The sequence below is a fragment of the Diceros bicornis genome, chromosome 7 (genome assembly GCF_020826845.1).
Source record: "Diceros bicornis minor isolate mBicDic1 chromosome 7, mDicBic1.mat.cur, whole genome shotgun sequence".
NCBI classification, from domain to species: Eukaryota; Metazoa; Chordata; class Mammalia; order Perissodactyla; family Rhinocerotidae; genus Diceros; species Diceros bicornis.
Genome location: NC_080746.1, coordinates 7,224,195 through 7,368,373, shown reverse-complemented (window position 1 = coordinate 7,368,373; position 144,179 = coordinate 7,224,195). Strand labels below are relative to the sequence as shown.

The 144,179-nt window shown below is 45.6% G+C and overlaps 1 protein-coding gene across 1 annotated transcript; it reads left to right on the top strand.

Moving 5' to 3' along the window:
• Positions 1 to 27,277: 27,277 nt before the first annotated feature.
• On the top strand, positions 27,278 to 139,988 carry FLI1 (Fli-1 proto-oncogene, ETS transcription factor). The gene is made up of 9 exons (XM_058544822.1): positions 27,278 to 27,466; positions 87,558 to 87,769; positions 96,830 to 96,984; positions 101,339 to 101,542; positions 109,971 to 110,036; positions 132,633 to 132,698; positions 134,347 to 134,406; positions 136,336 to 136,383; positions 137,638 to 139,988. The coding sequence occupies exons 1-9, from the start codon at positions 27,449 to 27,451 to the stop codon at positions 138,165 to 138,167; spliced, it is 1,359 nt and encodes a 452-aa protein (XP_058400805.1). The 5' UTR covers positions 27,278 to 27,448; the 3' UTR covers positions 138,168 to 139,988.
• Positions 139,989 to 144,179: the final 4,191 nt, after the last annotated feature.

Sequence of the window (144,179 nt, the reverse complement as noted above, 5' to 3'; positions counted from 1 at the left end):
AGAGACTTGATGATGGTAACCTGGGTTGGCAGCAGAGGAGCAAAGGTGCTGAGGTCAGAACCTTGGAACATGTCAGGGGCTGAGACAATAGGCATAAACCTGTGGGGAAGGAGAGAGAGGAGTCCACGTAGAGACACTCACGCATCACCTGCACTAGGCACCCTGGCAGAAGACCATCCCGCACCGTTCAAGAGATGCATATCAGCTGACCTTAACTCTTTCTGGTAAGAGACTTCCATCATCGGTTTCTTTCGAGAGGCCCGTCGCTCCTCCAGTAGGAGGACACCTGGCCAGGCTCCCGGAATTTGCTAAGCCTCAGTGTGGGTGTCAATTTGTGAACATTCCAGGATACTCTTCCAGACCCTCTAGAATAGGATGGGTTGCCTGTTCCCCAACCAAGCAGAAAGGGTATAGAAAGAGAAGCTCAGCACTGGTCCTTGGGTATGTCTAGACCAGGGTCTCTCAACCTCAGCACTATTGCCATTTGAGGTTGGATAATTCTTTGTTGTGGGGACTGTCCTATGCATTGGAGGATGTTTAGCAGCAACTCCGGACTCTACCCACTAGATGCCAATAGCACACAACCACCTCCTACTTATGACAATCAAAATGACATGACATTGCCAACAGTTCCATGCGGAGTTGAGCAATGCAAAACTGTCCCCACCTGAGAGCTATTGGTCTAAACAACAAGGAGGCCCTCTCTTCTTACATTGAATCTGTACCTACCTTCAATATTCCAGGACAAGACTTACAGCTACAATTTGTGACCAGCAAGCCACTATCTCAGACACTATCCCAAAAAGTGCATTTATTTGAATAGTCTCAAAATATCTGAAGCACCTACTACTTCTATTAATACCCCAACACATATACACAAACACACACACATACACACACATTTAGGGGTGTGGTGTAAACCAACTTGAGCACAAACTATTTCTTTTCCAATTGCAGTAAATAAGTGCAGTAGCGAACTGTGAAGGGGAAATTTATATTAGCTTAAGGACTTAGGGAAAATAAGAAGAAGCTGGATGATGATGGCATGAGGGGTGAAACACTGAAAATGAGGGCAATTGTAATACAGACTTCGGGACAGGCGGCAATTTTTGTGGCATTGACAATTTCTTGAACACACGCTTGGGCAATTATTGTTGTCCTCAAATACTTGTTAGTCAGCTCCCCCACTTACCAGATGTGTAATATCGAAAAAAATTTATTACTTTTTCTAATGCTTTTTTTCATCTGCACATTGGGGCTATAATACCATACTTTATAGGACTGCAATGCAGATTAAATGAGCTAAGTCACTAAAGCAATTAGCACATGGCTGACACATAATAAGCTCCCAGTGAGTTAGCCACTACTACTTTCATTATAACGAAATAATGGATTGAGCCGACAAACGATGCTAATAACATTTTACACAACATGTTTGGAAGGTCTGACTTGTCTGATCCTCACTCAGCCTTGTGACATAAACTCAGTGACCATTACACCCTTTTAACATGGGAATCAAGTGTGGAGGTTGACCAGACTTCCTCCCAGACACATAATTAGTATATGGTAGCCTAAGACTCCCAGCTAGCTCCTCAAATTTCTGCCTGAGTTCTCTTTCACCAGGCTCACTCCACACTATGCTGAAAGTCCACAGCCCCAGATCAGTTAGGATGATTTCAGATGACTAGGATGACTTAAACAATAAGCTTGCTGATATAACTGGATGTCCAGAGGTAGGGCAGATTCCAAGAACACGCAATCAGGACTCTGGCTACATTTCCCAGAGATTCTCTCGAGCTGCCTTCCTTTGGGCATCAGCTCTGTTCTCAAAGCATCTTCCCTTATGGTCATAGAAGGGCCACCAGTGAGAAAGGGAGAAAGAAAATGGCTATTTACTGCTCCTCTTAAAAGTGAGAATGAACTTTCCCAGGACCTTCTGCAATCTTTGTCTCAAACAGAATAAGGTCACATAACCACTCCTGAACCAAATGTGTTCGAAGGATGGAATTGCCCTGATTTATGTAGTCAAATCATAGCCATAGAACTGAGGACAGCCCAAGTGTCCCTGAGAAACCCAGGCAGTGCAGGAAAGAAGCATGCCCCACGCCAAGATTTGCTCGGGAAGGAAGGAGGAGGGAAGCGAAGCCAAGAAAGCAGTCATCAAACCCTTTATGGTGTTGGGGATTTAAAGCTTCCTGGTGGGGGCGTTGTCCAGCTTATACTTTCTTTGTGGTGATAATCCAAAAAAAAAAGAGTTTTAGATGAATCTAATAAAGCCCTCAACAAAGAAGTGAGATTTGAGGAGCGTTCTGAGAGAACTGAGTGAATCATATACCCCAGAAGATCTCTGAGAGACATTTATCAAAAACAGGAGAGGCAACCATCTGAATGAAGAGAAGCAAAATGCATGAAATCTTCAGAAAGATGAAACTTCCATGTAGCTGAATTCCAAAGACTGAGACGTCCCACCAACTGCTTCATGGTATTTCCCATCATTTAATTTGCTCCAAGTAACAAAAAGCAGCTCTACACTCTGGGTTTGTTGTTTAACACATTGCAGAGAAGTTGGCTCGTTAGCTTTTTATGAAATTTCTCCTCTGAAACATCATAAATCCTTAGCAATTCTTCAAGTGTTGGGTTTACTCTTTGTTTCCAGATCTTAGCAGCAGCTGATCCACAGATATTGCCTCATAATGGCCTGAAGACATCCCCTGAGAGCAGGATGAAGAGCTGAGAAAACGCTTCCCTGCACGCCTAGAGAACTACTACCAGGAGATGCTTTCCTCATGGGTTTGGGGCTTATGTGCAATTCTGTGGTGAAGACCACTGCTCTGCATGTCTTGGTGGAAGGCAGAGGTGAGACAGCATTCTGACATGTCCAAGAAGAAGAGAGAAGGAGAGAGAAGCATGGAATGGATGCGTGGATTTTGCTGCTACATTATTTCCTAAGCATGCCCAACACCCCACCCAGCACGCACACTGGTGTGGGAAGGGACAGCTGCAAGAGCAATGTGAGCCATCCAGGTCCCTGCAGGATGCCCAGACTACGGTCTCCTGTGCACCCGGCTCCTCTGCAACACCCACCCTCCCCTCTGTTCTCACACAAGGCCCCAAGCTGTCACTCCACTCACAGGGGAGTCCTAAGAAATAATATCACTAAGAGGAAAGAACAGAAGCCTGAGAAGGCTGATCTTATAGTTTAAATAAGTCAGCTGCCCATTAAGTTCTACCCAAACTCTCCGAAATGACTTGCCACCACTACCCCTCCAGTCACATCCACTCTTTCTAGCACTAGGTTAAGAACCATTCTACCAGCATGTCTGTAGCCACAATCTCCAGAAACTCAGTCACCAACTCAAATCTCCATGAGCAAAAAACTGGAAGTTGGGAGAGGCGGATGCAAAAGAACAAAAAGAAACCACTTGTTTGTGAGATATTTCCAGCCCACCATTTCATTCATCTGGGGACCTGCCCAGTGGGTCTCAGATCTCAGCCCTGGTCTGAGGTGTGGTGGTCCACTAGAGATGTCGCAGGCCTGTCAGAGCAGAGCAGCAAATCCTTGCTCCACACATGTGCTCACTAAGTTATGCGAGCCCAAGCCTTCTGTTTCTGTTTATTTGTCTTGCATTGTGTTGTTTTATTAACCAGAAACTTGAAAAGGAGGCTTCCTTTGTTGTATTGCCATTTGGCAGAAGACTAGAGGTTACAGTAGCAAGCGGAGCCCAAACATTTTTTTTAAATCTTGATGAAAGTTCCTTCCAGAGAGAAAAACTATATCCGATTCCCTGTCTCCCATTGAACCTCTGAAGGACTTCCTACACCTTACCTTCAAATAACAGAAGCCTAGCCAAAGAAAAAGGAAAAACATAAATATTTGCACGTAAAATGAAAAATCAGAAGGTGCAGACAGGCCTGTGTCAACAGGGTATTTTTAGCTATCAGTGAATTTTTAGAATCAAGTTTTAAGACATGGTTCTCTACACATGGACCTGGGATGTGTTTTTTAGGACCTCTGCTACCTATGGCTATCCTCATCTCATTTTCAATGGTGGATAAAGTTCCCACTTAAAAGAGCAGGAAAACCAAGGCCCAGATCAAGGAGAATGACTTGCATAAGTTCCCAGTGATTGAAGAGCAGAGATGAATGTCTAGACAGGCCAACCACTTGATAACTCTAACGTCATCATTCTTGTTCTCCATTTCTCAATATTCACTCATGGCTCCCTCCCTAGAATTAAATATTGCCCCTTTATTGTGCACTACTTTTGTCTTTCTCCATCACAGACTGAGTTCCTCATCCCTAAGCTCAAAGAAAAAAGATTAAGTGCAGAATAAGCACAGAAGGAGCTCTCCTGCAAGGTTCTCAGAATCTCTGTCCCCAGATCCTAACAGAATGGTTTCAAAACAGAGGGTGACAGTGAGTGAGGGGCTCTGGCTGGGGTTCAGTTATCTCAGGCCCTGCCCCTTGTGCCACAAAAGGAGATGAATGCAGCAGCTCAATTTTCCCTCTATTTCCCTCAACAGTCACGGGTGGCTAAGTCTCAACCATCAAGCTGTGGCAGTTAGAGGCAGGAAATGGAATCGGAGAAGAGAGACTTAAACTTACCCACCATGGAAAGCCCAGGGTGCGTCAAGCGCTTCCCGGTCCCAAAGCCCCCAGTCGGGTTTGCACCTGAACAAATCCTCTAGGGCTCAGGTGGCCCATTGCATTTCCTGAACTCCTTGTGAACCTGTGTCTGGAACCTCACTGGCTGGTGCTGCCCAGTCACCTTTGAGGGCTGACCTGAGCTTCCTGAAAAACTGACTCAATAGGGCCAAGTATGCACGAAACCCTCAGCTGAGAATCTGGTGGTGTGGTCTCAGCCTTGCTCCTAAGCAAAAGAAAAAATCTGAATACAAATCGCTTCACGTTTGTCCTCGTTTTCACCAACTCTGACGTATAGATCTAAAAGGAGGAGGACAGAGGCCTGTGGAGGTGGTGAGGGAGACACCTTTTCCCACTGCCTCACAGCCAAAGGCTCTTTTCTCGGCTGGTGCTGCCTTTGATCAAATGCTGCACGTGTACGGAAGCTGTCGGGTGACACTCACACAACTATGTGATGACGATTTGGGGCTCAAGAGAGGCAGCTTTTCCTACAATCATGCAAGAGGAATGGGACAGTAAGCATTTTTTTAAAGTAACTAAACAGGATTGTTTATAAACTGAACTAGATGAATTCCTAAAGGAACACACCCCACTGTTCAACCCACCACAATGTGTGTGTATATGCACGTGTGCCTGTAAGCTACAGCGAGTTTTCTTATAGTAATCAAGTTCAGAAGACTATTAGATTATCATGCTGCCTAACTCTGTTTAAAAATCAGTCAGCATTCAGTCACTTACACCTTTGGTTTTTCTGATAAATGATGATTTATGAATACATCCCTTATATGTAGACTGATTTCAATGGGAATAACTTAGCAATTTTTTTCATTAGACATTTTCCTGGGGATGTTACTACATTTCAGAATAGGTACACTTGGGCAACTGTAGCTCCTGGATTCTTTAGAGTTTTGTGTAACCAAATTTCATTGAATATTATAAAAAATATTTGAAACATTTAAGATAAAAAGCTATTTATTAATATAGCTAATATTTATTGAGAACTAAGTTCCAGGCACTGTGCTAAGTACTTCAATACCTAAAAAATTTAATCTTTATTAGAACCCTTTGAGATATTAGAACCCTCCTATCCTTACTTTAATAAGGGGGAAACGGAGGCTTAGGAAAGTTAAGTAACTGTTCAAGGTTGCTCAGCCAGTACACAGCAGACCCATTACACAAACCTAGGTCTATCTGACCCAAAGCTGGATCTTAACCACTACACTATAATGCCTCACTGTACTGCAAGTGATGGTAGTTTAGCAGTTTAATAGTAATTATTAAATCATTCTTGAAGCAGTATTAGTCAATCAAATTTTTGAGCCCTTAATATACACTCAAATTTCTGCATGTCTTTCCTGTTCAAGGAATTTTCCAGTGGGAAAAAAAGAAAGAGTTTCTTGTTAACTACAAAAATCATCAAATACAGGCACAAATCAATCTTTGTGTATGCAAAGCATTGCTTGATGGTTCACATCTCACTCTAGAGACTTATTACCCTTAATCCCTTAATAATCCACAGTAAATTTATTTATATTTTATATCTATGTACAGAACCATTTATGTGATGTTAAGTATTGATATTTGTGGCTCATCTTAGCCACTAGTGACAAAGTTGAATAAAAAAACATGATACGGCCAGATGCAGCAATAAACAGCAGTGTTGTACATATAACTTTTTTAAAAGATGCACTCAAATTTTAATGTTTCTCATATTGTTGAGATGTCAGTTCCCTCAGTTTTATCTATAGATTCAACACAATTCCAATCACTACTTCAACCGATTTTTTGAGATATCAACAAGGTGATTCTAAAATTTATATGGAAAGACAAAGGTACCAGAATAGCCAAAACAATCCTCCAAAAGAACATGTCAGAGGACTCACACTATTCACTCACACTATGATTTCAAGACTTACTATAGAGTTACCGTAATTAAGACAGTGTGATATTGGGAAAAGTTGAGACATATAGATCAATGGAACAGAATAGAGAACTCACAAATAGACCCATATAAATACAGTCAACTGATTTTTTTTTTTTTTTTTTTTTTTTGTGAGGAGATCAGCCCTGTGCTAACATCCGCCAATCCTCCTCTTTTTTTTTTTTGCTGAGGAAGACGGCCCTGGGCTAACATCTGTGCCCATCTTCCTCTACTTTATATGGGATGCCGCCACAGCATGGCTTGCCAAGCAGTGCGTCGTGCGCGCCCGGGATCCGAACCAGCGAACCCCGGGCCGCCGCAGCGGAGCACGCGCACTTAACCGCTTGCGCCACCAGGCCGGCCCCCAGTCAACTGATTTTTGACACAGCTACAAAGGCAATTCAATGAAGAAAAGATAGTCTTCACCAAATGGTTTTGGAACATTTAGATGCCTACGTGCAAAATAAATTAAGTAATTAAATAATGAACCACTACATATACCACACATCTTATACAAAAAATTAATTTAAAATAGATCATAGACTTAAATGTAAAACTTAAAGCTATCAAACTTCTAGAAGAAAGCATAGGAGAATATCTGCATGACTTTGAATATGGCAAAGACTTCTTAGATATGACAACAAAAGCAAGATTCATAAAAGACAAAATATAAATTGAACTTTATCAAAATTTAAAACTTTTGCTCAGAAAAAGACATTGTTAGGAGAATCAAAAGACAAGCCACAAAATGGAAGAAAATATTTGCAAACATAAATCTGATAAAAGATGTGTTTCCAGAGTATATGAAGAACTCTCAAAACTCAACAATAAGAAAAAAACAATAAAATACCAGACAAAAGATCTGAAAAAACACTTCATTAAAGAAGATACATGGGTGCAAGCACACATATGAAAGATGTTTATCATCATTAGCCATTTGGGAAATGCAAATTAAAACCAAGTGCTGGTAAGTATTAAGAGCAAGTGGCACTCTCAAACCTCCTGGTAGGAATGCAACATGGTACAGCCACTTGGGAAAATTGTGGCTGTTTCCTGTAAAGCTAAACATTCACCTGCCATAAAGTCCAGAAATCCTACTCCTAGGTATTTACTCGAGCAAATTGAAAACTTACATACTACCAAAAACCTATACGCAAATATTCATAGCTTTATTTGTATTCACCAAAAATTGGAAACAGCTTAGACATCCTTCAGCAGGTGAATGGATAAATAAAATGTGGCACATCTATACAATGAATACAACGAATCCTCAACAATGGAATACTACTCAGTAATGAAAAGAAACAAGCTATAATTCACACACCAACACGAATGAGTCTTAAATGTGTTTTGCTAAGTGAAAGAAGCTAGACCCAAAGGCGACATATAGGATGAGTCCATTTACATGACATTGTGAAACAGGCAAAACTCTGGGGATGAAAAGCAAATTCCAGTGGTTGTCAGGGGTTGGTGGTGGGAGGAAGGGCAGCACAAGAGAATTTTGAGGGTGATGGAACTGTTGTATAGAACTATGGTGATGCTATACGTTTCTCGAAAACATAGAACTGTACACCACAAAAAGTGAATTTTACTGTATGCAAATTTTAAAACTCAACCTCAATTTCAGGGGAGCCCATGATGGAATGCAGACTATGACAACTGAATCTAACTGCATTACAAGTAACAGACATAACCACACTGAAGGGCTGCTGAAGAAAGATGACCTAAGTGACTTTAGGAAACAGTGTGTTGACCAGATACCGTAAGACTAAAAACAAAAAGAACCATGCATAATTAAACATGCGTAAGTAAACCATGCATAAACACTGTACTTTAGTCAGGTGAATTCGTTTCTCCCAAGGGTATGGATTAGCATTCTGAAACAGCTTCATAGATATACAATTGGTGAACAAATACATAAATATATTATAGATAATAAGTAGCAGATTTCTCAATGTTGGAGAAAGAAATTACAAATAAGCAAAGAGGAAATGCTAGAATGAACCCCGTGGGACTGGATTGGCATTGGAGATATCAGCATTAACTCATTTTTAAACACGTATACAGATAGTTCTGGACTGTATAATCCGTATGTTGACACCCTAACCCACAATGTGACTGTATTTGGAGATAGGACTTTTAAGGAGGTAAATGAGGTTACATGAGGTCATAAGGGTGGGGCCCTAATCCAACATGATTGGTGTCCTTATTAGAAGAGAAAGAGACACCAGGGATGTGCATGCACAGAGAAAAGGCCTTGTGAGGACACAACAAGAAGACAGCTGCCTGCAAGCCAAGGAGAGAGGCCTCAGAAGAAACTAACCCAGTAAACACCTTAATCCCGGCCGTTCAGTCTCCACAACTGTGAGAAATAAATTTTGGTTGTTTAAGACACCCTGTCTGTGGTATTTTGTTATGGCAGCCCTAGCAGACTAAGACACAGATAAAGAGATTCAGAAAGAAATATAGATATGTGTGTATGTTTAGGTTAGTGTACATACATGTATTTCCTTGCTCTGTCTGCTGAGAGGGCCTAGAAGCAGTAACATCAGGTAGCAAGGAGCACAACTAATTCCCAAATCTTGGTTTCTAAACGCCATTCTCAATACAAGGAACCAGGGATCCTCGGAGAAGCAGTTGATTCCAGGACTGGGGCAGGGAAAATACAAGATAATCCTGGAGCATCACGTGGTGCCAGAAAGTAGGGAGAAGCTAAAGACAAAAATTCAAAAATGGAGTCAACCTGAAAGAGCTTCTAAGGGCCCAAGTGGAACAATTTGAGCAACAAAATAAATTATGGTAATGGATTACAATTCAAAGAAGAAAATAAATATTCCTATGTCCATACTGATGATGAAAGAAAGAGAGAGAGAAAGAGAGAGAGGGAGGGAGGGAGGAAGGAAGGAGAAGTGACAAGTCTTTCTTACAAAAGAATTCCAATTGATAAATGTGGAAAGAAGGAGTGAAATCACCATTAGAGCACCACAGCAATTATTGCTCAAGGTGAAATCCACCAATGAGTGCTAAAATTAGTGAGCAGAAGAGTAAGGAGAAACAGGATATTTACATAGTCTCAAAGTATTCCCCTCCAAAATACTCATTCATTGCAAAGTATCTCCCCCAAATTCTTGTTAATTGCAGAGGGGAAAAATAGTAACTTTCCAGTGGAACACCCTGGCCAACACCACTTTGGCCAAGTGTTCAAGGTCAACATTAGCAGTAATAAGACAGCTCAATATCATGTACTCTCTGGAATGATGTGCTGCAGAGGGCACATCATCTCTGCCGTATTCTTCCCCAAAACTAATCAAACTAATCCTGAGAAAACTTCAGACAAACCCAAATGAGAGACAGTCTACGTAATACCTCACCAATGCTCTTCAATAACGTCAAGGTCTTGAAACAGAAGGAAAGACTGAGGAACTACTACAGATGGAAGGAGACTAAGGAGACCTGCCAATTAAATGCAATGTGGGGCCCTGGTCTGGACCCCGGAACAGAATAAGGACATTGCCGGAAACCTGATGAAATCTGAATAGTCTGTAGTTTATTTAATAGTATTGTACTAACGCTAAGTGTTGATAATCGTACCGTGGTTATGTAATGTGGTAACATTAGGGGAAGTCAGGTGAAGGGTATGCATGAACAATCTCTACTATCTTTGCAACTCTTTCTCCTGGGATGAAAGGAAGGAAAACAGAAGGCAATATTGGATGTTCTAAACACAGAAAGAGAGAAGGGAGTTATGAAATCGGTGAATTGGAATTGTTAATGAACAACCCCACCACCACCTAAAGGATATGGAAATTAATCTATTCCACAGGACATGTTGATAGAAACTCAACAAGGAAATATGAGATTAGAAGTTAAAAGACCTGGGTTCTAGACAAGCCCTGTGGCTCACCCTGCAAAGTTTGACAAATTGCTTATATAATTACTTAGATAACGTCTAAAACACATCACTTAGATAATGTAAAAAAGATGATTCTAGAGACTCAGCTTTCTCACATGATGCAGTATTCACCAAGCAAAAGATGGTGATAAAAATAATTATGTCACTTAATGAAAAAACATATTTAAATGTTGCCACGAAAAAGAAGCAATTTCTGTTTCAGATCCTGTTTCTTCATCTGGAATTTGAGTATGCATTTCTCTAGGGTCCTTTTCAATCACCTTAAGTGCCACATAAAATATATCATATAAATGTTATAATAGTTGAACAAGATCAGGTTTTCTACATACATTCTTATCTTTCTTTGAGAGAAGTAATATGTGAAATCTTTTATTAGCACCGATGACCTTTTCAATAGTGCATGTATTCAAACTGGAATAAAATTTACCCTAAAGATAAATGTGAAAGGTGGGGAGAGGCAATTGTCTTTACAAAAACATTATTTGTTTACAAAATTTTAAAAATGTTAAACCATGGAATTTATGTAAATGTTTCCCCAGTGCGTTAAACTGTGACCTAAGTTGAACATAACCAATTTAATGGTAGTTTGTCAGAAGCATGTCAGTTTCATCAATTAATGTCAGGTGAGTATCTATGCCACACAAATATCCTGAATATGTATATGTGCACGTGTGTGGCTGTATGTGTATGCAAACAAGTAACTCTGGATTTTTTTTCTTATTTTATGTGCAAGAAAGCTGCATGAAAAGCGTGTCTAGAACATAACTACCTCCTTGGCTCTAACTCTCACCATGATTGATCTTGGCGGGTGCCCCCTTCTCCTGCCCCGCAGTCGTGAAGGAGCTGAAATGAGGTTGACGCGTCAGCAGTGTGTTCCCTCCACTCCTGTCCCCAGTGGGGCAGGCAGGAAATGCCAGCCTCCTCACAGGAAAGCCTGCTGTGGTGAGATTTCCCGATTTACTTTATAAATGCAAGAAGGCCAGATACAGGAGGAGATAAGCGCTCAAGATTGCAAATGCTTATCATCTCTTAGGGTTCTGGGCCCCACAGCCGTGACCAGTTTCTCCTCTAGAGATACAGGACAAAATTCAGTTTGGTTCCAAATCGAAAGGCCCGCCCAACTGAAAAATTTGATCATCCACCCTTGTCAGTCCTTGCAACAAAACCGCTCCAAACAACTTACTGAATTCTCACCATGAGTGGTGTTCTCGCCTTGGGAATTCCTAAGAAAATTAAGAGAATCTCACTCTCCACCTTGGCTGCATATTGGAATCACCTGAGGGTGCAGTAAAAAAGACTGAGGTATCCAGTTCCCCGAGCTAGTAGCTGACGTCATGGTACCCGCTTGACTCTTGTCTCAGGTGACTCAGGAAGTTTTCAGTGGGAACACTCGTCCCTTGCTCTGAATTTTTACTGCTACTGCCACTTATATAAGAAGTTTAGGAGAATGAAAGGATAGGGACTCCAAAAGGACAAGACAGCCAGCAGAGGTGGCTAGATGAATTAATGAAAGACGTGTGGAACGAGCTCAATTTAAATCAAGCATGCTCTGGTAGCCTCACAGGCCAACCCACTCTCCAGTCAGAACTTGGGGAAGGGAGTGATGGGGGCTGGAGCAGGGCATTACACACTTGAAGGAGAATCTTATTTCTTTAAGGTCCACTCCATTCCACCCCTTCTCTTCTAGTCAATTTTTATAAAATAGAACCAAAATCATCACCCAAAGAAGCAGCATGCAGGCTGCGAAGAGAGTGAAATATAATTTCCTTCTCTTTCCATCTCCACGTTACTAATCACTTTGAAGCAATGAGAATTTCAGAGTCAAATACTCAGTTCATCTACGTGTCATTCACAAGTCTGATCTTTTATAAGAGAAAGTAGGATTTGGAATACATCTAAGTCCTCCTTTCCCTCAAACAAAAATCTAGGAGACACCTTACTTCACAAAGTCTGATTTAAAAACATACACCAAGAAAAGGAAAACATATCCTCCTCTTTTGATCTCTTATCTCGGGAAACCAGAGGAACATGCAAGGTGGCGAGTCCCTGGTGTTTATTGTATTAAGTGGGGTACATTGTGTTATGCTCAGCTGGGAAGTGCATTCAAGTAATACTGAGAGACCATGCTCTCTCTGGGACCCCACTGTCCCCTGTCTGTCAGAGTTGAGGGTCACCAAAATAATCATAATGACATATCAGACCAGTATTTGATCAGGCAAGTATTTACATAGCTTCTTTTCCCCCTGGAAGTTGGAAGCACTGGCCAAAAGCATTTCAGTTCTTGAAAGACTATCCTCAGGCATTGGTATTAAAGATATTATTCATACCTCTCCTCATTCAACTGTCTCCCACTCCTACCACCTCCATTAAAAAATGTACCCAACAGACTTTCATGTCAAATACAATTGGAACTGACCTAGCTTGACTTTTGTCCAGGCTTTTCTTCTTTTTTTTTTTTTTTTTTAATTGGGATTATGAAGGAAGGAAAGGGGCAAAGAATACAGCATCTGTGCTTCGGACAACACTGCTCTCTGTTATCCTCAGTAGCCAGGGTAAGTATACTTTAATTTCTGTGGCATTTTTCTCAATGTGTCCCAAAGGGTTTTTGAGGTTTTTTTTTTTTTTCCAACTAATACAATCATCTTCTACCTCAAAGTTGTAATGGATGGACCAGTTGTCTCATTCTATGCAATTAAATTTTGAATCCTTTAAAGTCACTGATTCATTCCCCTTCAAACTATGATGGTGACTTTTTCTATAGAGGTCCTGAACCTGATGCTTTCTTTTAATTCTGTTCTCTTTTTTCTCTTTTAGGGTTGAGTAAGGCCAGATTGATAGAGCAAAAATAACACAGTCTTTGTAAACCTTTGCCTTCTCAGAGATAGCAAAGTGATGCCACTCAGGTCCTTTTCAAGACCCATCCTCTCACCCCCAGCAAATGAATGAATGAATGAATGGATGAATGAATAAATTATTCTATTTAATCAGAAAAAGCATCGTCCTATCTGGAATCACACTGGAATTATTGCAAAGCATTAATTTTACAGTTTTTAAACAGGAACAGGGATGGAGAACATCTTCCACTAACCTGGAAAAGTATAACCAAGAGGAGACTAGTATATGCTCTTAGGACTATGAAAATTTAAGGTAGAATAGGCCTCAGGGATTATCTGATAAAATAAAATTAATTAACTGACATTCATGAAGAGATAATGTAAGGAGGAGAAACACTTGCTAAGGGAGTTGGAGGAATGAATACAAGGTACTATATAAAAGTCTTTGGTCTTAAGAGCTCCTCTTTGCCTTAATACATAGTCTCATTCATTCTCTAGTAACCTAACCTCTTCATCTCCAATCCTGGGGATCTTTACGTATTTTGTATTTATGGGCGGTGGTGAGGGGTGAATCTGTCAGCTTGGGGGGCCCTATCTCTTGCACCTGTTTGGATCACAGATCTCTTGCCCCAGCAGTGTCCATCCTTGCTCAGAATGCTCCCTCTTTTGCACCCCCTGCCACCCACCCTAAGATCCTCTTCTACACTGAGGATGCGTATGAATGTGCCCGGGTGTGTGTGTGTGTTGGTATGTGATGGGAATCAAAGGACTGCCCAGGTCACACACATCTTGGAATCCAAAGAGCCCCCTGTCTGATCGCCTTTTCATGGACGCTGTTCTATTCACTGCCTCTATTTCCTGGACTTATCTCCCTGAGCATATTTCCCACCCCTTCTCTCTGCTTGTAATTTCCAGGAGCTCAATTTAGGTTTGCAGCCTGGCAAGAGCTACAAGAGAACACTGATAATGAGAGATAAGGATGGTGACACCTTGTTGGTTACCCTTTAAAATCTGAAATTGCTTGTTGGAAGAGCAGGAAGCAACTTCCTTCCTTCCCCATCATTAAAAGCAAAAAGAATAGAAAACCCACAGAGGAAGCTGAAATTCAATGTGGCTTTGGACTTTATTTGGGGTGTAAAGAACCCCAGAGACAAGAATACTACTTTATGCACAAGACCACACATGGTCAAAAATATTGTGGATATACAATAAATAGATATTGATCATCATAGCAGGTTCTAGAATAGTTGAGTAAAGCGGGTCAACATTGCCAATTCTCTTTTACTTGATTGGAGAAACCAAATCATGGGAAAATACTAATCCTGGTTGGTACTAGTTTGCTAGGGCTGCCATGATAAAATATAAAAGACCGGATGGCTTAAACAACAGGAATCTGTTGTCTCACAGTTCTGGAGACTAGAAGTCCAAGGTCAAGGTGTCAGAAGGTTTGATTTCTCCTGAGGCTTCTCTTGTTGTTAGCCACATTCTTGCTGTGTCCTCATATGATCTTTCTTCTAGGCTTCCACATTGCTGTGTCCTAATCTCCTCTTCTTAAAAGGACACTAGTCATATTGCATTAAGGCCCACCCATTTTACCTTATTTACCTCTTTAAAGGCCCTGTCTCCAAATACAGTCACATTGTAAAGTACTGGGAGTTAGGGCTTTAACATATAAATTTTAGGGGGATGCAATTCAGCCCACAACACCAGTCTTCAAGAGCAGAACCAAGACTAGAACCCAAAGTTTCTAACCTGAGAACATTAACTTGCCTTTGATTCACATCCTTTCCCAGGTTAAATAATCTCACAGAATTATAGCATGCTCTAATTGGAAGCTACCTCATGATGATCTAATTGTAGCCCTCTCATTTGCCAAATAAGGAAGCTGAGTCCTAATTATCTTGCTTAGAATCATAGAACCCATGGAAAGCCAGAGTAGAACCACCCAGATATCTTCCCCCTGCTTCCCTACTGGGAGCCTTTCTTGGATTCCAATCTCTTGGTCTCCTAACCGCCACACCAGGATCACTTGCTACCCAGGCTCTGGATTGCAAATCTATGGTCCGAGGAAGCAGCTTGGTACAGGCTGGTGAGGGAGCAATAACCATGGAGCAAGAAAGCTCCCATCCCTTCTCCCTTTGGAAACAGTTGGAGGGATAAGCTGGCTTTAATGAGTCTTCCCTTCCCCTTCCCCCCATCCTCCTCTCTCTTGTGCCTTCTTATGGCAGCTGTTACTAATTTCAACAATTTTCTTCTGGCAAATTGAAGGCTCCAGGTGACAAAGAGAGTTGGCCATATCCTCTTGGAAGATGAGATAGCCTAGGTCCAAGTCCTACCCCACCCCTGCTCCCAGACCCGGTGGCTATAGGCACTTCCCCAGTGGGCATCCACATCCCTCCCCACCTACCACACATGCAACAAGGAGGGCTTCCAGGTCTATATCCAGCACTGAAACCCTATCTGAAAGGGACTCCTGAATAATAGTTTCTTCACTTCATTCCCAGCTCATGTGTTTTCCCAGGATGACCACTATGATTTTATTATTTGCATGACCCTCAGATGAATACCCATTCTGGTTCTTAAAATTACAGGAAGAGTAGGAAATAAAGACAAACACACACACACACACACAACCCTGAAGGGTTTGGTCAGAACTTGGAGGTGGTGCACCTCCACCACCTGACCACAGCTAGGGTGCTTGGGCAGAGGGATGATCTCATGCTCCCTGGTTAAACCGTTTATGTAAAAATGAAACCAACACTGATGTCATGTAACCCTGCAAAGCAGAGAACGAATCAGTATCACTCAGGTGAAATTTCCTGTCAGTTTTTCCTTAAGAACAATGTGATGCTTGGTTTTGTTTTGTTTTTTATTCCCTTCTTTAGTTATTGGTCAGAAAGGAGGGATGTAGCTAAATAATTATTCCACTTGTCTGCCTGTCAATTTCAGCATGGACATTGGGCATCCAGCCATGAACAAGACAAACTCAACTTCTGCCTTCAGGGAACTTACAATCCAATGAAGGGAGACAAACCTTAGCTAGATATTTCCACAAATAAGGGTGTAATTACAACTGTGAAAACATAGAGAAGGAAGAGTTTAAAATCTAGAGGAAGGTGCTGAAGTGATCTCTTAGAAATCCTCTTCAAGAAAAGAAAGAAAGAAAGAGAAAAAAAGAACGAAAGAAAGATGGAAAGAAACAAAAAGAAAAAGGGAGGAAGGGAAAGGGAAAAGAAAATAAAGGAAGGACTGGTGGGAACACTCATCTGGATGGTGGGGGATTAATTAGACAGTTTGTTTACTTCTCATCTCCTCTAATATAGCTGAAGCCCTCATTTTCAAATCTCCAACTTTCCTAAAAAGAAACGCATGACATCGGTATAGGACATATTATCTGCTGAGGAGCACCTTCTGTCTTATTTGTGGCTGTTTGGAATGGTGTGTTTGTTCCCTTTGGGAGGGAAGATGATCTCTCCAAGAATCCCAAGAATAAAAATACCGGGGCAATGGCTCTTATACTTCAGCCCCTTCCCCTCCCCAAGTCCTGTCTTGTTTTCCTAAGCAATGGTCAGGAATGTGCTGGGCGGGGGCAGCCTAGATGTCAGCGCTGAGCCCAGGCAGCCCCAGTCACGGTCCTAGGCTGGCCTTTCACCTCCCAGCTCTCCCGGCTGCTCTTATTAAGCAGCAAAATGTTTCAATATGTTGAGCTTTGGGGGAGGGACAGAGAGAAAAATCGGGATATTGTTGAGAAGGAAATAATGAATAACCCTGCCGCCAGTCCTCACACCCCCACGTGGGGAGATGTGGGTGATAAGTGTGCTTTCTCTTGAAATGGAATCCTAGCAATTGCCTTTTGGTCAGAAATCTCCAGAGCCAATTGAGGGGGGTGGGGGTGTTTCGGAGGGGAAGAGGGAGCAGGTATTAAACAAATTTTCTCAGTGTCTAGAACCAAAGCAGCCAGGGATCTGGGTACCCAAGAAAGAAAGAGTAGGGGAAAGCTTGAGACACTGCGGTCAAATCTTGGAGGTGCACAAAGCTGGCAGTTTTGTTCCTACAAATTGATGCACTCCCATCACTACTCTCACCTGTCACCTCCACTTCTCCCTCCCCCTCCAAGTTCATCTGCTCTGGCCCCTGCAGTATGTTCTAGACAGGGGCCTGGTGAGCAGTTCCTTGTTACAGGGGACCCAGGAGGAGGGTGTGCAAGGGTGTGAAAACCACCCTGCCAGGAGGGAGCACAGACGAAACTCCTCAGCAAGGCGGGGTCTGTTTTATGGAGAATGGGCCTGGGATTGGGCAACTGAAAGAGTGAATATGAGCACGGACTCAGAAATCTGAGCCCCATTCAAGGCCAGGTCTACAAGTGGAAGCAAAGAAACAAGCAACATTCCAAATTTCAAGAAAACACAAAGTTGAGGACCCAGAAATGACCCATTAGCAAGAGTGTTTTTAAATGTGGGTATGTTTTTAAATTAAAACTCCATAATAGGGTTGTTTCTCTGACATTTGCAATCCACTTTGCTCTTCTAGAGGCTGCCTAGAAAACGTGGGTCAGAAGGAAGTGTCTTCCTAGGGAGGACCAAACAAGGGGAAGGAGTAACCTTTAAGTAGGAAAAACTAAAGGGCTTGAAAAATCAAAGAGAATTTCACTCATATTGTTTAAGCCTAAGGAATGATTATTTGCAGAGCAATCATTTGAAACTAAATAATCCACTTGCAGGAGGCCCGGGTCTCCATGTCTCCTCTTGGCTTTACATAGCTCTATGTTTTTACATTTATATGTGTGTGGTTTCTAGTGTCCCTTGACATTTCCTAGTAACACAGGGAGGTTTCTGGAAAAGCAGCTGGGGGCAGATGGGTGGCTGTCTATTAGAGCAATTCATCAGACAGCAGTTGAAATATTGATAAGAAAACGGAAATCAAATTAAAAGACGGGAAAAGAGAGAGGAAGAGGGAGCAGGACGGAGAGAGCTGGGGTGAGGCAGCGGAGAAGAAAGCTGCAGGATGCACAGACAAACTTGAGTGTTCCTGCAGCCCCCCAGGACGTCCAGGGGCTCAGGCCGCCTGCCTGGACGCGCTGGAAAGAAAGGCAAACTGACTCTAGGCAGCCAGCAGGTTTAATTTCGCGCTGCCAGGGATCCCAGCCCAGAGAATTTGCACCGAGAACTTGAACATCCTGGAGCTGCCTGAGTTCTGCTCCTGCTGGCTTAGCAGGAAAGGGTGTCTACGGTGAGTGTTCCTTAGTGTGAGATCCCGGGGCGGGGCGGGGTGGGGGGGGAGCGGGGGCGGAGGCGGCAGGGTCACGCCATCTCTCTCTGCCGGGCTGTCTGTTCTAGTTGCAGTTGGGAAATACGAGGCTTTCTGGGGCTCCTTCGTTCTCTCATTCTTTCCGGGATTTTCTTTTCTCTCCTTTTTCCCCTCTCTCTCCTTGAAAATTTCACTCTGACTTTCAGAGAAAATGGGGGAGACTCAGGAGCAAGGGCACCAGGAGAGGAGGCAGTAAATGGAAATCTAGGAAAGGTACCTGGTCGCTGAACCCGTGTGTGTCTGTTGTGGCTTGAGGAGCCAAAAAGCTGGAATTTGTTAGTGGGTAGAAAAGTGGTTTATCAGAAACACATTGGCTGCCGGAGAAGCTGTGCGCTGCCACGTTAAAGATGGTTTAAGAGAAGGAAGGAAGGGGAAAGGAGAGAGACAGCCGCCAGACGTGGCAAGGAAGAGAGAGACTCACGCAGAGGCACCTGGCAGCCTAGAGTTTTTGCTCCCTCCAGCCCAAATATTCGGACCTCAGACACCATCTCCCCTCCACTGAAAATGAGGCCGCGACATTCATTGTCTTTGTTTCTGCCGGCAAACCTGTTTTCTTTCAGAAGCTGGGGGCTCTGGGAAAGAGGCCTCTGTAGACCTCCGGAGCCTTGAGCCAGCCTTCCTCCCTAAGCGGTGCCCTAGCAAGGAAGAGGGGGGCAGCTGGACGCTGGCAGAGTTCTAGGGGTTGTGGGGAGTCAGGCGGAAGGTCTGTGCCCTGAGGGCCCCAGCGGCGGCAGCTCTGCAAATATCTGTTCCCTGGGGGCTCAGGCTGCATGGGTGAGGAGACCTACCACTATCCTGGCGCGTTCTCTCCTCTGGCTAGGACAGGCCCTGGCGTCCACAGGTGTGAAACTACCCAGGCCCCGGGGGAGGCAGGTCTCTCCGATTGCGGACAGAAGACGGTTACAGGACTGTAGGGAAGAGACCCAACGGTGTGAGCTGACTTTTGGTCTTCACCGTCCCACAGCCTGAAGCCTGGGGTCAGAGGCGCAGGGAGGGCTCCCGGTACCTGACCTCTAGGCTCTCCCTCGCAGGTCCAGGCTAATCGGAGCCTCCCAACTCTCTTGTCCTCTCCCTTTGCATTCCCCCTTCATCACCCCCACCCAGATCCCCACCGTCTCACTCTTGATCCACTCGTGGGTGACTGAGATTTCTCCTACCCAGGTTGGTTCTTGGGTCTTCCCCACCCTTCCTCACCAACCCACGATGTTTCAGACAGTCCCTGACACGTCGTCTTGCGTCAAGGTAAGAAATGACAGAGTCTTTAAACAGGTAGTGACCTCCAGCACCCCTGTGTCGTGTCCCCCCCATCCCCCGCCGCCTACGGTCCCTTCCCCCTTTCCCCGGGAAATAGGCGGGGGCGGGGGTAGGCGCTCTCTCAGTCGGTGGGTCTAGGGCTAGGGACGCTTCCGACCAGATGAGGATGGCACAGACGCGCGGGAATCCTTGGTTGAGGAGTAACGCTCTTGGCCGCTTCTATTTGGGAGAATGGCGGTGGGTGAGCCTGGTGAAGGTTGTGCCGGGAAGCCGCGAGCCAGCGTCCGGTCCCAGTGGGTTGTGCGCTCACGCCGTTGGCGCACAGCAGGTTCCCTGAGTTAAGGGTCTGTGTGTCCGGGTGTGTGAGGATGAGAGTGTGAGCATGTGGGCGTGTGTGTGCGAGTGTGTGAAGGAGACGCCCTTCTCCTACCAGTTCTACACCCCCTCGTCCTCAAGCCCACCTTCCTCGGCCCCACCCGCCCCTCGAAAGCGCAGATCGCTGTATTTGACAGCATACCGAAGGGTTTTTTTTTTTGTCCCAACAGTTCCCAAGAATGTAAACAAACCAAGGCCAGCACATCTGGGTTACACGTTTAATGAAAATCCGCCAGCGGGGCGGGGCCGAGGGTGCGGACCCGGCGGCCGTGCCCGGGGTAGGGACTGCAGCGAGGTCCTCACGCGGCCCAGGCGCGACCTCCCTCCTGTGGGGTAGCAGCCCAGAGCTGGGGACCGTCTGAGCCTTCCCTATTTCGGGAGGAAGGACCCACCGCCTATCTGCAAACTTACTCCTGCCCCACGCAGGCCCTGGCCCCGCCCTCTCCTTCCTGAAATTCCGCCCCCGAGTGGGCCCCCACCCCTCCCGTGCGCCCCAGCCGAGTTCACTCCAGTGTCCAGGAGCTCGAGGGCACTATGAGCTGTCTGCGGCACGTGGGCACCTCGGTGGGGTGGGGACTCTCTGGTTTGATCCAGGGAGCGCCAAAATGCGTCCAACCCTCTCCTATTTCTCTAAAGGGAAATTTGTTGACACACGGTAGCATCCCCCAACCCCGCCTGCAGTCTGAGGGAGTCTTTAGCCACTTTCGGGAATCCCCGTCCCGGAGGCTTGGCGGGGAAGGGGTGTTTAATCAGTGATGAATGAATGAAAAATGAGTGAATCAATGTAACGATAATCAGTGAGTGGATGGATGGACATATGGCCCCCAGGACGAGGCAGAGCATACACAATTAGACTACAGCGCGCTGGGGTTCGTTGTGTCCGGTTTTCCTGGAAGGTTAAGGAAGCTGTAACCCCTCCCACCCCCACCACTCCCAGCACACGGAGCCGAGCTGAACAGCTCTGCCCTAAGGGCTGCCAACGGCCTCGGGGCGGGGAGCTGCAGGCTCTCTCCCACCCACATGGACCCTCGAGTGTGCACACACCCAGGGACCCAAAACCTCGGGGATGACAAACCCCAGAGGGGCAAGTGGGAGCCCAGGAGCCTGACCCAGGCCAGAGGGCAGAGAGAAAGCAAACCCGCCCAAGAGAGCGAGCGGTCCTGTGGGAGGGGGAGAGGCCGTGGCCTCGGAGCTGTGGGCCTCCAGAGGAGCCGCTCGCCGCGGGTGCTCTTTTCGAGGGGAAAAACATGAATTTTTCAGCAGCCACAAAGTTTGTATTGTTGCACAAAGGGGTGCATTGATGACGGCGAAAGGTCTGCGTGGCAGGGACAATCTTGGGTCTGTTCCGCCGGCTCTCTACGCCGACCATTTGCCAGAGGGGCACAAACAGTCCCCGACTGCCAAGCCCCTGCCATTCCGCGTCAGGCACCCACTCGGAGGTTGTTGACACACACCGCGGGCCCAGGCGCCCGGGCCCCGGGAGCCAGCCGAGCCAGACCCTCAGGAGTCGCGGGTGCCCACGTTACCTGGGCAGCGATCTGGGTTCTGAGAACCCGCTGAGCGCTCGGGGAAGGACCACCGGAGAGCGCCTAGGGCCATAAGGCTGGAAGGAGCGAGGGAAAGGCAGAGAGGGAACACCGGTGACTCCTTCAGACACTGACACGCAGTAGGTGAGTAGTGGTGGTAACCTTAAGATATGTACTTTTGCCAGCCCCTGTTTAAGCAGTGTTTTTGTACTAGCTTTAATAGTAATAACAACCCTAGGGGGTAGTCCATTTTGCAGATGAGGAACTGAGGCATTGAGAGATTAACGTAACACAGCTTGCAAGGGGCAGAGCCAAGATAGAAATCATAAGGGCAAAGTTGTGCTCACAGCCAGGCAAGTTCTAAATGCTCATTTCGTCTTTACAACAGCCCTTTGAGGTGCATCCTATTATAACGCCAACGTACAGATGAGGACATTGAGGCACAGAGAGGTTAAGGAACTTGCTCAAGGACACGGAGCTGGTAAGTGCAGAGCAAGAATTCAAACCCAAGGAGCCAGGTCCCCCAATGGGAACGTTCAACCAGGACGTTCCACTTGCAGATATAAGGTGGAGGGCGCAGGAGACCCAGTGGAGTAACCCTGACCAGGCACATACACGGTGCCAGCGCCGTACAAAGCACTTGTCAATCCCAGCGCGGAGCACATCCCTTCAGGCCCATCGCCCGCGCCACGCGAGACTGGCAGGGTCCTCCTCTTTCCCTTTTTGCGAGTCTCCCGGACCCCTTGCTCTCGCTCCCCCATCAACCAGCCTTCGGGGTCAGCCCATGCTGCATTTGGGGGGAGATACCCCCTACCAGAGGAAAGGAGGCTGGTAGCCCCAGAATGTTCACAGCAACACGGCCCAGGGCCAGCATCTGGCCGGCAGGTTCTGAAGCAGCGTTTCAAGGGCACAGGTCTGTACTTAGAATGAATGCTGCTTCGGGCGGCTAGGAGGCAGGGCGGATGGAGATTGGAGAGGCTGGAATTTTCCCTTCCCTCTAAGGCCCCCATGTAGGCGCCGCCACTGGGTGAGGGTCCCGGCACCTGGCTGGTCTCCACCTCTTGTCAGCCTGCGCTCTCTGGTCAGCCTCGGACTCCCTTGGGGTTTACTCATCGACGCCGCATGGTCTGGGGACCCGGCCCGGGAGCAGCCCGGGCTGGGAGCGCAGAGACCCTCCCCCTCCCGAGCCTGCTGGCCCCCGGCCCTCCCGCCGCCGCGGCCTCCCACGTAGCGTTTTGAACCCGCTTGGCGCTAAGGCAAGAACGAGCGTGGAGAGCGGGCAGGGCGAGCAGAGGCTCTAAATCTTCCTTCAATCTGTGAGTAGATGAAGTCTGAGAAACAAATTCAAAGCAGGCGCGCCAGTAGAGCCTTCCTGCAGAAATATTCCCCGGCATTCAAGCGCATCCAGGGGCGGCTCGAGCTGCCTTGTTTGGCTAAGGTCAGACGAGACTCGAGTTCTCCAATAAAAATAAATCTCAAATTAATTATGGCCTCGAGCGAGGGGCCCGACACTTGAAGCTGCAGTTGTGCAGTCTGGAGTTTTGGCGCTCGCTCACCCATCCCTCCCCCGCGCCCCCGCCTCTCCCCCGCCCTCCCCCCCTCCCCCCAGCCGCCGGTTGCCGGCTCGAATGCCCGCCGCTGAGGCCGCGCTGGACTGGAGGGGCTGGGAGGAGGGAGGACAGAGGGGGGAGGATCCGCCCTAGACGCTCTGCCAGGCCTGGCATCTTTCGGGGTTTCAAGTAACGGGACCATCCCGGGGCAGCCCAGGGATCGGGCTCCGTTTGTCGCGTTCTCCCACCCCCAACTGAGGCTGGGACCGAAGAAGCCCGGGAAGCCGCGTCTGGAAAGTCTTGACCGGGTCAAAAGGGCTGACATTGAGCGAGCCAAGACACGTTTCACCCCGCCGCTCCACTCCCGGGGGAAGCAGGACTTCCGCATCTTTGAAAATATCGTCAAGTGCGGATGGTGAGAGGCTGGTCATCCCACCAAGTTCCAATGAAAATGCTCCAAATCCAAATGTTTCCTGAATATTTGTCCCCATGTGCATGCTTTCTGTGAGTGACGCTAGACTTAGAAATGTGTGATGGGCTATCTTGTTGGTCCCCCTCTTCCCAGTTGGTAGCTTTTCTTTTAAATGCTGGCCGGCTTCCTTGACTGGGAGCTTCCCCTGACTTAAAAGCCAGGCAGGCCTGGTGGCATGGGCATGTATGGTACCGGCACCAGCTTCTGGTCACCAGCCCTGCCCAGTCTGGGGAAGGCAGAGGCAGGAACATCTCTGAGGAGCCAGGAAAGAGGACGTGTGCAAGTGTGGGCCCAGGGCACCAGTCCCTAGCTAGGCCAGGAGGAGAAAGGAGAGGGGAGAGGTGAGAGAGAAAAGGAGGAAGGGGAGAAACGTGAGGAAAGACAAGGGGAAACGTTCCCGCCACACACATTCCCTCCACACACTACTCCAAGAAAGTTTTCATTTGCAGCGACCTCACCACAGGCTCTCTATCAATTTGTCTCAATGCAAACATTCGAAATATTCTCTTTGGCTGCTCGTGAAAACAATGTCAGCTGCCAGGATCAAACCATCTTTCCAGATGTCTGGTGGTAACCACATTAAACAGGGCAAACTTGTTTACTGTTGTGTTTGGTTAGGGCTTTTTCCCGCTTTGGGATTTAAAAAAGAAGTGGCAGCAGTAGAGTTGAGCATTAAACCCGGGGTTACGTAAGTGGGCAACCTTGCCCACCAGCATGTCAACACGGGATGGAGGCAATCTTATATTCCCTCAGAGAGCTGTTCAGAGTTGTGGGGTTCTTCTTTCTGGGTGGAGGACTTTGTGAATGGACAGGAGCTTCTCATGGAGGGACTGGTAAATACTAAAAGGCATGGCACCACTGCCAGCCGGTGAGTCACAAGGGGGTGACAGTTGTGCCTATGCCAGCCCCTCCCCACCACCACCATCTTCAAAATTATGAAATTGGCATAGCTTTGGTTTTACAGGCAGAAACAGAAAGTGCTATTGAGTTCCACAGCTAAAGTTAGAGGGCAAGTCCTCATTTTAATCTGGTTTCATACTGAGCACTCCCAAAGGGAGACGCAGCTCCTGCTAAAAAGAGTTGGGGGTGCTAAGGATGTTGGGGTGACTGTACTGATCAGCACAGTGAAGACAACCTGTCATTTGCCAGGCGGAATAGGAATTGGGAAGAGAAACCTAGCCAACGGTTTGGCCACAGAGGTGCCTTCTCAAGCACTAGGAGGAGTGTGTGCGGAGGGGGAGCAGCGGCTGGTGTGGGGTGGCCATTAACGGCCTCAGTGTTTGCCCAGCACCAGGCAGGGGGCCTCCGGGCGGTGAAGTTGGAGTCCTTTCTCCCTGAAAGAGGGGCAATGTGGCGGGGGGTTCCTGGTTTCTGGTCAGGTCCGGGTGCTAAGCGGTCTCCCCGCACCCTCCTGAAAGCCCTCTTGTCGTTTGAAGGTCGGCAGAGTCTGGGCTGAAAAGGAAACAATTTGGGGTTTGAAAGGATGTAATTCATTCTTCCTTTCCCTTTAACCTCTTTCCTCTCTGGAAAGCATGTGGAAACGCTGAAGGGAAGAGTGAGAAGGCGAGCTGCCGGGGCCGAGGGGAGGAAAGGGTTAAGCCTGATTTCTTTTAATTGAACTCCAGAACTGGTGGCCCCAGGCAAGGGGGGGACTGACCCCGCTAGCGGTAACCAGATGTGGCGGTCCCAGGGGAGCCCCGGAGCAGACCCCTGGATTGAGAAGCAGACAGGAGATGGGGGTGGGGGTGGGCCCGGCCCCCACCCCACCCCCTCCCACGAACCCCCCCTCCACTCCTCCATACACACACTGAGTCTCAATTGCTGGCAGGCTGCACCCGCCACTCCGGGTCTGGTCACGTTCAGACCCGTGTCTGTATTCAAACCCAAAATTGGAGCTGAATTGATGAGACTAATTTCGAGAGGCGGGTGGGGGGGAGGGAGAGAGGGAGGCGACCGAGCTCTCGGGCTCAATTGCTCCTGAAGAAATGAATTAATATCACCTTTCTCGCCGCTGTGGACACCCTTTGGAAATTTTTTCTTTCCAATTGATTCGGATCTCCTCTGGATTTTTTTTTCCTCCTTCCCCGGGTGGACTCAAATAAAAGTGAGAAAGTCCAAAGCGTGGTCTGGAGAGCGTGGACAAGGTAACCTGTTTTGGAAGTCGGGGAGAAGGGAGTTAGGCTGAGAGCGCCCGGGGAGTCCCCTCACTGCGCCGGGACGCCTGAAGCTGCCCCAACTGGAGCGTTCGGTGGCACTGCAGCGGGACCGGGGAGGTCTCTGGGTGGCGGGGGCTGACAAGGCGGGCCGAGGGGAGACCGGCCTCACAGCTGGGTGGGGATGATGGTCCGGAGCAGGGGTCCCGGGTCTCACCCGGTGAGATGTCTGAGTCTGTGCCGCGATGTTGCGTGCTGCGCTCTGGAGACCTGGCAGGGTTGGAGGAAGGTGCCGCCGTAGTGTAGGTTTCTTGGGGGTCGGGGTGGCATTTCATAGGCTGCTCTGGCCTGGGCGCCGGGGTTTGGGCCATCGGGTCCGGGTAAGCCTGAGGGGTTTGACCCTAGAAGGCGCAGATAGGTGGCCTAGGATGCCGCTGGTCCCCGCCCTCGGTGGGCGCCGGCAACTCTCCAGGAGCAGGGGGCCGAGGCGCACTGCCCCGAGGGCGCCCCTCTGCTAACAATGCGCTGGGAACCCAGTCTGCGCCCTGGGCAGCAGGGGTCCGTCCGGAACTGCCCCGAGTCCGCATGGATGCGTTGAGCCGCTCCGGGAGTCGGCCGCGACTGGGCAGCCATGGCCTGAGTGGAAAAATTCCCATTGGGTGCCTTTTTTAATGGTTGGTTTGCTTCAGTCTGCATCCGGATCTTCCCGGGCAGTAGGCTCCAGGTTATCCCTAGCGCGAGTAAACTCTCCCGCTGCCCACCCCCCAAAAAAGTTTGACTCCGGCTGGAAAAAGCATTAATGAACGTATCTGTGGGAAGAAACGGAAAGTGAATGAGTCAGGAGGTCCACCTTCAGCCAACAGCCCCGGGAAAAGGAAGGAGGCCAAAGACGTTGGGTTTTGGAGTTTGGGGGAAGGTGTTGGGGGTGAGGGGTACAGACTGCGGGAATCAGGGCGCGGGCGTCGGGCGTGGACCCCGGCATTGTTCCCGGCTCACTCTTATCTCCCAAGAGCAAGTATCCTGTGTGCGCAGCGCGTGAATGTATCTGGGCATCTCCACGTATATTTATATAGTGTGTGTGATGCGAAAAGCAGGACCAGCCGAGGGGAGGAAGAGGGGGTGTGGGGGGAGGGAAGACGAGGGAGAGCAGAGGGGAGAGAAGAGAGAGGAGAGCGCGAGACAGACAGAGAGAGAGAGAGAGAGAGAGAGAGAGAGAGAAAGAGAGAGAGAGATAGGACTTCCTCCCCGATTCGCAAAGTGAAGTCACTTCCCAAAATTAGCTGAAAAAAAGTTTCATCCGGTTAACTGTCTCTTTTTCGCTCCGCTACAACAACAAACGTGCACAGGGGAGCGAGGGCAGGGCGCTCGCGGGGGGCACACAGGGAGGGCCCAGGGCGCCAGGGAGGCCGCGCCGGGCTAATCCGAAGGGGCTGCGAGGTCAGGCTGTAACCGGGTCAATGTGTGGAATATTGGGGGGCTCGGCTGCAGACTTGGACAAATGGACGGGACTATTAAGGTAAGCGACGGGGCGGTGGGCGCGCAGCGGCAGGGCCGGCCAGGGCGGCGAGGCGGCAGGCAGACTGGGCGCGGGGCGCCGGGGTCCCGGAAGACGTGGCCACTCTCCCTTCCTTCCGCGCCCCGGCTTCGCGCCGTCTCCTCCCGCGCTCGGGTGGCCAGGCTCGCTCGCGGGGGCGATCCACTGGGCTCCCCGCCGCGGGCAATCTCCCCTGCACCCCTTGCCCCAAAGCTCAGCCCGGCCCCCTCCCACCGCGCTGCCGGCGGGGCTGCGGGCGGGGCGGCCTGAAACCTGGGGACCCCGGGCGCAGATCGAAGCCAGGGACCGGAGACCGCTGGGTCCACCACTCCCACCTGGCAAGCAAGGGCGCCCTGGCCCTGGCGCTGGGCACTCGCCTGGCGGCCGGCTTCCTCTCACCCGAGGCTGAAGGCGGCGAGGGGGAGAGCTGCAGCCGCCACCAGCTCGGGTCCCTGCCTGGTGGGCCCCAGGGCGGGCAAGTGGATTGGTTGCAGGCGGATCGGGGTGCAAGTATGTGTCTGGGGGTCTGTCGGAGCCGGCTCTTCCAGATGGAAGCCCCTGTTTACATGTCAGCGCGGGCTCGTTTCCCTTCCTCTTGGTACTTCTGTTGCCGGTCCTCGGCGCTTGGGAGCTGCCGCCTCCCCGGGACTAACGGGCCGGCCTCGCCGCTTCTCCGGCGGGGAATCTCCTTCCACAGCCTCGGTCCGCGCCGCTCCTCCTCGCCGGCTCGCGGCACTCTGCGCCAGGCGTGCGCCCGCTCCAGGGGAAGGGCTCCCAGGGTCTTCTCCAAGAGAGTCCCGCGCACTTCAGAGCCGCTGATCCTAAGGTGGCTGGCTCTGAGCCGGCGGCCCGGTGACTGCCCTGCCAAATCCTAGCCCCCAGCCCCTATTCCGTACTTTCACTCCACTCCTCACGCCTGGGTCTGGTTTGCAAATTGCAGCCCAGAGGGACGGGTGAGGATTTGGGTTTCATGTCAGATTTCAGGAGGGTTCACTGCCTACTCCTCTGGAAGGGGAAGTGGGGCCAGGAGCAGGGAAGAGGGACACCCCCTAACGTGACTGGCCTTAGAGGACTGAGAGGAATGAATGGGACCAGAAGTGGGCTGCGAGGCTGCCGCACAACGCCAAGCAGCAGCCGGTCTGGAGAAACTGTTAGGCTGGTGATGTGGGGACTGGCAGAGCCCGCCACTCCCCAGAGCCCAAAGGAATGGACTCTTTACTCAGGGCTGAGTAAGAGGAGGGCAAGATGTTGGGCTTGGAGAATTCAAGAGATTTTTATCATTTGGGTGGGGTAGTGGTTTTTATTTTCTAAGGTTTTTTTTTTTTCTGAAAGTTTGAAATATGCTGACTTAGGTAAAAGGCGGCAACAAAAGGAACTTGAAAATCTGGAAATGAGATGACTGATTGTAATGGGTTAAAAGGAGCCTCTGTGAGCCTGGGCTCCTCAAATTCAGAGTGTGTGGGTGACGAGTGGGTGACAGAGGACTCCAATAGTGAGGGTGGGTTGGTCACTGGTCATTTCATGCCTGTTTCTCTTCACGTTCATGCGTGCATGCAATGTCTCTGTATTCCTGGTTCAGTAATAAGATGCTCCACTCTAGAAGACGGCCCCTCATAAGGACACATACCACTTACCCAGAAAGCCCCCATCTGATCCGGAAGGGTGGTAAGATGGCTCTGGGGTCTTGATGTGGACACCCTAAGGAGAAGTGAAGCAATATCTCCGCGACGCTCAGACCTCTAAGCACAGGCCCTGAGCAAAGGGAGGAAGCTGTGGTCTGTGTACCCAGGATGTGCTAACTTCTTTAGATACACAACATAGGGATTGGCATGGCAGGCAGTGAGAATAGGCCTAGACCAGGACCCTGAGCTTCATGCCAAGTATGGGAGTGAAGGTCTTCTTTTCCCTGTGAGTGGCGGGAGCCTGTGAGTCACTCCAAACTCTCCCCAGGAGCACCCTTGTCTCTCATCCAGGTGACCTGGCTATGCAGACTCACCCACAGAGCAGTGGCTTTTCAAGCTATCTTCAGTCGCCCAAGTTCTGAAGGAGTGAGTCTTTAGTGTGTACTTTGGTATTTAAGTTGTGTGAAAGCCACAGTTTCTTGTTCATGTGTGACCTTTGGATCTTGGGGTTCCCAGACCCCACTCCCGTTGTGCTTGGAGAGGACAGTGGACAAAGAGAGGCCAGCTGACTCCTGTTGTCCTTGTGAGAATGCACAGTCCATCAAGCCTGTTTGAGCATCAAAATTGTTGTAAAAATGAAACAGCGGGACTAAATTACCTCTACAATAGTATCTTCCCAGTCCTCTTTGTTCCTAAACTATCATGCTCGTATGCTCTTACGAGGACGTGTACCTGTCTTGTACTGATAGAGGGCCACAAAATCCTGTCCTAGACTGATAGAGATCTGAAGATACTATACCATATCTAATTTGTAGACACAAATCCAGAATGTGTGTTCCCAGTTTGAATGGCTTTGACAAATCATCTTTGAGTAATTCTGGGATGTGGTTTTTATGCGCCTGTGTATTTCTTCCTCAAATATAAGGCATATCTATATTTCCAAATACCTACGGGTCTCAGCACTGAGGAGGTATTTGGTCCAGGACGCCAGGCACGTCTGGATTTCTTTGCAGAAAACCTTTATTTTGTGCATAATTTGCACAACTCTGTGTGATTACAAAATCTCAATCTCATTGCCCCTGTTATGATAAGTACTTCTGTATCATGTTCTCTTCTCCTTTCCAAGAATGTCTCCTCTGAGGATCACATCGGGAGCACCAAAGTTTGTGGGAGCCATTGCACTCTTCTTTTGCTACAGACAAGTTAATGTGTGATATTAAACAACGCCCCACCCCGCCCCTACACCCCACAGTGATATTATCAGTGTTGAAAAGTGATATTATCAGTGTTGAAAAGCACGTGGTACTGGTTGCTGCTCTAAGAAATGACCTGGTTTCAAAAACTGCATCTTAGTTCTAGGAAGGCTTCAATTGCATCTAATTATTTTATCTATGGGAGCTTGATTCAATACACATGGTGCCATTAAAGATGGGGAAACAGAGAAGATGCAGACGTGGTGAATGAAATAGGGAAATGAACAGTGGACTTGGAGTCAGAAAACCTGGGTTCATTCTCAGCTTTCTACTTAGTTGCTGTCTACCCTACAGCAATGCACTTAGCTCCTTGAGTCTCCATTTCCTTATCTATAAAATGGGGCCAAAGTACCTCCTTGCCATAAATCACAGTAAGGATCAAAAAACGTCTGGTACTTTAGTTGAATGCACATTGATTGAATTTTTCCTTGGGGATAGGGCTTGTGGGGGTTGATTGGTGAAAAAATCAAATCATGATCTGGATCTACCGTAATACGTATATCATTAATCCAACAGATACCAATTATGTGCCTTTTTTTGTGTGTGTGTGTGTGAGGAAGATCAGCCCTGAGCTAACATCTGATGCCAATCCTCCTCTTTTTTATGCGGAGGAAGATTGGCCCTGAGCTAACAGCCTATGTGTTTATTTTGTTCCAAGGTTTTGCTTTATGTGTTGAGGATAAAATAAAGATCAAAACTCTGCTGGAATTTACACTCTAGTGGAGGTGAGGGACACAAAAATACATGACCGTATGTCCAGGTGTGATACGTCTTCTGAAGAACAGTGAAGCAGGTTAGGGGACAGAACGTGCTGTAGCTGTATCAGCCGGGATGGTCAGGGAGGATGCCTTGAACAGAGTTGCACTTGGGCAGAGCTACTGGCAGTTTTGGTCCTTTACCTCAGGAAAGGGCAGCACCACCCAACCAGCAAATGATGGGAGAGCAAAATGGGAAAGAGAGGTTGAGGTTACAGCCGGGCTCTGGAAGCCAGCAGAGAGCCCAGTCCATGCATCAGACAGGCCAGGAGGGAAGTTATGGCTGACAGGGCAATGTTTGTCCCGTTGGGAAACTTCAGGATGGTATCCCTGGAGAAAGCAGCAGAGGAATACTTGGGAACCAAGACTTATTTCTGTCCTCAAAAAGGGATGCTGCCTTCACTTTGAAAAGTGGAGCCCCTCCCCCCTCACCACCACCGTTAGCCTTCATATCACCTAGATTCATGAGAACTCTGGACAAGACAGACTTTGTCAGTTTGTCTGTCCCCCTGAGCATGTAGAATTGCTTCCCTCAGTATTTACCAAATGGTGAATCCTGGTATGTTTGTGAATAATTTCTGCAAAAATGCTTCCTTCCACTTCTGCTGCTATTCAAATTTAAGTTTACAGGTTTGCAACTTTAGAGCTTTAGAGATATTTAGCTGATATTCTCATTTTATGAGTGGGGAAACTGAGGCCCAGAGCTCTTTAATGAATTGTCCCCAAGATCACACTGACAGAGTCAGAGTGAGAATTCAAGGCTTCTAACTCTCAGGCTAGTGTTCTTTCCACTATACCATGAAGATTTTATTTGCTTTCATTACGTTATTATGAATTATAGCATCCTGGAGGCAGTGTGTGTGTGTATGTGTATGTGTGTGTGTGTGTGAGAGAGAGAGACAGAGACAGAGATAGACAGAGAGAGAAGCCTTTAAACCAAAAAATCATGAAGAATCTGGCACTTTGGACTAAAGACACTTCTGTTATTTAATGAAAAATGTATCACTACCATCTTAAATTGTTTCCCTACTTAACCAAGTTTTTGAATAGGATTTTTACGTAACTGTTTTCCAAAATAAATCCTTGTTTTCCTGTAGATAAACAAGGTCTTCATTACCAGGAGACAGCCTAAAATATAGTATTTTACTTAAACAAGGTTTCCATTACCAGGAGGCAACAAAAAATACAGTATTTTATTAAATAGACAATAGGCCCCTCTACAGAGGAGGGATGGGTGGGCTGACTTCCTATTTCAATTCTTTTAATTATTGAATATTTGACTATTTAAATAAAATATATTCAGATGCATTAGAACATATCTTATGTACCCACCTTCCAGACTGCGTAGAAAGTAGGTCTTGGATAAGATTTAGGATTTCAATGTCTTCTGTTTGGGGTCAACTAGTTAACTTGGCATTGGTTTTAGAAAGTGATTGCTTTAAACCAAGCCTATTTTCTAGAAATGGAACATTAGTCTAATGCTAGTACTGAGTTGCCCCAGCGAAAAAAAAAGTTGGGAAAATTTTTATGATGACAAACCACCAGGCAGAATTTCTAATGGACCGAGGCCTTTATCCTACCTCAAACTTCAGAAAATATCCCCAAGTTGTAAGTCAACACTCAGGCCATCAGCAAAGTCCTAGTCTTCTCTGGGAGAAGTCTCATTCTATCTGAAGCTTGATAGATTTTCAGATTAAGGACCAACTATCTAGTGTTAGAATGTAAAATCTACTACTTTCATTCATTTTAGACAACCAGCTGCATTATGTAGGTATAGAATAATGTTTTTGTCTTGTTTTGTTTTGCAGAACATGACTTCTTTTTTTGGTCTGTGCTTAAAACAGTCTTTCTAAATCTATCTTTTGCTTGTTGTTTTGTGACAAATTGAGAAGGCTAAAGGACGTTGGCCAATACGTACAATACACACACAAAATCACACAAAATCTTCAACCAGTCATAATAGCTCCTTTAGTAATCTGAGGGCTGTGCAGGTGTCTTTTCCTCTGCAGAAGACTACACTCTCTTTCATTTTCTGCTGCTTTAATGATTTATATCTATAGTGTTCATCCTATTCACATACTAATTCATCAGTGGGATGGTATTAACTAAGTGATGTCACACTAATTTCTCTACTGACCTGATAGACCCAATGTTAATTGCTTGTGTACTTTGAGATATTTCCCCAGAGGCAATGGATGGGGTTTGTCTCTCCCCACATTGTCACCCTCAGGGCCAATATCTTGGAAGTTTGACAGAATTAGACAATCCATGGAATAACCCTTTTCTGTGCAAAGCTAGCTGGGCTTATGAGAGTCTGTAACCTTAGCCTCATTGGCATGATAAACTCATGCCAGCCATATGAATGCAAGTTAGTAACTGCAAATCAGTAAGGTCTATCGCATGACTGTTATGCAGGGGCTGACCTAGGTGACTAAGTGCTGTCAAGATACAATGCCAGTGGCAAAAGGGCTGCTGCCCTGGAGACCGAGCAGGAGGATAAGCCATGTGTGTGTGTGCAGAGTGGAATGCAGTGAGTGTCATGCTAGCCTCGAGGAAGGAAAGAGCAGTTTCAACTGGAGAGACAGAAAAAGACCTAATAACAATAGTTATTTATATAATCCCTTCTGTTTACAAAGCAGTTTCACAGACACCCTTGCATTTAATCCTCACAACATCCCTATGGGAGGTAATATCATCACATCTCCATTTCATATGGGAGAAGTTAAAAATCAGAGAGGTTAGGTAACTTGCCTAAGATGACAGCTAATAGGTGACAGAATTGATTTTCAAGCCTGATTCCAGAATACTTGCTTTTTCTACATACGCCAGCCTTCCCGTCTCTTGGCATAGGTGGACCTGGATCTTGCCTTTGAAGGACAGGTAGGACTTACACAGGAAGATATGGTTAAGGGCTTTCTAGGAAAGTAGAATACTTTGGTGGGGGAATGCATGTGAAGGAGAAGGTAGGAGTGGAGAGATTGGATGGAACTAGATTATGGAGGACCTTAAATATCATAACAAAGAATTCGGGTTTTATAATATATATAGAAAGAAGGAATCACAAAATTTTTAATAGAGGAATGATCTACACAGCGTACAAATCTCTTAGGAACAGAATCCTTCCTATCCTTCTCATCCTACTCATTAGGAAATGGAGATGGGAGTCTCCATCACTTATCAGAGGCCAAAAGAAGTGATTCGCAGTCAGGATTAGACAACCAGGGATAGGTTCAGGCAACCAGACCATGCTATCAGCTGTCTTTAAAGATACCAGTTTATTAAACGTGGAGTCAGAGGAGGTAAGAGAAACTCTGTTTCGTCAGATCTCGTACAAATGTGATTATCCTTTCACTCCTTTAAATGTGTCTTCTTTCGCAGTGTTCTGGAGATTTCACCACAAGCTGTTTTTTCAATTGGGCCAGCTATCCTGGGCTACAACTTTAGTTGCTTTTGAGAATGAGTCAGCAGAGAGTAACTGAGAAGAGACAAAAGGAAAGGTTGTTTCCCTGAGATTCAAATCAAATTTCTATGGAAATTCAGATAGGTCTGACATACTTTCATAGGTTGGCTGTGCCCATTGCTTCTTTTAGAAATGCTGACTTTTCACCCAAGCAAACCAAAAACTCAGAGGGTCGTCACCATCATTCCAAATAAGATCAGAGATCAAGTGTTCAGATGCATTTTCAGATAATTCAGATCAACTTTACAACAGCTGCAAAATTTCTTATACCTACAAAAATGAACCAAAATACTGAAATATTGAAGATAGTTATCATCTTTGGGGAACAATGTGCCTGCCATTTAGTTAATGATCAAAATCCCAGAGCATGTAATTTTTTCAAGCCACCTCCAAGAGAATGGAGACTTGAAAACTGAAATGCTTTCCCAACAGCGAGGCCCATTTACTCGGACAGTGCTATGTGTCCCAGGTAATGAAAGACCTTATGTCACATCTCAGTGCACACATGCAAGGGGCCAGAATTACAGGTGCCATGGGAGCTTTAACCTTGAATTTCTAGACGTGTGGGTTTCACATGTCTACTGGAATCTAACATTCCAGTAGCAGAGTTGTTAGGTCTGAACGTATGGGTATTCATTGATTTTATGTGTGAAGGAGTCTGAGAGTGAATGATTTTGCACTATTGTTCATGTAGCAGAAACGTGAAAACAAACAGATTACTATTATAAAATTATTCAGTTTACGAGTTGTCTTTAAGTTTATGCTGCCATATATAAATTCATCTATTTAGATTGAAATTCTTACGCATGCAGAATCATTTTGCCTTTAGGCATTTATCACTGAATTCATACTCATTCATTTATTCATTCAGCCCAAAGTTGAAGAATACTGCCAGGCACAGTGCTCAGCAGAGCTCCACGGAGATGAATAAGAACAAGATGCCTATCCTGTTTCTTCCAGACCTCTAGAGAGTAGAGGTTTCTCAGCCTTCTGATTGATTTTAAGCTCTGACTATTGGAGATTCCAAAAGAAGCAATACTCACTAGGGGGATCTTTATTTGTGGCTTTTTGTTCTAAGGAAAGTTAGGCACATTTTCCCAAGGGTGACAACCAGCTTATAGTTTCCATTGCCCCTTCCATCATGGTGAACCAGTCCATTGTATGGACATTTTTGGAAAATCAGGGCTTCAGCCAAGGAAATTCCTTCTTCTTACTCTCCCTTTCTCAGCTTTAGTTCCTCTATTTATATATTAACATGGAGAAAAATACCATAGATAAAGGGAAAAGATAGATGAGAAACTGAGAAAGAATATTTCTCATATATTGAACAAAGGGCAAATGTCCTAATATACAAAGACTACTTACCAATCAGTAAGAAAAAGGTAGACCGCTTAGCAGAAAAATAAGCAAAAATGCTATGAGTAGACAATGCTAGAAAAAGAAATGTACATGGCCGGTAGACTTATGAAAAGAATCTCAAGCACGTACATAAAGATATTCAAATGAAAATAACGAAATTCTAACATTTATCACCTATGAGGATAGCAAGGATTAAAACAGCTACGCATCGTAATACCTCGTGTTAGAAAGAGTAAGGGCACATGTCACTCTCTTACCCTACTGGTGGGAATATATCTTGGTACAATCAGTCTGGAGGGCAATTTGGAAACATCTATTGAGATATTAAATATTTATACAAATTTGATAATAATTCCAATTCTAAAGATTTATCTTACAGACATCTTTACTGAGATACCAAAGATATATGTACAAGATGTTTATTGTCACATTGTTTGTAACGGCAAAAATTGGAAATAATGTAAGCGTCCATTGATAAGAGACTAGATAAATAAATTGTGGAAGATTCATTTAAGAAAATACCATGAAACTGTTAAATGGAATAAAATCAATTTTACAATATACACTGAGAAAGTTCTCCAAGGTATACTACTATATGGAAAAAAGCAAGTTCCAAAATGTGTGGTTCCATTTCTGTAAAAAATCGAAAACACACACATATGTGTGATTATTTATCCACGGACAATTTCTGGAGGGATGTACAAGAAGCTATTAACAGCAGTTGCCTCTGGGCAGGGAGAAGTAGACTTTTGCTTTTCACACTATAAACTTACGTAGTATTTGATTTTTAAATCACTAGTATATATTGCTTTCATGATTTAAAAAACTGATGTAAAAATAAAGAGGCATAGTTAGAAATGGGCTTATAAAAAATGAGCTGGGCACCATCATTCTACCCATAATGAGTTGATCTCAGATACTTTTGGATCCCATTTTGTAGTCAATACAGAGAGAAATAGTCCAGCCTAGCATCTGGGGACCTGAATTCTAGCCCCAGCTCTACCCTAAATGAGCTGTGGGATCTTCGGCAAGTCACTTCACTCCTTCAGTATTCATGTAAAATTTCTCATGTTAAAAGTTTTCTCATGTATAAAATGAAGGTATGATTTCAAAATTTCCTTTCAGCTCCCATGTTCTTAAGACTCTGATCCTTGGTAGATTTTAAAAACATGTTTTATTTGGAGGTGTAGATGACTGAACCTCTCATAGACGTTCTGTCTGGGCCCACGTGGCACTTCTTCCAAAATCCCAGGGCCAAGTTATGGAGTGACCTTCGAGGCCAGTTGAAAGCTAAGGCTCTTAGGAGGTGCTTTGTGAATTTCTGTGAGCTGGTTGTTTTTATTAGTGAGTGACACTGGAGCTGTGCTAATCTCTTTGCATTAATACAAACTAAGAATAGGGCCTGACTCTGCTGAGGGGTCTTACACTCTTCCAAAATTTGGTCTCATTTAAAACCCAAAACTCATATGGCCCCAAGCACCTTTCCCCTGCTCTTTTAAAAAATCCTGTTTAATTGAAGGGAAATTGAATTCGTCTGGTTTTGATTCATTTACACTTAACTCTTAAAAAAACAGTATTTTGAGGAGTTATTTGATGTCCAAGAAGAATTTTGAGCCTCTTAATGAGGTTTCTGGAAGGCTTCTTTTCTTCTTCTTCTTCTTAAAACAGGAAGTGGTGCTGTGCTATGGGCACAGTCAACCCCAAAAGGCCCCAATTCAGTTTTAAACTGTATCACCCACCATTTTGCATGAGCCCCAATGGCCCTCACTAAGGCCTTTCTTTCCCTACTCCTCACCTAAGAGTAAGAAATTCACTCACCTTCCATCTGAGGGAGAGCAACAATGAGGAGGAGCAATTACAGTCATAAGAAGAAAAAGAGTAAGCTATTTGTCTAGCTCTTACTATGTGCCAGCATCTGTTTTAACCTTTATAGACATACTCACGTTTGGTCCTCATAAAAATCCTAAGACGTAGGTATTATTTTCATTTTGGAGAGATGAAGTAACTTACCCACGGTCATACAGGTAGAAAGTGGAAAAGCAATGATTTGAACCTAATCTTGTTTGCCTCCCAACTTCATAGAGCTTAGCCACTGTGATACGTTGCCAGATTGATACACACATCCATGAAGTTTAGGCTTCATACCCAATCCATCTATTGAGGATCACCTAGGTTTTGTTGTTGTTTGTTTTGCTCTTTAGTCTAAGTGGCCCCCACCCGCAGGCTGCCCTGGTCAGATTCACGGCATTGCTCAATTCTTCACCACCTTTTATGCAAGGGGACCTAAGCCCTGTGTTTCGCAGGTGAGAGAGCCTGCCTGACTTTGTTAGCAGCGGTGCTGGAGAGCAGGCAGGCGAGGCTGAAACTAACAGGTTCTGTTCTGCTTTATGAGCTAATGAGATGACAAAAAGAAAAAGTTTTGTAGCTCAATAGAGAATAGCATATTCTTTGACTTGATGCTTCCTCCTCTACCCTCCTACCTTTCCCTCTCTCTTGTTCTCTTTTTTATTCTCTTTTACTCATGTACACACACAAACTAAACACATTTATAAAAAAACAGATTTGGGGGCGATTATAAAAAACACAAAGAAGGGAATGTTTTGCAAGTTTAAAGGGAAATCATCAAGAAAGGCTAACTTCAGCCTCCCATTTCTCCTGAATAGCATTTCTTGTTATTTCAAGGCTGATTGACTTATAACTGCATCCACAGCCACCCCGCATCAGTTCCTTTTATCAGCCCAAGTGAGACTTCCTGTGGACTGGCCCAGCTTCCTGATGTATTTCCTTTTTCCTTTGGCAGAACAAAGAAAACCGTAGCTCCAAGGATCCTTGGGACTAAACATAATTTAGCACTGAAGAACCTATTATTTTAAAATTTTCATTCTCAATGCGTGGGGGTGAGTGTCTGCCTTTGGATTTTTCACAGCATCCTATACAGCATCATGAAGGGCCCCATGTGCAATTATCAGGGGTCAATGAGCCACTTGAACTCATCCTACTTCTTGTAGTTTGATTTCATTCAAAGAGAGAAAATTCATCCATTCTCCTCGCTAACACTGCATGAACACCCCCCACCCCATACCCATACACACTTTCAAGAGATACCTGGAATACCTCTCTGTATAGGGTTTACTCTTCTGTTACCCTAATTCACTATAACAGTTAGTAAAGAAACCCTCTTATTTAGAGATTTCACCCTATCTGTGTTTGAGGTTGTAATTCTAGAAACACGCATATAAGAAAAGAGGCTTCACAGTATATCCAAAGGGTTATCGATGTCAATTGAAGCAGAAATTCCAGAAGTGGGATGAATGTGTTGGTTTCCTCTTTTGCCTGGAGTATGCCGTATCACTCCTCACCACTTGCCTTTGCCACCTACCCTGCACATTATTTCCGAAAGACCTTGAGGCATAATCCAGGGTAACAAGGGGACAGCTGCTTGTATCTCTCTGTCATATCTCCCAAGGCAAATATCACAAGCTGCCAACTTATAGAAACCCCCCAATACTCTTAGAACATAAGAGGCCATTGCACAGAAGAGACAACTGAGGCTTCAAGATGTGGTGTGTCTAAAGATGAGAAATGGGCAAGAGACACTAGAAGCAGAACTCAGGTATTCATGAGCCCAGACAACACATTCCACAATGAGGTTGTTTCCAGGAGCAAAGATATCAAGGCTTATTGAATCTACAGGCACTCATGATTTCCTTCCTGACCATTATCATAATACTCCTGGGGAATTGAAGATGGCATTTTCCATAGGAACCACCTAGACAGCTAAGCAATCATGCAGCCACCCAAATGTTATGAAAGTAGCTTTTTCTCTTTACAAGGATCCCTGATTTGGAATGGATAACAATTGAAATTGAAATGTAGCTCCCCTGACAAGAGACATATTTCTAAGCAAGAGGGCTAATTCATCATGGTTAATTCATACTGATTTCTCCCAAATGAAACAGGTTGAAAGGATATTCTCAAAAAAGAAATTAACTCAGAAACTATGGCATGAGGGGAGGGTGTGAGGGTGGGTATGGGTATGATTGGGATGCTGAGCCCCACAGAACCTGCTCTGGGGATGCCAGGGGGAGAGGGTTAGCATGACCACACCAATACATATGAGCATGACAGATTTCTTTTCCTGGCATTGTACTCTGCAACCAGCCCTGTACCTGTCCATGGCTAGTCAGGAATCCTAGAGCGAAGATCCATGCGTTACCGCACACAATTCCCCCTGCCCTGATACTGCCATTTGTAGAGAACCATATTCTGACCTTGGCCTTCTCCACAAAAAGAGCATATTGGGTCAAAAGCACAAGTAATCTTGCTCAAGTATGGTCTTTGGTGCAACACAGGACTTCCCTAGAGTTCAGGGATTTGAGGGGTACCTGTACTTTCTGCACTTTTCTAGAAAGAGGAGGGAGAAAAAGCAGACTACTCTCCTGGAAATGTCCTTTCAGGCATGTGGAGCATTTTCCCAGGGTGCCTCAGGGAAGGCATCCAGGCATGTGGATCTGCTCCTCTGAACACTAGGGCCTCTAAGCTCCTCCTTCTGGAGATTTGTGGATCTCTATATACTTGCTGGGTCTGCACTGTGGTAAAGGAACTCCATGGTCATCCCTCCCTGCCTTCCCAGGGTTCGCCCCCTGAAATTCTTATAGACAAGCCACCGTCAAGCAGTGTGCTGGGTTTGTAGCTTACTGGAATTAATCATTTCTTCCATCAGTTGGACTGGGTATGACCCAGACTCTTCTCTGCCCAAAGTATCCTTTTTTTGATTTTTAAACCCTGTGTGTATTTCATGGGAAATTTCACATGCCTGTTTCTGATTCACTTCCAATTAAAGGCTCAAAATGCTGGTTTTGTAAGAGCTCTTTGATGATTCAGATTCTTGTTGGTTCATCTTTTTTTCCTCCTAAAAGTCAACACGAGTTTAATAAATGTTGCTTACACATTTGCATGCTTAATTGTTAAAAATAATTGGAAACAGGAGAGAATGTTTTATCCTTGTGCACAAAACAAGCATATTTACTAGGGGAAAGACAGAGACATATGCCTCAGTGAAGGTGAACTCCTGTGGAAAAACCAAGGGTATCACTGAAGGTGGGCACCTTGGTATGCCCTTCACTGGGAGTGAGGGGTGGCTCTGAGCTCAGGTCCTCTGGAAGGGTCAGGGGAGTGTTACATGGAGCATAAGAGTCCCTCATAATGCAGCCAGTCGGCATCGACAAGCTGCCAGTTGAGTGGGTCAGTCTCATCGGAGATGGAACAGGTGGCGTGGCATTTTGCAGATGCTAAGGCTACCTTCCACTCCCTTCTGATTGGAGGGAGGGAGTTGTCTGCAATTACGGCAACCCTCATTCTCCACCTGCTTCCTCCTAGTCATTAAAAAGGTTGGTGATGAACCTATTGGGGTACACTTCTGCACTAAATGCAGAAGACACTGACAAAGCAGGCCCATGTTCCCCTGGGAGAGGACCCATGATCTGTGTATGTATCAGTCCCTCTAAAGTGCTAAAGTGGGCATGGGGTTTGGGTAATCTGAGTTCTGCTCCTGGTTTTCTTAGGCTGGCTGGGTGACATTGGGAAAGTTGCTCTCCCTTTCTTAACCTCAGCTTCTGCATCCACCCAAAAGGACTAAGACTAATGGTAGTACAATCTTCTTCTCCCATGGATTTGGTAAAAATCTGGAGTGATGAGTTGCATTGAATTTCTTGAAGAAAAGCTTTAATTATTTATTGTAATATAACTAACTATTGGGTGGCTCATTACACTGTTGTTCTTGTTGTCAGTTGTAAACCATGCAACGTTTCTGTTTCTGAGCCTCACTTGAGCTTTTTACTAAAGAGAGATCACCCTTCGCTCTTCATTGTCAGGGGATGGTTAGCAATATTCAGTCGGCCAGAGTTACAAAATGTTAACTTTGTGTTCACACAATGTAATGTGGGAATGCTGTGTGCTGTGTGGTGCTTCTTGCCTAAGAAAGGTGACCCAGACATTTTATTAAGGGTAGCAGTGAGATGCTGGAGTGTCTTGCAAATCACTGTGATGGTGGCAGATGTGTTCCATGAAAGCCATGTACAATTTGAAGTGTGAAAATCTAGGTTAAACCCACTTATTAGCTGTGTGATCTTGGGCCAGATATTAACTTCTCTAATCTTTTCCTTTCCTATCTATAAAATAAGAATAGAAATGATAGTAATAATAAGAAATATTAAGTTTTTTACCTGCCTTACTGACTAATTATAAAAATCAATAGAAGTGTGGAAGTGAAAGCACTTTGTAACTGTAAAGTGCTGTGTAAATGCTGGTCATTATTATCTTAGTTATTATTCTCATCCAGGTCAGTGTGTGAACATAACGGATAATAAATGTTGCTTAAATTGAATTTGTTGGGTTGTTTTTTCTGGCTTTAATGATTCCAAAGACTTACTGGCATTTGGTTAAATTCGTCAATTAGGTACGTATTCACATCTCTACCCATATAGTCACTCTCCCCACCGAGTGCACCAGGACAGACCAAACATCACCTAGTCCTCCTTTCCCTCCCTCGTATCCGGCCATTGTTCTACTCATGAAACTCCCATCCCAATCAATGGGGGTTTTACGTAAAAACCGATGGCAGGATATGAGTGCAGCTTCAGGAATTCCAGGCTTGTGCTGCTGATAAAGAGAGTTATGTGAAATTGAAAACACCAGAGAAACAAAATTCTCCCGTCCAACCTATGCTACTCAGTTTTTTTTTGAGGGTTGTCTCTGCTTTTAAAGAGTCAAGAGCCCTCCTAGAATATGAAACATATATTTTCTACAACATTGCCTTGTGAACAGTTTTAACATGCCCATCTAGCTGCCCAGACACCCGCTGGCTCCCCCACATTCACCTGTGCCACCTCCTCTTATCTTCTCAGTGCCCTTGTGGTAATAGGTTAAGGAATACAGGGCCAGGCCTGAAGCTGGTTAATGCAGAGATTTCAGTTCTTCTATTTCTCTGCTTCTCCATCCCCTTCCAGGAAGAAGAGTTTTCCAACCTAGGAGGGACTGTAGAACTGAATCCCATGATCAAGGGCTGTGAATTAGTTTGGGTTGTGATGGTCTGTCTTAAGTGTTGAAGCTACAATAGGTTTAATTGACTTAAATGTGAGTGAAGGGACAACAGAAAGTAATTTGCCTTGAAGATGGTCCTCTGCTAGTGTTGAAGTCAGCAGCTCTTCTCCCACGTAATGAGACTAGACAAGGCAGGGTTAGTCTTTATTCTCATCATGCATCATCAATATTGTAGGAAAGGTTGTATCTGTCTTCCATGTTACACGATGCAACCAAATATGATTAGGTGACCAGAAGTGAAGTGAAGAGGGAGAGCATTTGCCCATGTTCTACCTGCACTGAAGTAGCTAAGTAATAAAGAGATAAAAAAGGGAAATAAAGTGACCCTTTTCATTTTAAAGTGGTCATCCAGACATTTAGGATTAAGATTAAGAGCTTCTCCTTAAGTTGTATTTTCTGAAAGTGTTGGATTATGTATTAGAGTTTTATTCCTAGCCAACAGAATCAGGATTTTAAAGTCCATGGGGCTGGACGTTGAGCTCCTCAGACATCAACCTGTGTAATCTAGGAACCACAGTCTAGCTAAGATCAGGCCTACTGCTTTTTACCTCATGAAAACAAACGACCACCAAGATCTTCATGGTGCATTGAAGGAGCGTTCTGTTTTTCTACACCAAAACCACAGAGTGAAGGTAAAGAGATTAGAGAGCATCTCAAATATATATTTCAAATTATGAAGAACGTCTCACACAGTGGAAGTACATGCAGCCTTGCAGGAAACTCCTTTTGTTTGACCCTGGTGTCTCTTTGTGAGGTCGGGTTGTATAAAGATTCTGGACAAAGTCAGCATCCCTCTTCTTAACTCTGTCCTATGTCTTGCCTAAACATTTACAGATTTGGAATTAGCCAATGTAACACTTTCTAATCTTTTTCAAGTAACTTTAAATTTCTGGTTTTAAATTTGATTTAGGTAGAAGGGAGCAATATTTTCTTGGGCTGTAGAAGGCTCAAACATCTCTCTTTTGAAAGTATTGATGCATAGGAAACTTCATGAGAGACACGGCTCTAGCACAATTTTGAGGATAAGAGACTTGGGAAACTTCATCAGTACTTCTCAACTTTCTTAATATTATCTTAAAGGCAAAAGAAAGTGGAAGATTAAGAAAACTGTCTTTATCAGGGCTTTCTGCAATGATGGAATTTTATTTCATTTGATTTTAGTTAATCACTTTAAATAGTGATTTATTAAATAGATATTTATTTATTAAATAGATATTTAAAGTGATAGTTAATCACTTTAAATAGTCACATGTGGCTAGTGACTCCCATATCAGACAGTGCAAGTCTATGTAATTCAGGTCAAAAACGTCTTCAAATCTGAATTCGGTCGGAGGATATATTTACATGGATTATTTTTATCTGAGTGAGCAATGTATTGTCCACATGGAGACTAACATTTCCATTTACTCTATGACTAACATTAAAGCAGAACAGAATGAAAAGTGAATGTCCTGCATTACCCAGGTACTACCAATGTTGGCCTGGAGCTGGGACTAAGGTTACCATCTAGTCTCCGGGCTTCATCACCAATTCTTCGCTGACCTTTAAGAAGATAATGCTTTCTTTTCCCTTCTGTAAAATGGAGGCATTTGGAATTTATCACAGAGATATTCACAAATTATGATTAAGTGTATATTGAGCTGTCAAAGAAAGGTATGGGCTTTTTCTGGATACTTTTTCACTGAAAAATGACCGTGGCCAAAGAGAATCCTATACAACATGGTGATTTAAGTTTCTTCATTTTTAAAATACTGGCATTGTGCTAAGCTATTTTTAAGGTTGTTTTCAGCTCTATTGCTTTGTGCTGCTGTGAATATGATTTTCTATAACGTAAGACTCCATCCTTTTAACAGATGGTTGGCTTTTCTAGTTCCCAGATACCTATAACTCATTGTAGGAAGATCTCTCCTTAAGTATAAATGTGAGAAAAGCAACTTAATTTAGCAATAATTAGCTAGAGTGATGGTCTTTGAACCGTAATTTCACTCCAGGGAGTGGTCCCTCGGTTTGTACTGTTCTGTGGTACATTCTGTTACATAGGTCCACATGCTCGATATCTCCAAGACATGATGCAATTTCTCTCTTTCCTTCGTGACCCTTGCCCAGGGATAATAGGAACATATGACAAGCTGTACCTGCTGTGTCTCTGTAGTTACCATGAGGAATACACAGCCCAGTCCTTCTCGAGCAGAGGTCTGACCTCGTTACTAGGCCTCTCTAATGAGCAGACCTGTGGTGGCTTTCGTTTCGGAAGTCTTCGGGTTGACATCACTGTGAAAGTCAGTCCTGTGTCCATTACTGAATCTTTGGCATGCATTTCTGAGTTGAATTGTTTAAAACCAGGGTGGATGGACGCCATGGAGAAAATAGGGCAAAGTTCCTTGCAGTCTAACTCTCCATAATGGTTTTAGGGGTGATGAACCATCGTGGTCCTGCTTCTCACTCACACTTGCCCTCCAGAAAGGATAAAATCCAGAGCAACCCACAGACCCTAAGAATGCCTAATTAAAGTTTTTAATAGTCCCATCCTGATTACGTGTAGAGTCCATCATTAGTTTGATATTTCTGTGGCCCATGCATTTTCAGAAAAATCTCTCTTCAGTTTGAAATCTTCCGCCTTTGTTCTTTTCAGATTGCAGCTGGAATAAGGTGAGGAAGTGTGTGAATACAGTTCTGTGACTGTGGTAGTTTAGTTACTCCCATGACCTCATCTTAAGTGTCTCAGTGTGGGTTCTTGATGTTTGCTGTGAGTTCCTTGAGGGCAGACACTCTGCAGTTTGTCTTTGATACCCCAGCACCTGGCACATATTCATGTGTTTATTGAGTACATTCTGTGTGCCAGGGGCTGGGATACAGTAGTAAAAAAAGATGGGCAAGGCTCCTGCTTTGACAGAAATTATAGTCAAACAGGGAAAACAGATATTTAGCCAGCTCTTATAAGTGCAGAGCTCTGTGAAAAGGGAAGTCCAGGGTGCTTCAAGAGAGTCTCATATGGGGACCTAACCTAGGCTCGGAGGTCAAAGGCTTCCCCAAGGAAGTGACATTTAGGCTGAACCCTGAATGATAAGCAGGAGTAAGCATGAAAGAGAACAGGTCTTCGATATGTCTTTGCTGAATGAGCGAATGAATGAAAAGGCTGCTTTCCTGCATGACTGCTCCATAACATTGCTAAACTAACTATCACACGCTTAGTCATTCTATCCATAGTCTCTCCAGGCATTATCAGTGAGTCCATAAGCCATTTCCTTAGCCTCACTCTTCTTTAGTAAAGGGAAGTAAAGTTTAATAAAGAATACTGTGAGAGGACAGTTACCTCTGAAGCTATTATCAGACTAGTGTTTTACTGAGATCATACAGTACATATGTATTGGTTGATATGCTTTTTATATGCAATGCATCCAGAAATTTCAAGGGCAAGAAGATTCTGGAAGGCTTACTTCCACCTTTGAAAATCCTAGCCTATGGAATCACGTGGTCTCAGCTTGTATAACTCCTCACTGGCAAAGCAAGACAGCTTTTTGTCGAATAGAGCTCTGGAAGCTGTGCTCGTTGGCTTTGATGGGAACTGCTGTCTGTCCTTAAGGGCCTGGGTCTCCCATGCTTCAGTTTCCTCAACTGCAGAACAGGGAGATTCTGCCAATGATAATTTTACCTCGAAGTGATGTTGTAATAAAGATGGCCATAAAAGCATTTTGCAAGATCAAAAAAAAAAAAAAAAAAAAACGCCTACTGAAGAGGCATACTATCTATATCTCATGTTTGTTAGAATTTCAGAGAAAGTTCTCTGATCTAAGACTATAGAGAGGTTAAGAACTAGGATTGGCTTTCAAGATCTTTTCTGGAATTACTATGCCCTTTCCCTCATCAATACTTTAAAACAACTTTGGCAGGAGGTATCAGTGATGTCAATAATAATAATAATAATATTTACTGAGTAGTAACCGATAGCCAGGCACTGTCCTGAGCACTTAAATACATTTTAGCACTTCATTCCCACCACAACCCATGGAAAACATCATTATTAGACACACTTACCAATGACTGGAACTGAGGCATAGAGAACTCAAGGGACTTGCAAAAAGTTATGCAGCTAGTAGGTCTGTCTGATCCCAAAGGCTGTACTCACTACATATGTGAAATATTTGGAGCCTTTCAGAATAAGAGCTCAGAGTTGCTAAGTGACGAAACATATACAATTAATTATTCCTGCCCTGGAATACAAGAGTGTTAACATTAGCAGAAGTTTATTTTTGCAATTCCTTTGGCTTTCTGGTGTTCCCACATGCCTCCACCCCTTTTCCTAACTGTATTGCTCTCCTGTTGTTTAAAGGGGGAAAAACAATCTATTTCAAACTTGTCCAAATAGAAAATGAATTGCATTAAAACTAGTGAAAGCCACGGCGAATGAGTGAAGAAGTTGAGGCCTCGATCATCTTTGGTGAGAACCAGCTACGTAAGTGGAGAGGGAATGTCAGGATCTAGGCTGTGTTTTATTACCAAGATCTTAAACAATTTTTAAGGGTCTTTTTATTACCTCCCCTGTCCCCCATCCCACCTCATTTAGTTGGATACTGTAGAGAGAAAACAGCGTTTCTACCTTCATGAAATGGAAACAATAGGCTTTGCTGTGCTACTTCTATTTCCCCACTGGGGAATCTGAGAGATGACCTGATTGAATTCCACTCGTAAAGGTCATGCTTTGAATTCAAGGCAGAGGAAAAAGCGAAGAAAACATTTTGCAGTGATACCCCATGGGTCCTGAGCACGCTGGGGCCTCTCCTCACTGCATTGTGGTCTGCTGATAAGGATAAGGTGGATGACAAGCGGAACATTTCCAGGACAAAGGAAATTCCCTGTTGCATTGTTTAAGGGAAGCCGCCATCCACTCAGGAGAGCAAGGTTTCTCTGCCCTCCTCTCTGGGCACAGGCACAGAATGCCCTGCTGCCAGTCCGTGGGCCTGGGGAGCTGCCCAGCTGCCTGGGAGTGCATCTGTCCCTAATTTCATCTGGGAAGCACTGGTGTGGTTGGAAGTCAAGAAGGGGTCATGCAGTGTATGGCATTCTTCGGGGTTCGAAGCCAGTCTGTTAGAGATGGAGGAACACGGGCTGGGAGAGTTAAAAGCCTGATTCTTACAATGTGGCCCATTGAGGAATCACAGAAAAAGCACCAGGAGATTTAGAGAAGCTGATCTGGTTTTGAGTTTAAATTCTGGACCTCCTTCTCTCCCCACCCCCTCCAAGCCAAAATGTCAGAAAAGGGCCTGGTTTCCCTTTATGGAGTGCAAAATAAACAGATCTTCAGCAGCAGGAGAGGGGCCCACTTCCCCAGCCCATAATGCCAGAGCTGGGGGTGGGGGGCCGTGGGGAAAAGCAGTTATTCTTCTGTCTGGTTAGTATTTGGCATTGACTTTCATTTTCTCCAACCTCTGTTTTCTAGAAGCCTGCCTGTACGGGAAGTACAGGAATAAAAGAGAAGCTGATCTTGGGGGTTTTCTTGCCAGACTTCAAAGGAGGTGGATTTTTGATTTTTGATACTTTGGGGAGGCACTTCCAAAATTAAAACTGCTTTGGGGAGTTGAACCCGGAGACTGAGATCCTAGCAGTTCGCCCATCCAGGCGCACTGCTCTTCTCCTAGTGGGGCTGGTACTCTCTGGGCCTCCTGCTCTTCCTCCCAGCCCAGGGAGTGCGCCGAGCCCTGGGCACCGTGGGTCAGTTGTGGTTAGCCTAGCCACAGGGCTCTGCATTCCTTCTGGGCTTTGCTTGGTTTGGGTGGGTGTGTCCACGAGTTTACTCTGGAGAAAACTGAGACAAAGATCTAAATTGGGCAGGATCTTGAATCTAATGACTTGTTTACAGATCCTGTACTTTTTCCAGTGCAGGGAGGAGGAAGAGGAAAGGGCAAGCTCGTCACTGTGGGCATGGTGCATTGTTGTTTTTCATCCTAAGGAGGTAGGACAGTTTCAGAAAGCAGCAGGGCATCTGCCTGGCAGCCAGTGGGCAAAGCGGCACTCTGTATAATTTTCCAAGGTGGGGAGGAAGTGGCAGCGGCCTCAGCCTCTGCCCACCGGCTTGGCTTCCAGGGAACATTCTGCTCTGAGGAGAATGCCCGACCCCGCCACATGAAAGGCCCCGTTTCCTCCCACTGCAACTTCGAGGGATGGGGGAGATTACCCTCTTCATCCCTGCTCCAAGTGCACCCCAAGCCAGAGTACCCAGCGAAGGATGTGCACCTGTGATGTGGCTAAGGAAACAGTACAGGACCTGTGTAAGGAGACAGGAAATTCCCAGAAGGCCCTCTCTAATAGGAAAGCAGACTCATTAAGGTTTTGCTATATGGTGGCATTTATTTAATGATTGCTAAGTGTGAGAAATTCCTCCAAAGGAAAAAAAAAGTGTATTGCAAATTTGAAAACTTGTTCTTCCAGATTCTGGCAGTTCTTCTGGAGCTCAGAGCTGCTGCTTCTAAGACATTTGGGCCCTAGGGTTTACCCTAAAGGGCGGTATTGAACTGCAGGGGAGGGCGGGAGGAGCCCACGTCCACGTGTGCACTGGGCACTTCATAAATGTCCCTTTCAGTTCCCACACCAAGCCAGGAGGCATATATGGCAATTACCATTTTATGATAAGGAAACTGAGGCCCAGAGAGATTAAATAATTTACTCAAGGCCGCACAGCCACTAAACGTGTCATGCTACATCTCCTTTGCACCCAGTTAGAACAGGTTTACAAGGCGAGACAGTAACCCATGTGTGCCTGAGCTCCTCAAACTGAGAAGGGGGTGGCCTTACGATGCGGTCTGTTACCTCTCCTGGGCTGTTTCACTTGGGTGTGGCTGATTCAAAATTGTGCTTCAAGAGAATATGCTCCAGTCCATGAGTAGAGGAGCCCAAACCACAATGCGTTGCGGATTCTTATCATCCAAAAATCCTCCAGATGTTCCCACAGGGACATCTAAGGTGGTGCCGGGGATGGTGGGTGAGGGGGTGTGTTCCTGGGAGCCTCTGAAACCTTCTGGCAGAACCCTCATAGATAATGCCACCCCTAGAAAACTCTATGTTTGGAATGGAAAGGGACTCAAATTAAAGACAGCATCAGCTGTACTAACTACCCCACTAACCAGAATATGTAAAACTATACCAGCTAACATTCACTTTATACTTTGTCATTTAAAACCTCTATCATGTCTATTAACTCATCTGAATGCTGAGAGGTGGGCAGGGCAGTGATTCTAACTGAAAAAAGAGGCAACATGATGCGTTAGACTAGGGGTCCAATCCCAGCACCTGCCGTCAGCTAGATGTGCGGCCCTGAGCACTTTCCTTAACTTCTCCCAGCCTCAGTTTCCTCATCTACGACATGAGGGCCTTGCTCACACTGTGGGAGTCAGCATACAGAAATGATTCTCCCCAACCTTCTGGGGCATCCTGAAAAAGGGCATCTGGGGCATCCCCCAAAGCTGGCATCCTAAGGCACGCCGCTCAGCGCCACCACCTTCCCTTCCTGTCCCTGCCCGGCTGGAGTCTGACCAATGAGAGACCAGGTCTGTGGAGGGAAGGAGTAGGTGGCAAGATCCCTTTCCACTTGTTTCCTGCACCTGGAGACAAGAACAGAGGCCATTATTTAGATGACTTATTGTTTAGAGCTTTTGTTTGTTTTGATTTGGGATTTTTTCAGCTTTACAAAAACAAACTTGCATATTTTTCAAATTTCAGTTGTTCCTCTCCACTGCCTGTCCCAGCTCACTACCTTGCAACTGGACAATTGCTGGGTAACTCTTAGTTAATAGCAACAGATTTTATTGTTTATCTGTACCCCGTGCTGGAGGTGGTGAGTCGGTGAAATGGGAGAAGCTGCAGAGCAGCTGAGGTTGGACTCAGTGGAAAATCCAGAAGTGCAGATGTGGATCCAAATTGGGCTGAAAAATCTCATGAGATCAGGCTTTCTTGGACTTCCTGCTTTTAGCCTAGGCAGTATGTTCAACATAAACGAACTTTCGGTATTTTGAAACTTCCGTTTCTGATCTCAGAACCTGGAAGTAAAGAGCTGTTGTGAACATTTCCACAAATTTTGTCACAGTTATTCTGGAGGCCAAGTCGAACCCAGTAATTATGGAGCCTTAGGACTCACTACGAGCACAGCAGCCTGCCGGATGGCAATGTTGGAGGGAGAGAGGCGCTCTGGTAGAGTCCAGGCTGCAGAGACAGGCCGGACTGTGTTCAGATTCTAGCTCTGCCACTTCCTGCCGTGTGACTTAACCTCTTAGATTCTCAGTTTCCTCATCAGTGAGATGAAGAAAATATATATGTTTCATAATGTTGTGAGGACAAAGTGGGGTGTGTGTTTGTGTGTGCGCGTGCGTGCGTGCTCGATCTCTCCCCTCCTTTTTCATACATATGGATGATATGTGCATATATGTATGCACGATGTGTGTGTATGTATATGCACACACATCGTGCATACATATCTATGTGTACATATATACAAAATGTATGTGTGTTATAATTTATTTATACCTTGAATAGGTAGACGCCCCTGGGAGTCTAAGGCAGCCAATTTCAGATGGATGTGGCATTTGGAAGTCACTGGAATCTCCCTAATTAACTGTCGAAGGGTGCTTTACACAAGGCAGTGAGGGCTCTGGATGCAGAAAGGATGAGCTCTGTGGGACTGGAGAGACCTCGGGTGGTCCTGAGTGACAAGTGAGACTTACACTGGACTTTGATCACATCTGCTTTTGCTTCTCAGGCCTCCCTTGCTTTCCTGGGACAAGCTAGGAAGGCATGCTGGGCAGGCAGGTGCTGTAGGAAAGCGAGGTGCGATTGGAACACTGCACAGTCATCAGCTGAAATGAACAGGGCTATGTATGGGCGAGAAAGGAGGGGAGAGGGAGAGTCAGGGACAGGCAGGTAAGCCACCTCCAAATCCACCCAGCGCAGAGAGAAGCCAGCCCACAACTGCATATGCCGCTACTTCTTTCCTTCTCTGTTTTTTGGTTAAAATTTTTCTTTTACTCATTAAACGTAGTGTTTATTTTTTAAGTATTTTTTTAAAAGAATGATTTCTGAAGTAATATGTCATCCTTGTATAAAATTTGGAAAATACAGAAACATCACAAAAGAAAAATGCAAAAGCACCCATAGGCTCACAATGCAGAAAACAATCTTTTAATATTTTGGTGTGTTTCCTTTCAGTATTCTTAATGCCAATATAAAGACATATATGTCTTATTTTTATATAACCAGAATCATATTTCTTTGTAACCACCTTTTATTTTATTAATATTAAATTATGGATATTTTCCTGTATCATGAAATATTATTATACATCACTACTCCTAAAGGATGTACAGTAAACCATGAAATGAATGGTAAGTGCTGGGCTTTTGAATAGTATATGTCATCTTGGTTCTCCTCAACTTCTGGACCTGGGATGGCATTTTGTAACAGAGCTAGACTTCCTTCCTTTTTATTTTAATAAAATATTTTTTATAGGCTTTAGAAATGAACCCACATGAAATGCTGAAAAGTAGATGTTAAGGAAGTCACAGAGTCCCCCTCAAGTCGTAAACCTGGAGGCAAGAGGGAGGTGAGGTGGCCTTGGCTCATCTCTTTGGGCTAGCCCAGATGGAAGCCCAGCTGAGACAGGCTTGCAGGCAAACCCAGGACCTGATCTGATAGCACAAAGACACCCACAACTCTGAATTTCCTGCTGCCATGAGGCCTCTTCTTTCATAGGCTGTTTGACTTACACATACGTGGAAAGCAACTCCTAATAATAGAAGAGTTGCCTCTTGTCTTCCGTTGTCAGGCTCCGCAGTTACTGCTCAGCCACTCCCGCATCTGGTGCAGCTGTCTGCCACTCCTTTGCCCCTCACAGCAACAGAGTCAACCGGGCTCCTTGTCAGAAAGATGCCAGACCTTCTCCCCTTCTCCGTGTGTGGCAGAGGTTAGGAAAGCAGCTTTCTGAGGGCTCTTTGTCTGGTGAGGGAGTGAGACCTCTGTGCAGCAGGAGCCCCTCTGGCCACCCCCCTGCCCTTCCCCCTCCACCCAGCCAATGATCTCTTCTCCTCCAGCCCCCACTAACCTGGAACCTCCTAGCAGCTTCAGTAGAATCTGTCTTTCCCAACTGGGTGCTGACAAGTTTGTGAGCAAGAATTCTCTGTGAGTCCCTCAGGACCAGCAATATCGGCATAATGCCTTGCAGAGCTGGGACTGTCAAGCCCTTCATTAATGCTTCGACTCCCATGGGCCACTTAATCATTCATTCCACTAATACGTATTTAGTGCCTCCTATTCCAGGCACTGTACTAGATGGTATGGATGGAATGGAGGATACAATAGACAAAATCCCTGCTCTCATGGTAGATATAAAGAATAAAAAGGGAAGCAACCAAAATTGAAGAGCCTATGGTGGAGATTTCAGGGGAAATGCCTGCTGGGTTATAAAAGACCCCTGATACTCCTCTATCTTATGTTTGACACTGTGATCCTGTCCGTAGCTCATCCCCAGCCTCCCTTAAGCATGGTTCAGGCTCACAGCCCTTCCAGCCGCTGAGCTGCAGAAAGACCATCCCTTTGTGCAAGATCAATTATAGGCGGGAGAGCACGCCTGGCTCAAGCACACAGCCTCACAGACCCTTGTGGTCAGGGAGTTCCTAAATGAACTCGAACCTTTGGGGGCTGGGATCTGTTTACTCTTGGCACACTGGGATTTCCTGTTTCTAAGAAAATGGGCTTAGATGCTCAGCTGCATTAACCAAACAACATGTTGACGCAAATGAATCTGAAACTTGCCAGCTCCAGACTCTCTAGAAGGTCGGGTTTGGGAATGAAGGCATTTGGGTGACTTTCCACACCCTGAATTCTAAGCCAGATAACTCAGGCCAGGTATTTATTGGGAGGATCTTCTTTCCTACCCTTCCAGCTCAAAACCTCACTAAGTGGCTTTAGAGTCAAAGACTCTGTGACCATCCCGGAGCGGGGAGGGGCTAGGGGACCTCTCCCCTGTCCACATCTGACCTTAGATGTAGGCATCCCAAGATGTAGACGTCCCAGGTAGCTGTGGTGGGAGGCTCTGAAAGATTCATCCCCCAGAAGCTCCATCACCAGTATCTCCTCTGCCTAAAATGGTCACCATGAGCTCATTCCTTTGAGCCTCCAGGAGGCTCGTGTCAAAATGCAAAAGTTACCCAATGACGTGACTTGAGTGACTGCATTTACTGTATGAGCTTAGCTAAGCAAGGTCCTGTGAATATGGCAAACCTGTCAAGATTTGACAGGGTATGAGGGAGGGGAAGGAGAGAAAGCAGGGGAGAAGCTGTCAAGGGTTACTTCTTGGAGAGGCCCAACCCAGAGGAGGGAGGGTACTACCATAGGAGTGCAGGAGGAGGATGTTCAGATGGGGAGTAGAGCAGGCTGGAGACACCAATTTGGTGATTGTAGACACCAAAAAACCACCTGGCCTACTAGCTGCAGTTGGCCTCACGCTGGGCCTTCACTCTCTTATCCGTGGCCCCGAGGTCAGAGCAAACTCTGCAGGGATGTGCCTGCCCAGCCTCCAGGGAAAGCAGCTTGCTCTACTGGGGAGAATTTTACAATTTTTATCAATATTTGAACCAAGGGACTAAGTAGTATGGCTTCCACAGTAAAGTGCAACTATGTGAGTGGAAAACGTGTCAATTATTGGAGATGTATTCCATAACAGGAATCATAGTCATTGAGGTGCTGCTAATTAATATTGCTTGATCAGGAGCTAGTCAGACAAGGTAAGGTTCCCTTGGGAAAACCCAGAGTCTGGGGAGTGATGCAGTGTGCAGAAAGTCAATGTAGGAACATCTAACACAGTCATTTGTTTTGCATTCTGACCACGTATCAAGTATTGTGAACCGTGGGGTGGGGGAGTCTCCAAAGAATCAGGTGAAAAAATATCCATGACAACTGTATACAAGTCCAGAACAACAGTGGAGCAATTAAAGAGAACAGAGGAGCAAGGGGGGATCAGGCAGTATAAGCGAGATAAGCCGAAAAAATGCAGAAGAAAAGAAAAATCCCTGTGGGTTTGTACTCGTGTGGGAGGGCTTCATGGAGGAGGTGCACTGTGATCCAGGAAAGCTCACCCTCATGGGTATCTAAATTTTGGGGTAATACAGGGCCTGAGTGAATGTCTTTACAAATGTTGGAGGTCCAGGGGCATGGCGATGGCTATGGGTCATTTTATGGAACTTGTGCACAAGGACATAGACATTCCAGAAGTGGAAAGAAAAGAACTGCATTACTGGCACCATATGTGTGCTGACCTCCAGGAGGTGGCTGTGTGTGGGAAAAAGAAGGAAAGAAGGAAGACAGGTGTAGGAAGACTCTGCTTGAGACTTTAAGGAAGAGATAAATGGAACCCATTCTTTCTTTCATTAATTGAATCATCAAAGACTCATTGAGCAGCTACTATTTCTGCGCAGTGTGCAGCACTGAGAATGCAGTTACGCATAAGACCCGGTCCCTGTCTTTGATTAACTCAGAGGCCCCTGAAGGAAGCAGGCATAAATGAATATTCACACTCCAGAAGAGCAAGTGCTTTCACAATAATCTGTACAAAGTGTCACAAGAGACCAACTGAAGGAACAAATAACCCTGCTGGGAAGGGCTGGCAGTCGGGGATGGCTTCACAGAGTGCAGGGACCAATGGACCTGATTTTGAAAATGCCTTGGAATTTGCCTGACAGAGTATTCCGGGGAGAGGGAAGAGCATGGCAGCATGGTGGAGCACGACCGTGGGAAAGAGCGTGCCAGGGTAGTAAGAGAGGTGCAAGTGTAGGCTAGCAGGTGGGGAGCTGAGAGATAGCTGGGGCTTGACCCTCAAAAACCTCTTATACCAGGCTAGAGAGAATTTGGATTTTATGTTGTAGATGATAGGAAAATCGCTACATGTTTTTGTTAGAGAGTATGACAGACAGCCAGTATTCCATTCAATTCCGTTAAATAAGCATTTATAGACTGCCTACAGCATGCAGAGCACTCACTGTGCTAGATAGTTTTATGGGTCATGCAAAGAAAACATATCCCAAGCCCACAAGGGACCCCCAATAAAGTTGGAGAGGAACAAGTGAAGAGAAAGGATGAGGACAAACATGATCACAAATAATTTTGATACAAGATCGGAATGGGTTCATTGTTCTAGGAGAGGCACGAATAAAGGTTTATGTTCCTTTGTTCCTATTCCTGGGAGATTCCTCACAGCCCAAACTGGTCCCGGCCGTCTCTGGTCAAAGCAGGCCTGATTTGGAGGCCCAACCATTTTTCATTCTCTTTCCATGATTCTCCCTCCTTGTACCAGCAAAAGTGCTTTTATAAGGCCCACAGAGAACTATGGGGTTCCAGTCAGAATGCCAGCAAATAGATGATACACAAAAGCCACCCAGAATAAACTTGACATCTCGCCTTCCTGACAAGCCTCAGTGCTCTGCCCAGTGGTATGACTCTAGGCTGTGACGCTAGGTCTTCTCTTGGTTTAGATAAAAACTATAATTAGCTGCCACAAATGTGAGTGAATGTGGGAGGGGGAAGGGAACACCTGAATGTGAAGAGTTTTTTCTGGATTTGTTTATTTCTGGCTCCTCTTCTTGGCCCGAGTCTGTGTGTGGCTAAATACTTACGCTTGTGTATGAAAATTGTCCCAGTAGATGGGCCTGAGCATGATCCCCACATGATACTCAGGAACTCAATCAGGGTCTTCCTGTGTCTCCCCTCTCCCCTGTTGCCTGTCCCCAGCATACACATGTTGGTAAGCCCATACATACGCTCACCTTCAAGCAGTACGTAGGAAGCTGGCAGGTCCCTTCAGATAATAACTGAAAGTCTCGACCCTCACGGCTCACCTGTGACCACAGCAGCCAGGGGCTCTGGAGTGTGGAGCACACCTCATCAAATCCACCCAAGGCAAATGCCCACAGACCCTAAAGGTGTCCAGGAGCCTTTCACTAACCGAAGCCTGGCAGAGAAGGCAAAGCAAGGACGAGACTGCCACATAGACCGTTGAGTGTAATACATGATTTACAGAAAGACATCTTGCCATCCCTTTCTTTTATTCTCTCTCCTTTTCTTTCTCTCTTGCTCTCTTTTTGACTGAGTTGCCTCAGGCCTGGTGGTTTCAAAACTAGCAGCTGCAAACTTATGAAGGAAAAAAACCCAAACCACAAAAACCCGTCTTGTGAAAACCGTATGTGCCAGTCTAAAAGTGGTAGGCTGGGCGGGAGGAAAGCCGGTTAACGCGTCAGGAGGACAGAAGCCGGGAGTGTGAGGATCACAGCCGGTCTTTATAGTGGAGAGGAATTATAACATGTCCAGGGCAAGGGGGAGTAGGGGACAGGGCAGGAGAGGACTTTCAGAGGAGGGAGGAGTCCTAACCGGCCAGGGAAGCCCTCTTAGGAATGTCTCTCTGCATTAGCTGAGCTGTCTGAAACACTCTGGCTTCCCAAATGCAAATCAGACCAGCTGTTTCTACCACATTACTGGTATCTTCTTCCAGAAGACCCAAGGTCCAGCCTCCACTCTTAGTCCGCTCAGAAGCTTTTGAAGCACGTAGTAACATATGTAACTGTGTCCCAACTCCTGTCTCAGCCCCATCCTTCCCAGCTAACACCCACTTATAGTCACCTATGTATTCACACCTTTCAGAACAACACTGATTAAACAGAAAGATATCTCCCCAAACCCAGCCCCTAAGTCCTACTCCACTGCTAGTTTCAACCTACAATTCAATCTAAGGGAGCAGGGAGTAGGAAGGATGTGATGGGAAAGCTTAAGACCCTCTTAGAGTGAATCAAGTCCTTGTCTGGCCCAAGACTGGACAAAGGAAGTCCTCAGAAGTTTCATTGAATGTTGAGGCTGGAAATGAGAGTCCTTGAGTGACACAGAACTGGCCTGGGCTATTTCTCCTGACCTCCTGCCCCAGCTCCACACCTGCGGTATCTTTGGCCAGAACAAGGAGAATGCTTGAGTCGTTTCACCAGATCATCAGGAGAATGCCCTTGTACCCTGCTGTGGATGGGAAGAGCAGGCCATTTCTAAACCCACAGACAAAGACAAATGAGGCCAACCCCAAGAGGCCCCTTTGGACAACATTCATTGCCAGGCGCTGTGGGAAGGAGTACAACAGAGAGGGACAAGGTACAGCTTAAAGAAGACCCAAATGAATTCCAGTTGTAAAAACAAGGCAAAAGAAATCTACTGTAAATTTGAGTATAAGTATTTGAGGAGAAGCAAAGTTGGTGAAGTGATCAAAACTGGGTGGGGTTAATGAGAGAAAGCTTCAAGGAGGAAGTAAGTTCTGAGTAGAGGTTGAAGGAGGGGAGGGACAACGGCTGGGGTAGAGCAGGGGGAAGAGGAAGTGTGCTCTGTGGGGGAGGGTGGGTTGTCTTTGGGAAGGGTAATGCTGATTGCACCGTGGCTCTGGGAGCTCTGCCATGCTTGAAGGGCCTACCTAGAGTTAATATCACTTGGTTATATTTTCAAGAAGGAAGAATAATATTATTTATTAACAATAGGCATATTGTGTAGTGGGAAGAACATGGACTTTGGCAGGAGCACGCTTTGGAATCAGACAGATCTGAGTTCAAATCTTAGCTCTGCCATTTAGAAGCTGGTAAGCTCCCAAGTCTCACCTTTTTGAACTATAGAAGGAGGAAATTATTTCATAAAGATATGGTAAGGATGAAATTAGATAACTCATGCAAAGTGCTTAGTTCCCTACCTGGCAAATAGTAGCTCCTAAATGGATAGTAGCTAGTATTATATATTTTATAGCTTATAGATTAGAAAAGCAGCCACAGAAAACTGCTTTAAGTCGCCAAGGGAAAGAGTATAAGGAATTGGGATGCCTGGATGCTAATCTCAGCAAGTCAGGCCCTGTTTCAACCTTTTGGTGTGATGAAGTTGGCCAAGATTTGGGGAAATCCAAGTGCTAGGCATGTGGTAGTGGCAATGAATAGGGCTGATAGGTGGGCTTCAGAAGCTGGCCTGCTGCAGCCTGAGGCCTCGGTGCCTGGATTTAAGGATTGAGAAGCAGGTACATCCAATCACGTGTGCTGATGAATCTTTAACAACCAGCTCTCCAGGTTTGTGTAATGTTCACCTATTTCCATGGTGTAAATCATCCCACTCTGGCTGTTTGCAAGCTACCAATGTGATGTCACTGATTGTGGAGCTGGGAAGAGATGCAACCATCAGCTCTCACAAACCAGATCAGCCAGTCCCAGCGCACCGCTGCATCCAGCAGCCCCTGTCACAAGGGCTGGTCGTGGCCATCTCAGAGCAGAATGGGCACTGTCCTCCATGCCTGGGCTAGTGTTGCCTCTTGTTTGTTTAAGGAGAGGGGTAAAGGGTTGAAGGGGTGGGGAGAGCACCATCCCTGCTCTCTCCTCTGTCCTGCACTGGGCAGAAGTGAAGGTTCCCTTCCAGGACCCACTTCCCCTCAGGGCAGTTCCATACTGACTAGCAAGTTCATTTTCCTTGCAGGCTGAAACAAAACAAAACAAAAAGTGGCTCTCTCCAGGGGGCCTTCAGCAGAGTAGCTCTCCTCTGAGAGGAATCAGAAGGTGCAGCCCCAAATGCCACCACACTCATTCCAGGGAGCTAACGTTGCCCCCCACTAGGTCTCCCCTGCAAGCGGAGTGGCCACCCTTTGGCTGCGCCTGGCACAAGGAGCTGATGAGGTGGGGCGCTTCCAATCTCCCTCTAGGAGGCGGCAGGGTCTGGCTTCATCCTTAAAGAATTGTCTGGCAGGGGCTGTCACAGAATCACAGAATGCCAGAGCCCAAAAGGCCTGAGGCGTTGTCTGTGTGCCCTGCTGCTGCGCAGGTGAGGGTACTGAGGTAAAGCCTGCAGCCGTGGTAGATCCACAACGAGACCGCCCTTTCTTGCCTGCCTCTGGCGGTGCTCCGGTGGTGCCGCTCTTATGAGTTGCTGACATCACTTCTTCCATAATTCCTGTGGCCCCTGCAAGTATGAGCTCCCTCAGGGGAGTTCTGTGTATTCCCCACAGGCACCCAGCCTCGCCCTGGGCAGATTTGTGGATTAGCTGATAAACAGATCTGCTCCCATTTTGCTAAAGGAAGTGATAGCGGAGAGTGGGGAAAGGAGAGTGGGAATCAGGGCAGACCCCCAGCACGTTCTGTCCTGGGATTCCTTCCTTCAGTTACAGGGAGTGTCTAGTTCCCACTTCCCATTTACCCTCGCGGGCATTACCACCTTTACCTGAATATCAAGTCAACCTGCATGACCTACATCATGCTGAGGGATGTAATAAACCAGGCAAAACTAACCACATGCAGTTAGGCCCCTGGCTAGGAGGGTGAGGGAAATGAAAGAAACCTACAACTCTCCACATTCTCCACTCCAACCGCCAGGCACAGGCCCCTCTGCCTGGTGTTCTCTGATTCAGCCACGTTGGGCTCCATCGTGGTGGCAGGGCTGCCTGTGCCTGACTCAGTTCATGAAGAGCTGGCTGGGTTCCTGTGTGGCTCCTAATCCTGCAATGGGACAGCAATCTGAGCTTCATCTGCAGGGTGCCTCTGATAGGCACCTCCGCTTTGTGACCTGGTGTGGATAAGGACACTAAGGACACCCAGCCGGGCGCTGCCAAGAGACTTGGTTATGCTCCGTGTTTAAAAGAAAAAAGTGGGGAGGGATTAATAGAGTGACAGGAAGTGAGTTTATTATATTTATAAACAATGAGCCCGTGTTAGCATTTCAGGTGTCCTGATTTATCTCGCAGGTGGGGGGGAAGAACGGCTGGCAACCTTGCGCTCAGGGCCGTGAGTTTTGGAACAGGATTTCCTCTGCAAGTTGTCGAAGATCAGATAAAAGTCTTAATCTCAGGCACAGCCGCAGGCTTTGGCCCCTGTGCTCAACTTTCAGTAACGAAACTGAACAATGGTTTGGGACTTAGACAATTAAAGAGGTAGGAAAAGAAAAGGATCAGGCTTGAGGTAGACGGGGCTTTCCACGGGAAACGCAGGTCCACTGAGCAGGCTCCTGAGTGAATACCGGGTTCAGTACAACCTGGGTCCCTTTTACTCCCTCTGACCTCTTTGTGCCGAGGCAAAAGTAAACAAAATACACGCATATACCTACCACCTTTTTTCAAAGGATGGAAACAAAAAGCGTTCACCTCTGCTTCTTGAGCTGAGTTCTGAACCCGCCTGGAAGAATGTGTCCCAGCATTGGCTGGTAGGACTGTGAGGCTGGGAAAACTTTTAAACTGTTCTCCAAAGTGTTTGCACTAAAGGAATGCCTATTTTTTCGAAATGCATCTGTAACTTTAACATCTTTTCAGAATAGGAAGAACCAAGAATATTCATTAAGTGGCACTCCATTAGAGAGGGCTTTGAGGAACTACACTGAACCAACACCAGACTTCTAAGCAGTTCTAAGCTCAGAATACAGACTTTATCCATGCTGAGTGAACCAGCCAACTGAGTTAGCACATAAAGTTGTAGGACAGAGAAAAGTTGAAAATCTCGAAATCAAGGTCTGCACTCTGCAGGATTCTTTCTGCTCTAAAGTCCCACTTTGATTTCATATTCTTACCACCTCAACTATGACTTCCCTGTATTGTGTTGGGTTATGTGGGTACTGTGCTAAAAACTTGACTTATATTCTCTCATCTAAGCCTCACAACCTCATTATCCCCATTTTACAGATGAAAACCCGAATCTCAAAGAAGTTTCCTAATTTGCCCAAGGTCACCAGGTGCACACATTAGACCCAAGCGTATACACCCACCTTTGTGGGACCAGGATTTCAATAGTTCCACTGTTCCTAATACTCATTCCCGTGTTTATTCAGCAGCAGAGAGGAGTGTGGTAAAGGGCAATCAGAACTGCTAAAGCACGGCCCGCTCAAGAATGTGCATTTTAGTCTAGAATGTTGATAAATAAACTGGCATTCCAAGGAAGTAACTTCCAAAGCAGTGAGGAAGGGCTCTGCTCTGAGGGGGGTCTGGAACGAGAGACCTTTTTTTTGTCTCCTCTTGATTGTTCCCATTTGAGAACAAAGCTGGTCTGTGGTGCTGGCCCTGTGAGCCCTGACACCCACGGCTTTTCTGTCGGCTCTGCCTCTGGTAGGATTTGGGGGAGCTAGACCAAGGCTGTGGGATGGATACGCCATGAAGGGATGTACTTATTTATTTGCCAGGAGAATGTAATGGGGGGAAGCAAAGCCTAATTAATGAGTTTCAAGGGAAACTCAATCTACAGAATGAATGATTTTCCCAGATGGACTGTATTTAGAGGCTCATGGAAATCCTGCATTTTTCCACTGCTGTTTCCCATCCTTTCTGAGCCTTGGCTGAATGGATCCGGAAATCCTTTGGAAAAGAAAGTGCACTGCTCTATTCACCTTGAAAATGAAGATACCAAAAAGACATAATGTCCCTCTTCCTTCTCAGGTGGAGTGATTAATTTTACAAGCACTTCAGGAGGCCCTGCGGAAAAGGCAGATGCCCTGTCCTCTCCCAGTGAAAAAGTTCATAATAATCTGTGCAAAACAGCACCTTTGGATAAACACAATGTGGCTATATATACCCTTGGCCATTTCCTGTTGCTCTTACAGCTTGTGCAGGCTCGAAGGTAGGGTGAGGCTGTGACCATAAGCCACACGGTGACATGTACATTAGTCGTGCCCTCTGCTTCCTGTGCTGCTGACAACCTGAGCTGGACCAGCCCAGCACTGCTGCGGCAGCTGCCCAGGGCAAGGGAGCCCCTGAGGCCTGCTTGGGGGCTGGCGGCGAGGTGTGCAGGTTGCCTAGCTGCAGATAGATGTTGGTGCAAAAAACACCAACAAGCCAGCATGCGCGTCTTTGTCTAACGGTCTGCTTGTGTAACTTTTGCACCACAAAACAAGAGGTCAGTAAGAAAGGGTGGTTAACAAATTGAGCAGTCCTTTTTCTGTTAAAGGGGCAGTGACAGTAAAAAACTTCCTTAGTGAAGTTGTATTAAAAATCATTTGGCAGAGCCCAAGGCTCACAGCCGTGTGCAGAAACCCACAACGCTAGAAACAGTAACCATGACTTGAACTTCAGAATCACCTCTCATTTTAGGATTTCAAAATGCTTAAGTGACATGTCATGCTATAATTTTGGAGTGGCAAATGGGAGTCCCACTTTACTAAACAGTGAAATGAAGGCACCAAAACATGCAGAGACTTGTCTAAAACCTATAGCAAGTCGGGAGAAGAGACCAGAGTAAAATTCGCCTGTACCCTCTTTTCTCCATCCAATAAGCTAGCGATTACCATATTATTCCTACACCCTCTTCTCCTTCTCAGGTAGAACCTTGTATTTTCAAAAAGCTTTTCAGGAAGTTCTGTTGTGCAGACAGAACGACTGTAAGTCTACATCACGTCAACTCTCATGTTCTATATGAATTGCTAAATTAAAACTCTGTAATTCACTCAAGCAACAGATATTTATTGAGTGCTTACTGTCTGCCAAGCACTGTGTTAAGTCCTGAGTCCCCAGGTGAACACACTGGCCCAGAGACCCGCCCTCATAGAGTCCAGTCTAGTGGGAAGAGACATTAATCACACTTTCGCACAAATGAATATATAATCACAAACGTGGTACGTACCATGAAGCAAAAATAGAGTGCTCTGAGAAAGAACTTAAGGCTGGATGTAATTTAGATTGGAGGAGTCAAGGAAAGCCCCTCTGAAGCTAAGATATTTACACATAAATGATGAAGATGGGAGGAAGGAACATGCAACATTGCTTCCAGCACATAACCAAAGCAAGTTATGATTATAAGAAGCAACCAGTTACAAAAAAAAAAAGTAATTACTCTGTTGAGCTTGTGTGCATTTGTCTTTGCCCAGGGAACCACACCTCCTTCTCACAATGGTTTGGGTGGTTTATGGCAGGAAAAGAGAAGAAAAGTGAGATGTAGGGAGGTAGGGTCCTCTAATGACTTGTGATAGAGGTTCTATTAGGGCATTTCGTTGCTTCCAAAGTGTGTCTGAGGGATGTTCAAAGGTGCTTTATGCAAACAGGATTCTGTGTTCAAATCAGCGTGGGAAGCACTGTGTTAAACAAACATACATAAGCCCCTTTGCCTCAGGATTTATCAGAACTTTGCATATGCTAATATACATCAGGAATCTCCAAGGGAAGAAGTGGCAATATAGACTGTAGCATTTTCCAAACAAATGTGATGGTGGAACAGTTTTTTTCACTGAGCATCTAACGTAGGTTCTAAAACCTGTGTCCTCCTCAGCCTCACTCAGGGAGTATGAGGAGTCCTGATTCATGGGCTCCGGCTCCTGAGATTCTGATTCACTAGACCTCGAATGGTCCAGGGAAGCTTCATGTTTACAACACCTCACGTGATTTTGATGCAGGCAGTCCGGGAACCAGACTTTGAGGAAGACAAATAGGACTAGTGTTCCAAGGAGTGTCACGGCAGCTTCCCACATGTCCACCATTCAAGCCTTCTCGGCTTCTCCTCGTTCCTTCTAACCTGGTTTATGCTGAGTGAGCACAGCCAAGTTATTGGGCCAGGATAGATAATAGTAATAGTAAAAATATGCAAAGTGAGTTACAGACAGCAAAGCCGACCTCGGTCTAGAAGCTGTTGGGTGTCACATGTCGAGCTACAAAGACCACTTTTGTCATTTGAACTCAGTTGGCAGGAACATCATGTGTGGTATAAGACACTGTGCAGTGAAAGTTCCTGAAGTGTGCAAATGCAGGATCCAGCAGAATTTTTTCTGATGTGCCCATCTGTCTTTGTGTAACTAGCCATGTCTCTTTGGCCACCTCCCTTCCTTTCAGGTGGAACAAAGGTATCCAGAAAGACACATCTTGATGCATTCATATGCAAAGAAGTTTGTGTCTTATTTTCTCTCCCTCTTGTCATGGCCTATCAGAACGAAAAAGGCTGAAAGTGGCTCTTTTCAGAGAAGCATGGCTCCCACAAGCTCCTCCTAACTGGGTTGTAATCAGCATAGCAAGGAGAGCGAGGACAGAGCACATGATCCTGACCGGGGCTTGTTGCTAAAACGCAAGAGTTCAGATTACTGTTACCTATGCCACAGCAGGCTCCCAGAGCTCCAAGAGGCTCCACCCCAGACAGAAAACCCCTTTGCAGTCACTTACCAAAAAACCTAATACCATTTGCCAGAGATTTGACTTGGATAAAAGAGAGACAGGAGGTGGGAGGGAGGAGATATAGAAAGGAAAATGTGAGAAAAAATAGTGTTCTGTACATTAAACAGCCCTGCCTTGTCCTTCTCAGAACATTCAGCCAAAAAATTTAGAGAAGGCAGTATTTGTGCATGTGCAGAGACCGAGATTTTAGCAAAAGACAGGTCTAAGGATGGGTTTTGTGCAAGAACTCACATATAGGTACACAATTTAGCCTGTTTGAAAGTTGATGATGATTGTGACTCAAACCAGGGTGAGAGGAAGAAACGTGTTGCATTTTTTACGATAACTGCAGATGCATTGTGTGTCCTGACCCATGCCGTCTGCCTCTTGGTGCGTTTTGCTTGGTTTGCACTAATGCTCTGGCTGGTGGTCATTTGCTCTTGGTGGCCAGTTTCGTTTCCTGGTTTTGAGTAATGGCAGTGAGGCCTGTTGCTTGGGCACGCTGTGTCACTGAAGGAAGTGTGCAGTTTTAAAATGTCAAAGCCAGCAGCCTCATGTCCAGTGCATGCCATCCATCAGCAAGTGTCTCTGGCCCCCGAATGAGCCCACTGCTAGTTAAAGCGGTAACTAACAGATAAAGATCTAGCCTTAAAACTGCCTACAATCTAACCAAGGGGGCAAGATCAAAAGGGAAAGAAAAATGGCATCAATATGAAACAATAAATCTAGTCACTGCCTCAGTGTTTGGGGGCATGGAATGCATCAGAGAAAGGGTGGCCCGGTGACAAGGACCAGTTACTGGAGTCTGGGGGGCTGAACTCCATTCTTCCACTTACCAGCTTTGTGACCAGGAATGAGGTCTTAGCCTTTCAGAACCTTCTGTTTTCCACCAGCAAAATGGGGGAGGGGAATAATACTACCTACTTGTCTAGTTTATTATGGTGATTAAATAAGATTACAGGTGTGGGAAGGCTCCTGTTAAGGTAAATGTCTTAAACTATAAAACAGTCTAAAAATCTCAGTTATTATTATTGCTATAATAATAGTCTGGAGGAAAATAAGTCTAGAAAATGCATCTTCTGCCATTTCCATTAAAAAGAGAGAGCAGCAGAGAGAGCTGAGTACAGGAATTAGACCAGCCTAGGACTTGGTTCTGGCCCCTTGCTTATGCTTCAATTCCTCTATAATAACTTAAAGGTAATCGTGGTTATCATTTGTATTAAAAGATTTAAGGTGAACTTATCATTTCTAAGATTTGGAGAAATCTAAGAAATTTCTAAGATACTATTTGGTTTTAATTTTCAGGGAGCTGACCTCCAATTTAGGAGAATATTGTGACTGTGCAGTTGGTATAATTCCTTGAAAGATCAGTTTGATGATAAAGAAATAATATAGTGATTATCAGTATTATTAGATCTCTAGCTAAATAGACAAATAAAAGTTAACTTTATGACATCTATGTGATTGTGATTTCCTAGGTAGTGGTATGAACCAAGAGTCTGAATTTGGCTGGAGTTGGAGAATAAATTGTAAAGTGCTTATGAACTTCATAGGCCTTTTTGAGCCTCCCCCGCCCTTATATGCCAGATCCCCTTGAAAATTCATATGATTCTTGCAAACAGAAAATAGTATTAAGAATAAGATATTTTTTAGATTTTCCTTCAAGGGTCTCATGTGCTGGTCTGAGAAATTGTTTAATCTAATTTTAAAGGGACCTTGGAAGGGATAGGACAAAGGACAATTGAAGCGAGCAGCTGGAATTGAGGAGTGGTTGATCCTGAAGTTTCCTAATACCAAAACCTCCATATGGTATCCAGAAGACAAATCTCAGTTCCTTGGACATCACCAAAGAGGCTACCTATCTGGTTTAGCACTGAGACTTTCCTCTTTAAACCTTCACCCAACCCCACTAAACAGGAAATGCAAGCTACTTGAGCTGAACATGCAACCGCCCCCCAGGCACCCAACCCCCACTCTGCCCAGCATAAGTACATTGTTCTTTGCTTTCCATTCTGATGAGCTGTACACATCCATTTTATATATGCAGGGCAATCAGTTAGAAATTGTTAGAAAAAGAAGACCTGGTAATAGTTCTTACACCCAGGAAACGTCCAATGAAAGGGGTAATGTGAATTGGTACTCTACAGCTTTTGATGGTGGCGTTAGCCCTCTGGCTTCTGAAATCCTTAAGATATCAACTTGTAGCAGGCTTGGCACACTTGCAAGCCTAATTGTTGGTTTGATATCCTGAATCTGTTCCTTATTGAGCAGCTTTGATTGAGAATGTAGGAACCTGGAGAGATTTTTTGAGACAAACCCATTTCAGATACACCCAAAACATGCCAGGTACAGTTAAAAATCTCCACTATAAGTAAAACACCTAAAACAGAAGCCTATGGCTAATCGTATACCAAGAAACTGTGTTGTTTACTGGTTTTCCAAAGCAAATGTTCAGCAAATACTGTATATATCATCAAAAGAAAACTAGAAAAAATAGTAATTTTTCCAACTCTAGAAAAGATAGATAACCATCACTTTGTCTGCGTGCATACTTTCTGCTACAATTCTATTTGCATAAGTGTAATATTTATAGCGCAATATTTAGTGGTTTTCAAAATGCATTGTAATTTGTGGATATCTGTGCGTATGCAGGTGTGTGTGTGGGACCATGAAAAAGGCTAAGACCTCTTGTCATTGGGAGCAGAGCCTGACTCAGCACCCAGACCAGTCCAGCCCCAAGTCGGAGTCCTAAAGGACATTACCAACCAGACGATAATGCTGAACCTTCCTCCCTATATGCCAAGCAACCATTTTCTAAAGGATCTATAAGTGTATATAAAAGAGTATAGTTGTCTTTCTGTGCTCAAGAGGAATATTTCTGCAGTCAAATGAACAGTGACTTCTGAAGACCCTTTTCAAACTGAGTTTGTTGAATCTAGCTAGCTACATAGTGATGGTGTGGGCCCTCAGTGGGAGCAGGAAAAAGGCCTGCTATAAAACAGAGAAGGAAAGAAGGCCTGGGGGCCAGCATAGCTCCATCCCCTCATCTGTAAAATGAAGGTAGCCTCTCTGACCCACCTCACAGCCTTGTCTTCAGGGCCACATTAACTGGAAGCTGAAAACACAGAATACAAATCACAAAGTAAGGTATTCATGAATGAGATTCACACAATAGACACAAAGGGGGCATGTTTCCCATCTCTCTGGATGGCTTCACCATCCCTGAGCACTGCCTCTCTGTAGTCTGGTGCTTCTCTCCAAGGTCCGCGAGTTCTACAACTCGAATGAACCCTTGGCGGGAATCTCGTCCAGCCTCCCTGTCTCCAAACCGTGAATTCAGCCATGAACAAGATGTTTCTTTTTTTTACTGATCTTTTAAAATTGATTTTTAATGAAATAAATAACACATGCATACATTCTTATTAAAAATTCAAATAGAGATAAAGTTAGAGCCCCCTTGCCTCACTGTACCCTGCAGTCTCACACTTCCCATCCTGGAAGTGGCCATTGAGGGTTTATTGAGGTTCCTAAGAGGGATCATTTGAACAATAAATTGCCTTTTCCCTCAGGAAACTCTCTTTTTGGCTGAGTTCCAGTTACTTTTGCTGTAATGTTAATTGTGAGGTTTTTGTGGAGGGTTTCCTTTCTATCCAACTGCAGATGGTCACTTGAGGCTTCTTGTAATATATAATATTGAGGACTTGGCAATCAGGAGCAGAATTGCTTAATAAAAACTTGTGTAGAAATAACTTATTATCTTTATGGATATAAATAGCCATCAATAGTTCCCTGAGCTAGAGACTCCCATATCAGCACCGTAGAACTTTGGAGCTGAAAGTAATAAGCATAGCCAGGTTTTACCATGGTGCTTTTCATCTTAATCTTAACAAGTCATGTCAACATTTTACCCTAATATTGTCATTGTGGTTGTATCTTTTTTAGAGAATGTGCTCGTGGAGGAGCAAACGCTCTCCATGCTACCCTCCTCTTCCCCACCTTCTGCCTTAGGTGCCATCTTGTCTCACTCCTCATTTTACGGAAGGGAAACCGGAAACTCAGAGAAGTAATCCTTGCTTAAGACCCCATAGCTGGTCAGTGGTGGAGCAGAGACAGAGTTCTGGATCTCCTGTTCTGGTGCTCTTTCTATTCTTACTATATCTTCAGCATGTGCTTCTTGCTAATATCCACTAAGATAATATCTTGCCGATATCATACTAAGAAATCAGATATAAACAATACATTGAAATATAGGACAGCCAAGGCTCTGCCTTTCTTCCATGACTCAAGTGCTGCAAAGCTCAGAGCCCCGTGTCACGCCAATTCAGCCACTGCCACCTCAGCTTTCCAAATGCTTCCAGGTGGGATGCCCAGGTTCAAGGCCATTCCGATTTCTGGGTATCTGCCAACTAAGCTTCTGCATGGGATAGAATAAACAGAACCCAGCTATATAGGAAGAAAAATCTAGCTTTTCCTCCTGGCACCCCCACTTCAAGCTGTGTGACATTGGACAAATTACATAACCTAACTCAGGCTCAGTTTCTTCACTTGTAAACCGTCTGTCCTATCTTAAAGAGTTGTCACGAGGGTCAGAGAACACATTGCCTGTAAAAGTATTTTGGAAAAGATAGGCAGATTGTCATTGTTATCAATGTTTGGCTCATCCTTATGTTCAGGCCTGAAAATATCTCCTCCATTGATGTCAGAACAAAAAAGTTGAACAAAGCAAAGACCCAGGGCTGCATCTCTGCTCTGGAGTCCCCTGTGTTACAGTGTCTATGTTGGGCTTTCCAGCGTGTAGACCGAAACAAAACAAAACAAAAAAGAAGAAGAAAAAGCAGCAACAAGTACTGCTTGGTTTTGCATTTTCCCTTCTGTTTTCTGATTAGAGTCTCTATGGCCTATGAGTGCAGAGAGAACCTCAAAAGATTGTGTTTGCTGCGGATAAGCACCAAACCCGATGTTTATCAGCACTTATCTCCTGCAAACTCACTCTCTGGAGGCTTCAAAGACGAGGGAGATCTCTCAGCCTTGTTCTGAGGAGAGGCAAGCTCCTGCAGGGCTTCAGCTGCAGGTGTGGCCCCAGAGCCCTTGCTCCATCCTTAGGAACATGGCTTTCTTGTTCCTCCCTGTGCAAAAGAAGGAAGCAGAAGGTTTACCCAATGTTTGGGGATGGGTAGTGGAGTAGGGGGAGCAGCAGAAGAAAAGGAGTATTTTGAAACAAGCCCAGAAAGGCTGAGAAAGGAGGTAAAGTGGGGGAGGGGAAGACAGACTACCTACCTACCTACCACCCCCCCCCACCTCCACCCATCCCAGTCTTTAAATCTGCCAAACAAGCCCATGGCACCTTCGAAAGATGTTTTAAGTCCCTTCATCTGCTCCCAGCTCATCTTCCCCTACCTCCTTTGGGTGTGCCCACTACTCTCTACTCAGAGCGATTGTTGGCAGAGCAGGACAGTGGGAGGGAGTGTGGGTGTTGGGGGGAAGAAGGGGAGCCAGCATTTTATTAGGCTGTTGAGTTTGATTTATTAGGGGGGAAAAATCCTTCACTTGCTTGCCACACAGGTTATTCTCAAAGTGAAAACTCTATTTTACTTTGGAAAAAAAAACGGTGAAAGTGCCTAGAGTTATGAATGGAGCTCTTTGTTACCTTCCAGATCGACAAGACAGACTGTTTGGTTCATGTCTGTGCACTAGCAAAGGAGTGCGGGGGCCTGGGAGACAGATGTGGCCTTAATTGCATGGAAATATTAGAAGATCGTTAAGCCATTTTGACAGGATTTTCCTCTGGCTGCAGGAGCAAAGGGCCACGTCTGAGCTGCATCAGGTCTGGCCAGACCCTCTGGCTGGGCCTCTTGTACCCACGTGTGAGGGATACATGGGCCTTGATTCACTTGCCCTGATATTAGAAGGAAATAGATGCCTCCTTGCCATTACTTCTATGCATGTCTGTGCTCCATAAGTGCAGAGAGTAATCTCCCAAGAAAACCTCTGAGCCAGAGTGGGTGTTGGAGGAGAAGATGTATATTGCAATAAATATTGGAGAATGTGTCTGCGCTGACATGGAGGGAGAGTGATCAGGTCGTCTCTAAACTGAAGAGTGTGCTCCATAAAGCTCTCAAGGGACCCACACAGGCCTGAAAGAATAAATCTGTTATCACAACAAATTATGGTAGCTAAAGACAAAATCTTTTCTATCTATTCACTTTTCCCCTTGGATCTACATTTGGTGCTTACAGGAGTAGTCCACTAGGAGTCCTGAAATTAAGTCAGAGAAATCTTTGAATAATGTTGGGTTGTGAAAGACCAAGACCCCATAACCGTGGTCAACCTGGTTTCTCCTCGGCTGGCTGACATGGTTCCACTGTCTTTTACCCTCGACTCTGCCCTCCTTGCCCCAGTTAGTTTTCTGTGTGCTTAGAGAATGCAAATTTTTTAACATTAGCCTAAATTAAAAATAATTAGGAAGATTAATCTGCTGAGAGGGAAGGGGAAATCCCTCTAAAACTACAGTTGGGTAATCCCTTTGGGTTATAAGAGTAAATGTTTTAGATCAAATCTTTCTCAATTAGATGAGACCATCAAATGTTGACAGCTGGGGCCTGCAGTGGATTAGTATCATACAGTCCTCCTTTCAGAGGGGTGAGGGGATCTGAAGCATCCTAATGGTTGGGGGCCATTTCTTAGAGTTGGGGTGGTGGGTGATTGCTTAGATGATGTTTGGGCCACTGCCTGGGAGGGATGGAGGACAGGGTGAACAGAAAGGGAGGTGGAGAGGAGGGAGAGAGTGTGCAGCAGCAAAGATCCTGTTTTCATGCAAATGTTGTTGTTAACCCAAAGGGAAAAAGGGAAGGGCTGCCAGGCAGAGTTGGCATGCCAGAGCCAGCAGGCTGTGTGTGCGAGTCAGAGTTGCTGCTCTCCTAAGGGCTGAATGTTTGAGAAGCACCAGGAATGTGTTACAGGACCAAGAGCACACAGTCTGTTAGCTTTCGTTTAAACTACAGTCACTTTGCCCACTCAGACTTGGGCTCTGGGGCCTGAGCAAGCAGAGTTTCCCTTCCAGCCAGTCAGGATGTAGGGGCATCTTACTGCTGTTCTTCCAGACCACTCGAGGTCTAGGGATTGTTTTAGGACCTGCAAGCGGGAGCCACAACCTTTTACTAAATAGAGACAGTGCCCTTGCTAATCCCATAGGAATAAGCCTTTGAGAGTGGCGGTGGTGAGCCTATGCCCCCTTCTCCCTGCTGTATGCTCTTTAGAGAATGGGATGAAATGTTTACCTGAGGTCCTAGCTGGCTATTTATTACCAGGAAAGTCCCTCGCAGTACATTTGTTGACAGTCAATGAAGTGTTGACGCCCTGCCCCTCCACCACATTCCTGCTCAGTTCACTGCCTTCCCCCCCTCTGAAATCCCCCTGCCTTGGCAGTTGGTTGTGCCATCTCTCTTTACTTCACGTCCTGCCCCCTCGTCATGAGGCAATAGCTCAGCTGCTTTATTGCTTTAGGAGATGCTACACTGGGTGGCTGGGGAAGCCATCGCCTCTGATTGTTTCATGAGCTCACAGTAACATTCACAACGCAACGCCTTACACTTTCCAGAGTTCTTTTGCAGCCCTTGTTCTTATTTAATTTAATCCTCACAACATGCCATAATTCCCACCATATTTAATTCAGGACCTTCCCCCACCCCTTCTCCCACCATTGCCTTCCAGCCTGTGAGCATACGCCGTGATCACACAGCAGATCTGGAGCTGCTGCTCACTTGTCCAGGGTGACCCACCTGTTCACAATCAACAAACGCCACAAAAACCCTGTAGGGTCATTTTGCCATTGACATATTCCTGACTTTTATCACAGTGCCTGGTACATAGTACCTGTCCAATAAATACTGTTAAATGAATGAATGCATGCTTCTTTTGTGACAAATATGTTTTGTGATCTCATAATGAGACAGGACATGTTAAAGAAGTATCCAAAGTGACCTTTGCATGTTTTGAGTAGCACATAGTCTGGCCACCAAGCACAAGTGTCTAGAACTTATGCTGGTCAATATGGTCACCACTAGTAACATGTGGCTATTTAAATTGAAATTAACTAAAATTAAAATTTAAAAATTCAGTTCCTTAGTCACACTAGCCATATTTCAAATGCTCAATAGCCACACATGGCCAGTGCCTTCTGTATTGCACAGTCCAGATTTTAGAACATTTCCTATCACAGAAACTTCTGTTGGACAGCACTGGTCTAGAGGACCAAATTAAAGAGTTCAGTTTCTTTCTATGTAAAAGAATAATAGGTTTAAATAAACTTTTGTTTCTTCATTCTGATTTTATTATGAGACTAATGTTGAAGAGAATGCTTTTGTTATTCTTTCCAGAGTCCTCAACTCTTTTTTAAAGTCATGCAGGCAGTTAGACCTGAAACCTTTCTTGGTTCAGGATTAGAAGGAGCAAGGTGACCACGAGGTTTGCCCAAGGGCATTTTGCTCCCACAGTTTCCCAAGAAAAGTGCAGGGTTGGGAAGGTTGACATCATTGACTTTCACCTTCTCATGAAAATCACCAAGCCTGTAATGAACGTGGGAGATCCCAATTATGCAGAGACCCAAGCAGAAGCAGCAGTATAAGAACTTGACAGCCTTCGACAATGGATCCTGAAGTAAAGGGAACCAAGCAGGAAAAAGGAGTCCAGAAGCTTTTGATGAGGTTTTTGGACATCTCCTCAAGACATCCCCACCTGGGAGGCTAGTTTCCCATTTCCCTTAAGGTTTTGGAATGTCAAAGATTAAGCCTCACTGCCACCATGACACATGTCCTTGAGACAGACAAACAGGCGTGGCTCCTACTGGGCAAAGCTGGTACCTCCAGAAGCTTCCAAGAGTAGAACACTAAGTACCCTTTTTAGAGTAACTAAATCAGTCCCAATTCCCTAGGAACTGTCAGTGGGTTTCAGCTGGGTTTTCTGTTCAAATAGCTTTACTGAGATTGACAAAGAAAATATCTCCATGTAGTCTCATTGAGGTGTTTTCATTGGAAGGCCGTGGCAGGACTTGTTCACAAAATATCTGCTTTTCCTATAGATGAATGCTGAGAGACAGGAGACTCAGAGCCAGACTGCCTAGGTTTGGCATTCAAGTCAAACAAGGATGAAGGCCAACCCAGTGGGCGACTGCTTTGAGGGTGGCTGCCAACCGAAAGACCAGCTGTGTGCCGGAGATGGAGTCTGAGCTCCACGATGAGCTGATGCTTGGTTTCTTGTGTATAGACTAGGCTGTCCTCGGTTCCCCTTACTTCTTCCTGGAAGGCAGAGCAAGGATGACAACCAATGGGCCCATGAAGCCAAGACGCACTGAGATATCCAAACTTACCCATAGATAGGGCAGCCACGTAATGCATCCTCCAAACAGGATAACGTTGAGAGTGAAAGGAGGCACTATTGAGCATTTTCTGGAACCACAGGCATACACTGGGCCTGTCCCAGGTGAACGGGGCTGTAGGATCACTCCACTAATAGATTTTGGGATTGAAGCACTGGAAGGGATCTTGCGGGTCATCTGGGTTAGTCCTTTTATGTTACAGTCCTTTTACACAGGCCCGGAGAAATGAGGTGCTTTTCTTATATTAGAACTTGTGAATTATAATAAGATTAAGCTCAGAGAGGGCTTACAATGTGACAGGCATGAGTTAGAATCCTATTATTATCGCTATTTTACTGAAAAGGAAGCTGTGGCAGAGAGAGATTAAAGAACTTGCCTAAAGTCACAGAACTAAAAAGCGGTAAAAGGCAGAATTCAGATCCTGACAGTCTGGCTCCAGGAGCAGCATCTCAGACACAGCACTCTGAGAGCAGGGACACAGTGGGGAGCCCTTTACATGTGTTAACTCAGTCCTCACATTAACCTTGGAGGTAAGTTCTATCGTTGTGCCCATTTTAGGGATGAGAGAACCAAGACAAAGTTAGGAAGTGTTAATAACATCTACGGCAAAGCACCAAGAAAATCCATCCTTGAGGGATTTACGATCCAGTTGGAAAGACAGAATATAAACCCATGAAAAACTGCAACAAAAGGCAGAGGTTAAATAAAAATAAAAGCAATGTGACAAGGCAGTCTAGAATAAAGTGCTGAATCCATGGTGGAGATAGAAAGTACTACAGACTTCTGCAGAATGAGAGGCAACTGTGGTGGGCTGGAGGGGGCAGGGAAACTTCCCTGAGGACGTGGTGGAACTCCAGGTGTTCTGCAAGGTCCCCTGCCACCCATCTCAGGCTCTACCTCTTCCAGAAGAACTTCCCTAAGCCCCTCACTCACTGCCCTCTCATCCCACCCCGCACAAATATCTGTATTTATGTCAGTCTTCTCCCCAACCTTGACCTCCTTGAGGGCAAGAAGGTGATTTTTGAGACCCATTTAGCTTTGTATCCCCTATGCCAAGCCGAATGCCTGAGACGTAGTAAGTCCTTCATAAAAATTTGGTGAATAAATGAGATTTGATGTGGCAGAGGAGATGAGAAAGGCACTTCTATGCAGGGACAGCTGGACTGAGCAAAGGGAAAACAAAGCTGATTTTCACATAGGTATTTGCAAACAATGAAGAGCAATCAAGAAACGTGTATTAGATGTCTAAAGGTTAAGAATGCCGGTGAGAAACAGGTGGGAGGTCTCATATAACAAGAAGAGAAACTATTCAAAATAGGACATTGACATGCAGTGGGAGGAGTACGAGAGAGAGAAGGAATGGGAGCAGAACACAGGAATAAGAGAAGAAGGCAGAAGGGAAAAACAAACCGAAGGTGCAAAAGGGTTGGAGGAGCAGAATAAAATAAAGCACGGGAGTTAGGCAGAGACGGGGCCGGGCTGCTAAGCCAGCCCAGAAAGTGGCTGGCATTACCTCCTTCCACTGCTCCCATCTTCAAAGTTTTTGCCACATGTCGCTGCAACAATATGGTAACCATATGCCCTGGAGCCACAAAAGAACTAAACACCTTGGATAGAATGGTTCATCTAGATGTGAAAGTTGGAAATACTGCACACTCAGGACTAGATGGACATGAGGTCACAAGCGCCGCTTCTCAGGCATGAATCATGGAAAGGAAACAGCCATTAAGAACTAGGAAATGGATTCAGGGGCTCCTCTTCTCCCAATGCCCGGTGAGGAAATGAAATAAAACGTAGTCTCTCCTGCTATGCTTTGTCTGTCCATCTAGGGGAAAGGTGTTGTCCCTTGCTGGTGCCAGCTGGGGCTCAGACATTTCCCGACTTGCGCACATGAGTGGGGACCCCCTGCTGCTTGAGGCTGGTTTTGCTTTCGTCCTCCTGCCAGGGAGCTCCTTGGGTATAGCTGGAAAGAAAAGAGCAAAGGGCCCGCCTGTGTGCATGTTTCCTTGTGGGCTTCCTGTGATGATGAGGGCACCAGTTGCCACAGAAACTGTCACATGAGGATATTGTCGGATAAGATCGTAGCTTCTAGGAATAGGATCTCAAGTGGTTGTTGGAGGGGAGCAGTCAGTGGCTTTGTGTTTAAATTTGAACAAGAAATGGTCACTGGGTGTGGCTGGTTAAAAAAACTGGACAAGCCTGGGGTGAAAGGCTTAATGGAAATTGCTCATAGCTGAGAGATAGAACAGGAAGTCTGGCTAGTGGTAGAGGCGCTGGCAGGGAGGGAGAATCTGCGTTTCCCATCACGCTCTGGGGTTTTTATCCATTAAAAAAGTTATTGCACACCTACTAGGTGCCTGGAACTGTGCAAGCAACTGGGGATGAAAACAATGAATAAGATTGATGTGGTTCCTCTCTTTAGGGTGCCTCTAGCAGCAGAACTGCTCTTTGAGAAAAAGGATGGGAAAGTTCCCATGACCCCAGGAGTAAAAGAAGTCTCCAAAGGCACATGCCACCTACACTTCCTCCTCTCCCCAACGCCTACAAAAAATTGCAGAAAGTGTCATCTCCACCCCTGGTGGATAGTGTCTGCCCCCTGGGGGTGTCCATTGTTTCAGATCTGAACTGCCTTACTCCCCCACTTCCCTTTGTCACTCAGAATCCTCTCTTGTCACCACAGACCAATTGAGATCCTCTTGGTCCAGCTACCAGGCCAGACCCCTAAAGACCAAGCCCCAAGGGAAACTCTTCGAGCCCCATTCTCAAGCAATGAGAAAGCTCAGGAACTTTATCGGGGCTCCCAGGCTGTTCTATCATCCCTGCGGTGGGCGACATACAGACTCCATGAGGAAACACTGCAGCCACTTCCCACAGAGCGTGCTTCTTCCAAGCTTTCTGCTCTCTGTAGTCAGAGCAGTGTGGCCATTCATCATCGTCAAAGAGCATTAAATGTTCGCTGAAAGACAGTTAAAATTTTCCAGGAACCAAGAGGTTAGGTAATTTGCCCAAAGTTGCACAGCCAATAAAACTCTGCATTGACCCAGCTGGTAGCCGGTGCCTTTTATTGGAACAGATTTTTAAAACAGCACCCTATGGAATGAAGAGAGCGATGAAGTGGTTTGCTTCCTTTGCCCTTCACCTTTTGACCCTTTCTGCTGCAAACATGCTCCGGGATCCTCTGCAGGAAAGAGGCTGCTCCCAGCCCAGATCCTCGATGATCCTCATGTGCCACCACCTCTGCGGTCAGAAAACCACTCTCCAGGTCAGGGAAAGCATTCAGATATATAACCACCCATATGGCATGGGTGCCAGGGCACCAACTCCTTGTCTTGGAGCAGGGTCCCAGAGGACTTGCTGTAACAATAACAATGACCCTTTAGTTTTCCCCAGGCCGAGAGGGGAAAGGAGGGGGCTCAGAGCAGCAGCAATTCAGCCACCCGTATAGAAGTATTCCAGTATTTTTAATAGCTGGTACAGCCACCCTGGTGAAATCAGGCAGAATACGCTCCCAATGCAAGTGATGAGCAGTGAAATGTATAGGAAACTGCTTCTGCTGAAGTATCTGGGTCTCCTTCTAGGACAGCTGCCTTCCCTGCCTGCTTCTCCCCATGGCATCTAGGGCTTTGTTTTGATGGTTGACAGTTCTCTTTTCATCACCACCTTTTGCACCGTGAAGGCTTTATTTAACCCTTCCAGCCTGTCAGAACTGGCTGGAGAATACGGGCTGGATTTCATAGAAGAGAACATGGAAGCCTCCTAACCATAGTGAGCCTCAACATCCCACTCTCATTCTGCCCTGTCCCTTTGGGCACAGACTGTTAAATGTAACAATTTATACACTACAGGTCATTGCTGACCCTTTCGCTATCCCCATTGTCATCGGGAAAAAGCAGCTTGAAGGGTGGTCAGACCCACGGTAAAGTAACAGAAAGTAAATCATCCTGTAAAATTTTCCCTCTTTGGGGCTCAGAATAACCTTCCTTCCCCCTTCCTGTTAGTTTCCATATTCAGCACTTTTTTCTTTTCAGCAGTAGAATCATTCTCTGTGGGAGGAGAATTTAACTTTGATCTTTAGAGATGCCCTTTAAATGTGGTTATGGTCAAAAAAGTGACTGCAAAAACTCAAAGTCAACAGGCAAAGGTAAATACCCACGGGAGACCTGGAGAAGCATCTAATGGAGAGTGGGATGAACAGAGGCTGCAGCTCTGGATTCTGTTACATGGCATGCCTTTAGAGAACTCAGAGACCCTCTTCTCGGAACTCATTTAGGCTCAGCCCCTTAATTTATTAAACTCCATTAAATAAAGTACTTTCATCTGCAAAGGATTCCAATTCCATCTTCTGGGAACTCGGCTGGCTGCCTTTCTGTGGGTCATCCATGGCAGAAGCCCCCACCCCAATAAGTAAAGATTGAAGTGACAGGGAGGGAGAGAGGAGACTTGGGGCGGGGTGGGGGAGAGGCAAATTTCAATCAGATACTTTAGAAATCAACCGAGTGCTGTGAGTCTGCATGGCAGATCTGGCTTTGTGGCACAGCTTAGGATTAGAGTCAGCACATTGGAAACAGTCTGGGGGGAAGAGCTTTGCGTCAGGCCACGGGCTTGGAGATTCCCTAGTTGAGGGCCCTAAGGCAAATACGGAGCCTCTTTAAGCCTCAGTTTCCTTTTCAATAATATGAAGATCCTAACACATCTTAAAAGGCTAAATAAGGTAATGGTTATAAAAGTTCCTTGTAAGTTTCATGTTATCAAATAATACTTGTTCTTGGTTTTTTTTTTTTTTTGTGAGGAAGACTAGCCCTGAGCTAACATCCAATGCCAATCCTCCTCTTTTTTTGCTAAGGAAGATCGGCCCTGAGCTAACATCTGTGCCCATCTTCCTCTGCTTTATATGGGACACTGCCACAGCATAGCTGGACAAGCGGTGTGTCGGTGCGCACCCGGGATCCAAACCTGCAAACCCCAGGCCACCAAAGCAGAGTGTGCGCACTTAACCACTTGCGCCACCAGGCCGGCCCCTAATACTTGTTCCATTTGTTCTAATTGTAAAAAGTGGTCCTCATTTGGTTTCGTTCGTTTCTTTGTTTCCTCGCTGTTGTTTGTCTGGGGGCCATTCCACTGTGGCAGTCAGAGGAGCTAGGCCTTGATGCTCAGACCGACCCTCCCTCACCATAGGAACGGGGGAGGTCGTGCTTTGTGCCTCAGCTTCCCCACCGAGGCAGTCGTGGTGCCGATTCCTGCCAACCAGTGCCGGCGACCATAGTTAGAAGGACGCTCAATCATCCTTTACCTCCTTTGAATATGGTTCTCTTGTTGCTGATTGAAGTGATAGGAGATGTTCCGCTGGCTACAGAAGATATTCCACTAAGGCTACTGAAGAAATTACCCCAAAATCTAGTGGCATAAAAGAACTTCTATGCTCATGAGTTCTGTCAACCTTCATCTGAAGGTTCGTCTCTCCCAAGTCTGGAGGTCGATGCTGGCTGGTGGCTGGTGGCCTCAGTTCCTCTATGCATGGGCCTCTCCACAGAGTTTCTCTGCTTGGGCCAGTTTGGGCTTCCTCACAGAATAGTGACTGGTTTCCAAGGACTAGAGGCCCGAGAGAGAACAAGAAGCAGGTGGAAGTCGTAATGCCTTTCATCACCTAGCATTGGAAGTCATGCAAGGTCACTTCTGCCGCCTTCCCTTTGTTAAGGCAGTCATATAGTCCCATCTGGGTTCAAGGGGGAAGGAAACAGAGCCTGCCTCTCGATGGGGAGTGGCAAAGACTGGAAATGTTGCTACGGCCACTTAGGGCAAAGACAACCTGCCAGACGTGAGCCCAGGCGGCGCCGCACTGTGCTCTGTGCTGAGGGGCTTTCAGCTGCTATTTGGTGACCGATGGATGTTTTCCACCTTCTGCCTTTCCAACTTTTCAAAAAACTTACCTTCTTTTCCCTTTTTCTACCTGCCCTCGGTGGGACGGAAATAATGAGCAAGAATTGGGCACATGGCTGGTAATCAGAGAAGAGGGAGAAGCAAAAGGCTTGAACTAACCAACAGCAGCCACCCTCTCTTGATATTGCAGATGTGACTGTGGTGAGACCCCCTCCCTGCCCCCAGTGCTCCTGCTGCTGCAGAGCCTGCTGGTTTCCAGAAACAGAGAAGATAGAGGACTTTGCTCCCTAGAGTCTTGTCTGCATTTTGTATGCTCTCTGTCTGGCAAGAGAAGGGACTCAGGTCATTATGCAAAGAATGTAATAAAAAGCCAAGGCTAGTGCGCTCCCTGCAGTGACCCAGAGATTAGCGTTCCAGAGGCCTGGTCTGGGAGTCAAGTGGACCCACTGAGCAGGGGCAGCAGCTGGGCACTTGGTCTGGTTGCTTTTGGCCTCCCTTTCTCTCACCTCCAGCAAAGCTCCTCAGCCACAGAAACCTGTGCTTAAATATTCAGGGCAGGACAGGGGGGAAGGAAGGGGACAGAAACAATGTGGAAGTAGTGCTTCCTAGGCCCCACGTCTTAGGTCATTCCCTTTGCTAGACAAAAACTCAGCCTAATTTTAAGGAGGAGCCAAGGCAAAGGGTCTCTGCTCTGCGCTGGTGTCTGGGACTTCTCCTCTAACTCCATTTAGCTCATAATGTGGATCATGTGTGTATCCTTCCCGTCTATGGGATGATGGCAGAAATGTCTTTCATGTATTCCTGAATTGAATGAGGACATCCTCAGGGCCCCCTCTTCAGTCTTTTCTTGCTCCTCTGGAGGCTTTTCCATCTCTGCTTCAACTAAGCTGTTTGGAGATGCAATTCTTTGCTCATCATTAACATCAGCCAGGCCATCATGTGGCAATGCTCTGACCACATCCCCCTATCACTCAACTGACGTGCACATGGAAAATAACATTTGACTTAATCTAAAGAAAACAAATGTTAGAAGATACATCTGCTAGTATTAAAAAAGAAGAAAAAATATATATGACAAATTCCAAAATAAGTGAAGTATTTTTTATTCGTGAATTCACAGACATACACATGGCATTCTTCTGATACTGACTGCGTACATGAAGTATGAACAACAATATGGGTAGGTGCTAGCCACCTACTATTTTGATTATCTCTCCTCCTCTCATTTGCATGATTATTTAACAGAGCCTTATCTATGCCACCTAGAGGCCTGAATTCAGAAGCCAGAAAGATGGAGAGGACTGAGGCTGCAATGGAACAATGTCATGGTTTGAAAAGAGTGGAAACACAGATTAGTGAAGTAGGCTTTGTTCTCCAGAAGCCCATGGAATTCACATTCCAAAATCTAACTATCGTCTCCCAGCCTGCTAATTTTGAACCTTAGGCAACCTTGGTTACTTTTAAGTAACCGACACAGGGGAAAAGGAAGTATCTTTCTGGCTTTATCTGCCCCCTGCCCCCATCTCCAAGTCAAAGGTTCCCATGCCATCTCTCAGCATTGGGCTTCTCTTTAAAAAAATTTTTTTTTTAATTTGAGTATTTACAATGTCCGAGGAACTTTAGGCACTTGATTTAGGTACCTCAGTTACATTATCTAACTAGGTTAGGTACCGTTGTTATCCCCATTCTTCAGATGAGGACACAAAGTTCACAGAGTCTAGATAAATTGCACTAGACGATGCACTAAAGAGCAACTGGTGGAGCTTGAATTGCAACTCAGATCTCTCCGACTCCAAAGGTGGTACTCTAAGTTACCATAAACCCCACGTTACCCTCACAGGGCTTACAGTCTAATTGGGAGGTGAATGGTGGTGGTGAAGCACCCAGGCAGCAGACCTAGATTTGAATCCCAGATCACACTCATTTGCTGAGTGACCTGAGCAAGTTATTTCACTGCTCTGAATATCCATTTTCTCATCTGAATAAATAGGGGTGACAATAGTACATCTCTCATAGAATTGCTGAGAGGATTAAATTAGATTACTCGGGTATACAGTGTTTTGCACTTAATAAGTGCTTTGATAATTGTCTGCTACTTTGATCTATTTTCTATAATGAGAACACAGGATGTATTATAAATGATATGTTAAAGGCACCTTACTCAAATTGGGCAAGAAGGAGAGTCCCATACCCACACAAGTGCCCCACTGGCGGTGTCCCTCGGCTGGCTCCCTGGAGCAGCAGGGGATCATGGGAAGGAAGGCTGACACAGTTTGGTCAGCATTTCTACAAGCAAGTGTGGCCATCCGCTTAGCTCAGACCTCAAACTGCTACTACAAGGAGTTGCCCTTGCCAGAGCTCTCTGGTAAACGGGTCAAGTGGAGTATTAATATGCCGGGACCTTGTGCTTCTCTCTGGGTCTAGGACTTAGCGGCTGAGGGCCCAGAGCATCCGGAATTACAGGCCTAGCCTTTCCAGCATTCAGCAGAGCAAAGGAAGAGAGCTTCTCGGAATCCAGTCACTAAGCCAATTCAGGGCTTCCTTTCACAGTGAAAGTTACTGGGGCGAGGAGTAACCCTAGACCTGAACACCACACAGGACTAGGGTGGCCACGCCTTCTGTATTTCCTACTGTGATGTCAATCTTTATGTAGCATGCACTAAGGCAACCTGGACTCAACAAGTCTTGAAAAGAATAACTTATCTTCCCCGAATGAAAGGATCAGTGTAGTGTCCAAAGTCAATAGGAGAAGTGAAGTCGTTAAAAACTGAAGGAATTTAGTCACTCCGAGAATAGTTTGTGAATTGTTATGCTGATGTTCTTTCTATATCCAGTCTATCATCCCAAAGTGAAATACTTAACAATTCACAGTGAAAAGTTCTTCAACACCAACAGTGTACTCATTCCTGTATCGAGCTTTAAGTACAAGTAAGAGTTTTATGTTTAAACTTTAAAAAGTTTGAGGAGTTTAAGTAATAGTAAACAGCTTTATAAGACATACATAAAACAGCAGCAGTACACATGTGTAACAAGCTATGTAATTCAAATGTCTGCCAGCTCAACAGGTGCTCCCCTGGTAAACGCAGCTTCTCGGTGCCTACACCCACATCAAGTCACCCTCCGGTGACTTCTGAGAGTCCCCACTGGTGACATGATGCTCTCACACAGGTCTGTCAGCCACAGTCCCCAGAGACATGCTCCACGCCTGCCTTTTCCTGCCCTAGGGCTTTCTCCCCTCATTGTGCCTGCTGCCCCCAGAGCAGTCTGGAGAAGGGTCCCACTGCCACTGCCCATCATAAAGATGCTGTGTACTTGCCAAAGGCGTGGTCTTGGGATGCTCCCAAAGCTCTCAGCCTTGAATGGCAAAAGGGGTGCTATTTCCTTGCAGAGGCAGTGAGCCCATTCTCCCCAACTCTAATTTTTCACCAGGTCCCCAAATCAGCTTGTTTTGGGCCTAGTCTCCCCAAATCTATTATTCCTACTTAGTGGCCCTCGTCTCCCTCCCCCTGCCCATATTAGGTTTTCTAATTCAGTCCAGCAGGCCAGACAGGAAATCCTTCTCCTTTATCTTCTCTCTCTTCCCAGCCTCCCCCGACCACCAATTCTTTTCTCCATACTGTTATGGGGAAAAAAAAAAAAATCCCTTTGCCTTTGCCTATCAGTGATTGCAAACAGAAAAGTGTGTGTGTGTGTGTACCTAAGCAGTATTCTCACCAGGCTTAAGAAACTCCAATAAGTCAGAGGACATTATCAGGGAAGGTTTCATGGAATAACGAGAGTCTCATTTACCTTACAAAATGGGAAGGTGGACGTGCATCCAGGTGAAAGAGTATAGGAAGGGTCCTCCCAGCACAAGGACTACAAACTCTGCGACACAGAGTGGACGTGAGTAGGGCTCGTTCAGAGGAGCAGTGCGACAGTCAGCACTGGACAGGAGGTACAGTACGGGAAGTCAGGAAACATAAGGATGAACAGCTGGGGCAAAGCTGAGTTCTTGGAAAACAAGCACATGAGACTAGATTTGCTGTGGTTGCTCTCGAGTGAGCTCACGGAGGGATTTGAGCAGAGGTTGTGGCAGGATGACAGTAGTGTTTACAACTTTCAAAGGAGCTCGACCTGACCTGATCGGGGACTATGCAAGGTGGACTGAGTGAGGGAAGAGTGTGGAAGTGTGCAGCCATAGAGGACCGTCTGAGAGAGAAACACAGTGGGAAGGCACGTGCCGGGCCCCTGGACAGACCGGATCACCAGGAGGAGCTAGAGGTCTTCTGGAGCAAATCAGGTTCTCTCCTCTTGTGATGTTGCCTCTTGACTGAAGTTCCCTTTGACTGTGGGCTATATTCTAAAGGAAACTTCTATTCCAAAATGAGTTCAAACAAGTTTTATACCCTTTACTCCACCCACACTTTGTACTTTAAATTATTTTTTCTCATTTCCTTAAGAAGTCTCTCCACGGTCTGCCTCCAGAACCCCCAGCTGGGTCTTGTCTGTCTCTGCTGTAACCTCTCTGCTTTGAACCTTGGCTTTGCCATCTGCTTGGCCCCTTGGACTTGACAATCCTGCCTTCTCTTGCTTCCTGGCCTACCCTCTTTGGGGATAATGATGATAGAGATCTTGAGCCCTTCACCAGAACATTGCTAACCCCTGTCCTGCCCCCCAGGCCTCAGTTATTCCATCATCTTCCCCCCTAACCTAGAGGAAGGGGAATGGAAGAAATTCTTTAATTGGAATCTCCGAAATTTGTGCATGATCAACCTATCAGGTAAGCTGCGGTACACAGCAGAAAACGATACCCGATTCCTTAAATGTAGTCTCTTCTTGCAGCAGAACTGATGCATGTTCTTTATCTTTATCACCAAAAGGGCATTTATGGGTCCTAAGTGGTAATGCATCTCTGCTCCTTGTGTAGAACACCAGGAATTTCATGGACTCAGGCTCAGCCCCCTGGAGGATACAATGTTATACTTTTCGACTTGGAGCCATAGTACTGTGTGCCTGGATGACAGTTCCAATCTGGCCCGTGATGTGGAGCCAGGGTCCTAACTGAAATGGAGAATGGATATAATAACCAAAGGACAAATGGTTCCAAGAAGCACAGCTTTCCTCTGACCATGACACAAGGGCATCAGGTGACGAATGAAGAAGGATCCAACAGATTTTAGGTCTGAATCAAAGGACACCCACTTGGTTGGGGGATGTGAGCCTTTCAATATTCTGCAGGCAGCTCAGCTTTGAAACTGACATCTCTGGCCATATCTGTACTATCCAAAAGCCTTCTGGTGCAGGAGCAGACTTCCTGGAGAATGTTCCAGTAATTCTTCCCTGATCCTAGCTGGAAACAGTCTCAGAAGAGCCTTTTTCTTTGAAGTATAGCTGTCCTGCTGGGGTTGAGAATGGCCCTGGTAGAAAGGGCGACAGTTAGCTGGTGGAGCAGATTATAGCTTTACAGGTATAGAGAGGGCTTAAGTAAAGCTAGTGTGTTAGGGCCAAAACAAAATACCACAGTCTGGGTGGCTTAAGCACAGAAATTTCTTTTCTCACAGTTCTGGAGGCTGGAAGTCTAAGATCAGGGAGCCAGCAGGTCCTGAGGCCCCTCTCCTTGGCCTACAGATGGCTGACCACTTGCTGCCTCTCCACGTGGTTGTCCCTCTGTGCATGCACATCCCTGCTGTCTCTCTGTGTGTCCAAATATCTTTCTCTTATAAGGACATCAGTCATACGGGATTAGGGCCCACCCTAAGGGCCTCATTTCAACTTAATCACCTCTTTAAAGGCCCTGTCTCCAAATACAGTCGGATTCTGAGGTTCTGGGGTTAGGGCTTCAACATAAGAACTTTAAGGGAACAATTCAGCCCATAACAGGTGGCCTAAGAGAATCTTTACTTGAACACTAATAATCATCAGAGCTAACATTTATTGGGTGTCACTATGTGCCAGAGACTGTTCTAAGCATTTTCCACGTATTTTTCATCTTCTCTTCACAATTATAGATTGTATAATTATAGGTTATATAGATTATAAACCAATTCTAGATTACTACCTTCTTTTCTGAAAAGTGGTCGAGTTAATTTGGTGTAATTACGTGATATAGTGTACATCACACTCCAGTCCGTGACCTGGGGTCCTTGTGATTGATGTGACTTGGAATAGTGGGAGAATCTTATCATCATGCTTTGGTTGGTAGATGATCTCTGGAAAGTGCAAGGCTTCCTCTCTCAGTCTGTGATCGCCACAAGCCAAAGCTGTGTCAGGTGATGGGACGTATGAGTGGGAAGACAGAACAACCTCTTTCAGAGGGTCTTCCTCTGACTCCCCCTACCACATAGCCAAGATTCCACCCTCATTCTTGGGCAGCCTGAATAATCAAATTTAAGAGTGGAAACTGTCATCTCAAGGAGTCAGGCAAGAAAGCATGAGCACTCTATGGGGGGGGGGGCCGGGGGGCGGGGCAGGCAGCCTCCCAACCAAAGAGCAGCTGTGTAAGACTCACCAGCACCTCCTGGACAAACCCGAAGCAAACTGCTAGGCATGTCTTACAAGCTAGACATCTGTCCCTAATCTTCTCATTTAATCCACCCATCAACGCTGAAAGAGCTATTCTTATTCCTGTTTACAGATAAAGAAACTGAAATTAGACAGGGCCACAGCCCTGGGCCCCACCCTTCCCTTGTGTGACCTTGAGCTAGATACTCACCCTCTCTGGGTGGTTCTCACTGGCCTCACCTATAAAATAAAAGCTCACTCTCAGATCCCCCTCAGGCCTGACTGCTGCCCACAGCTTGTGAGAGGCAATTCTGCTCATGCTTGAAAGAGCCCAACGTTCAAGCACCACCGCAGCGCTACGTGTGCACGCTGTGTACACGCTCTTCTTGGCCTCCCGCCCCACCCTCCTTTCTGGGGGTCCCAGCCTACAGACCTAACAAATGAACACACTCCTCTGGGTCCCCCATCCCCACTCCACTCCCTCCTCACCCAGGGTAACCTGCAAAGAACCCCTCAAGTTGGCATAAAGGTACAAGTGTGAGTCAATCAGCTGCCTGGGACGGCCCTGGGCCAGCCCGCCAGCTCAGAGGGAGAGTGCCCCTTGGCTGGGTGAAGAAGAGTGACACTAGGCTTTCTGTCTCCTCTGGCCCTGCAGGAGGCTCTGTCAGTGGTGAGCGACGACCAGTCCCTCTTCGACTCCGCGTACGGAGCAGCGGCCCATCTCCCCAAGGCCGACATGACCGCCTCAGGGAGCCCTGACTATGGCCAGCCCCACAAAATCAACCCCCTCCCACCGCAGCAGGAGTGGATTAATCAGCCAGTGAGGGTCAACGTCAAGCGGGAGTATGACCACATGAATGGATCCAGGTAAGCCCGCAGGCCCGCGCTGCTCTGAGGCTAGGCACAGCTGGCTGCCAGGTGTGGGGCTAGGGGAGGCGTGGCACGCTTGCTCCCCAGTGACGAGTCTGGCAGATCTGACCTAAGTGGCTGGACTTAGGGTGTCTGCAGCAGACCGGGCTCTGGTGCTGGGCCAGGGAGCCTGAGTCAGTCCCTAGAGAGTCGAGGCGAGAGAGGACTACAACACCGAGGGCTGGGGGCAGAGCAGGGCCAGGAAGCCCACTGGCTCTGGGCCCCCATGCAGCTCTCAGAGGCCAGGTTAGAGTCAGGCCCGTGACACTAGGCAGGTACTTACGGAACACCTATTTTATGTCAGGCCCAGGTACAGCCCCTCTCTTGGGGATAACTTGGTGATGAGACGCCTTCCCTGCCCTGTTGAAGTACTTGACCTCTCTGGTGGGTCTCACCAGAGCAAGATGACTGAACCATTCTTATAGCAAAAGTCCAGAAGTGACGACGGAGGTGAACACCTCTAAGGGCTCGCTTGAGGGAGGACACATCACACTGGAAAGTGTGTTTGAAGTTGGTGGTGTCCAGGACAGGTAAGCTTTGTTTGTAGAAATGGAGGGAGGAGAGTCAAGGAGAGAAAAGTCACAGAGGTAGAGGCCAGCATAGTGGTTAATTGTGCGCCCTCTGCTTTGGTGGCCCAGGGTTCGCAGGTTCAGATCCCAGGCACAGATCTACGCACCACTTGTCAAGCCACGCTGTGGCGGCATCCCGTATAAAGTAGAGGAAGATGGGCACAGATGTTAGCCTACAGCCAATCTTCCTCAGCAAAAAGAGGAGGATCGGCATCGGATGTTGGCTCAAGGCTGATCTTCCTCACGCACACACAAAAAAATAATAATCACGGAGGCAAGAGGAGCAGGCCTGGCACAGGGGGCCCAGGTTTCGGTCCTGGCTCTGCCGAGGGCAAGTTATCTGTCCCTCCGAGCCCCAGGGTCCTGCTCTTCTCACTAGGGCTGCAGTATGATTTCTCCACAGGCCCGTCAGGAGGGTTAACTCTGTTGCTGTGGGGAAGGACCCAGGACAGTGCCGAGGACTCAATCCTCATGAGCAAAGGTTTGAGAGAGAGAAAACGTTAGTCTCGTTTATGAGATACCAAGTAATACAGTGGGCCTACAGTACAGGGAGATAGAAATGAAAAGCGAGAGTGGGCCCTGAATGGCAGGCTAAGAAAATATGGAATTTATTCCACATGCAGCCACCAACTTTAAGCATAGGCATGACATTTAACATCATCAGAGCTGTGATTTAAGACTAGAGAGAGCTGACAATCGTTGTATACAGAGGGCAGGGAGGGGAGAGTCAGAAAGATAAGTTAGGAAGTTAATGAAATATCCCAGATAAGAAATTATAAAGTTCTGAACTAGAAAGATGGTAATGATTATAGAAATAAAAAGGGGTAGATCCATGAGGGCCATATCAAAGGGATAATTGACAGGGCTTAGGTGAATAAACATTCAAGTGTGGCGGGGGAGGGTGTGTGAGAGGAAAGAATCAAAGATGACTGAAGCGCAAATGTTTCCAAGAAGGATGGTGCATTTGCAGCCATGAGGAGCTGGGGAGAGGAAATGCTTTGAGAAGAGATGTCAATGTTCCCTGAGATTCTTTGTGAGCAATCAGTCGAACATCCAGATAAAAATGTCTACCAGGCTTTGGAAACCGAAGCCCAGATAATATCGTAGGGCTGGAATTTAGGTTTGGGCATCATCTCTAAAGAGTTTTAACTGTGAAAATGGATGAGGTCACTAAGGAAACAAGTCTAGAGAGAGAAGAGAGAGGGGAGTGAGCGTGCTGCTGGGAGGAGACCTCCTCCAGACAGGCCCCGGTCTCAGACCTGCCTGTGGGAACACCCGGCCCTACCACATTTCAGTCCCACTAACCAAAACCAGTGCCTGGGCTCCCAGCCACCTTCCCAGAATCTAGGATTTCAGGAAGGCTTAGAGGTTCTGAGCCAGGAGCCCCTCAAATGAGTTTCTCTCCACATAAATAATAAGGATGAGGAGTGCCTCACAGTGTAGGTAGGACATAGGTTGTCAAATATTCTTCCATATTATCTTATCATTTGCTCCCCACTACTGCTCTACGAGGTAGATATTGTAATTGCATTTTGATGTATAAAGGCAAATTGGGCTTTGACAGGGTAAGTGACTTGTCTAAGGATTTAGAGGAGGCAAAGCTGGCACCAGAGCCCAGGATCTCTGATTCCTGCCCCTGTGGGCCACCTTTCTGCCCCCTCCCTCTCTGCTTGTATGCTGTGCTTCTGTATTTATCATCTCATTTCAGCCAACACCCACCCCCAACAGCAAGGAGGGCTATCCAGCAATGCCTCCCAAACTGGCTTGACCTGAAGTCTGTTCTTCAGACAGCAGCTAGAGTCATCCTTTCAAAATATTTGACTCTCTTGCTCCACATCTTTTAATGGCTTGTGACAAATTCCAAAGCCCTAAGCATGGCTGCCCATCCCTCTGACACCTTCTTTCCCCCCATCTTACTCCTTCCCTCCACAGCAGGCACACAAGACTCTAGCTGCTCTTGGACCCCAAGCACACCCCTGCCTTGGAGTCTCTTCCCTTGTGTTCCTTCTTTCTGGAATATTCCTACTCTATCTAGTCATATGACTCTGTCCCTCATTTGTTTCAGATCTCTGCCCAAATGTCACCTTCTCAGAGGCCTTCCCTGACCACCAATCTAAAACAGCACCCCATCAGTCTTTATCCAGCCTTGATTCTTCCTCTTAGCTCTTCCTGGCTCTCATCACGTCCCTCACTGAATGTGGACTGAACTGAATGTTTTGTTTACTGAGCAGCGCCTGGCACATGAGAGGTGCTCAATAAATTGTTGTTAAAGGAGTCGGTGAATGAATGTGCGGCTCACCGAACTCAAAGGTGAAGATGCTCATTCAAAGTCCTGTAGGTCATCAGTATATAAGCCAGGACAGAGACCGAGGTCTGCTGACAGAGCCTTGGACGGAGCCTGTGTTTGTGCTCAGCAAGGCTGCCTTTGTGAGCTGACTGCTCCCTCCCCTGCTACCAGGGAAGCCTCAAGCACTCCAAGGTACTAATCATGGGCAAAGAAGGTCTCCCAAGGAAATAAATTTTCAGAACCTACTTGCCAGCCCATCCCTGGCTCTGGTCACACCAGAAGCCAGCTGAAGGAGAGCTGTGTGAACACCCGGTGAGCAGACGAGATAGTTACGTGGCTCTGCTTGCACAAAGCAGCCCCTGCTTTTGATTTGCCTGTCTTGACCCAGACCATCAGCAGGCGACAAAGTAGGTTTAGAAAGACTGATGTATTCTCACCTCCACCCTGGGGAAACAAAGAAGATACAGTGGACTCTCGGATCCGCTCAGGTTAGGCACCACCGTCGCCAGCACCTCATAAATATTCTCTAAGTGCTCACGTGTAAGCTGAACTGATGGGCAGCAGGGAGCAAGGATTTTCAGAAAAATGTCTTTGCTTAGCATGGAACCATGTCAGGTCCTATTATGTGATCATGCAAAAAGAAATGACATGATGAAATACGTGCCAGGCTATTTAAATCTCTCATCCTCAACACTGTGCTTCTCGTATCCCCTAAGAATGACTGAGGATGGCATTTTATTTCTTATCTGTGATTTGACGGCATTCAGAGGGATGATTTAGCATAATGCAAAAGATAGTTCCAAACTTCAGATGAGAAAACCAAAGCAGAGTATACGATTTGGGATCTCTTGGCTCATGGACTGTCCAATGCAGTAGCCACTGGCCACATGTCGCTTTTGAGCACTTGAAATGTAGCTAATCCAAACTTGACATGTGCTCTAAATGTAAAATGCACACTGGATTTAAAAGACTTAGTATGGGGGGGAAAAGTAAACTATCTCATTAATTATTTTTATATTGATTATGTTGAAATAATCTTTTGGCTATATTGAGTTAATATATTAATATATTTTAATATATTATTAAAATTCATTTCACCTGGTTTTTCTGTTTTAAAAATGTAGCTACTAGAAAATTGAAAATTGTACATGTGGCTCACCGTCTACTTCGATTGGACAGCTCTGGGCTACAATGTTTTGGATCGTTCTGTAATTCACAGTAAATTCTTTCCACATTCTTTGATAATTTGGGTTTCTGAGTTACTTCTTCATGCTTATTGGAGACCCCATAGATATTTGTGTCGCTGGAAGAGGTATTTCATGTGCCTGAAGCCACAATGCCCATCTTGCTTTTTTTCCCGGCAACAAGGCACTTGGACCTGGGGCACAGGGTTGAGTGGAGAGACTGAGGTCTGAGGAGCTCAGAGAAAGTCTAGCTTGCCCGTGTTGTGGGTGGTTTGCTCTCTTTCTCCACATCTTTCTGTTGTGGCTGAATCTGTTAGGGTGAGTTGTTGCTGAAACAACATGGTCCACAGGTTCTGTGTTGGATGTGGACTTCAGCAACTTGATCCAAGCTGTGGTCTGCAAATAACTCTCAGCTCCATCCTGTCTCAACCACAGGGATTGGGGAATACATCCCACGAAGGAAGAATATCAATTTATGGAGGGGAAATGCAAGGTCTTGCTTGCCTTATACGCCTGGACCTGAGTTCAGTGTCAGTATTCCCTGACACTCCCTAGACTGGCCAGAAGGCCCCGGATGCCCTTATTAGACACCTGGGACTTCACATTCACATACAGGAAGGTCAGCCTCACAGACCTCATAACTTCTGCCTCTCTGACTGCACAGCACCTTCCTAAGGTGCTTCCTAAGTTTCTGAACCTTGTGGTATGAAGCATGTCACACATAACCCGGGTGGGAAGCTGTACTCGCGATTCTGAAGGAGCTATGAGCACCTACTATGTATGGAGATAAAAATAGCTAGTGGGTTAGGGTGATGGCTTTATTATGGGTATTTTCTTTTCTTGAAATTTGCTTTTAACTTATTGCATCTCCTTTTCAAAAACAAAAAAGTCATATGCACATATCTGTATATGGATCCCACGGAAATCCTAAAGACAATACAGATTGCTAAATTTTTGTACAACGTACACATTACATGGAAGACACACGTGATAGGTCCTAATGCCAACTGTGTGGCTTGAGTAGCCCTTGAGACTTCACAGTAGCTGTGTGAATATTGGGTATCCATTGACAGTAAGCCTGGGCTGCAGATTTGTGGATCTGGCTGATGTACCGAGTTAAGTTGCTCTGAATTGAATAGGAAGGTAGAGAAGATGTCTGTATAGTCTAAAGGGGTAATCTTTTGGAGGTCTTTGAAATCTCCTTTCATCCAAACACCTAAAATTTCTCACCTTGTTTTAAGTTGCTTAATCATTTGCAAGGCACTTTTGGAAATCACTAGCAGTATTTTCAAAGCAGTGTTCACTGAACACACAAAAATAGAAGCAGAGGAGTAGGGAACTTATGTCCAGTGGTGCAAATAAAGGACAAGTCCACAGGGTCCACATCACTTTTGCTGTGGCCTCCCCACCATGGCTTTCTGTTGCCCTGAGATAGAGCACCACCTCCCCCCTGCTCTATTGCGGCAAGCCCAAGCCCTCTTGTCACCTGTCCCAGTGCTGTCAGCTGCCTGTGGGCCCCAACCCCATGCTAGCTGTAAGTGCAGGGCTCAATACAAATGAGCAGCAGTGTGGGCAAGCTGAATGGCAAAACCTCTTCCCCCCCCATGTGTGCTCCCCCTCCCTCTCCCTCTTGTTTTCATGGGGCCTCTTCACAGGCGCCAGCTGCCTCATTAAAGAGCAGCCTTTATGCTGTGCTTCACCTGTACTCGCCCTTAGCAGTAGCTGTCGAGCCCAATGGCCGCATGGCAGGTGTGTGCTGTCTGCGGAGGCACTGTGCCTGAGCTCGAGAATGGAGGGGAGTGTGGCGGGCCAGCGGTCAAGGTACAGCCTTCCTTCCTTCTCTTCTGGAGCAGTCGGAGGAGGGCCGGCCTGGGCAAGTGCACGGTCCAGGGTGGGCGCCAGGACTTCTCCCAGAGGGCACCCCTTTGCGGATCCTAGCGGAGGAGACAGGGCCTTGTTCCAGAGATGCGCCCAAGGGTGGGCTGCCAGGCACATCACCTTGCCCAGCTGGGGAGCAGGTGTGTCCACAGAGGTTGAAGGAAGGAGAGGGGAGGAAACAGAAAAATGAGAGCTTCTGTGGGCTAGGAAACAAGCAGGTTCCAACCACCGTAGACCCCAGTGGTCACCCCAGCAAGAGCACCCGTGGTTCTGACGTCCTCCTCCAGGAGCAGGCCCCTCCTGCGACCTCAGCACCCATGTCCCCAGCAGGTTCCTATCTCACCGTGGTGCTCATGGCTCCTCTTCTTACTGGCTGATATACCAGCTTTCACCAAATGTTTCCTCTTTTCAAATTTATTTTTCTCTACTCCTGCCATCAGGGACTGGCCCTGCCACAGGTGCCTATCACATAAAGGGTCACTTCATTTCAGTGATTTCTGAGGTTCTGACTTCTTACCTTTGTGTGGCAAGGGGTCAGTTTTGGGCTCGGAAATCCCCAGAGGCCCAGCTGATGTGGAAAAGAATTTTTCAAAACTCATCTCCCCAATGTTCCCAAAGGGGTGCACAGCCCGAAGAGGAGCATCTCCTCTTCCGTTATGCCCGCCCCCGGACGTTGTGCTCCTCACTGAAATTTTTCTCGCCCCTGCCCACGGGCCTTGCACTCTGGGCTCCGCCAGGGAAAGTGTGTGCTGTGGCAATCCCACGCTCTGCCGTGGAGTTCACAGCCAATGAAAATGTTGCTCTCCTGGTTGAAGGCCGACTTAATCCTCCAAACTTCTGCTGCATTTGGGTTGTTTCACAATAGACAAGTACCCTGGGAAAGGCTGCCAGACCGTGGTGGTGAGCATGAGTGTGTGTTGAAGTGTGCGCGTGTGTGCACGCCTGCATGTGTGTGTACGTGCACGTGTAGCGTATTTGTACATGTGCGCATGCGCCCATTTGCAGTTAGCCTTGGGGAGGGTTGGGGGCCGGGCAAGCTGGGCCAAAGCTCTGCTCAGACACAGGCCTGGGTCTTTGTGGGACTGCTTCATCTCGGGCCAAGTCCTTGAACAGAAGAAGCCAAAGGGCCCAGCTCTGGTGAAAAGCCCTGATGTGCTACTGCTCCCCTCAGACTGCCGTGGGGACATTAAACCTTCAACAATCTGGGGCTCTGACGGCTGGTTCTTGGTTCTCTGCCTGGAAAAACAGTAGGCGAATAGTAAAACCTTAAATTCTAACATGTGTAAGTTATACATCTTATTTTCATTTTCAGTCCATGTTCTCCTCTGTAAGACATCAGGAAAAAATTACCGTCTGACTTCTAATATCTCAGTGGAGCATTTATCTCCTAGCTATGATAAGTGATCTTCAATATTTTTTTCCTTTCAGATTAAGAAACAAATTCATTTAATTTTCTTTATTGAATGTGCTCCGTCCTCCCCCACCCCACCCGAGTCCCTACCCTCCTGGGCTGTTACTCCCTTCTTCTGCCTGGTGACCGCTCTCTCTGCCTGTGGAGCTGCTGCCACCACTGAGGGATGGGCGGGACCCTCTCTGGCATGACTCTGCTCCTTAAGGCCTCTTGATGGGCCGTTCCTGCCCACAGCAGAGTGAGGGAGGGCAGCAGCCAGGTCTTTGGAAAGCCTGGCGAGGTTCTGCAGCCCGGAGTTGGACGGCTGTAATCTGAACCTTATCTGAACTCGTTGGTCTGAAGGCCTGGTTTGGAGCTCTTGAGAGAACTGGCTGTCTCCCAGGTTGCCAGAACTGGTGCTTCCTGCTCTGCATAACCGCAGCCGCAGCCTCTCCTTGGCCTTCTAGTCATCTCCTTTGTTCCTGCTGCTGCCGAGTGGCTGAGCAGAAGCTACGTCAGGGCAGGATGGCACTTCCTTGGGCACGCCCGGAGGGTCCATGACACTGGACTGGGGGGGCTGTGGAGTGTTCGGCCAGCCTGCTCCAGAGACCAAGGCGGTCACAAGTGCGGTGTCAGCTCAGACTTCCAGACGGCTGCTCGTTGCTTGAGCCGAAGGCAGTGAGCAGCCTCTCTGCTCCCACGCTACAAAATACCAGGTGCTAACTGGGCTAAGTAGTTCAAGACCAGGTTGAGTGATTCGCTCAGTCCCTTGTGCACTTCCACATGCGTCCTCTGTGCGCTTGGTGGCCAGGGCTGCAAAATGCTACAAGAGCCACAACCTCTCTATGAGGTTGACGTTCTTGGACTCTAGTCTTCCTTTACACAGCAACCAGCTCTTCTGCATGTGTGTTTAGATAAAGAAGCATAATGCCGGCGACCTGAGTCCTGCTTCCACCTTTACCAGCTGTGTGACCCTGGGCTGGTCACCTCACCTCTCGATTTCCTTAACCATAAAAAGGAGATATTAACCCTTGCCATACCTATCTTGGAGTTTATTGGGAAGTTCAAATAGAACAGTGTATGAGAATTGCATTAAAATTATATATATGCAATAGAAATAATTCACTCAGCAAACATTTATTGCTCACCTTGTGTATAAGGCACGATGTAAGACACTTGAGGTTAAGAAAGGAAAGCAATGGCACTGCCTCAGGAAACTCCCAATCCCGCAAGGGGAAGGGCACCTGCCAAGCTCACCATCACACGGTGTGACCAGTCCTGGAACCAAGGCCGAAACAAAGTGCCATAGGAGTGTGGGCAAGGCCTGTCTGGGGCAAGGACTAGTGCCAGCACCACTGGAGTGCAGGTTGCCTGGCAACAGGGCTAAAAATGTCAGCTGCAGGCAGATGGGGAGGCTGCAATACTATACCGAGAGCTGCAGACTCTAGTCTGAGGGCAGTAAGGAGCTGCCAAAGGTTTTTAAGTACTGTAATTATAGGCTTGGGCTGGGATTTGAAGAAAACTCTGGTGGCGGCATAGAAGAAAGAAAGAAGGCAGCAGCAGCAGCATCCTTGTCATCATCATGACACCAAGTGGGCCTCGGAAATGGCTCCCTGGTTGTCTGAGCGACCGACGGGGCGAGCTGCCCATGCTGTGCAGATGGTAGCGGCGCTGATGACTTCCTCTGGGCTTTGTCTCCTCTCGCTCTAGGGAGTCTCCGGTGGACTGCAGTGTTAGCAAATGCAGCAAGCTAGTTGGTGGAGGCGAGTCCAACGCCGTGAACTACAACAGCTACATGGATGAGAAGAACGGCCCCCCTCCTCCCAACATGACCACCAACGAGAGGAGGGTCATTGTCCCCGCAGGTACTTTGGGAACCAGGCTGCTGGCTGGCATCCATGTCCTCACTCTTCTGGGCTAGTGGTTGAAGGGCAGGCCTGTCCCAGTTGGCATCTAAACCTTTCCCTGGTACCCTCTTCTCTATGGAAATGCTGAGTTGGGAAAACTGCACTTCTCACCTTTCTCTCTAGCTGCCCTCCAAGACAGTATCCCAATGTCACCAGAATCTTGAAGTAGATTCCAGAAGCCCCACCCTCAAACAGGTCACATCGCAGACTCTACGTCAGTGCCTGGTACCATAGGATGAGGGCTGCAAAGAGAGCAGAGGCAAGGCCATCTGAACCCCAAAGGAGTCCTGGGAACTCCCAGACGTGCCCACCTTTGCCTTAAAGGAGAAAAGTGGCTACTGAGGTCTGTCATTCCATCAGGCACGTACTTCCTGGCATCTGCAGGGTTCCACATTTCCAAAATGACAGCCAGCTCTTTCAGTTTCAAAATAGAAATAACTATATTTAACAAATGGAGCGCCTTAACATGTGTGCAGCAAGTTATGTCATTATGTAAAAATAACCTGTTTTTCCTAGGTATGGGTGCTGTTGGTTACAGAAAATAAAATTATTGTTCAAGCCTTCAGTCCATTGGCTGGACGCTGCCTCGGTTGGCCCAGCAAGCTCAGCCACCTGGTCAGGAAGGGAGTTTGAAAAGTGCAATGTGTAGAGTTGGTGCCAGGTAGAAGGAGTAGGAACATCCAAATCTTAAGCAAAGTGAATTACAGGGCAGGGATTAAAAGTACTCCTACCAAAATAACTCTACCAAAAAGGCAAAACCCCTTCCATTTGGAAAAGCGTAAATGCAGTTGTGTCTGAGGGCAAAGGATTAGCCACCTCTTTGAGGTAATCCCAAGGAATTTGCTTGTCGATCAGGAAGGTGTGGTTTTGTCACGGGCCTCCCCTTCCTAGGCCCTCTGTGTTTGTTTTCCATGGGAAGCTGTGTCTCGCCATCTCCTAGGACCATGGCTACATCCATGTGTTTTGGGCCAAATTCAATGAGGCAGGGGGTGAGAGATATGGGGACGAGTGAGACAGGAGAGGGGTGGGCTAATGGGAATTTTTCTGTGCCCTTGGAAACTGTTCATAAAGCATTTTTAGTTTCCCTTCTTCCACAAGCATATGACCTCACAAAGTAAGAGGAAGAATAGCTCCCATTTACTGAGTGCTTTGCAGGTGTCAGGCACCATGTAAACTACTTTATCTACATTCCATTACTCCTATAATTTAATGTTTGATCTCCTCTCTCCCTCAGGACACCAGCTAGGAATGTTTAGCTCAGGTGCATTTTTCAAGTCCAAGGAAACCGTGTCTTCTGCCTTCTCATGAAAAGAAGGCAGACAATGAAATGGTACTAAAGCTCACATGGCGGGAACCTCTCTACACTCCTCAAAGCAAAACCAGGTCTTGCCAGGGCTTTGCTCGTTGGTATCAATGTGCCAGTGGCCAGCATGGGAAGGAAGTCTTATGGATTGGAGAGTTAGGGGATTAGAGATTGTCTCTGAACCAAATGTTGACACCATCTCATTTCCATAGTCACTTTTGGGAGAGAAAGGGGTCAAAAATGGCCAGACTGCTTGGTTGACACTTCAACTCTGAACTGGTCTTGAAACACTTTCAAAAGGAAAATCAAAATGTCAGTCTTCAGTGAGCCAAGGTAACTGTAGCAGTAATAATCAAAATAGTATAAATTCATATCAAAGAGTTTTTAAAGCACTTTGTGTAATGAATTCACTAGCTATGGATTTACTTCATTATTTTACCTCTGGCTAGATCTTGAAGCATTTTCCTCAGACATTTTGGCTTCCTCCAGGTAAGCCTTCTGGACGTGAGGGAAAGTCTCATTTGGGCAGGTCTACAAATCAAGGCAACACAACATTGGTGCAAGAGCAGGTTGAATTTACAGTGGCATTTTAAGACAAGTATAAACGAGGGCCCTAGTTAATCACCAGTTCCAAGTTCAGATGGGAAGAAACCAAGACTAAATCATCCAGGAAATACCTTTGGAAGACTTTAGCATGATCCAGAGTGGAAGATTTATAATTCATTGTGCTGTAAAGGGAGAGAAATAATATTGTGATAGAGCCTGAAGCAAGGGAGGAAATAATATAATAAATAAAATATATGGTGCACTATTGAATTTGAGGCCTTGGAGTCTCAAAGTGAGGAATTAGGAGAAGCAAAGGAGATCAGAAGAAATAATATGCTACATAATCCGCCCCCACCCCCACCATTTTTCTTTAGCATTCTGAAATGGTGCAAAATTATTTCCATTTACCGATGGTCCATGCCTAATCGTTTCTGGAGAGTGAAAGAGTAAAACAAAGCAAGAAATTTATCTGAGAGAGAGAGAGAGAGAGACGCAGACAGACTTGTACCATGAAGCTCTAGGAGGAGCTCTGTTTTTTGAGGTGATAGCTCAGTGATTTCACGGGTGAGTTAACGCGGGATCGTGAGAAGGTGAGAGGAGAGGCTGTGGGTCGGGGAGACCTACCACCTCAGCTAAGTGAAGTCCTGGGAGGACTGTGATGGGAACCCCAGCTCAGACTGGGACTTAAGGTGGAGCTGGGGACCCAACCTTTCAAGACTCCACTTTCCACCTGCAAAATAAAGAGAAAAGCTGTTTTGCAAGATATTCTTGATAAGTGAAAAATAGGACACAGGGAGCAGCTGCCACACAGTAGGCACCCCAAATCTGGGCTATTACTGGTTACCAGGTACTGAGTTGTCGATATGACATCCAGCAACAGCCTGTGACCTGGACTCCAAATTCTCCTCTTCTAACCCCTCCGCTTTTGCTAGCCTGTCCCCCTCCAGCACAAATACAGCAGCACTCTGTGCATGGGCTGGTGCTGGGCAACTTGCAAAGCAGACTTGGCCCTTGCCACCCAGCTTCTCACATATAAAAACCAAGGAGACGTGGAGAACCCGCGGCTAACAAGGGCAGTCAGCAGAAGCTCTGAGTAAAAGAGCTGGGGAATTCACCGCTGGCAGCCCAGCTACCGGGCATGAGGGAGACAGCAGAGCCTGGCTTCTTTCCCCACGGCCACTCCTAATCATTCAATCCTGGTTCCCATATTTGCCAAGAGCCTTCACAGACTCTTAGAATGTGAGGGTGAGTTGGTTGAGAGGTAGCACAGACATTCCCACCAAATACACAGGCTAATAAAACAGGCCAGGTAGAAGTTGGGGGCTAACAGCTGACGTACAATGTCAAGTCTCCTCCCCTCCCCCAGGAAGCCTTCCATGACTCTCCAAATTCACACTGTTCCCCCTCCACCTATGATTCTTTCAACTACCACCACAACATCTGTTGAGTAATTACGTGCTTTCCTACCTAAATGTTTCATGTAGATAGGTCTTTCGTGAGGCCAAGAGCCATGTAGTTTTCTTCTATGATGAGCACATTTAAGGTGTTTATTGAATTCGTTAATAATTGGTTGCCCGGGAAAGATATGGCTTACAGACTGTGATAAGTGATAAGATATAAGGGTTCTACCTACTGTGGAACCTGGTAGAACTCATCACCACTGCTCAGAGGACACACGCTCCCCTCACACACACACACCTGGCTGAGAAGTAGTCGTGAGGGTACTAAGTGGAGATGGCCTCAGCCTTAAACTATTTATGCTCACTCCAGGGTGAAAACGTTTTCTCTCTCCAACACCATTTCTCATCTTTGGGGATTTAAATATCCTAAAGACATTTTGGTGAAGATCTGGTAGAAATTTCAACATACCTGTCCCCAAAAGGAGAAAACCCAGGTTGGATATATGTTAAAGACTAACACCACTGGTTTTCCAACTGCACAGATGCAATTGCAGTGAAAGTGTATACATATGTATTCTTTTCTGTGTCCATCTGAAAGATTGGTTTTCTTCCATGAAATCATTAATGTTCTTTAAATACAGATGGTTTCCCTTTCCAGAGACGTTGGTCCCTGGATCTGTGGAACTGTTTTTATTTTCATTATAATGCCACCATTTCTCAGGCAAAGGTTTCAATTGCCCTCCAAAAACTTGCAAGAGAGTGTTCTCTTGGGATGCATAGTGAGGCATCTAAGAACCTCCCCAGAGTCCTAAGTGTTTCAGGCAGCACCAGATGCGGTAGAGCCAGATGGGAGTTCTGGGAGGACCATCTGGGAGGGAACCCACTTTCCCACTAAGGGAGAGAGGGAGGGAGGGAGAGAAAGAGAAAAGAAGGGGGAGGAAGAGGAGGAAGAGAGGGAGAGGGAGGAAGGGAGGAAGGGGGGGAGAGAGAGGCTGCCCAGCCTTCATGAAGCGGAGGGAGCCCCTGCACCTCAGCTCTTGCTAACAGGTCCTTTTCTCGGCAGACCCCACGCTGTGGACGCAGGAGCATGTGCGGCAGTGGCTGGAGTGGGCAATAAAGGAATATGGCTTGATGGAGATCGACACATCATTTTTCCAGAACATGGATGGCAAGGAACTGTGTAAAATGAACAAGGAGGATTTCCTCCGAGCCACCTCCGCCTACAACACGGAAGTGCTGTTGTCACACCTCAGTTACCTCAGGGAAAGTAAGTGCCCTGTCTGTTTCTAGGCAGCGAAACAACCCCAGAGGGTGCAGCCCAAGTCCCCAGGGCTGGGAGAAAACTCTGCCAGGCGGGCTCTGGCTCCGAATGAAGACTGATTCCCCATGGAGCCAATCCAGGGAAAGGAAGTTGGTCCCCCTGCCGTGGTTCCTGTTGGGCCGACGCTGCAGAAGCTGCAGGGTTTGGGCCTGTAAAGTTGTCAAGGTCACGTCGGCTCCTACAGACGCTGCAAGGGGGCTGACCCAGTCCTGTAGTGTCAAGGGAAGTAACACAAGGAATAGAGAACAAATAGGGAGCTGGGGCCAGTGGAGTCTGCCAGAGGCTAGTCACAGTCTTCCCATGAGAACCCCTTTCCAGAAACTACTTTGCCCTCTCATTATAAATAGGTGGATGCCCTGGTTGGTATTTTCCAGCAATGACTTTAAGTTCCTACGGGAAACTCTAGATTCATAGATTTAGGATTTAAGGTCTTGAAAATTCACACGTTAACTTCCTCTCGTCCTTGGGGTCACTCTGGCGCCCTCTAAGCCCACTTTTACCAGCTGCTACCAGCACACCGTCCCTTGCCAAACAGGGGGAATAGCAGATGCTACAGGTGTGTTAGGATCTATTAGAAGCGTTCTCCTGGTACAATCAGAAGGAAAAGAGCTTTGGAAAGGGAGAGTCTGTGAAAGCAAGTGGGCAGTTGTCTGAAGGATTATCCAATATGAGGGTTCTGTAGCACCAAGCTCCCATCATTTTGATATGAATTTCATTTGATAGGAAACGTACAAAGAGATGGGAACAGAATTCTTTTAGGCCTACTAATAACTCAACTCTTTTGGCCTCAACTCTTCACCAGAAATCCAGGCCAGGTGGCATATAATGACCCCAAGTACTGAAGGGTTGTTCTGTGGCCGAAAGATGGTACTAGGATGGGGGATTGAAGCAACAGGAAGACAGATGTGGGCTCACTCCATGCGGGAGCTTTCCAACAGTCAGCCCTGTCCAAAGGCAGACTGGAGCCTCAGGATATGGTGTCTGCTGTCAGTGGCCAAGGCTACTGGGAGTCTTGCAGGAGTTAAGCTTCGGAAGGAAGGAGTTGGATGATTTTAAAGCCGCTTCAAAGCCGAGGTCCTTGGACAGCACCTACGGGCCACTTTTCTTGGTCTCCTGGGCTTGGGGTTGGTTGGTTCCTCACTCACTCGCCGTTGTTCAGTGGATCTTCAACTTGGCATCCTTGTAATCTTCTGTCTCGTTCTGCAACAGTGCACCGTGTGGGGTGGCGGCAACACACACCGGCTGTAAAAATTTACAAAATGCCTTCGGCGGTTTCCACCGTGCCTCAGGGCTCTCTGGCCACCTTTCCGGGGCGTCTGGTGAGCAGTGGGAGCGTGTGGATGAGGCGGCGAATGTTAACACCAGAGCAGTGACCTCATGTCTGAGTCTTGCTGCAACATGAGGTCAGCCCAAGAAACAACAATTTCAAAAAAAGGGGCAATTTTCCACCCAGTTTCTCTGAGCTTTGGAGAATTAGCATTTTCTAACAATCTGTATTTCTCAGGCTTTAAGTGTTTACAGAAGTTTTTAAAAAGGACCTTTGCACAAGAGTCCTGCAACGATGCTAGCTAGGCAGGGCGTGGGTGGAAGTGGGCACACGGAAGCTGGGCATGAGAAAGAGAGACCAGCAAAGCAAAAACAGACAGTTCTGCTTCTCCTGGCCTCATATGGCAGGAGGTCCAGGAATCACTGGCCCCTTTTCTTCCTTTAGGGGAGAAGAGATGGACGGCAGCAGCATGGACAGCGTGCTCGGAACACTTAAAGGGCCCAATAATTTTGGGCTCCATGGCAGATGCCCTTATTGGGGGAATGTTCAAGCACATTCTGACTTGATGTGGGAAAAAGCCATTCGTGCTGTGTGATCCTCAGACCCTGCTTTCTGGCAGGTCCATAAACAAACCAGATCCCCACTAGGGCTTCCTTCACAGAAGAACCCAAGCCACAGACCAACACCTGCTCAAAATGCCCAGGAATTATATAAGGTGGTCTCTGTTAACCATCAAGGAGGCTTTCTGCTGGTGAAGAGCAGATAATAAGGGGCAAAGGTGTGAGCAGGTTGTGAAGAAGTGGAGGCCAGAGACTTTGGTATTTGGGGGGTATACATAGCAAGGCAAGAAAAAGTGTGGATTGCTTCTTCTTTCCTTCTCTCATTTTAAGAATATTCGTACACATTAAGGAAGATGCCCCAAAGCAATAAAAGTATGAAGTTTCCAGAAAGGAGCTTATTAGTGGAGAAAATTTCCAGAGTTGAGAGGAGATAGAACAAACCACATATATGATATAATGTTGAATGAAACAGCTAAATATAAAATGTTCTGTGCATTGGTATAAAAACCATGTCTAGAGGAAGATTGGCAACAGATGTTAGCTCAGGGCCAATCTAGCTCACCAAAAAAACAAAAACACTAAGGGGCTGGTCCTGTGGCATAGTGGTTAAGTTCAGTGCACTCCACTTTGGTAGCCTGGGTTCGCAGGTTTGGATCCTGGGCACGGACCTACACCACTCATCAAGCCATGCTGTGTGGTGACCCATATAGAAAGTAGAGAAACACTGGCATGGATGTTAGCTCAGGGCAAATCTTCCTCAGAAAAAAAAAAAACAAGAAAAACAGGTCTGCCTGCAAAAGCAAAAAGTAACATACTTGTGTTCAAGTTCAAAAAAACTTGCCTCAGCGTAGTATTGTAATGGTCTAGAGGCCTTTCGAGAAACCTCGACTTAAAATGAGCTGCTATCATGGAAAAAAGTTTTGATTCTTGCTTCTTTCTCATTGGTGTCTGCCTTCAGGGTCCAGCCTCTGGGACCCTCTGGCGCTGGGTGGTGGTTGGCCCGCTAAGATGCCTGCAGGAGGTCATGTGCCCGGTGACTGTCTGCTCTCCAGATTGCTGGGAACTCCCTAGTGCCGACCAACATGCCCTCAAACACTTTATTGTTTTTCCAGACTCACTGCCAGCGGATGTTTTGTGCTGAGGCAGGGAGGCCAGTGCTTTGGAGAAAGAGGTTGGGGCAGCTGAATGGAGGCAAGGGGCAGGGACGCTAATTCCTTGTGCTTTGTCATTTGTCCTTCTGTTGAGAAGGGGAGTGGGGCTCAAACACTTCCACTGTGGCAAGAAGTGGAAGGAAAATAGCTGAGATCCTTGGCACAGAGGGAGGAAGTACTGTAGGGCTAAGGAAAGTGGACAGAGGAGAATTGGAGACCTTCTAATTTAGCTGTAAATCAGAAGACTCCAAATTAGTTGCGCCTCTCCAAAGTGACTTTAGTAGAAAAAAGGAAACCTTGTAGGATAATAAGCTCCAGCATCAAATTTACACTTTCACAAAAGGTACTTGAGTATTTATTCTGGTTGTGTGAGACAGGAGAGATATACCCTGTATATTCCAGGGTAGAGAAGAAATGGCCATGTCCTGAGTCCTGCATGCCCTGCTCGCTGGCCTGGCATGCTAGCATTGATCCAGCCTGCCTGGAGGTGCTGGTTCTTCACACTTTCGGCTTTTCAGCTGTCCCAGAGTGGCTTCCCCTCTACCGTCCCTCTGTAACACCACCCATACTTGAAATGTGAGGAGGATGGTGAGGGATGGTTCTGGGGAGGATGCCCACAGTACTGGGGATCACTCTGGAGTCCCCTGGGGACACTAGGGCTCAGGCATGCATCTCTCAGGTGTCATTCACTTTACATGGACAGGATGCCCCCTTGTGGACACCACGTGGACAACTATGTATAATGCCCATTTTAAAGCCAAAGCAACTGAGGTCTGGAGTGCCTCAGAAACTGGTTCCAAGGTGTACTGCCAGTGGAGAACAGCCTGGTATCTAAGACCCAGGCCTCTTAAGTCCCAGTCCGAGCCCAGCCCACAGCCTCACCCTCTGATGTGAGATGACCGAACAGAGAGTGCGGCTAACCCGCCCACACCTGTCTTTCCTTCTCTACTTTAGAGTTAGCCCCACTCATCTGGGCTTCCACGTTGAGGGCCAGGCCACTTTCCCCACAGCAATTTCTGTTTTCATTTGTACCAAGAGATAAAATGCTTTCCGAAAACTTTCCAGTGGTCTCCTGGAATGAGGCAGATTAAGCCAAACCTATCACCACACTAACCCTGTCCTCCTCTCTTGCCCGCGGTGCCCCCCACTCCAGCCCTGACTGGCGGCCCGGCCAGTATCTCGCAGGCACACCCCGTTTGGCAGAGGCCATATTTACAGCCCACGGGCTGCGGGAAATGAGATTGGGCGTCACAGGGCAAGATTGGGATGGACCTCAGAGGAAGTGAGAGCTGGCCCCGCTGGCAGTTCAGGCGCAGGGCCACTGGGGGGAGTCTGGGTTTTCTGGGGGCCCAAAAGGCCCTGGGCGGGGCGGCCAGAGACAGAAAGAAGGAAAAATAGTCTTTTTTTATTTTACAAAAAGTTGTGTTCTGTATGTATATCTGTATACTGAGAAACTGCATTTTCAAATAGTGGCAGCACAACAGAATGAAATATGTTGTGACCAGGAGACCACAGAAAAGGTATCTGTCTTGATTCCCATTTTTAATTTAAACTTAATGGAAAACACATTTTGTGTTTTGTGGCATTCCCACCGGCAGCCTCAGATGGTCGGGCAAAGGTGATGGGTCCAGGCAATTAGGCTGGTGAAGTATTATCCCTTCCAGGCCAGGGTCTGACCAGGAAAGGAGAACAGGATTCCAACAGAACAAAAGGCCCGACTTCCCCGGATTCAGGAGTCAGCCAGGCCTGTTGTTTAGACGACGGAGCCTTACTTCCCTCCCTGCTCCTCCCTCCCCATGGCGCACTTCAGCCCAGACCATTGAGGGCAGTGCAGAAAAGGGAAACCAGCTTCAATAGCCTGCTGGGGAGGGGGCACTGGGAATTCTCTGTGAGGTGGGAGACAAAGGCTCTGGCCCTCCAAGGACCATTGTCTCCCCTGCCCCAGGTGTCCCAGATGAAGAGCAGGTTGGGTTGGGGAATGTGGAGCTGCAGAAGGCCCGATTGTTGCGGCTCTACCCCACACCTGCAAAGCCACACTCCGCTCGTTTCCATCTTCTTTCACATCCCTAATCCCTCTCCAGTGACCGATGGACTCAAAACGGAAACTTATGTTGTCCTCACGCTTTCCCTTTGGGAAGGCCGTCCCATTCTCAGCAGCAACCACTCCATGCTTTTCAGGGCCCCAAATAAATAGACATGCGTATATGCCTGCATGCATACATAAACAAAGAAGCAAGTAAACACATGTTTTAATTGAAGTGTAATAGAGAAGTGCAAAAATCATACATGCACGACTCAAGGAATTATCACAGAGTGAATCCCCTCGCTGAGATGAGCACCCCAGGTCAAGGAGTAGACTAGAAGCCCCCTTCTGCTCTCTCCTCACCACCCCTTCCCCCCCTCTCTTGAAGTTCCAACACCAGGTGAGTTTTGTCTGCTTCTTAAATGGAGCCTGGAGGCTGCAGGGTCTCCTAGACTGAGGGCAGGTTTGTAGATGGACCAGAATGGGAATCCTGCCTCCTGGGCTTTCTGGCTGTGTGATCCTGGCCAAATTAGTTGACTTCTCTGAATGTTTCATCTGTGAAAGGGGAATAACGTGATACTGGCTTTACACAGCTCGTGTGAGGATTAAGTGAGAGAATAGATGTAAAGCGTGCAGCACACAGTAAGCGTCCCAAGCATATTGGCTTCCCTCCTCCCCCTCACAGCCCGTTTGCTCTGACAAGATGGTGTCAGGAAAGACTAGGAGCCCAGCAGCACGCTAGCCCCATGCAGAGGGAGCCTCAAAGCAGCAGAAAGAAACCCAAAGCTGCAGAGTAGAGGCCAGACTCCAGGGAGGACCTTCTTGGATCAGAACAGGTTCCCTTAAGAAAAGACTGCGCTGTGCCACCCTCTGTAGCCTGAGGACCTAGTTAAATAAAATCGGAGGAGAGAAGGGAGCCTTGGCCCCTTGGGAGGGAGGTCAGATGCCCCTAAGCAGCCCCTCCTCAGGGAAGGCAGCCTCTCCTCCTAGGAGTGAAACTTGAACCAAAAACAGTCTTCAGGGCAAAATCCTTTCCCTAGGTTACCATGAAATATGTATTTCATGCAAGCTTTGCAGAGGTCAAATGACCCTTTCTCTTGGCTTTCTGGGAGTTTTCTGTGGAATTCACGTGGGCCCAAAGAAGAACTTTCACCAAGGGGAAATTTAATAAATGTGGTTTATCTAAGCTTCGTGCTCTCAGCTAGATCTGCACTAATGACTCAGGCAGTTCACTCCTCTGAGACCATCATTTTTCTTTATTTGCTCCAGCCCTGAGGTTTCAGCCTGAGGAAGAGAATGTCGGGGACGGAGAGGCAGACATTCTTGGTCTTACTCCTGAGACTTTTTTCTATTCCCTTGGAACGTTTGGTTCCATTTCTTAACCTCCTGCCAGTCATGGAGGATTATTTCTTATTGCAGCAGAACCCATTCATAACTCTAATTCCAGAGGACAAGATGAATGTTCAGCAAGCTCTTTTATAAAGGGTTTATTGTATGTAATTGTGGTGTCTGTGGAGACGGAATGTAAAAATAGTAGTGATAATAGCTAACATTTATTCATCACTTATTATGAGCCAAGGACTGTTCTGAGCACTTTACATGTATTATTTTATTGAATCCTCACAACACTGTATTAGGCAGGTGTTATTATTAGCCCATTTTATATATGAGGAGCCTGTGGTTTAGAGAGACTAGGAAAAGTGATGGGGGTCACAAATCTAGCAAGTGGTAAGAGGCAGATCTAATTTTAAACTCTCATTTGCATAACAGCTTATATTAAAAAAAGGTTGTTCCAGCCTCATTTTGTCCTTGATATTTTCGAAAGTGAAGAACCAAATGCGTCTGGTTCTTGGGTATTACATGCGACTGTCTCATTTCTAAAATTGTATCCACATATCTACACTTTGGCATATAGCGGTCTCAAGACCACCTCCATTCCTCTTCTTTTTTGTCTGGAACTGTTTCGAACTAGAAGTAACAGCCGCCCAAGCCAGAAGTCATAGGTTCTAGGCAGTTGGATGATTCTTATAAAATTCTCCCCTCATCGTCTGGCCTGGAAGGGCGCACATTTTCTCTGAGGCGCACAACCAAACGCCCACAGCTGGGTGAGGCAGTGGCTCCGCTCCTGCATCCCTGCCATGGCTTGAGACTAAAAATAGGAGTGTCTGACAGCCCATTCACTGTTCCAAGCCCTGGCACCCGAGTCAGTGCACTCGATCCCAGGGAGCAGGGAAAGGGATTATTTAGAAAGACTTTTTAGTCTCAAAAACTATGTCAAGCTTATTGTGTCCTTTGTAAAAGCAGATCCCAGCCCTGGTCTTGATAGCCCTTTAGAGTTTCCCCAGGAGAATTGCAAAAAATACCTGCATTTCACAAAACAAAACTCTTGAATTCTCTTGAAACTAAGGAACAAGTCTAGTTTTAGGAAAGAACAGAGAATGTTTTTTATATGCAGCAAAAAAAACTATCATCCCTTTAAAATGCCTAAACTACTGCCTGGAAAGAGTAGTCACGCATTAAAGGTTAATTTTAAAAGATTGTATAGCAGCTCTCTGGGATGACAGGAAATTCAGTGGATTTCGCCTCATGTTTACTTATATTCTCTTCGACATATGCAAAGGGAGGCAAGAGTTGCTAGTGGGAGTACCACCTCCCAGCCCTTCCCAACTGCCAATGCCCCCCTCCACCAACAATGTGTGTCCAGGTACCTCGCCCACCTGTGAAATAGCCTCACCATAAACCCAAAGCATGTCATAGCAGGAAGGAATCATACTAGCTTCTCCTCCAGGGCGTGGCAAACTACAGGCTGCAGGCCACAGATGGCCAACTCTGGCTCATGGACAAAACAGAGAAGAATGTACGACAGAGACTGTATTTAGCCACAGAGCCTAAAATATTTACTATCTGGCCTTTATAGAAAAAGTTTGCCAATCCCTATTGTAGTTCAACCCCTTCATTTTTCTGAGGAAGAAATCAAGGTCTAGACACATCAGGTCGCTTACCCACAGTCACACGGGGAGTTAGCAGTAGGACCAAGACAGGCCCTGGTGTTCCAAGTCCCCGTCCTGTGTTCCTGCCATGATGCAGTGTGGACCCCGAGAACATCAGAACCATAAATGTGGCTGCTGGGGAGGGTTGTGGGTGTCCCAACCACAAGCATTCTGTCCTGACTGGCTCTGACCCTAACTCCAGGAAGCTCTGACAGTCCTGCGTGATTGGCTCCCGAGTGGCTTACAGTAACTTTTTCTTTCTCTCAAGGAGTCATGTGTCCCTCTTCCCCTGCCCCATCTCTTCCCTTCCCCACTCCCTTCTCTCCTGCTCTTGATCTCAGAAGCATATCTTGCTTATAACCTGCTTTTGCTTTGCCTTTCAGGTTCACTGTTGGCCTATAACACAACGTCCCACACAGACCAGTCCTCACGACTGAGTGTCAAAGAAGGTAAGCCCGTTCTCTCAGGCACTGGCAATCTCTTCAGTACCAGGCATGGCACCATTCCATGCGATTAAGACTGGTGTGGGGGACCTCAGGTCTGTGCACCACCTCTCTTGCTCCGCTCAGCTTTTTCTAGCATATGAGACAAGAAGCCAAACCTTATCCCCCTTGTGCCACTAGCTGCAAAAATACAACAGGGTTTTAAAATATCTTGTAATGATATAAAGATTTAACTTGAGGTCGTTACTCCGTAAAAGAAAATGTGTTGATCTTAGAATGAAATGAATACTGCTCACTTTCAAAGCTGAAAATTGGGAGTTTTCTCTGTTGAAGATAATGAAATGAAGATTTCAAGGATTTTTCCAATACCTCAGTTTAAGGGGGTTTTTTCCTAAGAAATTTTAGCAATGCTAATTCATTTTTAAAGTGATGATTTGGGGATTTTGTCTGGGAAGTTTGGTTTGATTGAGGGGAAAAAAAGTCTTAGCAAGTGACTTTCCAGTAGGATTTTAGCAAACATTACCATAGCATTTCTCAGCATCTTTATTTATGAAACAATACTGTGAACATTTATTGCTCCAGATACTGTGTTAGATTCTAGGCATTTAAACAAGTGACTAATTCATGGTACCTGCTTTAAGAGAGAAAAAATGTGAACAAATAATCATTAGAAAACAGAGGAAGTAAGAAAAATTGGCCTAAGGCAAAAGAAAAATTCCATGGAGGAGGGGACTTTTGTTTGGGGGCTTGAAGAATGAATAGGAGCATGGCAGGCATTTTCTCCTCCTTGGCTCTGTCTCCTTCCCTACTTTTTCTGTAACACACACCTGCTATAATATAGAACGAAGGCAGAAGTTTTCAGTATTGGTTGCATGCAGTGTAGCACCGAATAATATTTCAGAGAAACACAAGGCTCCTGTAAGGGACGAGCAGCAGAGAGCATGTGGTTCAAAATCTTCATGGGTTATGAAGGAAACAGAGCCCCAGAGATCCTGGGTGTCTTGGCCAAGGTCACACCTTTAATCACATAGGACTTTGTGTTTCCTGTTAACAATTTATAATCAGATCATGACGAGAAAATTTAGTGGAGGAAATATACAACATAATGAATCTGCTTTTAAACTTTTATGTTTTTCATTTGCTTCCTTCTCCCCTGACCCACCCTGGCCAGTCCTATTTATGCTACCATTTTCCTTTCCAAATCAGATTTATTGGATTTTGCCATGAAAAATGAAGTTCTATTGACTCATTCTACAGTCCAAGCCACATTTTACTCCATGACCTACTTAACATCATGTTGCAAATGTCTATAAGAGAGGAAATGTATTGTAGTGACAAACACATTAGATTGGAGGTCAGGGCACGTTGGCTTATTTTGGGGAAATCACTTCATCCCCTGAACCTTAGTTTTCTGTCAAATAAAGGGGCTGAACTAAATCAGTCTGCCTCAAGACCAGACTCTTCAGCTCTTGGCTTCTTAGGAGATGACCTGGGAGCCACAGGGTGAGGGCTCTGCCTTTGTTCAGAACCACTCTGCTTTGATCTGTTTCACTTATTGAACTTCATTTCATTTGCAGATAGGGATCCACTTCTTGGAAGGAAGGAAAAGAGAGAGAGAGAGAAGGACTAGAGGGAGAGAGGGAAGGAGGGAAGGAAGAAAGAAGGAAGCAAGCAAGCAAGCAAGGAAGGGAGGGAAGGAGGAAGGATAGAAGGAAGGAAGGAATATCAGGTTTTACCATGCTCATCCTGAAGTTTTCAGGTTGGTGTGCTTGGGTGAGAGAAGCTGTAGCTTGTCTCACTAGCAGAGGCCACTAATGCCTTTTGGTAACATCTGTGATTACAGAAGAAAGTTTACTGAACATGAAAAAGTTATGTTGAAGCTAAGTATTTTTCCAGAAATTTTGGTTTCATATTTCCTAATGGTTCTGCCTCCTGTGCTTCTGTCATCGAAAAACTTCAAAAAGGTGAACCAAAATTCTATTTTAACCTGATGCGGAACACCTTTAAACTTTTGGGTTTATTTGTGTGTTGCACTAATTCTAACCTTTGGAGGCATTTCAGTGTTGTTAACGGCCCATTGCCATTGTAAAGGTTCTGGAATTGCCCATTTGTCTCTGGAGATGGAATTAAACCAAATACAGTGCTTCCATTGAAAGGCTTCTATTGACGTTGTAACTATATGTTAATCCTCTAAATGTTAAATAAAAGTATAACTTCTGGCACGGTAAAAAAAAAAAAAAGAAGGAAGGAAAGAAGGAAGGAAGACAGGTGGTCCTTGAATGTTCCTCCAGTTCTACAGGCTAAGGCCCACTGACAATATCAGAATTAACCAATGATGCTCTGGGGCAGAGCAAATGAGAGAATTTCTGATATTGGGCTTAAAATACAGATTTTAGTGTAGAAGCTGTGTTCATCTGAGTTGAACTGCATTGATAACCAACTCATTGCTCCTCCAGGGGTCTCAGCTTTCAGCCTCTCCTCCACCTGCAGTTCTGCATCTCCTTCCCCTGGTCCTTTTGTGTGCGGTGAGTGCATTCGTAATGCCACTGGGCTCATTCAGGCTATTGCAGGGGCAGCTCGCTCTGCCTGGGTAGCAACCCCTCTTCTGAGATGAATTGACTGTAGTATCCAGGCAAGCGCACGCTGCCAGGACTTCATTCAGGTGGTGCCGGGGCATTTATCTCCCAACATGGGCCCTGGCCTCTAGAGACGATTAAATCTGCGCTTTGCAGGTGCATCTTTTGTCCCAGGAAAGCTTTCCACTTGAGCTGTCTTGCTGCTCTGTCGCCTCCCAGCTTGTGAGGTGGTCTGAATCTGTCTGAACGGCCCATCATCCACAAAACAAAGTACATTAGCACGACAAAGCTAACCGGGCTTCTCTCCCCCCTTTCACCCTCCTCCGACCTCTCTCTCCTGCTTTTCTCTAATAGCTATCTTTATTTCTTAAAATATTAAATGGAAAAATAAAAAGAAGACATCATGCAACCTTGGCTCCATCTTGTTTGAATAAGACATACACAGCCCCAAACAAACCCAGAGTTCATCAAGAGCACCAGAGCTGTGTGTGTGTGTGTGTGTGTGTGTGTGTGTGTGCGCGCGCTTCACAAAGGGCAGGTGCTGGCAGGAAGCACAAGGGAAAGAAGGTGAGGAGATGATGGCTATTAATGCTTCTTCAATGCACTTACCAAATTAGAATGTCTCTTTACTTTAAAATGGCATAGTCACCCTTCCAGCTTAAAAATGATGGCACTCTCTAAGGGTTATTTGTGCCCAGGAAATAAGGCTAGATTTTAAAAATTAATTTATAACTATTAATATATTTATATAAATTTATAAAATTAATATATAAAAAGGGTCTTTAAGTCCCTTTACCTTAAATATTCTATGGTCATGGATTGGACCCAGCTAGAACTGTTGTGCATTCTCTACCTTTAGGTATCATGGCTAATGCACTTAAAAAACCAAATTAGGATGGAAGGTGTTATTACCTATTTGCAAGAGCAACCACAACTGTTATCTGTATGGGATTCTGTGATACCTCAGACACTTTTACATGCTTTGCCTCTGCTTTTGAGCCTGGCAACATCCCTGGGAGGAAGATATGATTATGTCCATTTTGTAGACAGATAAAGTGAGGCTCAGCAATGTTAAGTGGCTCTCTGAAGGGCACACGGCTATTCAACAGCAGAGCAAGGACTCAAACCCAGGTTGTAGGATTCAAAATCCCTTGCTTCAGGTGGTCTCCCTGACAAACACAGCCTTTCCCTTTTGGCTGACTTTTCATGAAAACAATATCTGGCCTAAATGTAGTTGGGCAGAGGTTTGAATTTTTTCCCGTTATTATTCTCTGTCCTGCAATTTTCCCACTATCATCTCCATTTCCATCCCTGCACTATTCTCTTTCCCAAAGATGAATTCATACACAAGCCCTGCTCGGCACTATCCCCAGTCCTAACTGCAGAGAGTCACCTGGAGAGCTTTTTAAAAATACTGATGCCCTAGGACATCATGTATACTGTATGATTCCACATATGAGGTACCTTGAGGAGGCAAATTCCTAGAGACGGAATGTAGAATGGCAGTTCCAGGGGCTGGGAGGAGGGCAGAATGGGGAGCTGTTTAATGGGTATACAGTTTTAGTTTGGAAAGATGAAAAAGTTCTGATGGTGACAGTTACACAATGTGAATGTACTCAATGCCACTGAAATGTACACTGAAAAATGGCCAAAATAGTAAATTCTATGTTATATATGTTTTACCTCAATAAAAATGCAAAAATAAAAGTAAAAAATATTTTAAAATACTGATGCCCAGGTCCCAAACATGACCAATTAATTCAGAATCTCTCGGGATGACATGTGGGCATTGGAAGTTTTTTAAAGCTCTCCAGGTTATTCTAATCTGCAGCCAAGACTGAGAAGCTTGCTTTGCAGTGCAGACGCAAACTGGAAAGAGGAAAATGAGACCTGTCGCAGAGCCACCCCAGGCTTTCTTGGATATGCACTGGGTGGTTAATCTTGACCCTTACAGACCCCAAATCAGCTTAGAAAAAGAAGAGTAAGACCTGTTGGTATACTTAATGAAGATGTGGGTTGAGTGAAGGGACCACATGATAATGATGAGGTTTTTTTTCATCATTGTCATTGATAATGTTGTAATTATTACTGATTATAACAACTTTACATCAGTACGTTACTTCATATCTTAGAATGAAGATTTTTTTTGTGTGAGGAAGATCAGCCCTGAGCTAACATCCCATGCCAATCCTCTTTTTTTTTTTTTTTGCTGAGGAATATTGGCCCTGAACTAACATCTGTGCCCATCTTCCTCCACTTTATATGGGACACCTCCATAGCATGGCTTGACAAGCGGTGCGTCAGCGCGCGCCCAGGATCCCAACCTGCAAACCTCAGGCTGCCACAGCGGAGCGCGCACACTTAACCACTGAGCCACTGGGCCAGCCCCAGAAATTCCTTTCTTATATGTGCTTATTTTATGTATCTGAAAAGTAGATACGATATTGGCAACTTCATTTTATAGGGAGGACACTGGGGTTCTGGAAGTTAAGTGGCCTTTCCAAGCACATACGGGTCCTGGAGCAGGACCACTGACTCTCCAAATCTCGTTCCCTCCACCCTCCACGCTGAGGTGCGAGTATGTCTGCACCGGGGCAGGTCAGGGCTCCACCTCATTTCCGGGTAAACCCTGCCCTAGGGCCCTCCCAGTGTACTCAACTGGACGATCAGCAAGCGAGAATCAGAGATCTCTCCTCCAGAGCTGCTCTGCATGCCTAAACCCTCATTTCCTCAGCTCCTCTGCTTAAATATCTCTGACTCTCCAAAAGTCAGAGGACATTGAGCCTTGTTTATTAACTCCGGGAATTCATAAACCCGCCGTGGCCCGGGGAGAACTGAGCTTCTAGCCCCAGCCTGGGAAGCCTTTCAGGACCCGCTGCTGAACGCAAAACCGCTTCTCCAGTAACGGGAGATTGCCTGCCCGTGGAATAACCGTCTGCAGTGGTTGCCTTGGCTAATGGATGAAAAGTCTGCCTGCTTACATGTTAAGTATGGCAAAGCGAGCCGGAGAAACTACCTTTCCGCGTCCTTGCAGTGAAATGCCTGACGGGCGCTGAAGATCATGCTAACGAGAGCCCCACGTCTCTCAAGGAGATTTCCAGATGGCAGGAGCCTGTGCACAGAGGAGCAACTCCTTTTCTGCAGCCTCTTATTGTTTGCCTGGCATTTGCACATCCATTACCTCATTTGCGCCTCACCCCATCACCATGAGATGGCAGGGCTGGTATTGTTATTATCCCCATTCTGTACATAATGAAAACAAGGCGCAGAGAGAGTACAGCGTTCATTTGAAGTCCCCCGGGTCTTGGGGCAGAGCAGGACTCACATCGAGGTCTCTGGTGTTCTTTCCTCCCTCCAGGCTGCTTCTCACATCCTTGTCTCAACATATTTAAAGTATCTAACAACATCGTAAATGTTCTTTAATTAATGTTCTTAGTTTACCTGAAGTAGGTACTGATGTCCTATTTCAGCATTATAGCGTATTGATTGAAAACTCAGGATCTGGGCACAGACTGTGTGACCTTGGACAAGTCACTTACTTTTTCTGCCTCAGTTTCCCCATGTATAAAATGAGGATAATTTCAGTGCCCCTTCAGGGATGATACAGTACTCACAGTGTCTGACACATCAATAAGTGCTTGATATAAGTTAGCTCCATGAATTACAGCAGTAATTTGTAGTATTATTGCAAAATAGAATATTTTTGAGGGTTTACTATATGCTAACACTATGCCAAGGGTTGTGAAGGAATCCATACTATATCATATGGCATGGTAATACCCTAGATGAGACAGCCAAGTTGCTTAAAATCTTATTAGAGAGATACACATATGGAACTATTAAGGAATAATATGAAACTGCACGTAATCAAATAGAAAAATGCATGCTACGTACAAGAAATTCTCTGAGTAATGAAGAGATGAAAAATTATTAAATGCTCAAGTTGAATATCCACTCCAAATCTTTCATGTGACAGAAGAGAGGTGAGGCCAGAGAGGGTGTGGGTGCAGCCAAGATCACACAGGGAGTGAACATCAAGTGACAGAGCTTGAAGTCACTAAGTGCCTTAGTCAAGATGGACCTAAATTCTGTGATCCATGCCCTCCTCCACCCCATTCATTCATCTCTTTGTCTATTAAGAACCTGCTGTGGATGGGACACTAGGCTGAGCCCTGGGAATGTGGTGCCCAACCAGCACTTACCCTCAAGGGGCTTACAGTCAAACAGAGACACAGACGGGTCAGTGAATAAGTAAATGCTGAGTACTGAAGTATGGGGAATCGATCACCAAATCTTGCCATTTCCCACTGCACTTACATCCTCTATGGGGTGTCCTTGATGACTTAATTTTAGAGGTGAAAGATGGAAGGCCTCTAGAAAGATACAGCATGGTAGCACTGGAAATGGATATTGAAACAAAGGGAAGGTGGTAGACACCAGTGACACCAGTCAGTGTGCCTGGTTCTGTCTTGTATGTGTAGGGACTCTGGTGAGGGGCCATATGTGTTCAGGTTGGGTCTTGGGGAAGGGACCCAGTGTGTGTGAGCGTGCCCTGTGGGTACACTAAGGCCTCAGTGTGTGGCATTAGTGTGAGGAAGAGAAGCTTGGGTGGGACTCTTGGAGGCTTACTCAAAACTGAAAGACTGAGTACAGTTGGGCGTCTTACTGTGAGACGGAGGAGCCAAGAGCCAGGGATTTGCTTCAAAATGATCGGGGCTGGGGAGGGGCCATGGGTAGGAGTAGAGCTGAAATAAGATTGGCCATGAGTTCATGCTTATTAAAGCAGGATGAAGGGCCCTCCAGGGTTCAGTAGACTTTTCTCTCTGCTTTTCTATATCTTTGAAATTTTCCGTAATTTAAAAGATGCCTCGAAGTTTTGTTTTGATGAGAGAAAATGTAGATGAGGGCAGAATATTTATTCCTAAAGCTGTGCACTGTATGTATGGCGCAGTGAACGAGGGGGATGTGTTTTGGGGTACAGCATTTGGGGGACGGTGGGCTTTGGGCAACCTCCTGGGTGTGATGTCTGAAGGAAGGGAAGGCGAGTGCGGTGTTCAGCGTGGGCATGGACTCTGTGCGTGTTGCCCTGGAGAGGGTAACATATGGGGGATTGGTCTGGAACATGTGTGCCCGTAGGAAAAGGCCTGTAATACTGTGAGGTAATCTCCTGTTATTTTTAGGGAGTAAATAACATCTCTTATGTAGCAGGTTACGTGGCTCCACAGGCTCTGTCTCTGTCAACTAGTGCACTTAAAATTTGAGGGTGTTGAGGCCTCACAGGAGGGCCTATTAAGAACTTTGTCATTATACGTTTTCCCTTTATGATGAAATACTCCTAATCCGTTTTTAGCAAAAGCAGGGATGACTGCTGAGTGTGTGTGTGTGAGTGTGTGCTGTTTCTGTGGGCCAAAGGCAAGATCTATGATTATGGAATAGACAGTAGCTTGCGCTCTCCGTGTTATTTTTTTAATTGTTTTCCTTTGAAATTCCAAAGTTAATGTTTTGTCTACTTTCCATCTGACCCTCTTTGGAGAGCTGCATGTTTGTGTGCGTGTGTGTGTGTTCACCAGAGAGAGATTGAGAGAGGGAGAGAGAGAGGAGAGAGAGAAAAAGAAAAAGAGAGCTGGAAACAAAGAATCGTTGTCTCTAAGCCGTAGCAGGCAGGAAACCCCAATCCTGAGGGAATTTCGCCAGCCAGCCCTGTCCCGGAGTCAGACTCCAGCTCTCTGAATTCAATTTGACAGCTTGTCTGGGACACTTTCTAAGTACCCATTATCCTTCCTTTCTCTAAGTAAAAGCACTGTTATTTTTTGCTGTGGGTGTGCAGTGCGCTGTTATCGCACGTATGTGGGTTGCACAGCGACTAGGACACGCTTTCTCTAAATCATTGGAAACACTTAGACTGTTTCCTAAGACAAGTGTAAATTTGTTCCAGGATGACGAGGCCAACGACTTTCCGTATCATAGCATTGCCGTATTACAGGCAGGTATAGAGGAATTGGGGGGTGCATTTCTTTTTTCCTTTAGTTCCAGTTAAGGCATGAATTCCCGTATTTGTAGGAGCTCATTCGTCTCAGGACTCATTCAAATTGTGTATGTTTTATTCCTTTGAGGATTTTTTTGGAAATATATACAAAGATATCTTCCAATGATCATTCTCCTCAGTTTCTGTGTTTGATTAATTGATTATATTAAAGAAATATACCACCATCCATCTCACTGCGGAGAGGACTCAGAGGTACATTCATGTCAGCCGTGAGCCCCCTGGAGTTGTGCGGGGCAGACGGGCACGTCTGGGGTGACTGTTCACAGCGGGCACTTCTCTGTCCTGTCTCCTCCAGTTACTCAGACCGGTGGACTGTACCACCACAACGTGAGGGAATGTGAGGCAAAAACCAACCTTTCCAGTGTGTGCATATTTGAAGGCCATCCAGGTTCAGCTCGGCAGGGTCGCCAGAGGCACAAGCCCCAGAACAGCCTAGATCACTTCAGGGTTCAAAAGTGTGACAGCTTTGCCCAAGAGGACAGTTTTGCTGATTTAGTTTCTGACCAAAAAATTTGTCCTTCAAATGTGAATCAATTCCTGTCTAGTCTATTTTTTTCAAGAGAATTTTGAATGTTTCCCATTCTCCCTTGGCCTGGCGTACCCTTCCTCCCGTCTTGCCCCCCCACACACCCCAATTCATAGCCTAGGAAGCCACGCTCACCCTTTAAGGCCCAGGTCAGATGACTCCTCCTCAGTAGTCCCATCCGCCCCTTCCCCACAGCATTTTGCCTATACCCACTGTCTCCCCAGTTCAGCATTCAACAGAGTCTATCATAACAGTCTTTTGTCTTGCAAGACTTGAAACATCTTGGAGGTGGGGACTGTGTCTTAGAAAAGGCCATTGGATGGATGGATGAAAATTATAGACAAAATGCCTTAAACTACTCCCCAGGGGTTTACTGTAGAACTAACCCTTCGTGATGTTTCTAAATACGAGAGTGACATTTGGCTTCATCCACTGCAGATATTGTATGGTACTTGCCTCCCCTCTCGGCCTTGTCTTCAATTTCCCCTTCATTTGATCCCAAGGTGACTCCTCTGAAGCTGTGATCAGTCCCATCCATGAGTAGAGGGAAGAGCTCACCAAGAGCAGATTTCATTCACAAGATGATAGTTCTACTTCACCCTTTTGGCCCATTTTCTATCAGCTTAAACTCTCCTTGGAGGCCCTTCAGGTCTGGGTCCTCTTGCTATGTGTGCCAATGCGAAAAGAGGCCGAGCACAGAACCAAGCCAAGGAAAAGTAATATTGCAGGGAAAATTTAATTTCTGTTCACGTCAACCTTCCTTTCCTTGGCTTTCTTGTTGCCCTCCACTGTAAGGGTAACAGGTAGCATTTATAGACGGTTTACTGTGTGCCTGGAACTTCTCTATTTGCGTCACAGTGACACTTCCTAACAACCAAATTTAGTTGATACTATTATTATTCCCATTTCACATATGAGAAAATGGGCACAGAGAGGCTAAGCCCAAATCACAAAGCTAGTACAAAGCAAAGCAGGGACTGTTATCGTACACCCTCCCCACCCAGGCAGTGACAAGGCTCCACAATCGCCTCTTCCTCTTCCATCCACCACATCATGGAAAGGCCCATTTCTTTCAGGAACCCGATGTCACCTAGTTGTTAAGATGATATGGTTAGATTAATTGATTCCTGCTATGGTCCAAAAAATCTGGAATCTGACTCTCAGTTCTTGCATTTCAAGGCAGCTATTAGGTGGTTTCACAGATGTTCTTTTCATTATTGTGCTCTAAAATTTGCATAACATTACACATCCTTTTGTGTTTAATATTACACTTAAAAGAATAAAGGAAAAATAGAAAAGATTTAGAAAAAGAAATGATATATTGAGTAACACTCTGTCTGTCAATAAGAATTGCAATAAACAATTCAAAAAATGAGGGCCGGTGGATATTGGTCCAATAAATCTAGTCATGAAATCTCCCTCAAAGTACAATAGGTAAGCAATCCTGTGACTCGATAAAATTCATTGACCCATGGTTCTCAAGGAGGAGAAAGAAAGATATCAGAATCTCCTGGGACTCTTTTAAAAACACATGCCAGGACGCTCCAGCCACCCCACCCTACACCCCTTCTCAATTCATATGTGCCCTTGGTGGCCAAAGGAGCCGGGGAAGAATTCGGAGCTGAGCATTTGTGTTCTTGGAATAAGTGCCTTCCATAGCTTCTGAAATCTTCTCCCCCACAGCACCCCACCATTGAGAGCCAGTGCTTTATTTGAATACCTAATGGAGAAGAAATGTGCCTTCATTGTCCTGCATCAGCATCCTCTCTGCTACCGCAGTATTGGCCTTTTCTCATCGCTCTGCCAGAAGGCACCCCAACCCCTGGTCCTCTTCCTGGCTGCTTAGAAGTTCCCACTTTGGCCTCTCTGCCCTCCTTGGGCATGTCTTTTGTCTTTATGTTTATCAAAGCTGCTCTTAGATGCTCCCGGGAGAAATCAAAGACCTGATAGGTACCGACTTGCTCTGCAGTTCTTGTGATGGTGACAATGAATACATAAGCCCTGCTGCATTTTAATAAGGGAAAATGGCTTTAAGTAAACCTCAGAGGCGGAAGGGGAAAAGGTGCAAGGCTGTGAGAAAGGTATTTGGGGTCAACTTGACCTCCGGATCACCCTTCCAGACTCAGCCAGACAACTGCTCTGCCCACCACTGCCAGAGAGGGGCCTCCCTTGACCATGCGTGCTCAGTGGGGTGGAGCTCCACCACAGTTACACCAATTTCTCTGTGGAATTTCATACTTACTAAGCGGGCCACTTGGGTTTCGAATTTCCAATTCATCTCCAGACTCTTGACTATTACTATTTTAGGCCTCCCATCTCTACCAAGTTTCACTTTGACTTAGACATTTCATCCCATTTCAGATAGCAAAGCTAAGACTCAAAGTGAAATTGGCCTCGGTTGATGTAACTCCATTGCCATTACCATGTGGTCTTGGTTTGTAATAGAAACCAGAAGTGACCCCTTTGGCTGTTTTGAGGAGTGGGGTCCCAAAGTACTTTGGAAAGAAAAGACTAGGTCCACAAGTGCTCCAGATGGCCCACTAGCGGCCATCTCCATGCAGAATATTCCAAATGCATTTGTTCTGCAAAATACACTGATTTAGAAATTCTACAGGGCAGTTGTTTGGGGGGCAGCAGTTGCTGGAAAGTATTTAAAAGAAGCTTGTTTAGTCTCATGCTCATAAACCAAATTTTTTCTACACATCTATCTATCCCTCTTTCTATCTGGAGAAAGACAGAGAAACTTCTCTCCTGCCAGATGGAAGCGTAAAGGTTTGGGGCATTTTCTAGTGAAAAGCCAAGGCACAGATAAGCATCATTTGTTATTTTAATATAAAACCCTTTCCCAAGTTTTTTTAAATTAATTAATTATTTTTTTTGCTAAGGAAGATTCGCCCTGAGCTAACATCTGCTGCCAATCTTCCTCTTTTTTTTTTGTATGTGAGCCGCCACCACAGCATGGCCACTGACAGATGAGTGGTGTAGGTCCATGCCCGGGAACCAAACCTGGACCACTGAAGCCGAACGTGCTGAACTTAACCACTAGGCCATGGGGGCTGGCCCCCCCAAGTTCTTTTTATAGATGTAACAACTTACTCTCTTCAGAGAAGCCTTTATCTAAGATAATAAAGAACTTATTTCTCATGAAATATCCTTTTGGGAGAAGATCAAGTCTTTGAGGAAGAAATCCTGTGGCTAGAAACACTAGCCAGGACCCGTGTGGGGTTTTCCTCTCTAGTCTCAGGGATAAGTAAGCTCCCACATATGAGGATCAAGAAAAAGTTTAACATGCCTCTTTGATGAAGTTCAAATTCTTGTGTCAAGGCTACTCTAAAGTGAAAGTGGTCAATTAAGTGGGATTATTGCTTTATCAAAATCCAACACACCCTTCAAAGCCTAATTCTCTTTAGTCCCACTCTCTTTAAGGTGAGACTACAATCTCTTCTCAGAGCCCCACCAAGCTCACAAGCTATCTGTGGACATAATTACAGATTACCTTGCTGTCTTGAATTGTGAGTTTTGTTCTACATCCTTTTTTCCAGCCCTGTAGATGTTCAGTAAATACCATTGACATTTGATGGATTCACCAGGGAAGGAAAATCTAGTGTCTTTCAATTTAATTAAATATTTGCTCAATCCTTTTGCTCCACTAATGAAAGAACTAGAATAAATTAGCTTTGGTTGACACAAGAAAGATTAACTTCTTATCTCTAATGAATTAAACTCTGGAAAAGAATAGCAGCTATAATTCTATAGGACACTTTGGAGTACAGAAAGCATTTTCACATGCACGATCTCATTTATTCTCAACAGAACCCTGTGAGGATTAAATGGGCCATTTGCTTTTCCACACTCTTAAATTTTAAAATAAATCATTTTTTCCCCAAATATCTACCTTTTGCAGATAGGTTAACTGAGCTTCAGAGAGATTAAGTCACTTGGCTAAGTTCACACAGCTCGTAACTGGCAGCGATGGGAGGCAAACCAAGGAGTTCTGAACCCCAATCCAGAGTTCTTTTCATTGCAATGAGCTATTTCCCTTTTGGAATGGATTTAAGAGAAATTATGGAATTCCTTCCCATGAAAATCTTTAAGAGCTCTTAATAACACCACAAACAAATTTATGTTTGATAAGATTTAGGTACCACTCTTCTAAAAAGAGGAAAATTGTTCTCGGTATAATTTTGAAAAATCTTTGAGCTTAAAATGTCTTTGGACTGCCTGTAAAATAATTATCAGTCCTGCCCAATATCCTAGAGGAGTTTAGAGAAAGGCAGTTTTTATGCTATGAGTCATACTTTCAATTTCTATTAAAATTCTTATATAGCCACATATGCTTTCTCTCAGGCTTTGGGCCTCCAGGCCTGTGCTAATTTGCATGTCTGGTTTAGATAATGTCTGAGGTCCCTTCCAGTCTGAAAAGAAGCCTCTGATTCTGTTATATAAGTGAGACCACATTCCATCTACCAAGAACTGATGGTTCTTTTTCTTTAACTGCTGTGCTTTTGATGTGTGGACGCAGGACTCAGGGATGGAAGAATTTCATGCTTACCTACCAGCCCACAAAGATGGAGTGTTCCTTCAGGATGAACTCACCTGTCCACTTTCCCCGCACTGACCCCAGAGAATTGCCCTTTCCTGCAAAACACTTCTGATGCAGGTCAAAAGGCAAATCACAGGAAGTGTTGGGAGTTTAAGTTTCTTGATTTGAATGGCCATCCTAAATCAGTGTGAGTCTAAGACCAGAGATTTGGCAATTACCCTGATTATTAATATGCAGAAATTGATGAACTCTTTACTAGACTAGGCTCATCTCACCTTTTACTATTCCGCACCCAAACATCAAAAAGATACTGTTGGTGCTGGCCTGGTCGGGTAGTGGTTAAGTTCACATGCTCTGCTTCAGCGGCCCAGGGTTCACAGGTTCAGATCCCAGGTACAGACCTACACACCGTTCATCAAGCCATGCTGTGGCGGCATCCCATATACAAAATAGAGGAAGATGGGCACAGATGTTAGTTCAGGGCCGATCTTCCTCAGCAAAAAAAGAAAGAAAAAAGATACTGTCAAGTTTTTAAACTAATTTTGTTGTCTCCCAACATAATGTAATTCTCACTAGATAAAGAAATAATAATAAGGAATTGACTTTCTAGAAGGGCTTTGAGATCAATGCAGGGTGATCCAGTCACTTTTCACAAGAAAACTGTGGTGCTATGGAGAGCTCTATTTTCATAACATTAGATGGGTCAAGTCTTTGCTCAAATTATATATTATCAGTGAGGCTCTCCCCATCCTGGCACTGCCTATTCCCCTCCCCTGTTCTCTTTTTCTCCACAACACTCACACCTTCTAATATACAGTGTAGTTTACTATTTGTTTTGAGTGTAAGATCCACAGAGCAAGGATATTTGTCTTGCCGTCATTGTATTCTCAGCACATAGAACAGTGTCTGGCACAATAGTAGAAATTCAATAAAATTTTGTTGAATGAATGAATGTGTTGTGGGACATGAAATATCAATTAAGTCCAATAAGCTAGTGCTGGGAGAGAAGAGCCTTGGGGCAGGAATGAAACAAAGGTGATTAAGACACAGTCCCTTTCTTCCAAAAGATAACCAAGCAGGAGGGAGAAGTTCACAAGGAATTACACTAGAAAGCTGAACAAGACAAGGGCCATAAACATGAGACCCTCACCAGTGAGCCGTGACCTGCAGAACTCTGGAAGAAAAAATGCAAAAGCAGAATTGTTGGGCAGACACCAGATTGTATCTGCTATTGCCAAAGAGAGTGAGAGCAACCTTACTGTGAAAACTGGCGATGCAAGAGGGTCGGATCCAGGCTCTCAGCAGAGCCGAGGGGGTTGAACGCAGACCGCCTCTCATTTATCCTCAAGTCCTGTTACCTAAGTGAACTGTTATGTTTTCTTTTTCCTACCTGGAATCCTCTTAAACCTGAGGCAGATTTGACTGAAGAAGTATGCAATTTAGGTACATCTACATGGCCCGATGTGGAGGGGAGTTTTGGCAAACACCCAATTAATCTAGTCAGTATGAATTGCTTTTCCACATAAGGCTGGCCCAAAAATCCCACTTTGAGGCTTTATCAAAATAAAGAGGTCATTTAGACTTCTGTGTCATTTAAACACAGAGCCCGTGGGAGAAACAGAATGAAAGAAGGGTCCAGGGCCAGCAGGGAGCCTCGCGTGACTGTGGCAGGGCTATGCCTGGCAAATGAGCCGTTTGCCTCTCCCAACTTTTCATATTTAAAAACCATCCATTTTGTCAAGCATTTTTCTCATATGTCTTTTTTCCCTTTGCACATATAATATCTTAAACAGTACCTCCATTATACTCCACACAGCGGGGCCGGTTCTGAGGCTGAGGGGCTGTTTGGATTCCAGGACTAGATCCTTGAGCAAAGGAAATCTGATCCAGGATGTTTTTTTTTCTGTGAGTTCCAAGTTTGAGAAAAGCCTTCCCTAGATATTTCCCTCCTCCTGAGGTCTCAATGGGAGCCAAGATCCTGTGTTGCTCTTTGGAACATAAGATGCCACTGAGGCGAAGGCTCGGCTGCCCCTATAGAAAGGGTTGAAATGAGGTGAAGACACAGCTCTCTTCAGGGCCAGCTGGGCAGGGAGTTGGGGAGCTGACAGTTGGAGGAGCAAGAAGGATGCTGGGTAATACCTAAGCCTAATATGGCAGCAGGCAGCCCATAGCCAACACCCCTCACTATCTTCTAGGGCAGTGTTTCTCAAACTGGGGTCCAGTATAATCCTTCTCTTCTTTTAAAAGAGAGTCACACTTTATTCCAGTTTGGGAATCACTGATCCAAGAGCACAGGAATGGAACTGTCCTTCCTCCTTTATCAAAATAAAGAGGTCATTTAGACTTCTCTTCCTTGTCAAGGCCTTCCTTGATGAGCTTTTAACCTCAGTTCACCAAAATGAACATTTTAGAGGTGTAAGCAAGATTGTCTAGACTACATGCATATTGTGTATATTTTTAAATTGCCCTTTATTGAATGCTTATCTAATCCTCCTAGCAACCCTATAAAACATTGACTATTAATACTTTTTAGAGAAACAGAACCTGAAGTTCAAAAAGGTAGACCAAGATCTGCTCAGCAAAGTAAATGGCAGAGCTGGAGTCTGAACCCAGAGCTGACTGACTCTAAACACCATGTCATGACCATTGCAGTAACCCCCAGGCCTCCCAGAGAGAAAGGACACTTTCACAAGGGCATCCTACACCCTCTCATAGCTTAGGCACTTGTTGCCTTTGCACTATTTTTGAAGTGGGAGGCCAGGCCAGTAAGTCAGACACCTAGTGTGGTCGTTGGCAGGAGTTATTGTGGAGACAGTGACAGACAAGAAGTTGGTCCTGAGTTGTGGGTGGGGAAGGTTCAGGGAGCAGAGCAGGCTTTCATGGGTAGGGTGCAGTGTCAAAGGCAGCATGAAAGAGAGCCCAGACAAAAGCAGCCTAAGTTGGGTTGGTGGCCTCTAGGACCTGCTCCTCCTCAAAGACTGGGCCTGTTAGAACCCAGGACCTCCCAGGGAGAAGGGGTTTTAGAGGATCATTTAGCCCAACAAAAAGGGTGTTGCTCCCATATACAGTTCTTCGCTGCAACAGTCTGGGTGATGTACTTTCCTCCTAGTGGGCTTGGTTCTTTGTCGGGAATTTCAGGGCTCTGTGTCTCAGGGTCCCCCCCTTATTAGAGCTTTTCTCCTTTGACATCCTCCCTCTTTCAAGAACGGAGATCTGGATCTGACTGAGAGAAGCCTCTGCTCTGAGCACGAGCAGCCTTGCCCATTCTTCAGCTGAAAGGTCTGCATTCAGAAGCCGGGCTTTCCAAGGATAAACAGGGTGAGGTGCTGCCAACCTTTTCAACAGCAACCAGAAATTTGATGAGAAGTTTCAGGGAAAATTTATCTTTTTCCATCAAGTAATTGAAAGCATGGCTTTATGTCGTAAGGGATGAAGAGAGAGGCTCTTGTGTGCTGGTGTCGCTGCATCTTTGGCCTCTGGGTGAGGCCATGACAAAGTGGAGAGCTGCATGTTGCCTGGGACATTAGGCCTTCAGACAGCGAGCTGTAGGCATCAGAGCAGAAAGAAACGTCTTTCCTGAGACATTTGGCCAGATTTCTAGGACCCGTTTAAAAGCTTCACACAGAAACTGAGCTAACACTGCGATGTCTATGAGAAGGTCATGTCCAGAAAAAGCTTTCCCCTTCCAACAGGGACTTTTCAGAAAAAAATCTCCATGCTCATATTTCTCTACCCCGGGAGGTTCTCCTGGAATCTAAGAGGCCATTTAGTATCAAATTCAGCCACACCGAGCATCATATAATGGAGATACTGTTCAGGCCATTATATACGTGAGACTGAATTATCCACAATGCCTGGCAGTGCCCAGATTCTCCAGAACAAGGCTCTGGTCTCTCTTTGCTTAGGCAAAAGTTGATCTCAGGACTGCCTAAAACCATAAATTCTAGGCGAAGCCCTTTTGGTGACTCCTCTGAAAAGGGATCACAGTAAGATTTGTCATCTTGCTACTTTATGAAGCCAGGGGGTACCAGCCTTCACTGCAGTGAAAAGTGAGTTTGGCAGAACCAGGGTGTGATTGTCTGCTGATAAAGCCATCTGCCACCACACAGAGTTCACCACACAGATCAGATGGTCAACTGATCTGCTGGTCCCTAACGGTCACAATTTTGCACACTGTGTCTTTTCTGAAGTCAGTTCTCAAAGCAGACGGGATGCACCCATGTTTGAGGTAGGGGTTTCAGTGCACACTCAGGCTGCTGTGTGGACCAGGCACACCCCATCAGAGAACTCCACGAGCTGACCGGCAGCGGGGCTCAGGGAGCTCTGACACAGACAGGCGTCAGGCCCAGGGAGGGATGGTGTTTGTGCAGAAATGTGAGTCGCTGGGTTAACTCCCTGGTCCAGGCTTTTCCATTTTGGTTATAGACATATTTCTGTTTGTGTGTCTGGGACTAGAGCTGACCACACTGCTAAGTTTTTACTTGCATGACTTTTAGTAGGAAAAAAACAAACATTCATTTCAACAATGACATTGTTAAAAATATATAAAATAAAATGGAGGCCACTTAAATGAGTGGCATCCAGTCCTCGACTTCCCTGTGGGGACAAGGTTTTAGCCTATGCCTTGTAATAGGTGGATTGTGGTTCATTAGGCTCAAAGGGCACACAGGGTTACTACAGTCTTGACTCCTCATCGCCCAGACTGAAATCGCCTGGAGACTTTATTTAGTGGGGAGAAGTCAGGGTAGCGGTGTTGAATTCTCTTCAGCTAGTGAGATAGTGAACAATAAGAGGAAGTGTGTATATCTAGCAAGAAGGAGAAAATATTGGCTGAGTTCATTCATTCATTCAACAGATGTTTATTGTGTGCTTGCTCTGTGTTGGGCACCATTCTAGGTGTGTATTACATCAGAGAACAGGAGAAAGATCCCTACCCTTGGGGATCTGACATTCAGGTGGGAGATGCAGACAGTAAACAACAAACATGAATTAATTATTGATTAAATTAGGTGATAAGTTGAAAAAACAAGAAGTAGAGCTGAGTAAGGGGGATGGAGGGGTGGGGAGGGGGAAGTTAATGAGTGTTTGGTAGAGCTGGCAAACATGTTTCTGGGTCTAAACATTTTTTAGATATGTAATAATGATGCAATTAATAATATTAATTGCTCACATCTCCCGAGGCTGACTCCGTGCTAGGCCCTGGGCCAGGTGTTCACTTGGATATCTCACTTAATCTGCAAGGCTGCCCTGTTCTTCAAACCTCTAAGGCAGAATGCCAGACCTTAGTTCTTGGCTTGGCCTTCTCCGTCTTTATGCTTTATCTTTGCAGTAGGATTTACTCCAGAAACACTGGTTTTCCCTTAAATCTTGCATTCAGTAGATGTTCCCGCAAACTCCAGTGCCCACAGAGTGCATTTGTTAAACTCCTCGGAAAATGGACTCAGGGTGTCCTTTGTGGATTCAGGTGCCAGTGGCAGGTTTTTTCATGCAAATAGATGGGAATGAAAAGGCAAATGGAGGGAGACTTGGGGTCTTTGTTGCTCTGGTCCCAAACGCTGCTCTGGGAGTGCTGGCTAAAGACGCCAGCTCACAGCATGGCCCAGTGCTGTTTATTGCTCTGTTAACTTCACAGTGAGGAGGCAGTTCAGGCTGACTCCTGGTGGCCTCTCTGTTTCTGTCACCTCCTTTTTTACCTACTAGAGGACTTTAGGGTTGGATGGGACCTCGAAAGTCCCCTCAGCAAGGCTTTCCCGTGAGGTGGGCCTCTGGGAGAATCGTGTCCTAGAGCTCTGCAGCCCTCCTCAGGCCCTGAGGGCATCGCGAAAGAAGGGGCTGCCAAGCACTTCTCTGATTAGGCATCAACTTCAAACCACGACTGGGCACTTAGAGTTACAGAAAACTCCAGCCATCACCAGCCCTCTTTTGGTGGAGGGAGTTCATCCGTGCACTCTGTAACTTTTGCAGGCCTGCTCTGTCCTCAGAGCTAGAATAAAAGAATAGGAGGAAAAGCTGATAAGAAGTCTGTGGTAACTACAGCCATAGCCATAATTTGGGATAAAATAGTTCTTTGGAATGGATATAACATAGCTTTCAGATAAGACGGAAGCCTTCAGTAGACTAATGACTGAGTAGAAAAATTGACTAGAAAACTTTGAGACAGAGATTTTATCAGTGCAGTAAGTCAGAAGTTAAGTCAGAACTTCAGATGACACACACCAATTCCTGGAACTTAGTGATTTGTTTTTTCTTTTTGCATGAATTTGTCACTTTCTATTCCACTTTCTGTTCTCTTCCTACTAGATTCACCTCCCTCCCCAGGCGCTCTGATCCATCCTACGCATCAGCACCAGCTTCATTCTCCACCACACCCTGTTTTCATGGTATTACTGCATGCCCAGAACCTCTCTTGGTTTCCACTGCCTGTAACCCAAGGTCATTAAGCTTGCTTAGCTGGCATCGACATGGCCTTGAACGTGGCCTAGGCCTTCTCTTCTAACCCTCTCCCCTTGCCCATCCAGAGGGCATTTCAGTCTTGTAGTTCCACCCATGGCTGTCCACCAGACATCACGTTCACATCTCACCACCCACCTCTACCTTGTGCCTGCCTGCGTTGCTCACTCTCTGCTCCAAAGAGGTCTCACTCAAGTCACACGGCCCCAGTTACGCTCACCTCTCCCTCCTCACCCTCCCGGAGCCTTAGTATCTCCACCACTCCTTTGACACATGACCCGTATTTCATCACAAGCTTAGTTATCTTCTCATATTTAAATGCAAGGATAGGGAACTTGTTTCATGTTACTTCACTTCCACTGTATGGCCAAGCACACAATACATTGCAGAAGTCACTTCCAAATAAATTGTTGGAGGCCTAACTAGCATCCTTCCACAAAGAAACCTCTTTGAAGACTCTCTCCTTTCCTCTTGCTTATACCACCATCACACACACCCTGCAGACCCCTGCAAAACAGCCCAGGAAATACCCATGAGAGCCTTCAACCTCGTTGCAAGCTTGTAAACAAGTTGGCTTTTTGTTGGTTGGTTTGTTTTTGTTTTATTTTGTTTTTAAGCAAGCAGGAGAATCTATTTGCAGGAGGAACTGTGAAAAAAAAAGTCAAATAAAAATAAAAATAGCCGACTTAAATGAGTTGAGCTTTGTGTCTCTTTTGTCCCCTTCCTTGCTCTGCCTCCCCATCCTCCCCCTTTCTGTTTTGCTTTTCATGCAAATTGCTAAAGACTGTAATTTAAAAACTACACTGGCTTTTCCAGACCCAGCAGGAATGTGCATCCGCACGTGGATTTTTCCACAAGAAAATTGTCCCTGTCTTTTGGTTCTTCTTAGCCAGAAACAAGGAGAACAGGCAATGGGATGAGCCCATCCATCTTTGCAGTTCTTACTCTCATTTCTTTGAGAGGCTCAGAAGGGGTGGAGGGGATGGTTCGTGTTTCACCCTGCCAGGCTGTCGTTTGATGAGGTTTGTGCTCCATTTGTTTGGATGGTTTTTATGGTTTCTTTGTTGTTCATGGGAAGACTTTGAAAGTCATAATTCTGTGTCCTTAAGCTCTTCTGCTATTCCTGCAAAATGTCTCAATGGGACTCACACCACAAGAGAGGAAAAGAGGAAGTTTTCAAGCCGTTAGTTAAGCAATTTCTGAACACAGTTGTGGAGGCACGTGGATTCTTTCAAGAAAGAGATTGGGATTGCAAATGTTCAGGTTCAATGCAGTATTCACAAAGGCAATCTGGAAGCAAGCCTCTAGTCACTTCCAGGTGGGAAGCATCTCTCCATCCCCTCATTTCTTGTCCCAGCCCCTTTTCCGGCCACACCTCTGGCCTTTGTCCTTTCTCTGTGGTCATCAGGCCCAGCCCTCTCCACTCTCAATAGAAAAGCGTTGGCAGAGACCCTGGAATGTGCTCACACCTCTGAGCTGTCCCCCACAACATCAGGGTGCTGAAGTGAGGGGCTGGAGTTGGACTCCCTGAACATCTTGGGCCTGGACTTGGAAACATTCTTCCCATGGAGTCTTTAATCTGGACACTGCCCATCTCTTCAGAGCTGCTTAAAGGACTTTGCTACACAGCTATAGACATTTTTTTCTTTCTAAACTTATATTAGTTTATATTTATAGAAAGCTTTCTAAGATGCCTCACATACGTTATCGCATTTGATCATTACCTGCCTTAGTCCATTTGGGCTGCTATAACAAAGTACCATAGACTGGATGGCTTATAAACAACGGAAACTCATTTCTCGCAGTTCTGGAGACTGGAAGTCTGAGATCAGGGTCCTAACGTGGTTGATTCTGGTGGGGGCTCTCTTCTGGACTGCAGATGGCTGACTTTTTTTGTACCCTCACATAGCAGGAAGAGGGCAAGCTGGCTCTACGGCCTCTTCTTAGACGGGCACTAATCCCATTCTTGAGGGCTCCACCCTCACGACTCAGTTACCCCCAAGGCTCCACCTCCTCATACCATCACAGTGGGGATGAGATATCCACATATGAATTTAGGAGCACACAAACATTCAGTTCATAACATTAGCACAACCCCATAAGGTAGATAAATCATGTAAATTTTTATTTGTATATTAAAGAAAATTGAGGCTCAGTGTTGTCTTATGATTCATCCACATAGTGGCAACAAATAGTGGCAGGGATAGAACTTGAACCAATCCTCTGACTTCAAAATCAAGGTTCTTCCTGTTACTTTGGCTCCCAATCAGAATGTTAATGTTCCTTCCACTCACCCACCCTTAGCCCAGGGGAAGAGGGCACTTCTGGAATTTAGCCATGCTTAAAAAGTTACTGCTGAATTAATTTTAACTTCTCCTGATCACTAAAAGAATTAATCATCATACAACCTTTCTGAAAAGCAGGAGATGCTCATGTACCTCTGTTTGTTGTTTTCCATTAGACCCTTCTTATGACTCAGTCAGGAGAGGAGGATGGGGCAATAACATGAATTCTGGCCTCAACAAAAGTAAGTAAATGTAACTGTGCTCTTTGGGAGGAAAACATGTTTCTGAGGATGGGGTGGAGAACAGGGTCCTGCAATAAAGGGGAATGGGAGCCAGCATTTTTCTCCTGCTTTTTGAGTGGACATCAAATTGAATTGCTCATTTATGCCCTGTTAGTAATACCCACTCCTTGAAAGATGGTATAGGATTTTCATTTAGACCTTTGAGTTTTGTTTCATTGCATTTGGTTTTAGAATTTTTGAAGTTAGAAGGTTTCTCAGGATAAGACTGTATGTGAATGAAAGGCTACTGGTTTGGATTCTGTCATTTAAGCCATGATGATGACCCTCTATAACTCTGCTCCTCTAATTGTCAAAGCTTAGTCATACCAGCATCCCTATCCCTGTTTCATGACAGGCTGAGATGGAGGATAACCTGATGAAGACATTGTAGGGGTCTGAGACATCAATTTGTATTGAAGTCTGACCCACAATCTCCCATTGAGGGAGCAGGTAAAGAGAATGACTCATAAACTCCTGAACCAGAGAGTGTCAATCTTGCTGTCTCTAGGAAGTAAAATATCAAGCACATGAATGGACAGTGAAGGAAATTCTTTCAAGAAAGTGGTTGGGATTACAAATTAATGCCCAAGCAATAACTAAGATCTCTTTCAATACTATATATTAGTTATTTGTTTACTCTGTACCCAACACTTGGCACTATGGGGTTCACATAGGTGAATCAGACGCAGACTAGTCTCTCAAGCAGGGGAGAGGAGTCAGGCACACACATAACTCTTTTCATCTAGATGGTCTCAATGAAGGCCTGTGGACCTGGAGCCATATGAGGTGGCTCTAGAAGGAGAGGCAGGATTTGGACCTGGGGAGACGGGGAGGACAGACCCTCCTGGGAGAGGAGGGGCCGGGGAGAGACATCAAGGTTGACATGTCTGATAGTCAGTGAGCACTCCGGATTCCTGGAGTTTAGGATGCATGAAGGGAAAGAAGTCTGGGAAGATAAGGAAAGGGGCGTGAAGGACGCTGTGAAGATAGACGTTAAGTCTTTAGTCAACAACGAGTCCCTAAGGTTTTTGCATGGTGGAGTGAAATGGTTTAGGCAGATTAAACTGGCTAAATAGCATATGATGGGTCAGTGGGAAGAGAGAGGAGTGGTGAGGATACCAGTCAGACTAAGCTATAGACTGTGCAAGAAGCGATGCAGATCTACATTGGAGAAGCCTGACAGGAGTAGAAAGGACGCAGGTGAGAGATACCACGGAGGGGAGCTCACAGAATATGGAAGCATGGGAAGCAGGTCATCTTTGCTCAAATGTTACCTTCTCATTAAGGACCTTTCCAAATTTTCTATTTAAAAATGAATCCACAGCCCCAATACCATTAGACATGCTCTACCGTATGTTTATCATTGTTTCCCTGGGGACCAGGAACTGCTGGTTCATTGCTGAATCTCCAGCATGGAGAACAGTGCCAGCACATAGTAGACTCTAGATAAATATTTATAAAATAAAATGAATCCATGAGTGAGGAGAGCAAGTGAATACATGAATGAGAACACACATCTGTCCTCCTTCTGGAGGGCATTTGACGAGGCGTTTCTCCTCCCTCATGGAGAGCAGCCCCACTCACCGTCTGTCTTTTCCGCTTGCCACAGGTCCGCCCCTTGCAGGAGCACAGACAATGAGTAAGAATACTGAGCAACGGCCCCAGCCAGGTACCTGTCCATCACATGCAGTCCCTCCTTTGCTTCTTCCACAGCTGCTGAGTCCACATGGTCCACTGAAGAGGACTGAAACCACACACTGCATTTGTCCTCACTTGTCTCTTTCATAGATTTGACTCTTTGTAATAGATGTGTGAATTCAGTAATCAGGTAGAGACTGGTTAAATATCAGAGGTGAAAGGAACTTAAAAATTAAAGTTTCAGTGCCTCATTTTGTAAAATAGAGAAACTGAGGCCCAAGAGGTAAAGTTACTTGTCAAAAGCTGCAAGCTGGTTTATGAGAGAACTCGAGCTATTACTCCAGACTTCCAAGTTGCTATCTGAGCCTTTTATGCTTCACCAAACCTTACTTCCAAAAATGCCCTCATCCTCATCCAGTGATGGATCACCTCAACAATTTAGGCGGGGGACCTTTTCAAATGGAATTGGAGACTCTTAGTATTGGAATGGAAGTTAGAGACGTCTAGGTCTATAACATCCTTCTAGAACATCTCAGTCTTATAATTACCTCACCTCTACCTGAATACTTACAGCAACAAGGAGTTCACTACCTAGCTAGGCTCAATTCCAGTATTTGAGCCAAAGTCCCCATTCCTATAACTTCCACTCAAGTTTCCTAGTTTGCCCTTTGGAGAAGTCTTCCTCCCATTTGATATGAAGATCCTTTATATATCTGAAGACAGCTGTTGTGCCCACTACCAAGTCCAGCTCTGTCTTCTTTATGTGACACAGCTGAGATTAAGTCTGAACAAGCCATGTGCTTTGAGATGGACAAACACTGTTTTCCATCTCCACTGAAGACCGGGTAATAGAAAATTGACCTACATGTCATCAAAAAGGTTAAGAAAGAACTTAGTGACTGAAATGTAAGTCAGACAGTGAGGATTTGACATAGAGGATTTGAGGAATCCCCAAAAACAACAAAATTAGACATTACTTGCCAAAAATATGTTAGCTGTCATACTGTGTGGATGAAAAAGGGTAGATTAAATAGCCTTAAGGACTCTTCAAGTTAATTCACGATTGTATGCAGAAATCCAAAAATCATGTTGATTTTTTAAAATTGCCATTATAATTGTAAAAACAGTAAAACTGTACCAAACATTTGACAACATGGCCAAGTTGTGATCCAGCTCTCTACTATGATTTCCTCACCTGAAAAAAGAAAGACAACCCTCACATAAACCAAGGTTGCAAAGATTTTTTTTAATGTTTAAATAATCACATAAGTTTCAAGTAAACTGAGATATTAAGAATAGTCATTTTATAGCTAAAATACAAATTCTGGTTAGCATTGACATTTCTAAGCTTAAAATCACAGAGTGTTGTACTAGAAGGGAACTGAGGAATCCAGTAGCTCAGCCCACTCATTTTCCAGATGAGAAAACTGATACCCAGAGATTGTCCAATGAGTTATTAGTTTATCACACCACTGGGGCTAGAACCAGGCTGCCTGATTTCCAGGTGTGTGTTTTATGCTACGTCATGAAACAGAGATGTGTAAAGTTGTTGGTAATAGGTAGAGCTATTAAAGACCAGTAATCATTAGACCTTCTTGAAGCCCATTTAAATAAGCTATCCCTCACCTTATTCATTATGACTGAATCTTAGCCAGCTCCTTTCCAAGTGGTTTCATTACACTGTTTGAGATAATAGCAGCATTATCTACAAATTTTAGGCACCAAATATAAAAAAATGATGCCGTTACTATGCCATGTTGTTTCTGTGATTACTGGGATCAAGACCATAACTATGATCATGATCATTGAGGTCTGCAAATAAAGCAGTAAAGTTTTCTGAAATCAGGCTTTGCTATGATATCGAAATAGAAGTGTAAACTCTTGAGGTATTCTTATTGTTAATGCTGTTGTTTTTATATTTTTAATACCTGTGAAGCAAATTTTCTTTTTCCTTCCTTAGATCCATATCAAATCCTGGGCCCTACCAGCAGTCGCCTAGCCAACCCTGGTGAGTTTACTTTGGCCTGCAGAGTTTTCTTTCCAGAATGTTCTGTAGCTTTGGGAGGTCACAGAGACCTCTGTCCTAAGTTCTGACACCTCACTGGGGTGTAACATCTACCTCTTTCCTTGAACGTTCACCATCTGTTTCTCTAGTGTTCAAGGGAGAGGTCAGGGCTTGTTATTAGGTGGCAATAATGTCCATTAGCTGAAGATTCTTCTGGAAAACAAACATATTAGCATCACATATCTGCACTGAGGTTTAGATTAGTCATAAATGGCACAGGTACAAGTTTCAGTAGGGAAAGATGGGGGAAAAAAGGAAACAATTACACCAAGCTCTCAGTTATCTTCCTCATGGAAGGCACAAGTGAATAATATTCCAAAGGCATTTTATTCTTGACTCTAGAAAGTGTTGCAGAGTTATCTGGCCTTATGAAACAAGTATGTCCCTGAAAAGTTGCAGATAAATTTGACAATGAATTTTAAGGATTTATTCTTAAAAATAACTCTCAAGTGAGTTCTAAACCAAGACCACCAAGCGTGTGAGCTAATAGACCCTTTGCAATAGTGAGGTCTGTACCTCCCCATCCCAGGGAACTCATGCTGCCAGTGTCTTCAGGCCCATTCTTTAGTGCCTGGCCATTCCTGCTCAGAGGAGAAAGAAGCCACCCAGCTCCCTCTCTGATTTTTCTCCCTGCCCAACTTCCTCCCTATAGAAAAATTAGAGCTGAGAGCCAAGCAGTAGGGCTCTGCTAAGGAGCATTCCAGTCCCATCACGCTAAAGCCTGTGCCACACCTTCTCCCTGTGGCACTGACAGCAGTCTCCTGCCTGGCCCCAACTCTCTTAATACCCGGTGCGGGGGCCGGGGTGGGTACTTCATCACTAAATAGAGATTAGACAGTGATTCAGGCCTTTACAGAAGAAGAGATTCAAAAATATTGCCAAAAGGACTGGGGAGTGGCTTTCCCAAAATCACACAGCTAGTTCTGGGCCATCCAGTCCCTCATTACCGACAGTGCATTTTACCAGGCCTTGGGGCAAATTATCTGAAGATCTAACCTTGCTTATTATGCCAATCTCAGTGGTAAACAGAAAAACAAGTCAACAGTGAAAAGAAAGGGCTACCAAGTAGCTTCTGAATGTAAAAGGAAATGAAGGGTTTCTTATCAAGGGCGAGAGGATCCTTGCGTTTAGGGCATAGGGTCTGACTTCCCCAGGCTGAGATATTCTGTTTTCTCCTGTTTGCCTCACTGCCTGCAGGAAGCGGGCAGATCCAGCTGTGGCAGTTCCTCCTCGAGCTACTCTCCGACAGTGCCAACGCCAGCTGTATCACCTGGGAGGGGACCAACGGGGAGTTCAAAATGACGGACCCCGATGAGGTGGCCAGGCGCTGGGGGGAGCGGAAAAGCAAGCCCAACATGAATTACGACAAGCTGAGCCGGGCCCTGCGATACTACTATGATAAAAACATTATGACTAAAGTGCATGGCAAAAGGTATGCCTACAAATTTGACTTCCACGGCATTGCCCAGGCTCTGCAGCCACATCCAACTGAGTCGTCCATGTACAAGTACCCTTCCGATATCTCCTACATGCCTTCCTACCACGCCCATCAACAGAAGGTGAACTTTGTCCCTCCCCACCCGTCCTCCATGCCTGTCACTTCCTCCAGCTTCTTTGGAGCAGCGTCACAATACTGGACCTCCCCCACGGGTGGAATCTACCCCAACCCCAATGTCCCCCGCCATCCTAACACTCACGTGCCCTCACACTTAGGCAGCTACTACTAGGAGCTTAATCATCGGTGGCCTTCTAGCTGAAGCCCCATCCCTCACACTTCCTGGGATACTTTGGACTCTAAAGGACATACGTGGCCTTGAAGACAAAACAAAACTGGATGTTCTTTCTTGTTGGATAGAACCTTTGTATTTGTTCTTTAAAAACAATCTTTTTTTTTTAAATGTTGGTAACTTTTGCTTCCTTTACCTTGAACAAAGATGCATAATTCTGTGGGCCAGTACACCAGTTTGGATTCTCAATCTCTTATCATCTTGTGAGTTGAATATTTAGATTACTGGAATGGTTGTATCATGGTTCTGGGAAAGAAACTGTAAATGTTCTTTATATTTTTATGACCAAAGCAGTTTCTTATCAACACACGGGTCTCATCATGGACCTTATAGGATTCAATATGACAAAGAATCATGGACTTAACCAGTTATGCTCTGGTTTGAGACTTAGTGAAAATAGAGGCAGGAAGCTTATAATCTTACTTTAGGAGGACCTACTTCAGTGGATGGCAACTGGAACATTGGTTGTAAGGCCAGTGAAGTTTTCACCCAACTGGAATTTAAAAGAAAGAACGTGTATATGTATTTAAGAAGCCATGGGCATTGCAAAATCCCTCTCAGTGGGCAGTGTGCACTAGGCCGACCATTCTCTCTAGATATAATCAAGACATGAACTAAGAAATGTTAATGCAAATGCAGACATTCCTGAAAGACAGAGAATTAAATAACTAATGTTTTTTTTAAAAAATAATGACAGTGGGTCCCAGAACTTGGAAAAGTCTTAGGGATTTCTAAACACAAACAGATTCGCAAGCGCTGTGCGCTTGTCAGACCATCAGTCCAGGGTCAACCAACCAAAAGGCAACTTACTGTATAAATTATGCAGAGTTATTTTCCTATATCTCACAGTATTAAAAATAAATAATTAAAAAATTAAAAAGAATAAATAAACGAGTTGACCTCGGTCACAAATACAATTTTACTATCAAATCAGTTGTTGTTATTTTTTTAAATGTAATTTGTACATCTTTGTCAATCTGTACATTTGGGCTGTTTGTACGTTTTTATAGCTGGTTTTTAAAAGCATAATGTGACTATTGCTGAAAAGAAAACAGGACGTTTAAGTCCCTGACTTACTAGAAAGAGAAGCCTGGTGCAGGTATCTAACAGGTGGGCACAAGCAGGTGGAGGCATCCATTTAAATCTTTAATGCTTTGGAAATGTTTGTAAATAACCGTACCGCAATAATCACAACTTTGAAAAGAACAACCAAACTTTCCCTTGTAGAGACGAGGGATTTTCCTGCCCTATATATGCAATATATTTTTTAGATATTAAAATATATATAATTTTGCAGGTAATCGTTGACTTTTTTTAAACTATATTAAGTGTTAAGCTGACAACTGTCAATGAAGACTATGTTGTAAAATAATTTGACTAAATAAATTGTGCCTTCTTCTCTCAGAACTGAGGATGCCGTTTTCTTATTTACCCCCTTTAGGTCAAAGAGTTTTCCCAGGGGAAGTTTTCTATTGACCTCTTGCACCAGGAAGACTTTTCACATGTACATACTGCAGTACAGCAGAAAGTAAAAAATCAATGTGGTTTTTATTGTTGTTTGTATTAGTCAGGGTTCTTCAGAGAAGCAGAACCAATAGGATATATATGCATGGAGATTTATTATGAGGGCTTGGCTTACGTGATTACAGAGGCTGAGAAGTCCCATGATCTGCTGTCTGCAAGCTGAAGACCCAGGAAAGCTGGTGATGTAGTTTCAGTCTGAGCCTAAAGGCCTGAGCTAGGGTTGCTGATGGTGTAAATCCTAGTTCAAGGGCAGGAGAAGAGAAATGTCCCAGCTCAAGTGGGCAGGCAGGAAGCAAAGGGGTGAATTTCTCCTTCCTCTGCCGTTTGTTCTATTCAGACACTCAATGGATTGGATGATGCTCTCTGGCATTGAGGAAGGCAGTCTACTTCACTGAGTCCACAGATTCAAATGTTAATCTCATCCAGAAATACCCACACATGCATACTCAGAAATAATTTAATCTGGGCACCCCATGACCTAGTCAAGTTGATAGTTAAAATTAACTTTCACACTGTTGATGATGTTTGCAGAGATTTTTTTTAATATTATTTAAATCTTTCTCCAGCCTAGAAAGGTTGTATAGGATAACAGCCAAGGCCATGGTTATCTGTGTCCAAGAACCAGAGCAAAGCAGACAGGTCCATCCAGGATGGACCTTGTCCATTAGACTGCATTCTGTTGCATCCACCAAGCACCTCAAACCCAAGTGGTCACTCTTCTGATGCTCCAACAGAGAATAAGATGGCCCACCTTCTTCTGGTCCCATGCCAGGATTTTATGGCCCATGCAGATTTTTAAGGTCTTGTTGATTCTCAAGGAAGCAACTTGCTTCAAACTGCTTCACTGTAGCTTGTTTTCATTTCCTCTATTTTATAATAAAAATGAAGGAGGCCTGGAAAGTCCTTGATGTTGTGAGAAATTAGACTCACAGCATTGGTAACCCTATAATCTTCCCTAGGTAACACTGAGTACTTTCTAGACAACACATCTACCTAAATGAAATGAGATGTGTTCCAGAACATTGGTCTCCAATTTTTTTTAACTTGCACCCTACCATTAAAAAATGTGCTAAGCAAATATTCTCAATATATGCACATTGATTTATAAATCATTTACAAAAACTGTTACATTATTATTATGTATATTATAAAACAAAAAATTTTAAAGAGTGGTATAAAAATATATTGAAACCGAAATTCTGTCTTCTTCTTCTTTTCTTTGTATTGTATATCTCCTACTGTCAACGCTCAACAGGAAAGTTAGTCTTTAGAGGAATAAGTATGAATATATACATCTGTATGGGTTTTCTAGTGACTTCTAAGAAAGGAGAAAATAAAAACTTGGTATTAGTGGCCCAAACATAGAAAGAGGAAGGATAAAGGCCAGGCACGGTTAAGAACAGTATAGCTGGATTCTTTTGTAAATCTCCATCTCAGCCAAGCAATTTTCCCATCGATGTTGAAATCTGCAAAACATTCATGAGGGAAAATAGAGGCACATACTTCTGACTGCTATAAGAAGAGTGGATGCTCAGACCATTGGGAGCTACCCTTTTAAGTGGTTTTTTTAATATGCCCTATTCAACCACTGATTTAGGTCTATCATCTCGACCAAGTCTTAGAACTTTGGCCAAATCTTGCCGCTTGAATTTGTGCCCAATGATTTATTCCACATTTAAGTCCACTCACTAACAGGACCAGGACACCACTTTCTCCTTATAAGCATTTGTATGGAGTGAGGACTGGCATTTAGTCCCCTGTAATGCCCAGATTTAGGGTTTACTAGATTACTCAAGGGCATCCAGCTGACTAGTTGCAGAAGACAAAATGGGTCTTTGCCATCCTGGCCGCTAGTGCAGTGTGTTCCCCACTCAACCATTCTCTACCTATGCCATGAAGTTGTTCAGTGTAGCAAACACTGCAAGTCAGGCAGAGAGGAACAAGGTAAGCCTGGGAGCAGTTCTAATGGAAATCGTCTTCCCCACAGTTTAGGATGCTGGTCAACAGCCCATTTGAGCAGGAGGTCTTGTTTTCTTTTTTCAGTGTCAAAAAATATTGCTGACTTCCACGCAAAGGAAGCTATATTTTCAATATCTGCTGTTTTGCAACATTTTTGACAATGACCACTAGAAATTTAGTAACACTTAAAATGATTGTTATTTGATTTAACCAATAATATCTGCAGGCAGTTGAACAAGGAATGTGTACAATGTTTATTTAGTCCATGGGTAACGCATAAAACATGGGCCCTCAGATGGAATATGACTAGTTTAGACCAAATGAGATCAGGAGGTTCTGGAACACCAAGGTGGAAAGAAACATCTGTCTCTCCTAAGCCAGAATGCTGCCAGGCCAAGACAATGGTTGATGAGGAAATAAAAAAGCAAGGCAAAGCGAGATGCAGTGCTTTCTGTAAGTGGTCTGTGGACGTGGTTTCACACCCTACTCCTCTTACATCTATTCATTAACAACTTTTATGTAAACATGTTACCTTAAAAATTACTGAAAAGGTACCACTTTGGGAAGCAACCCTTGAGCATGGCTCCCCTCCTGTCCAGCCCCACCCCCACCTCGCTGGGGATCTGCCTCCTGGAGGTTCCTCCACCATCAACAGCAGTGCTGGGCTTGTGTCCAGCACTCTCTCAGGAGGAGGCAGTAAAATCGTGCTTAGTATCAACGGGGGAGAGACGGGAGGTCATAAAGACATGGGCTGGGGGACCAGGGGACTGGGTTCTGGTGAATAAACAAACAGAGGCTTCAACTCTTATCCAGGAAGAACTTCGTGTTTTGCAAGACGCACACTGGACACTTCATCATACGGAAAGCTACTGAAATTGATACCGTACTCCTTCAGCCAGGAGTCCAGCTAAAGGATTAGGAAAGGTCAGCTGATTTCAAGACTACAAATCCCAGGCTCCCCTGGGAGACGGACACTTCTGAGAGGAAGTGGTTTAGCCAGTCAAACCTCTAGAGTTTCAGCCAATTGAGAAAGGATATGGAGGGAAGCTTTTAAAAGGAATGTCGGCTCACATGCCTGGGGTCCGTCTCTCTCTCTCTCACTCTTACTTGGCCTCCTGTCTAATTGTTTCAGTCTGTCTGAGCTGGTAAATTCCTAAGCACATAGTCAATTTACACTTAGCTTAAAAGCTCTAGGGGGAAACAGAAAAAGTTTCCAGTGAGACCACTGACTTACCTACAAGCGCTAAACCAACCTTCTGGATTTTAACTGGGTTACTTCATGTGTTTTCTTAGTGGAAGGAGAGAGGCAATTTAGGTAGATAAATGAGCGAGGACGTAATGCTAGAGGACCTGGGTTCAAGTTCTGACCCTTCCACCTCTGCCTGTCTGCACCTATGAACTGGAGGGCAGAGTAATATCTCCCCAAGAGCTCCTGTGTGGTATTAGATGGCACATGTGGAAAACCCTTTATAAAATACTGTACAGGAGGTTTATATATAATCACTGTTATCTGCTAGTATTTGCTAGATCTTTCCAAGAACTTTTATTAAATCCTTGGTAACTGGTGAGCACTCTGTTCAGGGAGTTCAGTATAGCATAGCTTTTGTTTTGTGGTCAGAAAGGCATTTTCCAAACGAGTGAAAAGTGGGAGTTAATTGGATTTTCCAGACAGCCATTGCGTTTTCCCCCTCCCCAGCTCTCGCCGTGCCCCACTTGGGTTTCTGCCCTTCCCTGGCTCTGTGTACACCTACAGTCCATAAAGCATGCTGCCAAGTTGCAGGATGCTGCAAATAAAATGAGATTGTTCTGAAGGAATGCTAAAAACGTACTTTGTCAGAAATGCTGGGCTGAGTTTTTAAATCAGCTAAGAAATAGAGGCTGGGAGCTGGGATTTTATGCCTAGCAAGCTTGGCTGCACATTGTTTGAAGACACAAAGCAGCCTGTAAGCTCCAGGAGAGAAGAGACTGTCTATTTTGTTTGCTGGGTCAGTGGGGGCAGCACACAGTAGTTGGTCAGTCAATATATGCTGAGAGGATAAATAAAGAACAGGGACGGAGTCAGAGAGCCCTGGGTAGGAAGCCCAGCATTCCCACTGCCCCAATTATAACTGACTGTCTCTGAGCTTGACGTCACCATCTGTAAAATGTGGATTATAGTCATAACCATACAGGGTTATCACCAGCAGTTCAGTAGGTAAGTAAAAATGTTCTGTATGTTGAAAAGAACTATGAAAATGCAGGACGTTGTCTTGGTAGGTAGCTCTTCTTTATCATTTGAAACTCTGACCAGGTCTCTGTTACTCTCTGATATCATTAGATAGAGTTAAATCATACCCCTCTATTCTTTTACATATTATGAATATACCTTTTTAACTTAAAAAACTATAAAAGCTTGAGACAGTTACAAACTTACAGAAAATTTGGAACAGTACAAAGAACATTTTTTATTGCACCATTTGAGAGCAAGTT

Bases quoted from the DNA above. Each gene is read 5' to 3' on its own strand.
- FLI1 (XM_058544822.1), top strand. The intron at 87,770-96,829 runs GTAAGCCCGCAG...CTCTCGCTCTAG, and splicing joins GACCACATGAATGGATCCAG to GGAGTCTCCGGTGGACTGCA. The intron at 96,985-101,338 runs GTACTTTGGGAA...TTTTCTCGGCAG, and splicing joins GAGGGTCATTGTCCCCGCAG to ACCCCACGCTGTGGACGCAG.